This window comes from Sparus aurata, chromosome 21 (genome assembly GCF_900880675.1).
Source record: "Sparus aurata chromosome 21, fSpaAur1.1, whole genome shotgun sequence".
NCBI classification, from domain to species: domain Eukaryota; kingdom Metazoa; phylum Chordata; class Actinopteri; order Spariformes; family Sparidae; genus Sparus; species Sparus aurata.
The window spans coordinates 11,763,493-11,906,019 of record NC_044207.1 but is presented as its reverse complement, the minus strand read 5'-3'; the positions used below and the strand labels follow the sequence as shown (position 1 = coordinate 11,906,019).

Sequence of the window (142,527 nt, the reverse complement as noted above, 5' to 3'; positions counted from 1 at the left end):
TCTTGCGCTCGCTCTGTCTTTCTCTCCGTCTCTCCGTCACTTTCTCTTTCATACATTCTGCAGTCTGTCATCAGCCTATCGCCTTCCTTTGCATAACATTCTCTCTATCTCATGACCGACCCGTTCGCCTGATCTCTCAAAAGTTTCTAGTGTTTTCAGTCCCTCACGCAGTGAAACCCAGCCAAAGAAAAAACAGGCGAATTTATTCAGTAGTACAATTTGACTCATGCTTGGCTATGCTAGAAATGGGTCGGCAGAATGTGGTACATTTTAAGCCAGTTATCTCAGTTACCTGGAAAAGCGCAGGCAGCAGAGTGCAGATGTCTGCCAGGTGTGTTGGTGGGGAACAGCGAGTACACGAGCAGGCCGTGTGTCCAGCGGGAGTGCGTGCGAGTGGTGTAAGAGAGAGGAGGGCAGAGAGGATGGCCTTTTAAATAGGAGACAGTATGCAAGTTCCAAAACATTGGCAATTTCATCGTGAGAATGCCAACAAAAGAATCAACCGACAGTCCTGTGACTGCCACGCGCATTGAGGAGAAAAGATTGTAACTGAAGCTGCTGCCGATCACTCGCCTCATCGAAGCCCCTGGTGGTAAAGAGGAGTGAGGGGTCAGCTGTCAATGGCGGGATAAAGCAGAACACGCAGCTGAATAGAATCTGTGAATCACCGTGAAACAAATATGCAAGACCAAGACTGAGCCATGCTAGCATCTCTGTGGGGCTTCGGCACAGGTGTGCTTTGGGCTAAACGCTAATGCCTGCATGCTAACTAACAAGCAAATACTAAGGAATTGTTCACCATTTTTTTTGGCATCCACCGATATGGTCTTTCAGGGCCGATACTGATACTGATTATTAGTAATCAAAGAGAGCGATAACCGATAGCTGGAACCAGTACACATTTGCTTTGATTCAGGTTGTTGAGTGTTGATAGGCTGTTACTTGTGATGTGTAACCAATCAAATAGTATTGTGGCAATCTGTCACAAAAACACGGATAATAAGAAGAAAGGCTTGCATTGCTTACATTGGCTAACTAGCACTAAACACAAAGTACACCTGAGGCTAATAAGAGTTGACAGTATGTTCAGTGTTTGGTTATGGTCATAGTGGTGAACAAATAAAATAAATGACCCCACCATGCCACTGCCTCTCTTAAAGTGAAGGAGTATGATAAAAGTTATTACAGTTCACCCTCAGGGAAACACGAATGTCTACTCAATTTCATTGCCATCCAGCCATAGTTTTCTGGACAATTCCCTCAAAACCACAAATGTCAACCTCAGGGTGGTGCTTGGGCAAAGTCAGAGTCTCACTAATGTCATTAGGGTTTCATCCTCTGGTGACATGAATTTCTATGCAAAGTGCTGGACCGACCCGTAAAAAAAAGAAAACTGCCATCCCACGTGTCGTACTGCTAATGTGGCTAAAAAGATTGTTGACATTCTTTGCTTTTAATCCCAAATGAAACCCATACATGCATATGCTCAGAGATGTGCCAGAAATACAAGAGATTGCTAGATATTCGTATTTTAATGAATAACCTAAGCCAAGAAGCAAGACTCAGACGCTACACACATGCTAGTGGCTGCACTTTGGCACAATGGAAGGTTTGATTGTTTCCTTGTACAATGTCAGTCTGGCATGTGAGCACACAGCAGAGGCTGATGGGAATGCCATTAGTTTTTTGATGTGTTTGACCATAAACCAAAGTATTAGCCAGACTTACACTTTGTTTCAGTATGTGAATGTGAGTAAATGGATCGTCTACGATTCATCCTCTGAGGACCATGAGTATCTGCACAAAATGGGGGGGTTAGCGTCGGCTGACAATGATGCTGACATGCCTAGATCCTTGCTGCTGGAAAGTATGAAAGTATGAAGTTGACAATTTTATGCTGTATTGTGTGCAAGTATGTAATTATGTACACACACACACACACACACACACACACACACACACACACACACACACACACACACACAGAGACACACACAAATCACTGCCTGTACTGTCCTGGTTTCAACTTAAAGGACAATATGTTAAATAAAGGGAAGAGATACTGAGGCTGAGACTAACCCACAGACAGTAATCTTGTGGGACTAAAGAAATACAAACCAAATGTTGGTACACTTTATGCATTCCTTCTGGGCAGTTTAATAAGACAAATGCATAAAGTATCAGGAACATCCTCCTGATATTGATTTGCTCGTGCGAGAGCAGATGCATTTCAGTTGTTTTGCAAATCCTCCTTTTTCTGCCTCTCCTCCCACGGGATTGACTTCATTTTAAGCGGTGGAATTAGCAACAGGAAAATTGCTTTTATCTTTGTTGATCTAAACAGATTTGCGATTTCATTATTTCATCGGCTCAGCGTAAGTCAATAACAGAGTGAGCAGTTACAGCTGGAAACATTTGGTTATGTGGTGAATGTACTCAAACGGCCGACAATTCATGGAAATGACTACAAGTGTAATGTGTTTCAGATGACACTGAAATGACTGGGGTTGTTTTGCCACCAATGGGCGGTTTACATGTCAATCCCAGTCAGACAGCTTGTAGCATGATGGCTGCATTAATTCAGCATCACGGCCACCATTGTGCGATTAGAATGGTTAGAAAAACTGATACTCAACACAAACCCTGTAACACTGCAATCTCTCCCTCTTTATTAAGATAGACAGGAGTGGACAGTGGCTTTAGGAAAATAGATTATTTTGTTTTTCAGTTCAAGCATGCTGATGAGGATACAATATATGTTTTATACTGTTGGATGAGTTCACTTTTCATTAAGTTCAACCAGGTCAAAAAACAAAGTTTTCACTGATCCAGTGGTCATCCAGTGAAATATCTTAACATCCCCCTAGATGAAATGGCAGTGTTTGTACAGACAGTTGTGGTTCAGAGAAATTGAAGCCTAATGACTTATCCTCCACATGAGGATGACATTTGTGGTTAAAATGTCTCAACAACAATTGGATGGATTGCCAGGGAATTGTGCATAGACTTTTATGTCCCCCTCAGGATGAACTGTAATGACTTTGATGAGCCCGCAGCTTTCCATGTGGTGCCATCGTCAGGTTAAAACTTCTCTTTGTTCGATATTTTATGACTAATTGTCTGCGAAGACCAATGACATTCCCGTCAACCTCAGCTTTACTTTGTGTTCTGTGCTAATTAGCAATTGTTTCAATACAGTAGGCACATCTGAAGCATCGGGGCCTACTCTTAGTGAATATTACATGCCCTCTATGCTGCTCAGGCTCAGGCTACTCATTCTCTGTCTCTGCCTGACAGTCTGTGCTTTTCTACATGCCAGACAAAGCTCTTCAAGATCAGCGTCATTCTGATCTGGTCAGGCTGGAAAGAGAGAGTGATGGACAAGAGAGAGACAGACAGACAGACACACTGTAAGTAGGTTAACGCCGGAATGAGATCGTCATACCAAGAATGGTGTTGCTCGCCTCCCATTACAGCCTCTCCCCTCAAGGACAAGAGTGTGTATGTATGTGTTAAATTCCAGGATATAAAAATACAAATAATGAGTGTATATTCATGTGTACACTGCAAGTGAGGAAGTATTCACCAGCAGTCGTTTACAGATGTGTGTTTGTTTGGATCTGTGCGTGCTGAATGGAAACCAGGAGTAGGAGGAGAAAACAAACAAAATAAGTGCTAACCGTGGCCTAAAGGACTTTTTGGCTGAACTCAATAGAGTCCCCAAACCTCTGTTCCCCTCATGTTAATGTTTGCATTCCTTCCTGTACGTTACGGCTATTTGCATGGATTGTAGGGTTCCTAAACAGAATATTGCTAATATTCTGCAGCTGCTGTGTTTAATGCTTGATGTGAAAAGGGTCACTTGTAGAGGTGAACCCTTTTTGAGCGTCTTTCAGTTCGTTGTTTTTTTTTGCTCATTGCTGGCAAATTGTTTTGATTCAGTCTCGTGGCTCTCATTAGTGTTACTTTCAGCGGTAGCTAAAAATATGCTCTTTTGGTGAACGTAGTGGAGCACTGAGCAGCTACTCCCTCAACAGAGACTCACACCTAAACAGAGCTAAGAAAAAATGACAAAAAGAAAATAGAATTGTGAATAATGGGCTCAATTCCAGCACACCACTCACCCCTGCTGCTTAGTCCTACACATACGTTCTCCTCATTCACATCTGGTGGTAGATCAAATTGTGATTTTTCAGAGGCAAATCTCAAACCCGCGGGTCATGAGAAAACTCTTTATTTTGTCTTTTTAACAAGCATAAACAATCACTTCCTGTTTGCTGATATCTTGGTGGCTAACCAACATTTTGACGCATTTCAATGTTTCCCCCCCCCCCTTCGACAGCATTTGAGACCTGAAATTTTAAGTCCAACAGCAAAGTTGCTGCACTCCGTGTCCATCCTCTGATATCAGTGCGGCCTGGCAGGGTAGTAGCACGGTTGGCTAATGTTAGCCTGTAACGGCTAATGTTAGTGACCTGGTAATGAAGCCATGTTCTTTTTCATTTGGTATCTTGATTGATAGAGCAAAGATGTTCATGAATTGTGAGCGTCCATGTTTTTTTTTTTAATCATCAGATAAATGGCTAATAGCATTATTATAATAATAAGAGGATAAACACAAGAGAAACCACCAAAGCGGTAGACGACAGATTGTACATTTCTGAAATGGGATTGGGCCTTGGACTTTTATCAGATAGCCGGAATAAGCTAAGCTAAATTGATGATATGTTTCTCTGTGTCAGCCAGATGTGAAATGTGTGAAATTTTGCCAAAGCATGCACCATATTCACCCTATTGTCGAGACTACTGTCAGGTGATTGTTTCTGTGACACCCTGCATCCAAAAGAGGTTCATGCCAGATAAGTCAGATAATTCAATTCAGACTGATAGTTATAATAATTATGCACGGAAGGCGCCAGCTAATCAAACAGAGACCAAATCAAGCAATGTAAGATTTGAAATGGAGAATTAGGAGGAGATCTGTCAAACATACCCACACTCACACTCACAAACACACAGGTAGGGGGTTAACTGTTAACCTAATAGCAGAGATAGATTTCATTTGGCCTCAGCAGCCCGTTTAAATATTAACATATCAGAAATAGCGTGCATTGCAGGTTGATCTTTGAGTAAAGACTGTAAAGGGGAAAAGCACCAAATGTCTTGACACACTGGCCCCTCTGTGTGTGCAGGGGTCAATCGGCTAAGCTCGGTAAGGACATAATTGTGTGACTTTAACTGGTGTTGCGACCTTAATGGAAAGGAGTGTCAATAAAATGCAATTGTTGTCAGAGTTCGTGTGTGCCTGGATGAATAAAGGTCTTTCAGAGCTGCACAGTCCTGAGGGAAGAGGCTTACAGTCTTTTGTCTTACCGACCCGAATACATCGCCGTTTTTAAAAAAAAAGAAGGAAAGGATCAGGTACTTCCTTTTAATCAAAACAAATTCAATCTTTTCTTCTATTGTCATCATTTTCCACTCGTAATGTTCTCTCAGTTTCACCTGACTGCTGGTGTTTTTCTCGGAGATGTCTCCATTTCGCACAGAGTCCGGGCGGAATAACTAGGTTATCTGGGATGGGATCAGAAGACGGTTTGCCGGTGATCACCCTTCGGCGTGTTTCTTTGAAATGTGAGTTTCCTGCCACGCTGCCAGTGATTGTGTCAGACTGCACCTGTGGAGCAGAGTGTGTCTTTTAAGACGCAGAGGAGAGAGGAAGAGAGGTGTGATAGGCTTTCTCACCTCTGACAGTCTGCAGCAACAGTGGTGCGATTGTTCCTTCAGCAGATTACTGTGTGATATGAAGCCTCATGCCTTCAGAAGACATGTGACTCTAATTTGGTTGAGATAGGAGAAGAGTTACACTGTGTCTATCTCGCTTTCTCCATTAGTGTGTGTACACAGTGTGTGTGTGTGTGTGTGTGTGTGTGTGTCCTATTATTGATTTGGGAACCCCTACCGTGCCTGGCCTACTTGGCTAATTTATCACGGTGAGCTGAACTCATGGTCGAACCTATGGAGCCACTCAGTGTGAAGATTTCTCCTCGGCTGCAGGAAAATTGAGGAAAGTGGCACAAATGCACTCCCGAGTTTAGCAGTGAGACTGAGACTTCTGCATAAAACGTTACTTGAGAATATGCTCTCGACTTCTACATTATTTAAGAGTGTTTCGAGAGGCACACTAACTCGACTGGCAGCAGGCAGGTGGCTGCTTAGGCGCACGGAGGCGGTGAGTCCTCAGAATTTGTGACACGGAGCTCAGAGACTCACAGAGACGTTCTTAAATGCAGCGAGCACTGTGCCGAACCCCACTCACGGCAGACATTGAGGCTGCTCGAGTCTTTGCAATCAGCAGCAGCGTTAGATCGGTGAACGTTTGGTTAATTTTCCTTCCGGTCGTCAGTTTATCTGAGACAGTTAAGGGGAAACTAAAGATAGAGTCTCACGATTGTCTACCAGAGAGATGAAGACTATTCTCGTAAACGACATTCCCTTATTTGGCGTTCCGATGAAGGTGGTGGTGAGCGCTTGTCCCAAATCACTCGGCGTGGTTCAATTGGGTTAGGATCTGGCGACGGCAAAGGCCGAAGCATGTGGTTCACATTATTTTGTATAATCTCATTCATTTATTTTCTTGTTTTGTGAAATTCAGGTAACAGTGGCAGTCCTGCTATGACAACACAATCCCAACACAAGGCTCACAAGGAATTTTTCGACTGTGCGGTTCCGGTTCTGTCCTAAAAAAAAAGCTCTGGATTGTTTGATGACGTCCACTGAGCGTTCATGTCAGCATTTCCGTCTGCACGATGCCTGAGCCATCGCTGTTCATTGATGAGGACTGTGTTACAGTTGAAAGTTCTGGATGAAGCGTTCAAGTGACCCTTGAGCTGGGAATTATTTTGGCAGACAGCTCCGTCCACGGTCAAGAATGAGCTAAGTGGAGATATCCAGACTTTCAGAGTCAGTGTTGGACCCTATGTTTCCCATCATGCAATCAAAACTTGTCTTTGTTTGATCTGGAAAACCCCCATGTCTTATAACTCTAAAGCCCCAGTTTATAACACGGAGTCTGTGGTCTTTCACAAATTGCTGAAACCTGCACACAATTGATCCTTTTAACCCGGAGATCAGATATGTCCAAATACTAATGCCTTAAAAATGTCAGGTGACGTAGTATAAAGAGCGAGAAAGAGGGTGGAGGTTGGGGTAGAACAAACATGATGGGGTCAAACAAACACAGGACTTTCACCCCGAACACCATTGTTCTTGTTCTGTGTGAAACCAAAAGTCAGCGACTCTAACATATGTCCGTAAGTTAACAGACACAAGATGTTTATGTTACATAGTATCCTATGTAATGTAAAGTCATTTCTTTAAAAAACAAAAGGTAATCTTTTTTTAAACCCGACGAGCAGTTTTATCCACAGACAGTAAAGGGAAGGCAGTCGCAAGTAGGTTTCTGAAAAACCACAGATAAGTTCAAATTGAATTGTTTCTTTATTTGGCAACTTGACGTCTGTTTAGGTTCAATTTTCTGCAGTCAAGTGCCAAAACACCACCGCCTTCCCCTCCACCTCTGGGTGTGAACGACAGCTAATAAGCCCATAATGTGAACATGACATGCCGTGTTTGGTGCAAATGTCAACCTTGGATGTATCTAAAATTATATCTGGGTGGTTGGGCTGGTGAAGGATCTGCGTCTGTTCCACAAGTTTTGGACTTTTGCACTGCACGCAATCTGAAAGTGTGAAGTCACACTATTTGTTCGCAGGTTCATGAGACTGGGTTGGATAATCCTGATGACATCACTAGAAGACCATTTGGGGCTGTCGTGTCATACGTGACAAAACTCGACCCGGGCAGTTTTCAAAGGTTTTCATAGGCTGAGCAGGACCACTGATGACTAGTTAAACCAACCTTCATGAGTAAAATACTGAGTAGTTTATCTGTTTTCAGTGTACTTTGTCTTCTTCGTTTAAACAAATTATTTTAGAGCTTCATAAGTCAGCATACAAGCGAAACTCACAAGATCACTGTAGAAGGGTTTCATACTTTCGTGGTTTTATTTTCAGATTTGGTCTGGCTAGAATTTGCTGGCATCTGGCATCACGTGAAGAAAATATTCCCTCCAGTTTTACCAAGATCTTAGACAGACAAGTCAGATAATGTCAGGACCAGTAACCCTTTGTCTCGCAGCCCATTTGTGTCTTGAGTCCTTGGCACTGCGGTTGACAACCACTGTCTTAGAGGCTTCATATGGATGCTAATTGGAGCGCAGCAGAGAGTCAGGACATGTGTTGCATGCGCTCCTCTCTCCTGCCGATCCCTTCTCTTCTTGTCATCTTCTATTCTCTTTCTTCGGGCACTCATCCTCGACTTCCCCATCTGACGAGCTCCAAAAATGTTCTTCCATATTTCCGAGCCGACTTCACCTAACATCTCGTTCCATCAGTTCATTTTTATCCCCGCTCCATCCCTCAGTCTTTCACACCTCTCTGCCGCCTCCTCCTACTTTATCCCCCATCACTCTCCCTCTTTTTAAAAGAACGGGTGAGAGCTAGAGATAAACAGAAGTGGAGTACAGCAGCTACACACTGTAAGTGTGTATGTGGGAGGGCTCCGGTGTCAGTGAGCAATCCCACTAACGCCACCAGCACACATCAGAGGGCCCAGTGAGTGTGTGTGTGTGTGTATGTGTGTGTGTGTGTGTGTGTGTGTGTGTTTGTATGGATTGTGCATGCTGTGCCTGAGGGCAGGGAATTTTAAATCTGGCGTCCAAGGAAACTGATACCGCTGAATATTTGAATATTTATTCCTTATCAGAAGCTGGGATATTAATGAGGGAGCCGTGACTGAGCGGGTTATCGAGAGTGAGACGGAGTCTGATGGGGGACAGGCAGATGGTGTGTTTATGCCTCTGTTTTTGTGTCTTAGCTGGAGGAAAGCACATGAGCTCTGCCTAGTGTTTATCCTCTGAAATTACATAAGACCGAACACGTCTAACACGGATACGGTGATGTTGTGGTGGCTGTATTCCCTGCTCACCTGCAGTCAAGTCAATTTTTTTTTCTCTTAACCAAGTTTCTGGATGTTGTCTCTAGAAATAAGGAGGCACACATGAAAACAAGAAGAGAAAATCTGCAATGGAGTCCTATGACTTTTAGAAAGAGCCATGAAAATGTTGCTTTGTAACCAAGATAAAAACGCCAAAAGACACGGTTAGGCTTGCCTACTATAAATTCACTGCTAAGCATAAGAGACAAGCTATCACGACATCTTGGGATACATGCATGCTTTGATGAGAAGACTTTGATTTTTGTATGTTAAATATGAAGCTACAGCCAGGAGACAACTAGCTTAAGTTAGCTTAGCTTAACAGTAACACAAGTTGTCGTTTTCACACTTGACTTTTTGTCCATTAAATAATTAAATTGAATTAAATCAAATAGCTCTAAAGTATTAATTAGTTAGTTAAATGTTTGTTATTGTTTCCGTCACCTTCGGACAGAGCCAGGTTAGCTAGTCCTGTAGTATTACTGTTGGTACCACTGTCACAAACACAGCATGCAACATGGCTAACACTAGCAGCCCGACGACTGTCCAAAGCAAACAACAACCTAAGAATCCAAATTTGACCCAGAAGCCGTACTCCCAGTGCTGTGAAAATGCAGAACAGAACACAAGTGTTGTTAGTGATCTGGTGGAAAGAATGCCAGTTTTAAACCGCCACGTAATGGCGATGAGAGTAAACACAAATCAGCAGAGGAGCTAACTTCGACGCAACACTGGTGCGCTCCCCATCAAGTGAATGTCTGTCAGCCATTAATACTGCAATCAGTATTTACTTCAGGCTGTTTCCCCTTGTTTCCAGTCGGTCTGCTATGCTAAGCTAACTAGCTCCTGGCTCTGGCTAACATTACACACATAGACGCCTCACTCTTCTCTGCTCTTTGGTGTTGAATTATTTTGGTTAATTTCCCCATCAGTCCACAGTTGCTACATTGAGCTAGGACTGACTTGCTAAACACTGACTCGTCCTGGTGCTCTGCTGCTCCGTCTCCTCAGACACAGCGCCTGGATTGTGCCCTGAGAATCGGAGAGCGCGCCGCTCCAATTGGCCCAATGGATTATTTCAACAGCGCTCACGAAAATTTAAAAAACGGTCCAGTTTGTGCCAGCTGGGCACTCGGATTGACTGCAAGTGCATCCTCAGTGTGCAGTGGTTTTAATTGTATCATCTAACTCTAGGTAGGAAATAAGCATATTTAATTCAAGCAATTCAAAATATTTCTTTAAAAGAAGCAAAAGGGCAGTAAAAGGTCACTCAAACTCAGGTGTCACAGGAACATTAAAGCGCCTTCATAAGTGACACAACTTAACTTTAACCCGACTCTTGGAGTCACGGAGCCAAAGAAGCCAACATGTGGAACAAATCTCCCCTCGCTTTATCTCCTTTAACATTCACTCTGTTGGCCTGTTCCCGTCTTAATGGAACAATGGAGCAGCATTACCAGCGGCTCATCCTTGTGATCCTGTCTCCCTGGGGTCCCAGTCCCCTTTCCAGTGGTGTGTGAATGTAGGTCGACTGCGCTGTGATTTAGCGGGCCCGTTGTTTGTTTGGATGGGGAGTTTTAGTCGAGATGAATTATCGACTCAGGCACTTGAGCGTGCTCACGGGTGTAACAGACAAGAACTGGAGGCACCTTTTCTCGAGATGTCTCTGACTTAATGACGGCAGACAGCCAGCTGAGGAAAAATTCCGTGTAAAGATGTTAACCAGTGTAGTTATTAAGCGTGCCTTCGTTCACCTGTTTTTTATGCACATTTTTTTTAACTGAGCATACAAAACCTGAGTGGAAAACCAAAAGGCGAAGATAATTGCACAAAAACACGAGATCTGTGTGAATGAGGAAACTGACCTTTGTCAAGTTAATACATTAAACAAATAGAGGTAATTTTTCCATCATGTTTTTATACGTTGTTTTCCACATGGCACCCTTAATTTCATCAATTTGTTATGTCGTCTCCTGCAACAACGGCCTTTTTGCACCCAACTGGAGAATCACCACCACCAACTGTTTATCTTGATGTAGCCAAATCCTCATACCCACATTATTCTTCTGACATTCGCCGGGATGAACATTTGACTGTGGTTTCTCTACAGGGACAGGAGTAGTTGACCCTACACACACAGCTGTAGTCTACACATGAAGCTATGTCCAAAATCCACTTTTTGTTGTTTGTTTGATCATTAAAACTGAGCTTTACAAATGAAAATCTGCTGTTTTGCGTTGAGTTATGGACTGGAATATTCCCTGGCCCCAAATAGTCTGCCACATCACTCCCCATGAAACATTTAAGTGTTGTTTTTCCACTCCGGGTTTTGTGCATATTAAAATGTTTCCAATCAGGGCTGCTCAAACATGTGCCCCTGGCCCAAAGTTGGCCTGTCATAAGGTTCGATTTATTGTTTCCAGCAATAAAGTTATTTAAAAAATGCCCGTTTTAAAAAAACACAATACAATAAGAATCACTGTTTATGCTGTTTTATTTTTTGTACGGCTACTTGAATGCTAGATGCTTCGGCATAACTACGCGTTTCCTTTAAAAACAGGCAGCAGCCAATTGTCTGCTACACCCCACCACCTCACCACTGTGTCACTGACGCCGACTATCCAGCAAAGCTACTGGTATCTACCATGGAACTCCATGAATCACTTTGGTGCCCCAACTGGCTTCTGTCGTCTTTCTCGGAGGCTGCACCAGAGTTTCTCAAGGCAGAGCAGCTGAGGGAAAACCAGACAATATTTGGATGAGCCACCGACATTTTGATTATTTTCCAGGAAATCACTAGTTCCAACATACTATTAAAATACATTGTCGGGCCTGTTACTGGTGTATGGGTGAGATATGGAGCAAGACATTTGTGTAAAAAGCACTTCAACAGCAAGTTTGACTTCATGGGAACTTTAAATATGGAGGATTCCTAATTACATTTATTAATTATTTTTCATAATCTGAGCACAGCAGACACTTGCAGAAGTCAGTCAGTTAAGGGAATTCTGAATCCTATTAATACAGAAGCCCCAAGTGGCAAAAAAAAAAAAAAAAAAAAAGATGAAGAAACTTGAAGATTATCCTGGAAAATAGTTTTTGACAAAGACATAAACACAGGAGAGAAAGAAGATTTAGATCAGACTTGGAAAGAAATGGATCACCAGGTTTTTGTTTTTTTTCATGTTGCCTGTCAGGGCTTCCGTACAGTACACTTCAGCACCTTAACAACACGATACAATACAACAGGGGCTTGCTCTTGGCCTGTGGTCCGCCATTAAGTCTCAGATTTGAAAAACAACTGATCCAGCGGCTTATTTATCATACAGACATGAAGTGAAGTGGCGTCAATCTTCTCATCCACAAGAGCATTTCCCTCCATTTCAAACTATTTCTTTAATCTAAATCTCACAGTACTGGATGTTTCTGCGGGGGTGTTCCATGATATCTGTCTCTTTCTCAGAGTAGTACCACCGATGTTTCTCAGGGTTCCTAAAGCACCATTTGACATTTGTGGAGGATCTGTCGCCTCCCCTTGCTTGAAACCCTCACTTTGTCAGCTTGTTGTTCAGGGACCAGACACTGCTGTACAATTTATCACAATATTTACTACAGGCGCAATTTCAAATTGCAGAAGGCTGCACTTTTTTTCTGTGGGAAGGACGTTTCAGACAGCGTCCTAAGCACGGTGTTTTGATGTTATGCAGAATCCGTGGCCTGTAAACAATATATTTTCAGGAGGGAGAAATCATTCATTTTAGTCAAACTAAGCACCCGGGCATTTTATGAGCATCTTTCAAAAGCTGAGAAAGAAAAACTGTTCTGTTGTATTTCAGCCCATATCTCAACTGCAATATAGAGCGAAAAGAAATGGCAATGGGCCTGTGATTTTTTTTCTTTGTCAGCACTGTGCAGCCCAGAAGCAGCACGCTCGTCCCCCCAAATGGATCAACAGACGACGATACATTTGTCTCCTTGTCTACATTTCCATCCGCTCGTCCATTTATCCATCCATTTATTCACCCGCGTGTTGCAGCGAACAGCGTTTTCATCTGAGGAACGACTGAAAGAACAAAAAAATGATGGAGAGAAAAGGGGCAGGGGTGTTTGAAGCAGAGCAGAGCCTTATCCCTTTGACACAAAAGCTCACTCTGATCCCTGGAACACAATAGAGCCAGCCCCCTGCACCCTTGGGCCAAGGCAGCAAATAATACCCATAATGCAGCATGTCTGTGACTGCCGGAATCCCCTGTGGCCGCACTTGTCCAGCTTGTAGAGGCCTCTGCCAGAGACGTGATGCCAGGCGGCAGCCTATAATGCCAACTTATAGATGCCAAATCCTGGCACATACATTGTTCTTATTCTGATTCAACTGGCCTTATGGACAGTGTGGGATGTTCTGTGCCTAGATTTGACAGAGATGTCAGCTGGTTTTTGTGCAGCAAAGTGCCCTTCAGGTCTGTGATGTGTACACTGCACACAAGACAGACAGACCCTCTTCTCCTCCATCATGCTCTGTGGCAGACTTGAGTTATTCAGTGCAGCCATGCTTCTCACAGCAGCAACAACGCGACGGTGCAACTCCTGGTGGCTGACATGAAGTAGAAGAAACAGTAACAGTTCTCACGCAAAAGTAATAATTCCCACGGTGAAGTTCCCTAAATAAAAGAACAAGGCACGCACGTACACAGAAACTGAGTTCACTGCAAAGTTTCCCTCTGCTCTCCCTCGAGCTCCAATCATCTCAACACAACTCTGATGAGGGAAAACTGGGAATTTACCAGCAGAAGTAAAGGAGCAATCACATATTATGATCCTGTGAATAATTCATGAGTCATTGTTTGAGGGATGCTGCGTGAACACGTGTGTTTGAAAGGAACCGGGCAATCCCTCAGAAACAACACAACTGTGCTACATTTGTGGCCTCGAAGCTGAGGGTTGGGGATTTAAGAAGACTCGTAAACAGCTATTGGTTTCAACTGGGTCGAGCTGCGGCGGGCCGGTGTGCAGCTCCACAGCACCGCCCAGTGGAGACAACAAAGCACAACACTCGCATGGTGGATTTTACTCTTTTATTTCAAATATACAAGCAGCATTTACACCAACATCAAAAGTATGAGAAAATTTCCACTGGCTAACACTTTGGCAGCTCACACACAACAGCCAGCAACATATTCATTCTTTACAATGAAAGGTCACAGAGAAGCATACAGCGTGCAAATACAGTATTTGAAAAATATACCTGGGGTTTAATGTGCAGTGGTTTAAGAGTCGTGTCATCAAAATGACGCACCTTGGATTAACTAATCTGTCCCAGTGGTCTGTTTGTAAAGCAGTGGGGGGTACAATACGCAGGCTTACCGTGTCTGTAATGAATCTTTACAGCAGCGAGAGGAGAGTCAACCCCCAGCTACCCCAGGTTATAATTACTGTCTGCACTCGCTGGCATGAAGGGCCACTAGTCTCGCCACATATGGGCTTGCGATGTGTGTGTGCCCTGTCTGAGAACCACACTGGTCTTCAGTCATATAAACAATATGAGATATTTATTACAGTACACAGTGATGTATTCTTGGCTCATGACTCTGTAAATATTCCAACTCCCAATTTAGAAATATAGAAACAGAAAAAAAAAACACCTGATCAGAGTCCAGGTTTGTTGACGCATGCGCACAAAAGTTTGCAAAAGGGAATGATCACTGCGATTGTCAGCAGCTATCCGACATTCTCAGTCCTCACAATCTCAGGCGCAGGAGGCCTGTATCTCAAACTGAAGGCACTCGATTTGTAGACCACTATGTGAGTGGAGAAGTGAAAACCATGTGTTTTCTTTCTGAAATTAGAGACATTTTTAAAGCAGCAAATTGCTTCAGAAACAAAAGTCTGACACTGGTTTTGCATCTTACATTTTTCCCCCAGTTTACCAGTCAGTGTATCTAAGGGGCCATTATCACATCTAAACGAGCGGTTAAGCTTAACATAGCATTTTGGATGAGCGAAAAACATCAGGCACGATTGTCTTCCACACTTGCCACAGGCTTTAGGCGACATGTAGCCCTAACAGGAATCAGGCAAACTCTCACGACGCCCCCCCATACCTGGACTTTCATCAACACTGTTTCCCCTTTCAGTGGTTCCATCAAGGATCCACCTCCAGCCAGCCATTCCTGATTTTTGGTCCTCTCAGCTCGTTGGAGTGCGCTCATACTTCCTCTTCTCCATCTCATTTCGTCAGTCACACATTGATCTTCTTCAGCTGCTCATATGCGAGGAAGAACTGGAGACAGAGTAAAGGAACACGGGCGAGAGGAGTGGATATTTCTTGTTGTGTGGGAGTTTTGGTTCTTTCTGTACTTCAGCTCAAAGCCTCCCTTGTTACCGTTTCCTTGTTACTGCAGTCGGCTGTGCTGTAACAACTCAATAATCTCATTACATTTTTCAGGGCTGGTTGGAGCCCGATGAGGACCTGCCAGCCCCCTCCTCTCCGTGTCACTCTTTGGCCTTTCATAAAGTTTACTCCCCACCCTTCCCCTCTTAGTCTTTTTACCCACCCATCAAGGGCCCCCAGTGCTCTCCCTAACCAGGGGCAGTGGGCTACTGAGGCAGTAGTTTAACAAAGTTACATAAGGGAGTTAGCATGCATTACACTAAGATTTCTTTCACTGAGGTGTAGCTTGGAATCCTGTACGTCACTGAATACATAACAGAATTTACAACTTTTCCCTGCTGATTTCTCCAGCTCGAAAGCTATTGCATCACAGAGGATATATGTAAACAGAGCGGTGCGCTAATGAGATGATTAAAGGATACAATGATGTTCCATGGTCCCAGGCGGAGCCAGTTTGGAAAGAAACCCTTGTAGAGGGCCATGAAGCCCTCGGAGCGCCACGTCTGCAAGAGAAAACAAACATGGTAAAAACCCATTTTATCTTTTTATCCTCCGATGAGCGCTCTCAAATCTTCTCTGGGCCATTTTTAACCAGGATTTGGAAATTGGTGGCATTAAGATTTGGTCTAGAAACTTAACATTACTCCATTGTATTACATTTTTATCATCACAGGAGAATAGAATAAACACACAAAGACACTTGTACTTCTACTACAACCCCCCACCCCCCCAAAAACGAACAATTCTGAAGCTGTTGGTTGCTTTAAATGTCAAGAACAGGGTATGTTCATAACAAGATCAAAGTCATGGAGATGCATTTACTTGAAGCTACTGCAAGGAACTTTCATATCTTGTTGATTCTGGCGGCCTGTTTGGACCAAAGGTGACAATGGTGATACACGATGAGTATATTTTGTTTTGGTGCTGTACCACCAGACAGGGGCGGCTGTAGCTCAGTGGGTAGAGCTGGGTGGGTAGATCAGAAGGTCGCTGGTTCGAATCCCGGCTACCCTGGGACTGAGCTACATGTTGAAGTATCCTTGAGCAAGATACTGAACCCCAAATTTGCTCCTGATGTGCAGTTGGCACCTTGTGTGGCGGCCTCTGCCATCAGTAAGGGTCCTGCGATGAGCTGGCGACTCATCCAGGGTGTACCCTGGCCTTCGCCCATTGAGTAAAACAGGATTTGGACCCAGTAACCCCCCCTGAAAAAGAGGGGATAACTGACTTATCTAATACAGACACAGGCATTAAGTATATAGAAATGGCCAGACCTCTCACTGGCTCTCACATGTCAGGTCATACAGGTCATCTGTATTAAACTTAGGCCGTTGTCCGTGTAACACATTTAAAATTGTGTTTATAGCTGCACACAATCAAATTGTGATAATTTTGACTGATAGTACAATTAAGAAATGATTCATGATTACCAAGAATGATCAATTTTGCATTCTTATTTTCATATTCAGTAAAAAAAAATCACCTAAACTTAAAATTGTGATGATGTGACATTTGTTGGGGTCTTAACCAAATCTCAAATCTGGAGACGAAAAAATTGGACCTTGGTCTTAGAAGAGACAAAAAAGAACAGTCGCATTCGAGGCAGCAGAAGGTGGTATCTGGATGATGAGTCCATAGTGTGGGTGTGGGTGAGTTAGTTTCTCAAATTTCAAAAGTTCCCTACAGAGCCACAGAACATTTTGCACAGGCTGTACAGTAGCACCCATGACCAGTAAACTGATCTAATAGAGCTCTTAAAATTAAGTCCTAGGTGCGTGATCAGTCAATTACATGTTGCTACCCTCACTAGTCAGCACCAGAAATACTTTGTCGGTTAAATGTGTTAATATTTTACCTATGCACACATTTAAATTACATATTGACACAATTTGCACTAAAATGTATAATGTTTATTCATTCATCCTTCATCATCTGTTACTAATGTTAACACCCATCACATTTAAGATGTGATATATGCACTATTTTTTCAGTCATGTTAAACCTTGTAATTAAGTTGTGTTTCCTTATGTTTAGCTAGTCAACTAGCGGTTCACAAGTCTAAATTTGACTTGTCTGTTGTTTAAACTTGTATTTGAAAGGGAAGACTGTCTGTAAATCTCGACAATAAACCCAATCTGAGCAGGATTGAGATGTTGATATTTTCCATTCTGTTACTGACCTGCAGTATACAGTCCAGTGTTCCCTGGTAAAGAGCTCCTCCTCTCTGGTTCATCATGCGTGTCCGGACTACGTCCACGGGGTTGGAGGCCAAAGCCCCCGCCAGACCACACACAAAACTGGACCTGGGGTGCAATGAGACAAATGTTCAAACAATAATCTGTTTGACAACAGCAACAGTTATTGCTGTGGTGTTTGTGCTGCTGTGTGTAATTTCTTAGTTCCACCTTAAGATATTGAAATCTCTCTAGCCCGGTTACATAATCTCCTCCCAGAGATAACCATCACACGAGAGAGGAGAGGATGTCCATGTGTGATGGCAAACTTACAAAAAGTGTGTGTACACGGTGTCCCCCATGTGACCCGACAGGATCAAATGCTTCTTGGTGATGTCATAGACCGGCAGCTCGACCCCGACCACGATGGCTGCCCGCTGTGCTGTTAGAGAGACGCCCTGATGCAGAAAGAGAGGGGAACGTTAAAGCAGCCATGTCCGTGCTACCTGAAACCCCTGCAAAGTTAGGTCATTTATTAATACAAATGCAGTATTTTTATTTTAATCAGGGTTTCTGTACCTTCCACAGTCCTCTTGTTCCCTCCTGCTGATAGATGTTGATGAAGTTGCCCATCATACTGCCCTGGATCACGTTTCCCTGAGCCTGCATTCGGATCTGGAAGGACAGATGGAGGTAATGTCCATAAACTTGAACTTGAGACAATGAAAGCATACACAACCAATGTGGAATGTTGCGGATTCACCAAGCCAAATCCGAGGGTGTATTAATCGGGCTCCCATCGGAATGCAAAGGCAAAAAGTTGGTAGGGAGTTTTTGGCAAGTGCAATGCCCTAAAGTATTTTCTCCTTCCTCATTTCCAGGAATTCTCCAGCCCCCTGCTTGACTTGTTTTCATTTATAATGGCCGTTGTTTACAGATCGGCCTGTCTGGCTCTGTGATGACTTGGCGGGCACAGCCAGAACATACCGTGATGAAAATGCAATGTTCCAAACCTGCAGCCACATCTATTAAGTCTGTTAACTCTTAAAACACACATTGTGGACAGGAGGTCACTATGGCCAACAGTGCGTGGCGAGAAGAAGCCTGGCAAAACATTATGAGTGCAGATAAGCATGTGCACGCGCGCGCACACACACACACAAACACACACACACACACACACACACACACACTATATCCATGCACCCATATCGTTTGCAGAACACTATGTTAAGCCTTAGAGGTTTCCTTCTATAAATAATCCACAAATGGGGTCTTGATGGCACTGAGGTGCCCTTCACTCCACTCGGCATGCTATCAGGAGACCACACCTACAGCCTAGAGTTGTGACACTTCTTAGAAAGGTCAGATTAAGTACAGTCTCACTCAAGGCTGCCTTATAAGTACAGCTGTATTTATGTATAAAAAAATGAAAGGAGAGGGCTTTGTTTTTCAGGGTGACACAACACCGTGCTGCAGTTCCAAGAAGCTGTCAAACCTGCTCTGCTGCTTTCAAGAAATAACAAATGGCCATTTCACTTGAACAACAACAAGGAGATCCAACACAATCTTCAAAAAGCTACCTTTAGCACATCCGTAGGGTTGGCGATGGAGGAGGAGATGACTCCAGAGAGAACGCCACACATCACATTAGTCAGCAGTGTCTCATCTGCAAGAAGAGAAGAGTGGGAGGCAGACTGTGACTGTGAACAAGCAGCATTTGATACCATGCAGCAGACAGTCAATTGCATTTTTACCATTACAGCGTTTGAAAGAAACAGACGGTAACAATGAGCTCTTAGTGCAACAAATTGATGGGACATGTTTAAATAGGTCAACAGGCACATCTGCACCTCCCCTTAAAGAGGAATGTGCATGTGTCAATGGGGGCGGGTCACAGTCTGCCAGAATGTGTGTGTACAAGTGTGTGTGTCGGGGAGAGAGAGAGACAGAGAGAGATAGAGAAACTGGGACTCACCCTCTGGTCTCTCAACCAGCAGTCGTTTAAAAGTCTGGTATGTGCCAATTTTTATGGTCCCATAGGAGGCCTGGCGCAGCATGGCAGGAGCTATCCTGTAAAAGTCAGGTTTATTTTCATCACACATAACTCAAGCGTTTCATAGGGCTTTACAGACCCACAGCTGTGGTTCTTGCCAAAGCACTTTAAGAAAACAAGGAAAATAACCCCCCCCCCCCCAAAAAAAATCTCATCACTAGACGTTGAGACAGGCAAATCTGAGACAGCCGCCTCTCTGGATAGATGGGGTAACAACAAGGTCGAGGTAAAGGTAACGTTAAGTAGGGCCATGGCTGCTACAAAAACAGGAAGTGTACCAAGAGGAAGTAAGCACTTAGAAGTAACCCTGGATTTTACGAGCAAAGAATACACTTATGTAGTTAATACATATCTGAAAGACAAATATTTAGAGACAGATTAACACAAACATGCATATAGATGCTGCACACATACTGACCCTGAATACAGTGCCCGGAGCCCCTCCTCTCTTACTATCCTCACTATAGCATGGAGCATGCCTCTGTAGCGGATCTCTCGGTATTTGATGTCGCCCACTTGGCCTTGAACTTGAAGACGAGTCTTGGCCAGGTCGATGGGGAAGGTCCCTGCAACACAAATTAGTGCGATTACAACCGTGTAAGACTGAAAAAGAAAAAAAAAATCACCACGGAGGATTAAATAATGAACGGTTCTCCACGCAGCCGGGCCTCCCCGCCTCTCCCCGCATCACTCACCGCACTCCGCCGTCACGGAAGCGAGCCCGCCGAAAACAAAGGGTTTCCAATTGACGTTGGACATTTTCTCCAGCTGTGTACCGAGTCACAGTGAAAAACCTCACGGCGAAGCGGCGGGGTGAACGATATTACAGTGTGCAGCTAATACCTCAAGCAGCAGCTGCGTTTCAATCCCTGCCGGCGTTTAGCAGCGCAGCCCCGCGTGCCCCTCCTCCTGCTGCCGGCATTAGGACGAGGCCCCGCCCGCCGCTCCCTCCAGCGGCCAACTGTCCTCTCTGTCCCCGCCCACCTGCCTGTTGCTAAGCGACCGCGCCAGGCAGCGGACAGGACAGGAGGCACGAGATGATGGAACCCGCGACATGGCTGCATACTTTGATTGCAGCCTCCCTCACAAAAACAGTTTAATTACAATGTTTGACAAATGCCACAGACTCAACCATCAAAAAGTCACATTTTAGAGCTTTGTTTGGGACGGTATTATCGCATTCCAAGGATGACATGAAAGCAGTAACCAGCAACTAAAAGGTTTAAAGTGTTTGAAGTCATGGAAATGAACACAGTGAAATTCTCCCCACATAAACAAACAAATATATATAACCCGAATGATAGATAACCTGAAACTACTGAAACTTAATGCAGATTCTATATCTTTCATTTTGTAATATCTATACCACTTTGTGCATCTCTGCATCATCAACCCACTACGCTAATGTAATTTAATTGATAAGTGATGTTTAATCATAGACCCTGTTGTATTTGCATATTTACTACAAAGACCATTGTTCTATACTATATAATATTAAATTGCTGTTCCATTAGAGCATATTTTATATATTTTTATTACACATTGTCACCTTTCATTTGATCTCAATCGGACATGTAATTCCATTGGTTTTGGTAATACAGATGCAAAACCTATGCTTTATTTTCATAAAGAAAACTACATTTAAATATAAATATAGGCTAACATCCCCTCTAAAGCCCCACACGATGTACCCATGTGTGCCTTCATGTCCCACATAGGAAATTACACTGTTCTTCCAACCTTGAAGTGTTTATGTATTGGTATCAACTCCCTCCAATGGGTTAATGTGAACTCATGTTTACAGTAAATATGATAAGACATCAAGCGTGTCCTGTAGTATAGACTGCACTTGTGTAAAATCCTGGAGGGAAAAAAAAAGCTGATGCTTTCCTTTGCTGCCAACATTTGGATTTGTCATTGTTATCGTATAGTATAGTATAGTATAGTATAGTATAGTATAGTATCACTGCAAGTGATCTTTTAACATGATAATTTGATATGTGATCCCAGTGATCCCACTCTGCAGAGAGGTCAGAGTCACATAACATCTGGAACGCACATGTGATTCAGTCTCTTTAAGCAGTGCAGAGTTCCAAAAGGAAACTTAGTATTATAATTAACTGATGGTTCTTTGATAAGTGATTATATATGACATGTAATGGGAATGGGCCATCAGTGCGTGCATCAGGCGTGTACAATGTTCAGAGCATATTCTGCTTCAGTCATCCTCAGCCGTCTCCACAACAGGCAGCAGGAGTGTGTGGGTGGATGTGGAGGCCGCTGACCCTTAACGCCATTTGTCTTCTGCTGTAAATATTCAACACACTCACGCCAGAAGAAGGTCAGCACTTTATTAATGACCGCCAGGCGTCCACGTGAACAACAAGCTGGATTGTCCTAACAACAGAGAGGCACACAGATGTCTGTGTGTGCGTGCATGATCAGTGTCATGTTGTCATGTTTAATGCTGCTGTGTGCTGAAGAGGCAGATGAATTCATGTCAGTCAGAGAGGCTGTTAGTTTAAGATGAACCTGGGTTCCATGGCGGCAGCATAGATTAAAGGAATGGGTAAAAGAAAATACTGTTTTATCATGAACGACGGCTACCAACCAGCACCTAAAAAATCTGAGGAACACCGAAACTCTTTACCAAGTATAGGTGATCATTTTCATGTTTGACCCATTTTATTAAAGGTCACTGTCTAATTAGCAACTGTTGACAAGCACTTAAAATAATGCCCTCATACCACCACAGTGTTGGCAAGGCAGCCTAGATTGTCTTCAGTCGCCACTATATAATAATTACAAAGAGCCTAAACTCTGTTATAGGACTTATTAAAGGGTAACTCCACCAATTTTTAAAGTGTTTTTGCAGGTCTTGGGGAGATTGCTTTGAAAAAAGTAGTAAAACGTATTTTGTGGCTCCTGGGAAGCTGCATGTAATCCGATTAATGCCAAAACGGATGTCACTCAGTGGCCAAGTTGCATTATGGGTAATGTAGTTGCCAAGTTTTGAATAGCAGTCCACTAGCTTAGCATTGCACTCCTATATCACGGTTAGTCTTTTTATGGACAGTTTAAAAACAAATGATCAAAATCAATACAGTACAACCAAAGATATCACCTTTTTTATCAGAACAATTTTCTTCCTTTCCTAAATCTGGTGGCCTACATTACCCACAATGCAACTTAGCCATTAACTGACACAACTTGAAACAATTTATCAGATTACATGCAGCTTCCTCTGGAGCCACAATAAGTTTTACACTACTTGTTTCACACATGCAGGAGTGTTCCCCAATACCTGCAAACACACTTTAATATGTAAAATTGCAAAAGTTAAATTTTAGAAAGAAAACTATACATCCCCCCTTTTGTGGTAACTCAGTTAGAAACAAGCCAGGTGTTTCTACAGTCAGTCTATACAGATCTTTACTCTATTACTGAATCAATAGGTCATTATGTTGTAATGGCAACAACATGAGCCATGGTCATTATGTTGAAGTCATGACAGCCATCATGTGTTAGAGACTGCAAAACAAACTACACAGATAAATGACACTATAATGCATTCAAACAAAAATATGCATAATATTAAGATTATGTACCTTCACAGATTACTGAAACAGTAATATCACTTGTACTTTGTGATACCTTATAGACAAACAAATATCAATACCTTAAAGAGGTCATTCATTAGCGCCTAGGAAGACAGTTACCAGTATATATAAGATTCCTATTTACATTACCCGCTTAGTCCATGCCACCACCATAAATACAGCAAACAGAGAACAGTAGTCATCACGTGCAGGACGTGTAAGACACCAAAGCAACTGTCATCTGGGAACATTTCGGTAAAAACAGAATGAATGTGAGTGCACTCGATATTTTGCAGCGAACACCTTTCTAAAATGCCTCCTCAAACATCTTATCTTTTTGGTCCTTAAACTCTTTGACCTTTGGCCCTAAACTAATTACCAAACACAAAGCAAATACCAAGGTAACAGATAAATAAACCAAATAGAAGAGACATAATCCAAAGTGTGTAACTGTGATCTAAAATAGATGTGTCAAATATGTGATGAAGTCACCTTTAGCACATTATTGACAAATTACTATCTTGAGCATGTTATAGGAAACCTCTACTATTTGTCTTTCTGTGAGAGGTGAAGCTACACATAACAAAATGATAATTTGGGATTTCACATACACTGTAAAATCTGCATGTGATCTTATTTGTAGAAAATGAGGAAACTGATTGCTTCAAAATTTCCATGTAAAGTAGACTGATAATATTAGTTTGTTAAAACTTTTTAGCTCTTTAACAACTTGAATGTTATAGTCTGCTTTACTTGGTAATTCAGAGGTCATCTGTTTCCTGACTTTTTGAAAAAGAAACATCAACTTTTAAAAATTGTATTTAACTGGTAGACAAAAGTTGATTTTCTTTTTAAAAAAATGTATAACCTGACATACCTTATACCTTATAAAATGCACAATATCAGACCTACACTGAATCAAAGCACATATTCTCGAAATTAAAGTTGTTCTATATCTAATGGTACAATTAATTTGATACGACTCTTTGTAGTTTTAGTGATACAGCCATTTCTATCATAATATATATTTAATCAATAGTCACATGGGGTTACTCATTTTATCTTTTTTCAAAATAAACACATGACAGAAATACAGGGTCTTATGATCCCTTGTGACTAATGAATGACGGATGGAAGAACAAACTTGCACTGGTGCCTTGTGTTCTGATCAATTCTAAAAATAAAACCGAATGGATTTTTGCTTCGCTCAGCTCGTCCTCTAAGTGCTTTAAAGGAAACTATAGAATCCCAGTGTGGACACTACTGGGATAGAATCTAAACTGTTTTATTGAAGACTTGGGTCGTCTGAGATGTTATTTGGTCTTTTGGGAGGCAGTTCTTCAGCTTCAGACACAGAACTAAAAAGCGTGATTGAAGACGGTGAGGTGTTAAAAGTGTAATTTGATCAAACAAATGAAAAACGTGAAATCCTGAAATACATGGACAACCCACAAACGCAACTAGTTCTACTGTAATTCTAACCTGCTGCCACTAGAGGTCAGAGCAACACCACTGTAACATTCATCCAACCAAGGCCTACTTATTACTGACAGCACTAACCAGCAGCTCAGTGTCCTGTGATGGTGACCCGACCACTTATATATTACAAATAGGCCAATCAATCTCTCGTTGATGAGAGGACACTATCTACACAGCTAATTAGGAGACACCGATATGTTTGAATGATAATATCCACACACAAAAGACAGTGAGGACTGTAATTTAATATGCGTGACACGCTTGTCTGAGCGTTCTCTGCTTATCAAAACAGATTTTCACAGGAGGAATATTTAATGCTCGTGTAAATACCACACCTTCATCCTATCTGCTTTCTATCACGTTCGTCCTTCTGGTCACAGCTTCGGGGAAACATTGGGTCTATTTTTCGACTGCAAGACATTCATCTACGGCATATTTATTATGATCAGATGCTAGTTGCATTGTTTGATTAATGGCTCGGCTATGGGTCAGTAACCTCAGTATTGCCATCAGTACATTATTAACGACCCAGGAGAGAGAGAAGGTGTGTGTGCGGCCGGGCACGTTCCTGTGTGCACGTGTGAGCGTGCGTGCATCGACGAACGGAAATAGATGAATGGAAATATTGCAGGTTTTATCTGAAACCAATAAGCAGAGGGAAGTGTGGAGCGTCTAAAAATGGCCCCATTTAATGTGGTGATTTGTCATAAGGAGCCGGAGAGCAGACCTGGGGTTGGAGAGGAGGGCATATATCTGTGTTTGGTGGTGTACAAAATAAGGAAGGAGAATACAGTTGTGTTGAAAGAGTGGGAGTGCATGGCATGATTTGTCATTTGTTAGTCCTGTGTGCACAGTCACTCTTGAGATGTACAGGCCTGGAGGAAACCAAAGAAGTATTTGCTTTATTGTTGGAAAAAGCTGTGATGCCAACTAAAGAGAGGCCTACATGGGAACATTTGCATCACCACTGCAAAAATCAGCATCTCTGTTTGTTCACGGCATTATACACACATGTAAAAACACACCCACACACTCTGGCTTTTGGCACTGATTGCTTTATCCTCTCTGGTACAAAGTGCCTTGTGCTGCTATTGTGTCAGCTAAATAGGGAGCGCTTGTTTTGCGCGCACCATGAGTGACTGCGGGAACATCGCTCTAATGTCACCGAGCACCACTTGGCTGGTGTTTTACACCAGCAAATCTCTCGGCAGAAAAAAAAACGTGTGTGATTGTGTGTGTATGATACTGTCAGACATGACAGGAAGTAAAGGTGACTGAAGGTCACACTGGCAATTGTAGTCACATTGAACATTTCATCGCACCTAAACTCAACGTGCTTTACATTAAAGGTCGCGTGATAAAATACAGGCATTAATATGAGAACATACAGAGAAGAAACTGAATCGATGAAGCATACAACATACATTAAACATGCCACACAGTAAACAAACAGAAACATCTACACAATCAAATAACACTCCCTGCCCTGTCAGGTTATATATGTAACCAACAGTACAAGTAACAAGTGGCACATATACCATTTACACATCAATATGACATATATAAATGACCTTCTTACTCTTTTATACTGTGTAAACTTTACTATATATGGATCAATCTATGAGTTGTAAAGTTAGAATAGTTTGCAACTGAAGTCCACCCTTAAAGAACAACTAGTGAGTAGATGAGTCTCGGTGTTTGGAGTGATGACGTTAAATGTCCCCGACAACTTCTGTTAGCTGCTTATTTAGGGCATGTCAAGCCTTTATAATTCAGATGTTGAGTATTAACTGACATTTTATGTCACAGAAAAAACATGAAAAAGCCTGTTATATATATATATCTATACCCTGTATAACACAGTAATAAGTTGCATGTTCGGTAGATTTTGTTACCTTAGGACCGAGGCAGGCTAGCTGTTTACTCCTGCTTCCAGTCCTTATGCTAAGCTAAGCTAAGCTAAGCTAAGCTAAGCTAAGCTAATTGGCTACTGGCTGTTACTTAATATTTAACATACAAACATGATAGCACTAGTCTAATGACAGTTAAAAAGACGAAATATCTCAAAATGTAAATGTATTCCTTTAAGCTCAGGAGCAGGGAAGTCGAGGGGGGTGTTAAGTCACGAGCTGCCTTTTCATGCAGAAGGGTTTAAACACCCACACATGTCCTAGATGGAGGAAACCACCGTGTCTTCTTTTCGTCTTCATTTTCCTCCCAGAGATACATACACTTAACTCCATTTTGGGGAGAATCCTAATTACATCCACTAACTGTTGATGTATGTAAGGAGATTACATGACTAAGGCGGTGTGCTTTCTCAGGTTTCTCACCAATCACACTGGTCACAGTTTTATTGCAGTTTTTGTAGAGTTTATTTTTAATTTCTTGGATAATTCAGGTTTTTATTGGAACCATCAGCATCACAGTGATTATGTTTCGTAATTGAAATGATTATTTGAAGAGGATAATCAGTGCAAGGTGAGAGAGTACACTGATGAACACTGCCTCACACACACACACACACACACACACACACACACACACACACACACACACACGCTGTTGTTGTTTTGGCCCCTCTCTTTGTGGTGAAGTATTTTTACCCCATCCTCAGGGCAGCACTGAACTTAATGGGAAGCGAAGGCTTGTCCACTATGGTTAGCGTGTGTGTGTGTGTGTGTGTGTATCTGTCTGTCCTAGATGTTTACCATGTCCCCTCTCACGCCTCCTCACACCCTCCAGCTCCGAGTGCGCGGATTCATCGCTACGACACTGAATGCGACATGCTGCGTTGTGATTGGTGCGACGCGAGCTGTGGTCCTCCAATCTGCATCCAGACTGGATGAAGAGGTGAGCCTCAGTTATAGAAAAACCCTCACATCACAGTGATGCAAAATTAACAGTGTTTTTCCAGACCTACATTTTTGCACTCACGTTCATTCCCGTTAATCCGAGCTTTGAATTTTATTTCTGACACCATATAAGGAATTTTTGGAGGATGTCATCACAAATCCTCATGATTCACACACACTCTCCACTTATAATCTCTCTGCTGTGATATAAGAGTGTTACTTAGACATTATACAGCTATGCACCTGCAGAAATATGCAACTTTATTTGTGTGTGTGTGTGTGTGTGTGTGTGCATGTGTGTGTGTGTGTGATTACCTTGGTTTGAGCTTCCTGGTTGTCAACTAAGCAACCTCAGGGTTACTGCCCTGTCAGCAGGATTCCCTTATCAAGGCCTCCAAAGAGCTGAAGGTGGAAGGCTGTTCAGTGATGGAAGATTCTCTTAAAGTGGTCAAATTAGAGAACTTGTTAAAAAGCTTAACTTTTCCAAGGCCTTTGACATTGACCTTCACACCCTCAACTAATAAACTGACTTACTGTGCCTTGGACTGCTCGAGGTTCAATATTTGTCACTCTACTGCGCATGGCCGTAGAGTGAAATGCTGAGTTGTAGCCCTTTAATGCTACACAAGAGAAAATTATGTTTCACAGGGAGGGGTTGAGGATGAGAAGCTGCTCTGTAGTCCGGTGGTGACTTCTGTATCTTCTGTCAGATGGCAGCAGGGTGCACAGGCTGTAGTCAGGCGGCTGTTGGCATCCTATGAGCTCTGTGCAGACACCTCACCTCACCGATATCACCGATGTTTGGTAGATGGGCTGGGCGTTTTTAATACGCAATTAGCTCAAAGTATGCATAAATATCATTGGGAAAAAAAGAACAACAAGGTGGATGACCCCTATAAGCCTAGACAAAGATACAATTACAGCTGTTAAATTAGATGCAGCTCCTCACTAAGATTATTTTTTTACTAATTGTCTTCTCACTTGGTTTTTTGACCCTCACTGTGCCAAATGTCAGAGCAGAGTGAAACTACAGGGCTGTTATTACATTCAGTCATAGTTAAATATATATGATACAGTATCTATGTATACTTTTGTCCTGAGTGTTTCCCACTGATGGTGATTTTATGACACAGCTCCAAAGTGCAACTTACACAAGTGATGATGAAACATGAAGCCTCCAGTGCACTCAGTGTAGCAGACATCTTGTTTCTATAGACGCACCCAGTGTTTTAGTTCGCTATGCAGGTGGTTCACCTCCAAAAATCCTATAAAAGAAATTTCAAAAGCCTCCAGGTGATATCATATACACATATGTTCAGGTCTTGATTATAAGGCCACCGCTAACAACAACAGAGCAGCTGTGCTAAATCAATTCCTACGTGCCAAAATGGCCGCTAGACATAAATAATGCAAATGTGTGACTCAGTGATGTAGTGTGATGTCACAAAGACACAGAATTAAAGGCAGTACAAATGTAAAGGTGTTTCAGGAGCAGTGTTTGCTGTGGGAGGCAGGAGCTGATGTTGGTGTGGACTTTGACCATTTTAACTTTCAAAATCTGAACAAGAACATACTGTACAGAAACCACTGAAGTAAGGAACAAAAAGGAAAAGCAGGTGTCCTTCAAAAAAGCTGACAATTATCATTGAACACAAAGAAAACAGTTTATTCACCATAAGGATTTACACGCTGCATGATGCTCTGATTTACTAGAAGCATCATGCAGGCAAAAGCCCGGAGACACAAGAGATGTTTATAGACTATGGATTGACAAGGCTGTGCAAATAAACCACACAACTCTCAATAAACCTCAAAAGACAGCCACAGGCTGCGGCTCAAACTTTTCTCTACAGCCCATTAAATAGATCTGAAAAATAAATTTTTGATAGACACTGATTTTTCTGTAAGCTATTCACAATAAAATGTGGACATTTCCACAGACGCAATAAAATGCAATGATGGCAAGGCAAAGGTGAGGAAATATGGGGTTTCAACACTCATAAAATATATTGCATTTTAGGTGTTAAAGGGACACTGTGTAGTTTTGGGAAAATGAATTAAAACTCAGAATTTTAATATTAATGAGGTAATTTTACAAACTCAGAAATATGATTATTTTTCATAAGTGAATCCACAAGCTGTTCTCAGAGGAAAATGAGGTCCCCAGATCACAGTTTCAAGCTACAAAGGTGGCAGGGTCTGCCACATATAAACAAAGCAAAACAGTGTGAAACTGTGTTGTCTTTTAAGATAATCAGTTTGATTAAAAAAAACAATCTGTGAAGATCTTTCTCTTCTGATTAAAATTCTGTCCCAAAAACAACATAGTGCACCTTTAACACATAGACAGACTTAAACCTTTCCTAGTGTGTTCTGACTGACATGTCAGATAAACCCATGCAATGAATCACACTGAGCTGTGCTTTTCTTTACAGACTAAACCCAGATGATCCAGATGAAGTGTGTGTGTGTGTGTGTGTGTGTGTGTGTGGTAAAAAACGGATCATGAACGAATGTGCGAAGCTGTTTTCGGGTTGTTGCGTGTGAGACTTAGGTTGCAACAGAGAGGAACATGTTGGATGGCTCAGATTCATCTCGAGTGCAGAGGGCCCATAATTCCATAGCGACGCCCCTGGGCACATTTATAATAATCTCTAACAGTCCTCTTCTGCGTCTAGGTCTGTATTTAGAGCCATTAACCCAAACGTATGTATCCTCCTTCTCCCACACTCCTTCACTCTGCTTCCTAATAGCCTGGATTAGCCTCTGCTTTAATAGACTCATCCATCTCGTCTGTTTATTCACTGGTTTTCCCCTCACACACACTTTCTCTCGTCCTCTTTCTCCCTCCATCCCTCTCTGCTCATGGGCAATTACACAAACAAATGCGGTTTGTTTTTCCGCTCGGTCCGACCGGAAGGCAAATGAATGGATTTAGCAGGCAATTACTTTTTTGGTTTAAGGTCAGTTGTTGTATTATATTATCTCTGAGAAAAGGTGAAGTCACAGTGTCACTCCTTCAATTTGCACAGTACATTAGCCATGCAGATTTATGTAAATTCCTGCCACAGAGGTTCGCCTCTGATTTGGCTGCGAGCTCTACGCCCCTGACAGAGAGGCAGACTCAGGGCTTAAATCCAAATTTGCATCGATGGACAGGAAGCAACGAGGGGAGGCTGAGAGGAATGGCGTTTCCTTTAGATGACGTCGCCAGGCTGGCGGTCGTCAGACATTCGTAAGAAACCCACGAGTGATTCGATTAAAAAACACGAATGGACAGCACGAGCTATGAGTCGCTGTCATGGATTCTGAAGGGCAAATCAAGGACAAGCTTTCTGAATATTGTCTGTTTTGTTCCCACAGACAATACAAACCGTCTGAAATGCTCCGTACAAAAATACATTAGTGATCCCCCCAAAATTAAATTGTTAACTTAAGTGCAAGTTTCTGTAGTTCTTTGTCTATCTGATCCTTACACAGCCCTTTCAAAATAAGACTCACTGCTCCAGAAAGAAGTGTTTTGATTGTGGATAAGTGTAACGATGCAGCTCCTCAACAAACTGACCGGCTGTAGGGTGCAATGTGTGTGTATATACATCCTGTTTATTGATTAGCTGCCATTTCCCTAAACCAGCCTGTAAAGCATCGAGGTACCCTGAAGCAGCGGGGCTTACACACATGCACACACACACTGACACACTCACGGGTGTTTTAAACTCAACGTGTTTGACCTAGTGTAGGCAATGACGGGAACACCACTCACGTGCAAGCTTCAACTTTCAATTGTCACCCACCCACTGCTCCCCTCCTCCTCCTCCTCTCCTCCTCCTCCACGTGCCGACCCCTCACTCCACATCTCCTTCCGTTGTGTTTTCCTCTTGCTTGATTCCCTGAAGGGAGGAAAATTCCTCTTATCAGCCCCAACCAGACGCAGCGTGTGTGCATGTGCGTGTGTGTGAGGATAATCCCGCTGCCTCGCTTTTATTGGCTCAGCAGTAACCCGTTTCTTTTTCTTTTTTTTTTGGTGGAGCTGATGACTTGGGGTTTATTTTAGAAATGGCTGTGATTCATTTTTAGTTTTTTAGACGTTGTGCCTCATGAGCGGCACAGCAGTGATTACAATGTGAAACATCTTAGAGTGGCATTTCAGAGAATTCGTTATAAACTCTTAACTCTCCGTTAATCAGTTCTTATTTGCATCCGCTGGCTGTAGCATCAATGTCTTCGTGTGTGTGTGTGTGTGTGTGTGTGTTGCATTTGTGTACAGTGACTCACTGAGCCTGTCTAAGAGTGTTAGTGTCACTTCAACTCAGTCTCTTTTTTTTGTTACCAGCCTGCTCCTCCAATGAATCTGCTTTCCTCATCCGTATTTGTGAAACCCTCTGTGGTATTTGGTACGTGTGTGTGTGTGTGTGTGTGTGTGCGTGTGTGTGTGTGTGTGTGTGTGTGTGTGTGTGCGTGTCTGTGTCTGTGTCCATGTGCGTCTCCATTCAGCAAAATCACAACAGTCCACCTGCATGAAAATCAACCCCCTTCACTTTATTATGGGATGATTTGACATGACCAATCACCACTGTCATCAACATCTAAAGTCAAGATCTCATTGGCTGCAGACGCAGAATTGGTTCTTGATTCATTCCTCCATTCAGCTCCTCAGCCGTGATCACATGATGCGTGTGTGTGTGAGTGTGTGTGTGTGTGTGTGTGTGTGTGTGCGCGCAACCCAAAATTGAGAAAAACGAAAAACTCTCCCCGCTTTAGTTGCCATAGTAACCAGCGATTCGCCGCATCTGGCAAATTATAGGGTTGTATTGAAGGGCGAGAGGGTGTGTGTGTGTGCGTGTGTACGTGAGAGTGTAAAGTGTGTGTTGCTTTTAGTGTGTGTGTGTGTGTGTGTGTGTGTGTGTGTGTGTGTGTGATTGTAGGCGAGCGCGAACTTCTTCTGCATACTAACACTGATGTTCAGGTGGAAATGAAAAGGAGAACTGGGTGATCAATTATGATTTTTGCAGCCAGTCGATATCAGATTAGACAGCCCTCACACACACACACACGCACACACACACACATACACACACCAGACAAAGAGACACACACAACCTGGATCATTAATGGCAGTTATTGTTAGAGCCTAACACACAGTGTGTTACCGTCCACACTTACGTTTTATGACTTCCCTGTGGATAAATGAATAGAGGTTGGGACAGAAGGGCGAGAGAGACGTTGTCTCCGGTGACCTTCAAGTAATCTCCATCACTGATGAGGGTGTTCAAGTATGAATAGAGGGAGAATCTCATGTGGAGATGTTGGGAGTCACACAACCTCCTCCTCACCTTAAATGAAGACTGTTATAGGGGGTCAAGAGGAAAAGATTGTTCGTTTCTAGTCACTTTAGCAGGATGCAGCTCTGGGCAACGGACTCAAGGGCACATCTACCGATACACACTTAAAGGAGCAATTTGTAAGATATGGCCATGGTTTAAGTTTTAACAATTCAAAAAGCGTACTAACATTACCAAAAGTCAGAGTTAAAGACGGCTCTGTGATGTGATGCAGAGTTGTCTACTGAAGTTAGCATGCTAACCAGCTAGCCTCGACCCCTCCTGTTTCATAACAGACAGAATCACCGTGATGTGACGGTGTGTGACAACAATCTGTGGATTTGTATTGCGGGGATGTGAGAAACTGGCAAACCTGGCAAAAGATAACATGTACAGGTCATGTTGTTCCGACCATTCTGACATTTCTGCTGCCATTGTTTCATGTATTGCGTTGCTTCTCTAGCATACTGTGATATTTGCCCAACAGAGACATATTATGCTGACTGCCAGTTCTGGGAAAACTCAAGCTGTCATTTCCTCTTCTGTGGCCAATGCAAATTAGTTTCCCAACCTAACATTAGTGAAAGTGTTGTTATTAATAAGATAAGAAAGCATCAAACATGAATTCCAGATGAATTAGATATATTCCCTCCTCCCTCACTCTCCTTAAAGTGAGAAACATGGACACCTTTGTTTATTCCCATGTAGAACTTTGTGTAACTTTGTTTCAAAGGTGCTGTTTTAATAAAGATTCTTGATTTATGGTAAACAGGAGGTGATACAATTCTCTGCAGAGCTCCACCCAACATTAACCTGAGGTCTTATCAATCACAGTAACTGAAAACACCTGTGTAAATGCACTTTTCCAGTATTAAAGCGAAACTCTCGCCAAAAAGCAACCGAGGCTTTATTTGGGATTGAATATGAGTCAAACCTTCGTGTGAAAGCATAATTACGACAAAAGAGGCACTTTTAAGATTTACCGTAGTTTCGGTTTTGGGCACGTTAATTTTGAACGGGAGTGCATGGGGCAGGACATGCTAGCATTAAAATCGCTATTTTTAGAACACTAAGAAGGCTCGATCCCCGAGTGCGACCTGACAGGCAGGAGAGTAATGGTGAACCGCTCCTCAAGCGTGCCTGTCAGGTAACGGCAACGCGTAGGAGCTGCAGCAGCTAACGTGAGTAGTTCAAAAACCTTCTTTTTCATAAACTCTGTGTACACAAACAATGTTCTCAATGCTCTTGTTCACGAATAGAGACCCTGGTGACACTACGAGCAAAGTTTCATGTTGTGTCGAGCCTTTTTAGTGTTCTAAAAATAGCGATTTTGATGCTAGCATGTCTTGCCCCATGCACTCCCGTTCAAAATGAACGTGCCCAAAACCGAAACTACGGTAAATCTTAAAAGTGCCTCTTTCATCGTAATTATGCTTTCAAACCAAGTTTTGACTCATATTCAATCCCAAAAAAAGCCTTGGTTGCTTTTTGGCGAGAGTTTCGCTTTAAGTCTTTAAGAATCAGAATCTATATATGTATATATGTATATATATATATATATATATATATATATATATATATATATATATATATATATATATATATATTTCTTTTTTTTTTTTTTTTAGATAATGGTAAAGAATAAACGATGGTGAATAGCTGGAACGGTACTGCACTATAGAATGTGTGAAGAGTTAGGTGTATACATAAAACACCAATAGTACAAACTAGTGCAAAGGACTTTACATTAGATTAGATTAGATACTATAGTTGGTATACATATGATAGTAGCTCATTTTACCTATTTGTGTCTTTGGTTGTTATTGTTCTGTTTGTAAAATGTTAACGTGCTTAAAAAAATAGTATTTATAGCAGAATGTTGGACAAAAAATCAAATCACCATCATCATAATGTTTTAAGGAAACATTTTGATTGTGATGATTTGTCTACATAACAACTTTATCACTATGACCTTTAAACCTAAATTAACTGATTTTTAGTCACTGGGGGCAGCACAATACACTCCCTACAAAGTTGTTGTCACAAACTTGTTAGCCAACACTTTATTTAGAGATCCTCTTCTGTTGTATAAATTGATTAATTGATGCAATCACCTCCAACGTATCTTAAAGTGGATATGTGAATGCGTCTGGCCCGATTGAACTATATCGAAAAAAGAAAAAAAAAACTTGAGATCACTGTTTCCTGAGGTGGAAACATCACATCACTGCTTACTGCTTACAGTTTCACTGCAACACATTTGATAAGAGTATCTGTGGTGTACAGTGTGGTGTTCATGTATTAGCCACACAACAAGCATTTTACAGGGGACCGACAGGAGATCAGCCCTGCCAAGTGACTGTGAACACTGCTCTATAAATCACTTGGGCAAATGGCCTGTGTTTAAGGTTTAACCACTACCCATTAGAGAGTCATGTATGTCTGTCAGCATGATGTTTATTGGGAACGTTGAGCTATTTATGAAACACTTTGGTATTACGGTGTGAGTTTCCCCCTTCGTCACCTGACAGCATCTCGACTCCTCTTCGTCCAGAGGTGATGGAAATCTTCTTTCCCCCCGCTTTGAACTGAACTGCTTTGACATCTTTATTTTTACTGTACTTTCAATTAACGGAGCGAAGGAGGAGACATTGGGAGCGTGTCTTAGGAGAGAGGAGGAGGAGGAGGAGGAGGAGGAGGAAAAAAGCTAATAGATGAGAGAAATGAGAAGTAAAGGGAGATGGATGGATAGAGGAAAGAGGGAGAGGAGGAGGAAAACAGAGGAAGAGGAAGCTGAATGATAGATGTGTGTTTGTGTGAGTGCGTGCGAGTCAGGAGAGAGAGGTGTGTGTGTGTGTGTGTGTGTGTGTGTGTGTGTGTGTGTGTGTGTGTGTGTGAGGGCACCATTAAAGCCTTGTACTATAAATCTCTGACGGTGCGTGTGTGTGTGGAGATAACGGAGGGATGTCTCTCTCCATTCTGGCTCTGTCAGAATGATGTATGCGTCCCTTTCTTCCTCCCTGTGAAATATTAGAGGGGGCCCCTGTGTGTGTGATCTCCGCCAGCGTGTGGCCAACATGTTTGGTAATTCCTCACCTCTTATCAGCGCTCACATGAGGTATTGTAGGTGGGAGACTTGTGGCCGCCTGGGAAAAGAGGCAAAATGACCCAGAAACACTCTCACACACATACAGACGGGCGGGAAACACACAGAAATGGAAGAAAGTCGGCGACCGGGGAGAAAGAGGCAACAGCTGACAGTGACAGCTCTCTTGATCGAGAGCTGCGAGCGTGACAGGTGTGATTGATCACATAATGGCGAGCACATTTCAGCGCTCTGCTCTTCATTTAGCTGACAGCATTTTCTTTATGGCACCTTGTGTTATGGTATCATAATCATGCCAGTGCCTCTGGAGCGCCCGAGGAATAAATCTTTATAATCCCACCCCCACCTACTGCCACCACCATCACCACCACCACCACCACGTGACACGCCATGAGATGCAGCAGAGCTGCTGCCGTAGCTCAGGCCTCTCCGTCTCCTTCACGCCGTTTCAAGTGGCCGCCTCGGCTGTCACTCAAAATTACCTCATCGCTCAACTGCGTCATGGACGGAGGAGAGAGAGAGAGAGGATGGAGAATGTTTTCCTCTGCTCCCTTGCTATTTCCCCTGTCAGTCTACAGGGGCCGGTGAGTGACGGCATTCTGAAAGCACAACACAAACACGTTAAAGCACCCGCGGTTTTCAATCTGACGTATCTTTAAGAACCATCTGCTTCATCAGGACGGCCGGCCTCCGGTGGTTTAACTCCTCACCTTTGCTGCAGTTAAACGTCTCACCTTGCTGCAGTGATTTATTTAGATAATGTACTCCAGGGCGTGTCAGTACAGTGTGACATCACTGTTTGGTGCGTAACAGGCGCACAAACACAGAAATGTGTAATTGTTTTGGCAGATGATAATGTGTTCATGTCGGCTCCCATCAAATTTATTAAGAAGCTGACTGAGAGAAAAATAGGGATATGCATTTGAGGTTGTGTGCTTGAGAGAGAGACATGCAGGTACAATGTAGCAGATGTTTTCACATTTGTCTCTTGAAGCCTTGTGGATCTTTGTTAGATCTAGTTACTGAGGCATCCTGGTGTACAAGCTTTAGAACCAGGTTTACAACTTTTAGATGGTGTGAATGTGTGTGTGCCTTTTACATAGTTAACAGCTTTTGACAATCATTTTTAAAGCAGCTATGATTTGAAACTTTCTCAGTTTCAAAGCTACGTTGCTGGTACATCGGGATTTCTTTTAAGCACAATCATCAACATTTCACATCAACTGTTTAGTTTCATTTTCTCCAAAAATTAAAACTTTTTTCTTCAAAAGAAAACAACACTTGACTTTTTTGACATTTACTCTGGCAATCAGGTGCCCTCACAAAGTCAGATCTTGTAGACTGGTTCATGGAAATATCTTCCTCTCTGGGTGGACGGCCAGCAGGAAACGACAGAGGCAGAAAATGAAGCGGGGAAAAGAGCGGATGGCTAAAAGTGGGAGGCAGACGGTTGGAACGGAAAGAAGGAGGTGGAGCGGGGAAAGAAACCCTGAAATGGGTGATGAGTGAGGGAGAGACAGAGATGGAGTGAGGAAAGAAAATGAAGAAATACAGAGTTGATGAGTGAGGAAATGATGAATGGGCTGAAAGAGAGACAGATGGGCCGGCTCCATCAGGGTGCTGTGCATCGGAGAAATGGAAGGAGTAAGTGAAGGAGTGATTGCAAAGTCAAAGATGATGATGATTATGATGATGACACGCACGCACGCACGCACGCACGCACGCACGCACGCACGCACACATACGCACACACACACACATACACACACACACACACACACACACATACACACACACACACAATAATAACTCTCCCAGAGGCTGGAGTCATCCTCTTAAATAGATTTCATATTAAAAGCAAAGCATGTGTAATGATATGAATATTAGCAGTAAAACCCCTCAGCTCATGTTACGAGGACACAAACAAGTGAGTGATTTAATAGATCTAATACAATAAACTGACTCTTCAGCGAGTGTGGCTCTACTGTACATGTATGTGTGTGTGCACCGACACAGTGTGAAATGATTTGAGGAAAGAAGACAGACTAGTGACGTCCCGACCTTTTAAAGACATCGGTACCTACAAATCTCACTTACAAAAGTTCTTTATTTTACACTTCGGCTCCTTTATGTAACTAAAAAAGGGATTTTTTTTTCCTTTTGGAAGTGGTGTCAATCTCATGTAACTCTAGGAAAGAAAATAAATGAATAAGTGTTCATGGTGAATTTCAGTATTTCTTGAAAGATATAATGTGTAGAAATTCAAACCCTAAGAAATCCACAAGTGCGGTCAAGGTCGCTACTTCTAGGGCAGAGAAAGTCATCAGCAAGACTAAAACTTAAAGGAGAACTTCGGTCGATTTAAACATGCAGCTCCATTGCTCAAGCTACCCTTGACTTGCCAGTACCGAAGACGCGAAAACATTTGGTCCAACCATTACAGAGCTCCATGAACGGAGACTTAGCATTGACAGCTAACAGCATGGGGTCAGAACTAAACTAAACTAGCATATCCATCGAGTGTGCACTTAACAGGCTTAACAGGCTATTGTAAGGCTCATGGCTCATGACAGGCTGTAACATGGAAATGTACATTATGAACAGAAACACGAAAATGTTGGAATACGTTTCCTTCTCCGCCAGTGAGGGAGTAAGTGCACGCTCGACGGATTGACTAGTTTGGCCTAGCTACCGGAAGACACGGATGTCAACAAACAGGTAAGTAGCTGCTTGCACAAACACACTGTTTTAACTACTTTTTTATTCATTTTGAGTCATACACGCTACAGTGCTGTGTGCTAAGGTGTCTGCTGATGTTGCATAACTTTTGGTGTGAGATGAGGAGCATGTTAAGACGCTTAAAACACAGTGTAAAGTTCTGACCCCATGCTGTTAGCGTTCATTGCTAAGTCTCCGTTCACGGAGCTCTGTAATGGTTTGACCAAATGTGTTCGCGTCTTCGGTACTGGCAAGTCAAGGGTAGCTTGAGCAATGAAGCTGCATGTTTAAATCGACCAAAGTTCTCCTTTAAAAACACTACCCCTTCTGTGAACATTTGTGCCTGAGTCACATCTGATACAGTCTCATCAGCAATGTTTGTTTGTCAGCCCCAGACAGCCAGATTATTTTACTGTATGTTAGCCACAAGCTAACGATAGCAAGCAAGTATCTGTATCTTTGAATTCGGGTAAAGTCTCACTGATCTCAGTACGCAAAAGGAGATTCCGGCTCTTTCTCATCTTTCACCCTTCTTCTCTGCCCTCCCAGCTCCAGTCAGCAGTCAGCATTACAGTTCGTAAAAACCAGAGTCGACTCCGCTGCCGTAGTCAGGTCGATAAACAGGAGTGAGGTTAAATCCACTGTCTGATTGTGGAAGTTACTCCGGGTTACAGCAGAATCTGTTGTGACTCAGGGTGTTTATTCCTCCACAGTGTTGGAGTTGCACGTTACAAAAAGCGACGCGTTACAGTAATATATTCAATATAGCAATAGCGGAGTAATACAATGCATTAGTTATTATTTTTCAGCGATATATTACTGCAGTTACGACATGTAACGCGCTGCAGGCCGCATTACCGACCGAAGTGAAGACTTTATTGTTTTTTTAAGAACCCATCCACACCAACATGACCATATTAATAGAGGCTGGGTGCGTGTTTAATATAGCCGAACCTACGAGGTCTTTTGTTCAGTCTGTGTGACTGAAATGAGCCGTGTGATGAAGCCTAATCCTCCAAGCGCACATTACTTTACATTCTTGAATCACATATGCCCATGCATTCCTTGTTCTGTGGACTAAATTAAAAAAGGCATAGAAAAAGAGATTTTTTCTCTTGTCGTGTTAATATAGGTTACATTATAGAAGGTATAGTTCTATTGCGTTTCATATGACTAAGCTTACAATTGACAACATTTATTTCTTATCTCAGAACATATCAGACCATGATCCTTTGCCTGCCTGCTCATCCCTGTGTCCCTTTGATTTTAAAAGATCTAGGCTGTTTAATTGTTCTCTATAGGTTGTTTGGAAAATGTTGTCAAAAATAACTGAAACGTAGTGCAATAAGTAATATATTACTCTACGCAGACAGTAATATTGTAACATCATATATTACTTTAAATTGAAGGTAAGTAGTATTATGTAATATATTGCATTTTGAAAGTGACTTGCGAACACTGCTCCTCCAGAACCTCTGGCTCTGCCCGACTGTCGGCTGCTGTGTGTCGCTGTGAGATGGTGGCCTGTGTTGATTTGGACCCCCAGGAAAAAAAAATGCTTACCTAATCAGGATCCTATGAAATGAAATGAATTGGAAAATTCTGAAATGTCACTGAGGAAGATGCACAGCTCCTCTGTAAGCGACGACGTATTCCCACACACATTTGTATTTGAAACGCACCGACTGTGGCATCGGCTCGTAATATAGCTCTTTCATTCTCTGTTTAGCTTTGTGGCAGACGGTTACATCACACACTTTGATTAGCTTTACTTGGCCCTCTGACTGGAAAAGTAAAATTTGTCTGACAAATAAATCAATATTGTAGCACCTCACTTGTCCTGTTATGTCGGCTTGTGACGTCAGCACCTGGCATTTGGTAACCCACCCCCCGACTGTTATACAAGATACACACACACGCTCGCGCACACACACATGCACACGCACACAGAGCCATAATGGAGCAATTATCCTCTCCAGCTCCGATCTGCTCCTCTGATTGTAATTTGCATTTATTATTAGCCTTCAGCCTGCCAGAGTCTGTGAAGCGTGAGGATGGATGGTCATACGCCACATCACACCGACAGACCTGCACAGATGCTTCATAAACACGTGTGCCCGAGGACACAGTAACATGAACACCGGTGTGTGTTGCTTATACATACAAACTTAAGGTTAATAGGGACCACGCAAAGCATGTACATGCACCACAGATGAAGTCATTACGACAGCAGGGTGTTGCGTGGTTCTGCTAATGCTGATTCCTCTTAATGACGGACGGTGGGAACAGTATGTTCTGTGGTGTCCCGTCACAGAAGTACATGCTTCACAGTGAACATTGTGATGTCCTGAAGGTCTGCGATGTGTCTTCCTGTCCCCCTACCCAGTCTGTGCTCCCTTTCGCTGTCAAGGCAGCCTCAGGGCTCATCATATGGAAATTTGTGAGAAGCGGAGTCTCTCAAGGCACATACAGTACATACAACCCGCCAGCACACTAATAGATGTGAATGCTAGTGCACACACACACACACGCGCGCAGGAGCTTGTACATGCACAAAAAGAGGCCGTGTAGAGGATCACTGGAGTGTGAAATGATTCTGTTATCGTGTCGTCTGTGTGGAATATATTTTCCCATCAACCTTCTGTGGCAGGTGTGGGCTACTGGTGCCGCTTTGTGTCTATGTGTGTTGGTGTGTAAGTGTGCTTTGTGGCGCTCTCCGTCTGTCTGTTGTTGGGCAGGAGGAGGTCGGGAGTGAAACCAAACATAAAAACAAGGTGACAGTGTCAGAGCAGCTTCTGCGGCTCACGTTTTGGCATTTGGTAACGCAAGACTCATATTCTAAATTGCTCTAAAATGGTATCCTACATCACTAGATGGGTCTGGAAACATGGTTCAGATGAAGAATAGGTCAAATTGTCGAAACCCTGAAAATCACATTTCTTGAGCAGCTTCCTACTATGAGCAGTGGCCTCCTACATTAAGTTTTTCTGTCAATGTTAAAACATTTTTGGTTATTTCATAGAGTTCTGAAGAGAGTTCTGTATTTTTAATGTTTTTTGTTTGGGCCCTACTTACTGGCTTGAAGTGGGTGGTGGGTGTCACTTACAGTAATTCCATGCACCAATCAGAGTGAAGGAGCATTTGAAAAGCTGTTGGCTGATCGAGCCCCACCCACACAGTCATGATGAGGGAAATCAGATGAACTCTTCATAGGTAACCTTCCCAACGTCCACTTTTATTGTTGCTTACTTAATCACAAATATTTAATGAAATCAACAGTTGCTGAAAATACAATTGTCCTCCTTTTCACCATTAATAGCCTTCAGTTGTTTACACTGATTTATATTCAAATAAGACATGTAATGCGTCTTTTTTTCTTTTCTTTTTTTTTTTTTTTTTATAATTTCCTCCAAATTCAGCCTTAAACAACTGCATCTTTACAAAGTGGCATAGGATTTGAATCAAAACCTTTGTTAGATTTAGGTCTGGCTGTACAGCATGGGTTTCTACGACTATACCACAAATGGGTCAGTAAGGTGTACTGTGTTATTAACCATCAATCTGTGTGTAAATTGGAAGAAAATATCTGAATCCAAGGTTTGCATTGAGCATTGAAGCCCAAATTGTGTGTGCTTTTTTGTGCTTTCATGTATCCTGTATGTTTGTCTGACCTCTTTGGATTGTGCACCTGTGATGGTGCACAAAATTAATGAGCCTTTATTTCGGCAGGACAAAGCAGAGCAGATTTACACAAGCTACATTTAATGAATGCAACATGTTCGTAACAAATGGGCAGACTTCAGGGTGAGACTACCTTACCTATTATTTTTGTGTTATTATTGATTTTGTCTTAATGAACTTTGGTGAACATTATATAGAAGTTTTTGGTTGAAATGGTACAGTTTGAATCATTAGCGGTGTATAAAATGTAACATTCTGGGTGTAAAAATATGTCAGTCTTCCGTAGTTTGCAACTGACACATTGTCACAAGGTCAAGTGTCATTAAGGTGGACTATCCAAAAGTCAGTAGTAGTCAACAGACAAGAGGCAAAGCTGCTTTAATGTGTGTTTCCTATTTATCAGTTTGGCACCACTACAACAACCACCCATATAGTAATGTTAATGAAGTCTAAAGATTTCCAAGCTGATTTATGAGACACAGACTTGTGGATGTTGTCCACACATGCACATGGTTCAGTGGCATGTCTGTGTGCATAAGACCGATCTCTAGGGAGAGCCTCAGTCCGAGCAACTTCACTGCACTGCCTAATTGATGTGTTTGCTTCTGTGTGTGTGAGAGAGAGCGAGAGAGAGCAGGCGTGCACATTGAACAGTCCAAACTAACTTCACCTTCCTTTAAACGCTGCTTCAAACTCTGGCACTAAATGAACAAGCCTGTCAATCATGTGCTAGTTCAGCCTCTGTGGGAAGTCTGAGGCTTCAGCCTGTCAGTCTGATACTTTATATCTTCCTGAGATATTAAGACAGCCGTGAAACAATACAGCCATGTGCAGAGCAGACCTGAACCTATTAACCACACACACAATACCCCCAGCCTCACATCCCCACACACACGCACGTCGACACACAGATTCAAGACTGAGGGCAGCTCTTTCGATGTATGCGCAGCTAATGTAGCAGTTACAGCTACTTATTGGATGAAATATGGCTGACATGGAGAGTGGACAGAAAGAGCTAGGCTTTGTGTAAGAGGGTAGACAGGATGAAGCCTTCAAGGTCTCTTATTTATGAGCGTATGTGTTATATATATAGTATAACGTGTGCACATGTATACATAAAATAAAATTCTAGCATTTTTTTTTTACCTTTTCACCTCTACATCTTATTACTCTTTTCCATTCATTTCATTTTCTCGTTTCCTGTCATCAGCTATAAGCTAATCTCTGGAGGCCTGGCTCTGTGTATGTGACAAATATAGAACCTTTAAACCTGAATACTGTAAACAAACTGTAATCAAAACTCAACAACACTTCAAACTTAAGAGAAAATAAACAGCAATGTATGGATAGTATTATGTTGCAAAATGATTCACCATATAATAAACAAGTACATGTTTTATAAGACCTGTACAATGGGCTATTGAAACCTTTAACAGTCCATATAACAAACCGAAACACACGATTAGCTACTCCAAATCAAAGGCAGACTTGGTTCCTCACTCCAAAAGTTATGGAACGAAATTAAACTGTCTCTGGTCTGCATATTTTTTTAATTTTGCAGAATTTCCAGCAGCACCTGAAGGCAGCATTGACTCGGCGCTGCTCCGTTGCTATAGTAACGAATGTTTGCTGGCCTGTAGCGTCACGACCACCGTCTGACAGCTAACAGCTAGTAGCTACAATACTAGACAACTTTATTATCTTCATAGGAAAGTTTCAACACTTCCGTCATTTATTACTACCTAAAGTTGGAGTCGCTTCATCTTCCTCCATGAGCAGGTGAGCAACAGTTAGCTGTCTACCAATAGATATTTTAGCACTAACTAGCTCACAAAACACAGTTAGATGACTGCTTACAGATCGTTGTGCAACGTTAGCTTGTTGCTAATTTAAGACACGTAGCTAGCTTAACAACGCAATGACGGGGATTTTTTTCATTACCATGACTGCTTTAGCAGGTCTTATTTAGTAGTACATACATACATAAACTCTTGTTCAAAATATCTTTAGCCTCAAATATTCATAAAGGGATACCTAACAATATAAGGACACTAACGTAAAACACACTAAAGTACAGTGATGGAATGTAGTACATTTAAAGTTGCCTTACACTTCAATCCACTACACTTTGCAGGGTAATATTGTACATTTAACTCTTCATTTTTTTGTTTTTTGTTTGTTTTAGTGTTGTTGTTGTTGTTGTTGTTGTTATTATTATTGTATTGACAATCTGATAAAAAAAAAAAAACATTGACACTGATTCTGAAAATCATAAAAATTAGAAATTGGTCAGCCCATAGCAAACAGTATATACATACAAGGTTTATAATACCTTTAAAAGTATTCATCATTTACTTTTACTTTTTATACTGAAGTACATTTAATATAAGACCTTTATTCAAGTGATATTGAGGTGATTTTCACTTTTAACCATCATTTAAGCCAGCATCATTACTTTTACTCAAGTATGAGTTTTGGATACCTTTTACATCACTGCTGAAGTCCACATGGAAAAATTGTCAAATCAGGATTTCATAATCCATGCTCACTGATTCACAATCAGTAACAAGGCCTTACATTATTTCACTGTTGTGTTTTGATGACCAGGTTACAGTGTTTGGGAAAATCTTCCACTGGTTCAAAGAAACAGGTAATCACTAAAGAATCATGTTACCTCAATCTATTTTTCATGGATTACTTTGGTAATACTTAGTGTTGCCACTTCTGGAGTTGTTTGTTATAATCCTGGGTGACTGAAGTTGTTCACACATTGTCAGTGCCTGTGCGTTGCAACTGTATGTGTCCTAATTATAATTTTCATCTCTCTACTTGAATGAAGTTGACAGTAGAGGTCACATCTACTCCTGCTGAGAAAAGCAAACCAAATGGTAAGAGACTTTACATCTGTGTACAAAACATCATATCCAGACCTAATCATTGTGTTTTAAGACTGATGAATCGTTTTAATTTGGGTCCGACCCTTTGCTTGTGTAAATCATGTCATAGTTTGCCTTTGATGGTTAGCTCAGCCTCACACTCTGATTATGTTCCAGACAGAGTGGGGAAAAAAGTTTTTTTGGTGAGAAAAGTCCCATCTTAGCAAATATATATTTCTATCATAAGACACAATGCCCTTGTTGTATTTTTTAGACTTTTATTTACTTTTTGCATCCAGCAGGAATCCTCCTACCAGTACTGTCTTGTTCTGTACAGGTGGGTATTAGACAGCGAGATAGACAACAATCGAAGAAACACAAACACATTTTGCCTCACTACTTTAAAGTTATGTCATTGTTAATGTTTCTTACCAGGAGAAGAAAAAGTCTGGGTGTCCAAGAGGTGCAGTTCTGAATACAGATGGTATGTGTGATGATAGAGGGAAAACTAATTTCATCAGCACTATTTCACGTTGTGTTCCATACAAATATACAGGGGGAAACATGTTTCTAAACAGACATAACAATTTTTACCATGGAAAACAACCTCAGTAGACCATAATGCAATGAAACCCTCAATAATGTTGAATAATGAGACAAAAATAATTACCTTTTTTCAATTGGAATTGCTGTTGATCAACCCCAAAAACACATGGATTAAATGACGATGTGCATGCTTGTTAAATCTGTGATTCTAGGAGATGTAATGAATCAGACCAGAAGTGTCTTACATGATAGAATTAGACGAGACAGGCCGGGTCCATCAAAAGTAAACAGCAACGTTCACCACAAAATAACTGCTGGAAAATGAATGCCATCCTGTAAATTGATGATATTTGACAGTGTCAGAGGAATGTAAGTTCTTAAATCTTACCCATTAATCATGCCAGCATTTTGTTTTATTTGCTCTTGTTTCTGGACCTGCACTAGTGTTGTTTTTACAGATGCACAATAATATAAAGGCATATAACAGGAAAATAAAGGCATTAAAATGAACCTTTCTGCCAATATGACAGGCTGATAAAATGACAAACACAGTGTGAACCACTGACAAAAAAGTTTTCTTATTTCTCTCAGTGAATTTGTTCATTTTGGAAAGCATTCTATGTCTGCATCTGCCAGTGGGCCATCACAGCAAGAGTTGGTAATGATGTGTTAATTACGCCCACAGGAGAGACTTGTTTTCTGCTAAAGCAGTAACGACTAATCGATCAGTTAATTAGCCAATTTAAAGTAAATTTATTGCCAACTAGTTTGATAATTGATAAAGAGTTAAGTCATTTTTTCAAGGAAAAAACTGAAACATTTAGTGGTTCATGCTGCTTAAATGTGAAGATTTGCTTCTTTCCTTCGTCACTTACGACAGTTAACGAAGGGTCTTTTGGTTTTGGACAAAGAAGCTATTTGAGGGCATTCTGGGCTCTGGAACATGGTGATGAGCATTTTTTCCAATTTTGTGGCATTTTATAGGCTAAATGAATAATTGATTAAGTCATGAACATAATTATCAGATTAATCAATAATGATCATCACAAGATGCAGCAGGTAAGTGGAAAAACTATGTGCATATTTCAGTAAAGGCAGTCGGCAAAAATCCAGTGTTGTGCATCTCTAGTTGTTTTATAATGTTCAGATGCTCTTTACTATCTGTGTCATTATTCCTCATGTCACCTGACTGTTAATTAGGTTTGTTTTTAGTTGACAGTTTGAGCTTAGATACTAATATCAATAATTATAAATATGAGGGTTCTCTGGCTTTGTTAAATTCTGTATATGTCTGTTTCTCCTTCAGAGTGCTCACCGAAGGAATCCATCAGCAGAACACCATGGTCTGTGCATATACTTCAAAGAATAGGTGATCACGAATATCGCCGACACACAGCTTTTAAATCTTAAACCTGATTTCAGGGCTGAGGATCAAGCACAGTCGACTGCGGCGCCTGAAGATGAGCTGAAAATGAAAGCCTTGCCAGAAGCACTGCCTCTGGACTCAGCTGTAACAGGTGATGAACAAACTCAAAATGCAAGAGAAAGGGATGTAAAGAGACATGACTTGAAGAGTGATTGTTATTGGCAATAATGATTACGATGTTAATGGTTTGCCAGGAGGAGCAACACATGCTGCCCCAGCATCTGAGCCTCTTCCCACATATGAGGCGAACGAAGAACGAACCGAGGAGGAGGATGTTGAGGATGAAGAACTTAAGGCACCAGTGGAGCTGATAATTGAGGTAAAGTGACCAATCAACGTGAGAGATTCCACACTCTCAGCTCTGTTGGAGAAAAGGCTTCAACTCTAGATGTTTTGTTCAAAATCCATAAAACCTTTTCATACATTTATTCAGAATTCTACTTTGAGTCAACTTGGATGAACTTAGATTAAATTGGAGAAGTTGGCATTGAAATGAGGATGTTTGGTTTCAGTTCCTCAGAGCTGTGATGGACGGAGACTTCCAGCTGGCCAGCAAACTGTGTCAGATGAGTACGTACCCTGCATCCATCAGCTGTTTGCCTGTCACTCAATAAATCAGCCAATGGTGTCTCTTCTCTGCTCATTGCAGTTCTCATCTATGAACCAGACAACCCTGAGGCCTCCGAGTTTCTCCCACTGATCCAGAAGAAGCTGTCGGAGGGTGAGAGTCGCCCCGTTTTTTATGCAAACACAAACACCTCGGCTGCATAGTACACAACACACTGTGAGTTTGTGTATTGATTTTGTTCCTTTAGAGCAAGAGGCAGAGCAGAGCACTGAGGAAGAAGATGAGGATGATGATGATGATGATGATGATGAGTCTGGAAGTGATGAGGAGTCATCTCAGAGCTCAAGCTGCTCCTCTTCATCTTGCTCCTCTTCCTCATCATCAGATGAAAATGAGGAAGAAGAAAAGCGAGCGAACAGGCACAAGCCGTGCCCCCCATCTCAAATTTGCCCCTAGATATGTTGTAACGATCCAGGAGAGGCAACGTTAGGCTCCGTCAAGAGTGCTCAGCATCTTGTGTTTATTTTCATTTTCAAAGCTTATTTGCACAGTAAGTCTTTGTGCATTTCGTGGCTGCTGTGACAATTGTGTATTTTTTCATATCTCACTTGCAAATAAAATATTTACTGTGGACAAAGCTGATGGCCTTGTTTCCTTGAAACTAATAATCATTGTAGGCGCTGTTAGATCCCGAGCTCTACCCCTGTCCAGGAGGTACTCGACCAGCTCTCCATTATAAAGGGTTAGATCCCTATAACCTATAAAAGGTTGCTGAAAAGTGGGAATTTTAAATAGGGATTTTAAGCTGGTAATGAGGAGACTCGCCTAGCTTCTAACTGCCTGAATCCGAACATCTACCCTGCTTCCTCTGGTCTGGCACCTGACATGAATAGCCCTTGAGTCAGATACAGCCACGCCCGTTAATGACAGCTCTCCTCTAAATGATCTGGGCTCTTGGTATGGTGCTAGGTTTGATTTTAAGGGCTTTTGGTAAACCCTAAGGGCCTGTTTGAATTTGGTAGGCTAGAGTAACCTTTAAGAACCTTCAAGATATTATGCACACTTAACACCTGACTTTTACTTCAAATCAAAGAGACATAAAATCAATGTCCACAACTTTAACTTTAACTATATTATGTAGGTTTTATTGCATAGATTTTAGCAAGGGCAAAGCATACAGCGCATTACTTATTTCAATTACTATCACTCATTATCAAAAATACTTCTTGATAAATCACAATACTTTAAATAAATTAATCTAAAAGAGCTGAGGCTTGGTTAGAAATACTTAAATTTAGGTGAGATGGAGAGGGTCAGGTCTATCCAATGGCTTGCCTTTCCCTTCCTGCTGAAATTCCAAGTCCTTGAGGCAAATCACCAACCCGGCCGGAGGTCTCGTAACTTCCTCAAAGTCCAAACTTCACGCCAGCAGCGTGAACAAAAGTACTCCAATATCCAAATTGTAATCCACAGCATGTTGGCAAAAATGGTTAATCCGTTTCTGCGATGTTTGGGCTGCTCACATTCTCCGTCTCAGGTGTTTCTTCAAGGCTTGAGCAAGTGGAAGAACGAACTTTAGTCCGTGCTCCTCAGGTTATATACACTCTTGCTTAGGACACTGGCTTGGTTTTGTGTCATTAGGACATGTTTTCAGCATCTCTCCATTCACTGGCTGATAACCCCTTGATTAAGATTTCATAACGCTTCTCTCTTGCTTTGGACGGTGGCACGGTTTTATGTCCTTATTAGGACATTTTCCCACCATCTCTCCGTTCAATGACTAATAGTCCCTTGATGACGGCTGACGATTTCATAATGATCCAACATGCCTAGGTCACGGTCTGTGCCCGTGCCCAAAGCGTGATCAGATTTCGACACATCCTTTTGGCCTCACGTTGACCTGACCAGTTCTTTAACACTTTCTCATGACCTCAGCTCAACACTGTTTCTTTACTGATTTTCATTAGATCTCTAAACTTCAATACATCATGGTTACACCTTACACCTCCTTTAACTTTGCAAAGTTAATACTAAGTCAAAAATGATCATCAGAGACAGAATGACAGACAGAACCTTGAGTGTAACACTTCCTCTTTTTCACAGACACCCCGTGTTGCCCTTTCCTCTTCACTTCCTATTTCAACACACCTTTAATGTAATGGTTTAACACTTTCCAATGAATTTATGGCAAACACAGTGCAGCAAGTAAAGTTTTGATATATTGCAGAATCATTTCAGGACAAAGTATAATGTCCCTTTCTTGTATTTGTGTCTGACAGGAGTGTATGACTCTCAACTTTCTCCGTGTGTGTGTACATACTGGTATTTATATTAGACAGGAGTAAATGGATCTCAACTATTTTGACAGCGCCTAAGTAGTCATTAAAGTATGTAGCTAAACCTCATGATATAAATCCAGGCATGTGTTGACCTGCAGAAGGAAGATGAAAAGATTCAGAGATAGGAAGTAATTTAATTCTTTGCTGTGCTGTTTTCTTCTGCAATGGTTTAACGGCAAACAATACACAACTTCACAGTGAAACCCATTAATGGTGCAGTTTGTAAGAGCTAGCCGCCTGTCAAATTCGTACTCTAAACAAATAGGTGGCATCGTTTTATCAGTGTAACTGCTAACTGTAGCTGCTGTTAGCTAGTTAGCTCTGTTAGCCGTGCAGCTTGCAGTCCTATCAGCTGATTGGGCCTGAACTGCCACTACAATCACAGCAGCTTTAATATTTTAGACTAAAAGTAGCACATATTGAACCTTTAATTCGTAATTTTGGCTAATATAATTGAAATTTGTTTGAAATACCTATAAAAGTACCGTATGGAGCAAAGATTGTCACAACTGGCCAAACTGAACCTGACAGAAAGTGTTAGAAAGCACAGTTTCATTACAGGAAGTAATGAAATTACACTTTTTTATTTGACAAATAACAAGTTGATTAAAGTTGGAATTTGTTGTTTTTGGGAGGCAATTTCAGTCAGAAGAGAAAGATCGTCATTGATTGGTAACTCTTATTATAAAATTGATCGATTTTAATGCCTAAACAAACTGTCTTTGTTTTCATGACTGAATAAATAAACTGACCTTAAAGGACAACACTCATACTGTTTCACTTTGTTTATATGTGGTGGACCCTGCCACCATTTTCTAGCTTCGACAATGATCTGGGCACCTTGTTTTCCTCTGAGAACAGCTTCTTTAATCAGTCATGGAAAAGATAAACATTTCTGAGTTTGTATCATTACTTCATTAATATTGTATTTAAATTTAAATTAAAATTGGGAGTTTGAATTACTACTCTACAACTTCACAGTGTCTACAAATCTACATTTCAGTGCAAACAGCACCATTGAAAAGCTTTATTTTTATGAATGAGGATGGGCACATGTTTTTCTGTGATACTCTGCTTCTCTATGTGACCACTGGATCATCACTTTCAAGGTCACACACCCTCTTTTCTCTCTCTCACACACACACAGCTAATCCATCCTGGTGGAGGGCTATCAGCCACCGTATTTTGAATTATTATCACATGGCAGAGCTTCTCTTTATGAGTCGTCTCTATGCGTGACTTGTGAAAGGAGAAAGTATGGGCGCCGTCTGATAAAGGCTGTATATTTTGCAGTGAGTGAATGAACATAATGGCTGCTCTCTCTCCATTCAGTGGACCAGGACACGGGCACGAGGATCTGGGCGAGGAGGACACTGTGTCAACGCCCGCAAGGATGGATTCCCTGTGATGTCCCAGTGTTATTGTCCATGTCAAGGTTATAAAAAGGGTGCGTGTCAGAAATTATGATGCATGCATGAAAGTGAACATTACATTCAGTACAGGGGAAGATGGATGGATGGATTATGGACGTGCACGCTGCTCCCTCCATCACTCGGGGCTTTTATAAGAACTGTCTTTATCCTGGAATAAATACCCTGATGGGTGCCATGAAAAGCTCCTCGCAGAGCTTCCACAGGTCCATTGAAGATGAGATGGATCAAGTCTAAATGTGTATCTGTCACCAAAACCCATAAAACAGCTGTGTTTGTCATCCCAAGGTCAATCCAAGCAATCCATACATTTCACATTCAGGTCTCCATCTTCCACCCAGTGATACCCACCCACACCTGGAGACACACACACAAACACACACACACACACACACACACACACACACACCACGCAGAGTGACACAGAGAGGGGTGGGGATACGTCACTGGTGTTTTTCCTTTTGCTTTTTTAGGCTTCTTAAAGTGGATTGTGGCTGTCAGAAGCACTCAGGGAAGCTTCTTTAGTCGTCAGAGGGAGGCACGACTGTGACTCATGCCTGCGTGAAGAGACCAATGGGCAGCCGGAGCCTGAGATATAAATAACGAATTAAAAAAGAAGAAGAAAAAAAAAAAACATTCTTGAGGTAGAAAGGGTCAGTTGCGCGCCGCTGGATGGGATTTTATTAGTGCGCTCTGTTGGTATTCCGCCATCGCCGCTGCTGGACTGCTCCTTGTCGCGCCTCTGGGTGGCAATTGTAACATCTAGTTTATAGTTTTCTGTGGACTCGACAACCTGTGCGCCCGTGAGCCGGTAAGACGCCTCCGCCTTTCATTCTCATCGGCTCCCTTCGTGTACTGGTAGGCTTCATATTTTACTCACAGACACACGGCTCTTATTCTGAAATCATAACGTCGGAGTTGTTTCGGGGAGGAAAATCATAATAATAATAATATTAATAATGATAAACAAATACGATGTTTTTTGGGGGTCTTTTCCCCGTCGAGCGTGCAGATGTGTGACAGAAGGGCTTCATTAGTTGTTCAGTCTGTCGCTCGTGACAGGATGACATTGAGTGATGGTGGTTTTGGGATGTGCTTGTTCAAAGCGCAACTTAATTGAAATGTCGATTGCTGAGTCAATAGGTGGATGACGTAGGTTATGTATGTGGAAATTAGAGTTATCTGCTATCTATTTAATTTGTCTGATGTGTCATCTTAACCGCGGCCGGCTGAACGGCTCTTTTCTTTCCCTAATGTTCTTGTTTTCATTCCGTAGAAATATCTTCAATATCACAGACATAAAGATTGTAATGGTTCTGGTGCCGGTTCTGTGCCCGAGACTGATATCACCATTCTGCTCCAACGAGCTATTTCTCATGTCCTTGATAACAACTTTTAAATCCCATCCTTGCCACTGGCTCCGTGTTCTGCACGTTAATGTCAACCCGGTGTTCCTGTAATTGAATGCAAAAATTATGAAAGGCTGTCTCCCAAAAAATGAATGTACCCACACGGGCATAACTATTCATCCTGATGTGAGTACTACTCGTGCGTCGTGCGCAATTCTCTCCAAATTGCGCGCTTGATTCACAGCACGCCCTGCTGTCCTTCGGGAATAAATCGTTCCCGGCGAAGCACACTGGATATCTTTTTTTTTTTTTTTTTTTTTTTTTTAAAGATCAAATTCAGCCCTACCTTTTAGGGATATTTGTTTTATGTGTGCACTGGATGAGCCGAGCTGGCCACTCCACTAACCCTGGACCGTTTTGTTTGCAGTTGAATTATTCCCCAGCTGGAGATCAGATAACAGAGGACTGATGGCCACGTCTGAACCGAGAGCCACCGGCGGGGAGCAGGACCCCAACTCCGACAATCTAAGACCACCGTCCACAAGTATGTCCTCCACACTCTCCTCTCTCTGATAATGACGCAGATCGATCCCCGGGGCTCAATTCTAGTTAAGACGGTCTCTCTCTCTCTCCGGAGCGTTACGAAAAAACAGACGGGGACTCGGTGCCTTGCTCAAAGACACTTACGCAGTGCGATCTGGTGTGCCAACGCTAAAGCCTTGGACTCAGCTCACCCCCCGCACACCTCTGTCTGCCTCCCTGCCCCTCTCTCTCCCCTCCTTCCCTGTCTGATAAAAGCGAGTCTCGCCGGGCCATTTGCTGTGTGGGCTCCGTCGTTAATCATTCCGGTTAAAAACAGAGCCATCACAGCTGCCTGTCGCTGCTGGAGGATCGGCGGCGCGCACAGAGCAGTGGACCCGGCGCGGAGATAACGCGCCGTTAAGGCACTGAGAGGCATTTATTGATATCGTTTATTTATTTTTTTTAAATAAATATCCTGTGCATTTTCCTGTCTAATATATATCACTGATTTGTATATTCCCCCTTATTTTCTTTCAACAACGCGTCAGTTATCTGGATTCGATCCTGGTTTTTAAATGATTTCGGCAATTTTCGCAAAAATGTACCCCACCCAAACGCCCCCCCCCCCCCCCTTTTTAAAAAATTCAAAGTGATTTATTTCTGTCATAATTGATCTTATCTCGATCCCGACGGTGCTTCAGGCCCTCACGACTGGAGGCTGAATACATGAGCCGCTCTGGAGAAACATTTTACTGCGAATATTTTACGTTAAGTAAAAAAGTGTCTGAACCTAATTCGCCATACATTAACCTCCTGGTTTATTAATCATTTTATGGCTTTGTTGCATGTACAAAATCGACCCCATTATAGTGCACTTGAGCAGCCATCTGCAGGGCGAGGCGGGGGAAATAATTACAGGTTTGTTTTTGTCTGCGGCCGAATGTGAAAGGAAATAATCTGAGGACCAGAGTACAGTGCGTGTCCACATTCTTCTTTTCTTTATCGAATGAACTAATTTCAAAGCCTTTTATTTATGGCCCATAATTTTATACTAAAAACATCAGAGCTATCAGAGATGTGACCATTGTTTGGGAGAAAATCCCATTTTAAAAAAAAGGAAGATGTTTGTTTTGTCTGACTTGCTCGTGTACTGCTGCTGGATGTTGCCATTATCTCTCTGCCACGCTCCATCTCACGCCCGGCGGCTTGTAGTGTCTGTGCGCGCGCGTCTGTCTGCGCGCGCGCGCGCGCGCGTGTGTGTTTGTGTGTGCCTTGGCCCCTCAGCGCCTCGGGCTGTTTCTCTTTGTCTCTCTCGGAATAAAATTGCTTCAGTAAATTTAAATACTTGGTTTTTGTTTTGAAAACTTTTCCATCAGGTAGGCTACACACTCGCACTGCGCTCTTGCATTTTTCTATCCCCCTCTGGCTTCTGCTCCATCTCCGCTCACGCATGTCCACGCTCGGGGTCTCTGTGTGTAGCTCTGAGTAGGTGTGTGTGCATGGTGTGTGTGTGTGTGTGTGTGTATGAGACGCACTACACTGTAAGTTTTTTGCATCAAGCCGGCCACAGACTTCCTGGCCACAGACATTACCAGCTCGCTCCAGTCACACACTGTGTTTCACTCAATTAATTTCTGCCCTCCTCCGTGAGCTCATTTCACGGGCGTTAATTCCAGTCCGCCCCTTGGCTGGGTGTGTGAGCCGGAGTGCGGGGCCAATGTCGGTGCCTATTGATTGAACTTAAATCGGAAATGTTATAAGACTCATCCCCCCTTACGGTCGGTGGGTGCTGTGGTAAATAAATAAATAAATAAATAAATAGTGGATAAATCCTCGGTCAACAGAGGCAAAAAAACAAAAAAAACACCAGCTCACATTGAGCCAAAAAAAAAAACGTAGCTCATAAATTAAATTCCCCTACATGTGAAAATATACCTATTTAGTGTTCAGATTCACACACCTGGCCAAGATGCCGCCCGTCCGCATCACGCTTCCACTGTGCTCACATGTGCTCTCCACCAGCTTTCTCTGTCCATCCTCCGCTCATCCTCGCTGTCTCCGCGGCCTCAGACTCAAACGTTCATTCTGTTTTAGCCTACGAATACGCGTGGATGCACGGATGCACGCGGAAACTGGGGATGAAGATCTGTGGTAAGTTTTTTTCCTGGGCACACGAAATCTTTGACTCCTTTAAACATGCTTTATATAGCCTACATATAAATATTTATTCGTTTTTACATTTTGATAAAAACGACATTTGGTGAGGGACGTGAATGTACTGTGACATGTCTCCATGATATTCCACTGGGGATGTGCATTTTTACCTTTACTCCTTTATTTATTTTTGTCACTGGATGGTTATTCTTCTTCTTTTTTTTTTTTTTTTTAAATAACTGAATCCATTTGGAGGCCTGAGATAGGCCATGATAAGGGCTGTTAGAGCAGGGCCATCCTCGACTGCCACAGTGTGTTTCCATCTTCTAAAGGTCAGTAGACATTAGCCTTTAGGTCTGTTGATGAGAGCCCCCCGACCGCCCCTGATCCCCCCCGTCTCTTCCATTTCACCACCAAGAGAAAAAATCCTCCAGACAGGCCTGGAGATGTATGTTATAAAACTCTGAGCGAACCTTAAATCAACCTCTAAATAAAGGATAGTTTTCATCTGCCATAAAAAAATATTTCGTGAAAACAAGGAATACAATTTCTCCTTCCTTTGACAGCCTAGAAAAGCTGACATGATGCTTCAGGGAAGGTGTGCTAAAGAGGCACTATGTTCTGGAGACGAAGATCGTATTTATAATATTAATGAGATAACACTACGAACTCAAAAATATTTATTTTTCCATCCTTGAAAAAGCAAGCTGAAAATAAGGCCCCCCAGAACACTGTTTGAAGCGAGAAAGGTGGCATATACACAAAGCAAAACCGTATGTAATTATGTTGTCGTTTAAGGTCAGTGTGTTAATTGTATTTTTTTTTTTCAGTGATTCAAAAGAAATCACAGTATTTGAAATGTGTTTTTCTCACAGCTGAGCAAAGGGAAGTGAACGCCATGTAGACCTGGTCCATACACAGGATCATTTTGTGGCCTGTATGTTAGAGCAAACAAACAAAAATCAATTGAGATCGAATAAGTTTGATTTTGGTTGGTCTAAATGACATTTTAATGGACTTTAATGGAAATTGACTGGACACATTGCTATATGGGGTATGCGGTGATCATATTAATTGATTTCCAAGTATGTAATTTACGATTTAATGAGGCAAGCCATTATCGAGTTTCCACTGAAAAATATCAGAGACAGTATTTTATACCATTACATAAAACAAGGGTGCGTTACTTTCACGTCATTTGCGCACAATCAGGCCCACACAGATACAGAGGGCCTGTATGAAGAACACGGACCAATCATGGAGGGGGAATCACTGATGATCTGCGGGGGCAGACCGCCTCAGGGCGCTGGGGCTCCTTCATTAACCCCTCTTTACAGGATGTGTGTTTATCGGCTGCATGGGTCATCACCGCGGGCTGTCCTGCCCACTGAGCCGATCATGGCCGGGTACCTCTGGGTGCTTCCTAACCCGGAGTGTGATGTCACAGGGCGGGGCGGGCGCGCGCACATACACACAAACACACACACACGGGGATGCTGGTGTTCCCTCCTTGTGGTTAGCGCACATATGTGGCATATATAGTTTTGGCCTCCACCAGAAAAGCATTTCTGATGAGAGCATTCAGAGCATCAACACATTTTCCAAACGCTGCTCCCACGAGTATATTTGTGGAATAAATACCACTGAGTAATTAATTATTCTTTTTTTTTTATTTTTACAACCTATTTTTATTATCTTTTAATTTGGTGTTTCTCCTGGTGTGTCTGGGATGGAGATGTTTGGTGATAACTCCTGCCCCCCGCCGTGTAACACCCTAGGGTTCCTGCAGAAGAACAACAGCCTGGACGACAAGGGGAGGCTCGCGGGGCAGAAGAACCTGCTCTCGTGCGACAACAGCGACAGGGACGCGCGCTTCCGCCTCACCGAGACCGACTTCTCCAACCTGTTCGCCAGAGGTGAGCGCCACCCACTCACCCGACACATAAAAAACACTGCTCCCTGAAAGCACCTCAGTCCTTGACAGAGCTCCTTCACTGGAGCTGCTGGGGTCACATTAGTCTCAGTCTCATTAGTAGGAATAAAATCGACTGAAGGCCTCTGTTGAAATAAAGCTGTAAAGGGCCTCACAGGTAACAAGAGAAGCTGCTGACCATTCGTGACTGTTGCTTGTTATCTTTATGTTAGATAATGTAGGCGACGACAGGCGTTTTTTTCTTTCACTCCATTAAAGTCAACTTTTTAGAGGCAAAGTGTTCGAGGCTGTGGGTTAGCTAGGTATTTCTCACCTAAGACTGGTTTTTGTTATTTAAAATGTTAACCCGTATTTGATGCAATTATTCTGATGTAACTTAGCCTAGTTGTGTAAGGTGTACAGTGAGCAGCCCGTCACCTGTGAGGATGTGGGAGGAGTCAATGTGTTTGTCACCTCACGGCCTGTTAGCCAAAATGTGAGCTACGATGCAGTTATACGTGTGATTATTCTGGCTTTAGTAACGTTAGCATTGTTAGCCTAAGTACAAAAAAATATGACCACAATAATGACTTATTAGACATAGGTCACCAACAGAAAAATGGGACTTAAAATTTGGACATGAATGTCGAAGTGACCGAGGTTTTCTGAAGGCTGCTCAGTTTAATGTGCAATGAGCACACATAGAGGCTAACATTAACTAGCTCTTAGCGTGGAAAATGGGGTGAATTCAAATTTCAAAGACCCTTCTCTAATGGAGGGGCTACAATAAAAAGGTAAAACTACACTCCCTTGACCTTTCACTAAAATTTCCCCAAGGGAACCTCCCAAAGGGATTAATAAAGTCGTGTCTAAGACTCTAAAAGCAGAGCTAAATTAACATGGTAAATCTAAATTCCCACCACTGTTCTCTTCCTAGACTTGCTGCCAGCCAAAAATGGAGAGGAGCCCACCATACAGTTCTTGCTGGAGATGGTCGACATACTCACCAACTACGTCAAGAAGACTTTCGACCGCTCCACCAAGGTGCTGGACTTCCACCACCCTCACCAGCTCCTGGAGGGTATGGAAGGCTTCAACCTGGAGCTGTCCGACCAGCCTGAGTCCCTGGAGCAGATCCTGGTGGACTGCAGGGACACGCTCAAGTATGGCGTCCGGACAGGTAGGCAGGCCAGGACACCTTCAAGGTCACCTAATATGACATGGAAATATGATTTAATGAGCTGGCTTCATCTGAGGCCTTTTGAATAATTCATAGGTTGGCATAGTTACTTTAAATAGCGAAAGGATACTGAACGTGTGTGGATAAAACGCAAGTAACCTTGTACCTTGTCAGCTCGAAATAGGTATTTTTTAAATCTGCAGGCCAAACATACAGCCATATACAGTACATTATTACTCAAAGCATATTGTAATATTAGTGCTTTAATAATATGATTTTATGATACTTTACCATCTCTGAGAGTATCTTAAAATATTGCTAAAAACACATGCCCATTTTTGAATTTCATGTAAATTAATATTGGCAGTTTTACTGTACAGAGGTGAATTAAACATAAACCATTAGAGAAAAATCTTGTTTGCCAGGTAGTGTACAACCTATCAGGATGACTGCCTTATTTATGGCCCCCTTGGTAATTCAGTTGACATCGCTTTTCTTTTCCCACGACTTATTAAAGCGAGTGTTGCCTGAGGGGATCCTAACACGGGCTGTTTCAAGCTGTTAAAAACGACAACGCGTAACCTGTCCCGTGGGTATCATATATCATGCAGGGTCTACTGTGTCTACAGCTCAACACCAGTTTTTATCTGGAGATCTGGTGTGGGTTTTTTTTTTTCTTTCGTGACATTTCTATGGCTGAAAGTCCCACAGGAGGAGCTGTCCACGGTGCTGAAATAGAAAACTGATCTTTTCTCTCTTCTCCTTCCTAAGCAGCACTGTCAGTTTGTTTAAAATACCCACAATAGTAGTTTTTTTGAAGTAGCTTAATATGACTCATGTACTTATTATGTGAGGCGTACAGCACCATCTCCACAATGTGCTTACTGTATATCCATGACTGCATTCAGGCTCCAGGCCTGTTGATGGTGACTGTGTGTGCAAGCACCTTAGAGTCTAAATGGCTGTCATTTTGCCTTGTTACCAGAGTAATTGTGGTACACTGAACAGTGCTATGTCAGGTCCCTTAGGTTTCATGGCTGACCAGCGGACTACAAAATAAAATCTGTATGACTGTGAACATTTAAACAACTAACTCTTTCTTTGTTTTGTTTCATTTTTTTCACAATCTGATGTAGAAAAAAACAGTTTTAGCCTGACATAAATAAAGCTTATTCCCACTCAGGACAAAGCACACACTGCATTCTTTTTATATTACAGATGATTCCCTCATAGATGCAGTGAAGCCCTGTTAATTTGAATGCCATAAACATTATTGTGTATATTTTTCTATGTTTAGGTCACCCACGATTCTTCAACCAGCTGTCCTCTGGTCTTGACATCATCGGTCTGGCTGGAGAGTGGCTCACCTCCACTGCTAACACCAACATGTAAGTCACACAGTATACTTCTCTCTTGCGTGCATGGCACATACAGGGGAAACACCTCTATGTGTTACAGCAGGACAGCTGGAATTTCCAGTTTGTAGGCCACTGGAAAGAGCCGCCAGCCATCATTATGAAGTCTCGGTGGAACTGCTTATGGTTTACCCCTCAGCCTGCTCCACGATCGGTCACAGCAGCCTCTGAGGGCAGTTATATAAAGTGTTTGGTTTGTCCTGTAGAGACTTTGTATTGACAGACGGCAGGCTGCCACTGTGCTGTACTGTATATCGGAGGCAGCTCAGCCCCAGGGGTGGTTAAATTGCATATTGATCTTGGGTCACAGTTACATGGTGGCCCAGTCTGATAGAGGGCATGAACCTCATCCATATCTCACACCCTCAACACAGACACACACATGAAATCAAACACACACGTGTTGTAAATAAACTAAAAGTCACTCACTGGAACAGAATGAGGAACGTTGTACAAATACTGCTGTACAATATCAAAATATTTAATACAGACACTTGCACACACAGACATACATGTCTTTGCTGGAAGTTAACAAGCATAGTACTGACAGCTCTGTCAATTCATTTTCAGTGGAGGATAAATGAATTTGTTTAAGATGATTAACTGTTGGATTAAGAAAGAATTCCTTAAAAAATGATTTTGAGCCTTATGCTCAATGGAAATCTACAAAATATATTTTCACAGCCATGCTTACAGTATTAAGACCAGAAAAGAAAATGTAGGGCTACAACTTTAACATTCAATCTGTCAGATATTTTTCTCAATTTACTGATTATTATTTAATCTTTAAAATATCCAAAAGACCTGAAGTAAGATTGTCAAATGTCTTGGGTTTTTTTTGGGTTTCTTTTTGGGGGGGGGGGGGGGTGACCAACATACCACAACCTATAATACTCAGTTAACTTTCACATTAGACAAAGAAAAGCAACAAATCTTGGTATTTTTGCTTGAAAAAAATGTACAATATATCATCAATTTTTTTCAGATCAACTCTACTCTCACTTAGACATCTAAGTACAACAAATCTGTCAGACATTGATGTGGAGACATGTGATATTTCAGAGTGTCATTGTACAAACTGACATAAAGCTGCAGACACAGCAGGACCTGCCCAGTGCCAAATGACCACACGAGGAAAGTGGGGGGCAGAGGCAGATATGCACCGCCCATATACACTAATTCAGCATTCAGCATTCTCTAACTATTCTGGCCTCTATCATTTCTCCTAGACTGGCTGCTAAAGAAAAGATCAATGCAAGGATAATAAACCACAAGCCAAAGGAAAATTGAGACACTTAATTTACCCAATTTCTCAAAACATTAGCTCAGGAAACCACTCCCTCTTAGGAAAAACTTTCCCATCTCATCTCCCGGTTGGAAGAATGCCCCAAGAGATGGGGCCATTGAATTCACACACTCGCGCACACTTTCATAATGACACACACACACGCATACACACACACACACACACACCAGCTCTGGCTGTCCCAGATACAGCAGCTAGGGTTTCCAGTCCATTGACTGCAGGCTCATTGAGAGCTGGTCTTAGCAGATAGGCCAGCTGGGCCCCACACTGACACACAATGTCCTCCGGCTGCACAGAAAACCCTGTCACACTGTGGAAACTGGCTGCTTCAGCTCCCTGCGGAGTGCTCATTCTGGCTCTATTGTCCCTGTGGATACAGACTGACTCAGTGCTCCTTTGAGGGGCTGAGAGGGGAGTGTGGTAGGGGGTCACAGGGTTAGTCACATAGACACACACACACGTTCAAACACAGACTCACGCACATTGAGTGCCCTTGATGACGATAATAAGGGCATTTAGGGGCCGTCCCCGGAGACAGGCAGGTGACTGAGGGGTAATTTTCACCCTGAAAAGACCAATGATTGGCTCTGATTGTGATAATGATCACCATTATTGTCATTACAGCGTGAAATGACTCACAGAGAGAATGAGAATTTTAAAAAGATGCACTGGCTTTGTTCTCTTTCTGCTGCGGTTGCGGTAGATTTTAAGATGAAATGAAAGTGTCACATCCAGTATATTAGGCATTTTGTGTTCCATATGTGAATCATAACTCCAATATATCAAAGGACACCATATTTCTGAATTTAGGTCAGGGAGAGGATACAAAATGAGACCTTTATTCTTCTTTGTGATTTCATCCATAGCAGTAGCTGTTAATGGCCCAACAGTCACAATCTGGTGTAATGGTTACAAGTTAATGTTCCAATCAAACCCATCCTGTGGGTGAGCCCTCAACAAGAACAATTACACAAGAAAAATGTCTTTTCATCCCCTCTTTGTCCATCTTTCTGTTTTTCGGTGTCTATCTATCCTCGACCAGGCCTTCACTCTCTTCTCCTTTCTGTTATTTTCTGCCTTCATGTTCTGTTTCTTTTCTGCAGGCTTTCCTTGCTCTGCTTCCACATCATCCCCTCCTTTTCCTTTGTTGTTCTCTGTCACAGTTTCCTTCAGTGCTTTGTTTCCACACAGCCCCCTCTCCTTTCAGCCTTTATCTCTCCTCCTCTCCCCCCAAGTTACGAAATGCTTCAGCCCTCGTTTAGATACCTACAGAGAGGAATCGAAGAGGAGGGGAGATAATGTTATTGTTGTTTTAGATGGTCCTGGTGGTGGTTGATGATGGGAGCTGAGGACTGTTGTGTAACTGGCCTCATTAAAAGCAGGGTAAACAGGGATCAGTCCTAAGGGTTTGTGTGGGAGGCACTGAGATGGCCTCTCAGTTAGCAACAAAAGCAAATGCATCAGTCTCACTGTAAGAGTTTCATGACATACTTTACGTACTTTAGCTTCTCTAAGAGTTTAGCTCTTTTATGTGTCCATGGAGCTCCTGGTCGTTTTATCTTCTGCTAGCCGACAGAGAGGTCACAGACACATCCAGTATTTTTCAAAAAAACGCCTTCTTTCTCTCATCGCTCTGACAATTCTTCTTTTGTTGTGGATATTATTTTTTTGTCTTTTAATCTTTCTCTTTCTTTCAATGAAAGAATGAAATTCACAATAATGGTGCTTTCCTCTATTTCTCAATTTTGGGGTCAAGGCTGTTATCTCCTTAAAACACCCTCTCTGCCTGTCTTTCTTCCTCTCACACACACATACACACATTCACGTCCCATCAGCCGTCAAATCAGCCCCATTCAGAGCCGCTGCTGAGATTGGCAGGATTGACAGATAACCATCAGAGCTTTGTGTGCTTTAATTAAACTACTGAGTGATTTTAGAGAGCATTTGAATATGAATGTTTGCTGCCCGGCTCCTATCAGACACTTTTTAATTAGCGCAGTCAGCACAAGCTCCAGTTTGTGCTCTGTGGATGGAATTATAGTGACGCTAATGAAAAACCAATGACTGTGTGTGTATGTGTGTAAATTTGGTCTTTTTGATTTGCGTGTGTGTGCATAAGAATCTTCTTTTTTTCTTTCTGCTCATGAAGCAGATGTTAATGACTCAACCTTTACAGTGATGATACTTTTGTGATATGATTGACAGGTTCACCTATGAGATTGCTCCAGTGTTTGTGTTAATGGAGCAGCTGACTCTGAAGAAAATGAGAGAGATGATTGGTTGGCCCGATGGCGAGGGGGATGGGCTCTTTTCACCAGGTTAGTCGATGAATGACAGCATCGATATACAGAGCTGCAACCATTTGTCAATTAATTGATCGAAAGAAAATTAGTTGTCAACTATTTTGATAATTGATCAATCCTTTCAGGCAAGCAAAAATGTCAAACATGTGATGGTTCCAGCTTCTTAAATGTGAAGATATGTTGCTTTTTCTGTCATTTATGATCTTATAATAAAATTATTTTGGTTTGAACCGTTTGAACAAAAAAATCAACTCAAAGACATAATTTTAGGCTCTTTTCCACATTATTTTGACAATTATTTTCATGATATACCAATAAATTGTGAAAGTAATGTTATTTTGTGTTTGATGATGAAAAATACCCATAAATTGAAAGTCAAATGAATTGTTATGATATCACAGTAAGAGAGTCATGCACTACCGTAGGTGTGTGATGGCTGCTGTTCAAGGTGCTGATGTGTGTGTCTCTCCTCAACAGGCGGCGCTATCTCCAACATGTACAGTGTGATGATCGCACGTTACAAGTATTTCCCAGAGGTCAAGACCAAGGGCATGTCTGCTGCTCCTCGACTGGTCCTCTTCACATCTGAACATGTACGTGACCATGAATACACACACACACACACACGCGCGCGCACGCACGCACAAGCACACACCATTTTAAATGTTCTAATAAAGCAGACGCTACGCTTCAGTGGCTGTAGATTGAGGCCATCGAAGAAGTCCAGTAATAATCAGCAGGAAATGTTTTTTATCACATCTAATTTTGTCCATAAAACATTGCCCAGTTGACAACATGAGAAAAGTCAAGCAAAAGGTTATGCAGCAATTAGCTTATAACATCTCCACTCTCCTGTGAACATATTATATATATGTTACATGTGTGTCCCTATAGAGCCACTACTCCATAAAGAAGGCTGGAGCTGCTCTCGGCTTTGGTTCTGAGAATGTGATCCTGCTGAGCACAGATGAGAGGTGGGGAACTCATATTGATAATGTAAAGCCACTGTTAATATAATAAATGTGTAAAATACTGTCTACAATGTGTGTGACATGTTATGTGATGATAATATGATGCTTTTTCAGAGGGAGAGTCATTCCTGCAGATCTGGAGGCCAAGATCATTGATGCTAAACAGAAGGTCAGTGTCACAGTTCCTTTTTCTTTCTTTTAGTTAGTTTGTTTGATGTTTTGTTTTTTCCCAGGCTTTAGCAAACCTTTTCCCCTCTAACTGTCATGTGTGCTGTCTCTATAGGGTTATGTGCCATTGTTTGTAAATGCCACTGCTGGTTCGACAGTGTACGGTGCATTTGACCCAATCAATGAGATCGCTGATATCTGTGAGAAGTACAACTTGTGGCTCCATGTTGATGTGAGTAGTAGACATTGGAATAATCACTGTTGTATCTTGATGATAGCAGTAGTAATACTCTGTCCTTGCCTGCATACCCTTCAATAAAACGGGTGTCTCCTCAGGGAGCGTGGGGTGGCGGACTTCTGATGTCCAGGAAGCATCGCCATAAGCTCAGTGGAGTGGAGAGGTAAGAACATGGGAGTGCTGTGAATTGTTAATTTAAAAAAGTCTTTAGTGAAACAACCTCAGTACATTAAGACATATATTAAACTTTGCAGGGCAAACTCTGTCACATGGAACCCGCACAAGATGATGGGCGTGCCTCTACAGTGCTCTGCAATCCTGGTCAGAGAGAAGGTAAAGGAAACACACACACACACAATTCAACATATTTACCCTTTTGAACACTTGTTGTTATGGCAGGACATTCTTTTTGAAAATGACTATGATACACATTAATGTTACCTTTCATAAGAAGTCTGTGATTGTGTGCCATCGTGCTGGTATGCTTTGAGCAGGAGGTAGGTTAACAGTGTGTTCTTTATGTGTGTCTGTAGGGAATCATGGCAGGCTGTAACTCCATGTGTGCCGGCTACCTGTTCCAACCAGACAAACAGTACGATGTCACCTATGACACAGGGGACAAAGCAATCCAGTGTGGCCGACACGTTGACATCTTTAAGTTCTGGCTCATGTGGAAGGCCAAGGTGAGACTGAGGGAGACATATACATCTAGTCATGGAATTGTCACGTTGTTATCGTAGCAGATGCTGTAGCTTTATGAGTTTTGCTTTTTATTGTAATTATTGCCTTACCATCTTTTTTGTCCCTGCAGGGCACCATAGGGTTTGAGCAGCACATTGACAAGTGTCTGGACCTGTCTCAGTACCTTTACAACAAGATCAAGAACAGGGAGGGATATGAGATGGTGTTTGATGGAGTGGTGAGCTTCTCTAATTTTGCATTCTAGCATTGTTGTTTCAAACACTTAGGAGTGTTTCAATAAGCAATACTGGCAAGACAGAAAAGCATTTTTGGTTGGTTAAACAACAAAAAAATTATTCTACTTTATTTGTAGTGTATTTAGTCTTTGACTTGTCGATTGATCGATTAGTCAAACTAATGGAAATTAGTTGCAAGCTTTTTTGATATTAGGTTTATCATTTCAGACATGTTTTTCAAATATTGGCTGGTTTTAGGATCTTAAATGTGAATATTTGCTGCTTTTCTTTGCCATGTATGACATTAAATAAAGGCTCTTTGGGTTTTTGACTGTTGGTTGGATAAAAGAAGTAATGTAAAGATGTCATTTCTGACTGATTGTAAAACAATCGGATCTTGCGGCCATAATTGATTAACAGTAAAAAGTATATTTACTAAAATTGGTATCTCTTCTTTGTCGCAGTATTTCTCTTGCTGTCTTTCCTCATCTTTCTACAGTTTCTTTTCGTTCAGTGTAAAACAAGTTAGTTCCTGAAGTGTGTGCGTGTATGTGTGTATTAACTTTTTTTTCTTTCTGCAGCCTCAGCACACCAATGTTTGCTTCTGGTACATCCCACCCAGCCTGAGAGGCATGCCCGACGGTGATGAGCGGCGGGAAAAACTCCACAGGGTGAGACGCTTCTTTTAGTTTCTCAGCTTGCGCAACACTGGTTACCTGTTCCCAGATAGGAATGAGCTTTCAGCTATTCTGGTGCAATAAATTGATTTCTCACTGTCCCTGTTTGAAAAACATTAAACAAAAAATGTAATGAGTTTGAATGATTGATCGGCTTTCATGCTCAGACCCTATTTATCTTCACACGATGAATGATGTTTTCATGAACACTAGCTACTTGAGACTCTGTCCAGGAATGCGGCTCTAATTCATCATTTTTGTGGCTCCACCAGGTGGCTCCAAAGATCAAGGCCATGATGATGGAGTCGGGGACGACCATGGTGGGCTACCAGCCTCAGGGCAATAAAGTCAACTTCTTCCGTATGGTTGTCTCCAACCCTGCAGCCACCCAGTCTGATATCGACTTCCTCATTGATGAGATTGAGAGGATGGGTAACGACCTGTAGACCCTCATCGCTGCTCTAGTGGCCAGATGGCCGACCTCCAGTCTTTATCTGTTGTATTTCCAAGGCGAAAGCCAATAAGGTGAAACATTCACAATGCTGCAGACAGAAAAATGATAGGACATGTTTTAGACTCTTTGAAGCCAGTCGGCGTTTGAAGCATTCTGACTGTTTCTCCAATAAAGAGAGACTTGCAATGCGAGAGACTTTAAGTTTCTTACTTGCTTGTCCCAACTTGTTCCTCCTCTAGGTAAAATATAGAAGTACTAAGTATTTGAAGGCTCCAGGTGTGACAAACATGCTCTAATGTGTGTGTGTGTGTGTGCTGTGGAATCTTGTAACGTGTGTGTGCTTGTGTTATCTAGTTTCTGTTCTGATGTAGTTTGTCTCTTAATGTCTGTGTGTGTGTATGTGTGTGTCTGTGTGTGGGAGTGTATGTGTTCAAACACTGAAAGGGAGAAAAGCACAGATCAAAATATAACAAACTGTCATAAAATGACTCTGCTGTATCATATATTTGCTACACAAAATTGAAGTGGTGCTTTCAGCTGTACATTATATATATAATCTCAGTGCACCGACCTATTTGTCCTAAACCAGTGTCCGAGCCCCTGAAGCAGTGTGTGTGTGTGTGTGTGTGTGTGTGTGTGTGTGTGTGTGTGTGTGCAGGAGTTTATCCTGTCATGTATTTTAGGCTAGCAGTATGATAAAAATAAGCTTATTATGACCTAATGTGCACATCGTAGGAACCAAGTGTGTTGAGCTGAGAGGTTTTAGATAACCTCCAGCTGCTGGTCGACAGTCTGCAATATTTTCCCTCGTAGAAGTCTAAGATAAAGATTTAAAATGTCCACAGTGATCCCGAGTCTGTGACGACTTTTAACTAATAAGACGCTGGCTCGTTGTCTGTTTCATGCAATCATGTGATGCTCATACGTGTTTATAACATTGTTAGAATATTAAGATTTGATTATATAAGAACAAATATTTATTGCATTTCCACTGTTTGCAGATTCAGGTATTTTACTGTAAATGTATCTTTATGAGTATTACATGGTAATACATTTGTACATGTAATCACAGAGATTTGAGTAAAGTTTATTTATAGTGATTTTGTCAGCCAAAGAAAGAGAACCGGGAACAGAGCAATCCATCGTCCTTCATATAAAACTTCTTTAAGATTATAGATGTTTGTAAAATGTGACCTATTGACCCTCGACTGCGATGCAATTTCTATAGTGTGTTTCTTTCTGTGATTGTGAGTCTTTTGACTGAATGTTTTGAGGCGACTGACTGGCCTTCTGATGAGATTAAGAATGAAGTCTGTATGATCCTGTGGCAGGTGTGCCGGTCTGTTATTTTAGAGAGAAGCACAAGGATGTGAGAATGTACTCTCCTCTAGAGACTGGAAGGAAGAAAGGATTGTTGTATCTGTCTGAATCCTAATGCATTTACTGTAATATAATATATTAATTGTAATACATATTAACTGTATTCTCAGTGTTATGGGAGCTCAGTGGAATATCTTATATAAAGAGTTCCCGTGTGTGTCTTTGCACAATGTTCACCTTTCTTTCTTCCATTGTAAATGGATGTGTATTATGGCAGTATTATATAAGACTTCTGTTAACAAAGTATTTAGGGTATCTAGGGACCATATGTGAATGGCACAATCACATAAATCATATTTAAGGTAATATGTGTATTGTACGTGGCCAATGACTCCTGTGTGTGACCAATCTGGTTTTTTGACTAAGCCAACTGTAAGGGGACGTTTCCCAGGAGGTTTTCAGTAGGCACTTTAACGGACTCATACCATCTCTAAAAAGATCTTTAATAAAGTCTATTAAAGCAAAAAGGGAGTCTGACTTCTTGAACAAACATCAAACAAACATTGTTCACATAACTGTTTTCTCTGTGGCTCTTCAACATGCAGGACTCAACAAAGATAGACATTTTATTTTTGTCTATAATCCAACTCTGATATTCTTATGTCAGTAGCCCCCCCCCCCCCCCCAGACAGACACACACTCTCAGAGAGACATTATTGCCTCTCTGCCTAATCATCCTGGAGAAGGCTTTGTTTGGCCCCTAGCTGTGCGTAGAATTGGCTGTTCTCCAGCGTGAAACACTCGTCTCCTATCTGCTCCTTTTCCCCTTTATTCTTTCCATTTCTCCTCTGGCATCTCTTCATCTCACCCCCTCTTCTCTGCTACACTCCTCTGTTCACATTTGCTCCTCCTTCCATAATTTCCCCCCCGTCTCTTGGCCGTCATTCACCTGTGAGTATGATGTGGTTCAGCCTCACTAGGCCACAATTTCATGGAGAAACAGAAGCATTAGTTACAGTGTTTCATAACCTTTACATGGAGGGCAGAGAAATATCAAAGAGAAGACTGGCTGCTGAGTGTAGCTCAGGATCTACAGTGAGCTCAGCAGTGAGGATGTGCTGCCGGTGCCCTCTGGTGGTGACTCTGTCTGCACAACCATCCACAGTCACACATAACTAGTGAAAAAAAAGCACCTTATATAAAATACTATATAGGTCAATGTCAAAGTTAAACATCATGTCTTTGTATTCTTCTGTGTTTAAATGCTGTTGACTGGACTGTATTGTTTTGTAATTACCCAACAAGAATAAGTCGATGTTTATCCGAGAGCTTCTAGTGGACGTGATCGCAACTCTACTGCAGGGCTGTAAGCGCTGATACACACTGGTAAACCAACAGTGTATCATAACTGTATACTGAAAGTGTGTCAGACGAGCTTTCTTAATGGCAAAGAGAAGCTGGACTTTTAAAAAGCTTCGCCCTCTGCCCCACACACGCTGTGAATGAAAAGGCTGCATGGTTGTAAATGTAGCTTCAGGGGTAAAGATGACCTCGCTTTTCAGAGTGGCTACAACCGACTGAATGTTCTAGATAAAAAAATCACAACAAGAAAACCCACATTCAAGATTTAGAATTGCCACTCAGGTTTAGTTTGACATTAAATGTTGAATACACATTGTTTAATAACTATAATAACTATGGTTGTGTTTATCTATGTCATATGACGGTATGTATCAACTGTACACACTAAGCCTATGCAGGTGTGTGTATTCCAGTACAATGTTTTAGAAAACATGGAGGCTTATAAACACTTATGCACGCAGCAAATGGAAACTGAGTTTACCCAAATGTGGATATTTCAGAGAGAGTTTCAGAGCTGTCAGGGTTTTAAAGTGGAACAAAGTGCACAGCTTTAGTAGCTTTCACTAAGGCCAGTTTTCTTTAATGTCCAGAAATGTAAGAGGTTATTTCTACCGTTGAAAAGAGAGTTGTTTTCCAAGACACAGTGGTGCTACTGAGCCAGCAGAGCATGATGATTGTTCCAGTGCACTCCGTCCAAGCATTTGTAAGACAGCTAAATTAGAGCAGTCAGTGTTAAAGAAAGGGCAGAATTCTTTAACTATCTTCGGGCACATAATGAAAATGTGTGACTAAAAAAAAGTGCAAGTACAGTTAGAAACAATAATTGTTTATAATAGATTGAGGTCGTGGGAGTGTCATACAACATGAATAAACCTATAATGGAATAAGAATATATTATATATATATATATCAATAAATAAATAAGCACTTGCGGAATGTGGAAATAAATGTGGAAATATAAAGGTAACACTGTTCTCTTTTCTCTGCCAGGTCAGCCACAAGATGGAGTCCTTGTGTAAACCACATGTGTCAGATGTGCTTTGAGTTAATAGAGAGTTACTTATCAGGATAGAAAGTTTCCATATTTAATAGCTGTTAATAAAAAAAAAGTTAAGCAGAGACATCCCTTCTCAACCTCAAGTACCCACCAGTGCCCCTCGCAGTCTCCTTTGTGTCTCTCAAAATAAAAACAGGTGATCTGTAGAGCCAACAATCCCAAATGGAAAAATCCCTGATTGAACAGGAAGAGCTCCCAGTGACTGTAGCATCAATAAATCAGAAAGAAATACAATAATGTAGCATTTTTGACATTTTTTCAGCTGGAATAAAAAATCCCGCTCTGTTTTGCTGAGATGTTTCTACCTGTTTTCTGCAAGGCCACTCTGAGAAAGGACATTAATTGGAAATAAAAGGGATGAAATAGTTGAAAAGCACCAAGAATTTTAATCATTTACAATAAGGGAAACAAAGTTTTGAGTTGTTAACAAGAAGTAAGGAACTAACTGCTAGTTAGGCAATAGTTAACAAGTAACTTCTAAGTAGTAGGTAAATAGCAGCTGTTGTTGCTGTTAGTAAACAGTAATACAGTAACAGCAAAAACAGTCATTTAATAAAACAAATACATTATGTGGCTATGAAGTGACAATTTATGCAGTCTGAGGATTTGGAGTTGCAATCATGCAATTTTGGAAAAAAGCATATGGAAGCGGGAATAGCAAAAACAATACAAACGAGTAGAAATACATGTCATTGCATACAAATGAATGATAGAAAGAATGCATACAGAAACACGAAGTGTGTGTGTGTATATATATATATATATATATATATACATATATATATATATATATATATATATATATATATATATATATATATATACATATATATATATATATATATATATATATATATATATATATATATATATATATATATATATATATATATATATATATATGTTTCCATCTTTTTATTTACCCATTTGCTCTTTTATCTTTTTCTCCTTGTGTTTTCTCACATCATTAACAGGTTGGTAATGCTGCATGTCTCTCCGGTGGCTCCACAATCACTGAGCTCTCTGAACTACATACAAACCTGGCGGACTTTTAGGAAACTGAAATTTCGAGAAGGCGTTATTTCCTGCCACGTAACGGCGCATGCGCACCACCCAGCTAATCATTTGGCGACGTGTACCCGGTGTTTGGTAGTGATTAGGTATCTCATCTCTGCTGGGTAACAAACTGCCATAAAACCTAAAAAGTCTTAAAAGAGCGACACTATGGGAGGATCGCAGAGCGTGGAGATACCAGGAGGAGGCTCCGAGGGCTACCACGTCCTCCGGGTGAGTTGCAGCTCCTGCAACCTGCTGTTAGCTGTTAGCTTAGCATCGGGTCAGGGGCGGAGGATTCCCTGCTCTGTGTGTTGACGAGAGGCCGGGGATGGCTGCTGGGGCCTCCGTCTGGAAAACACCCTGTCAGGAAAAATGTTGTGTGCTTTTTGTGTTGTTTCGGTGCCACATATCTTTTGTCGTTGTGGTTTATGTTTTTTTACGTTAGGTAATTAAATATACCTGCTAGAGGCTAACTACCACTGTTGGAGCTAGCCAAGGCTACGTAGCTGAATTGAATGACAGCTGCCAGACTGGCTTCGTTAATGCTACCAGATATTCCTTCTTTTCCTTGTTTGACAGGGTGTAGATAAACCGTGAGCGGCTTTATTTATAAGCTAGCACTGTACAGTTAATGTCAGTCGCCTTATCTTAATCTAACTTGAATGCTCAGTGGGGTTCAGCGGCAGTAGCTACATGCTAAACTTGACAACAGTGCAGCTGTAGACTACAGGGGGCTTGGTCCGTCCTGCAAATATAACCGGGTTGGCAGCATGCACTGTAATGGCCGAGTCGCATTCAGTCTGATTGTTTCTCGGGAGCTTTGAAACACACTGAAGGCCCATTTCAGGCTCGACCTGTTCGTGCTGTACATGCAGATTATATCTGTTAGCAGCAGCTCAGATTGTGTCTGATGTTTGTGCAGGTTCAGGAGAACTCCCCTGGACACCGCGCAGGACTGGAACCTTTCTTTGACTTCATCGTCTCCATCAACAACACCAGACTGGTAAGGAAAGCCAGCCTCTGTATTGTTTTTGGACCAAATGCTTGTCACAGGGGACTGTATGTATCATGGTTGCTCTGCTCTCCCTCCCCTTCTCTGCAGAACAAGGACAATGACACCTTGAAGGACCTGCTCAAAGCCAGTGTGGAGAAACCGGTTAAGATGCTGGTTTACTCCTCGAAGACACTGGAGCTGCGGGAGTCAACAGTCACCCCCAGCAACCTGTGGGGGGGCCAGGGACTGCTCGGCGTTTCCATTCGTTTCTGCAGCTTCGAGGGAGCCAATGAGAATGTCTGGCATGTTCTGGTAAGTAACCTAAAGTCTAGTCTGTGTTGTATTGTTTCATGCGGTCCAGGGGCAGCATGTTCACTCGTCCTCCCCCTCTGTCCTTGACAGGAAGTGGAGCCCAATTCCCCAGCTGCCCTCGCCGGCTTGCGGCCGCACACCGACTACATCATCGGAGCCGACACTGTTATGAATGAGGTAGTTTATCAGCATTTAAGGTCCTCGAAGATGTCACTCTTGCACATTCTTCACCATATAATGATAATAAAAGTGTGTTTCTCCGTCTTCTCCTCCTCTGTTTGACTTTATGTGCAGTCAGAGGACCTGTTCTCGCTGATAGAGAGCCACGAGGGGAAAGGCCTGAAGCTGTATGTGTACAACACGGACACCGACAACTGCAGAGAGGTGATCATCACACCGAACAGTGCCTGGGGAGGAGAGGGCAGGTAACACTGACTTTAACACGCTAACACACTCTTGTAACTCTTACTGTTAGACCTACAGGTATAAAAGAATGCTCATAGATTTTCGAGAGTTGACTTGACTTTTTAATGGAATCTACAGAATGATTATCAGTTGATTACCTCCGCAGTGAGCCGGTGAATCAGACCACATATTCTGTATGTGTTTTTGTGTTTCTTTTTCTTTTTACTTATTTGAGCAGTAACCTTAAATTTTTTCCTGATGATCAACTGCATATGCTGATTTAAAGCGGCTATAATTAATATATTTTTTAATAATCAATAAAATCAAGTGACGGTGTGAAAACAATTGTATAATTCAAAAGGAAGTCACTCGAATTGATGAGTAACAAGTAACTCTATGTTTACTATATCTGTTCTTTTAATCCTAATCAGAATCAGAAATACTTTAATAATCCCAGGGGGAAATTATTTTATTTATACTAATGTAGCTGACTCTGATTTTAAATCAAACATAGATCATGTCAGTGGTTAAAACTGTTTTCTAAAGGAAAAGTGTTCAACATATTTCATATATTATTAATGATTAATCGATTGTTGAGGCAGCAGATTAAAGAAATTACTTAGACTTCACATCCCTATTCTAAATACTTCTGCTTTACAAATGTTTTATGAGGATTTAAAAGTTATTGTTTCTGCAAGTTGACTTTCAACAACTTGCACAGTTGGGCCACCATGAATAATTATTTTCATTATCAGGTCATCTGTCGATTATTTTCATGATTAATCAGTTCATTGTTCAGTCTATAAAATGTTGGAAAAAATTACAAAACAAGGTCTCAGAGCTGACAAAAGTGCTGTCTTCAAAAATTGCCTCTCTTTTCCAACCAGCAGTTCATGTACAACGGGAAAATACAAAGAAAGGCAGCAAATCCTTGCTTGCAGGAAACTGGAAGCATAAAATACTTGACATTTTAACTTTCAATCATTTGATAAACTAATTGTTTCAGTGCTACTGTACAGCCATGTCCGTTTAATCTATGCTTGTTGCAATTTATGTCGTAATTTTTCTGCTGCTTTTCTTCAGGGATGTAGATATTTCCCTGCTTCTGGCCCAGTAAAATGACATTTTTTAAGTTTAATCCCACCCAGTTCTGATTTCCCAACCAACTTGGAGGAAATAATCATCACTATATACAAGAGAGAGATATGGGCCGTTATTCAGTGGTCTGGAACCAGGCTTATCTCTCTTCCTGTTAAGCTTTTTTTTTTCCCCGATCCTGAATCTTTTTTCTTCTTCCTTCTCCAGCCTTGGGTGTGGGATTGGTTATGGATACCTCCACAGGATTCCCACCAAACCTTTTGAGGAGGGGAAGAAGTTCAGCTTCCCTGGAAACTCTCCCAGTGAGCCCATCAGTCCGCTGAAGGATGGATTCACTGAGGTAAGGACACACACACTGTTAGGAATCATCATTTCTATCTGTACATGTGTAATTACACTGTGTATTACCATGAAATGTCACCGTCACCGTTCCCCTGTGTATCCCAGAGAGTTATGGTCTCTTAAGCCAGCCAAAACTTTACTTATCAGTAGGCAAAGTGTGTGCGTGTGTGACATTGAAAAGACTAAAGTTTTGTGTCTTGTGGCTTCACACAATTTAAATGCAAGAAGCCTCATTATGTATGCAGCAAAGCAGGCAGAGAGACAGAGAGCAATGTTGCTCATTACAGTTAATTGCACGTTTGAATGAATGTGACCTTTTATCTGTTTGACAGCAGCATCTTTTTCTCTCGCTCCTTCATGTTTTTACCTCTCTTCAAAAAAAAACAACAACCCAAAAACACTTCAGGTCCAACTCTCAGCAGTGACCCCTCCTCCTACTGCCCCTGTTGTCCCCTCTGGCCTTGAAGATTCACTGTCAGGCCTGTCAATCAGCACAGCCCCGCCCACCATGCCCAGCGAGCTGCAGACAGGTATATTGCCCTCTCTTTCTTTCACACACATGTATGACTTCCAATAAATAAATTATGTAAACACACACTCTAAACAGTGTGTATTTGCTTAATATTTTGATCTAATGTGTTATTTGCGTTGCCCTCCTCTTCAGGTCTGCCCACAGTCCCTCTGCTCCCCTCCTCCACCAGCCCGTCCCTCAGCCCCCTCACCCCACTCAACCCTGCCGCTACTAGCTTCAACCCCGCCACCACGCTACCAGGTGGGTGATTTCTCAAACACACATGTCACTGTTCTGCTGTGTCTGTGAGCTTTTAACACCAAACATAAATCTGTACATAAACGGCTGTAATGCGTCCTCCACCCATTTCTAATCGTGTGTGTGTGTGTGTGTGTGTGTGTGTGTGTGTGTGTGTGTGTGTGTGTGTGTGTGTGTGTGTGTGGGGGGTGTGGGGTGTGTGGGGGTGGGTGTGTGTGGGGATGGGTGAACACACTTTCAGAAATGAATATTTGAAAAGAAAAGGTCTGCTTGATAATCCTGTGTCAGGGCTCAGTGTGTTACAGTGTTTGTTACATTTTCAAGCACTAAAACCAAATTCCTGAAACATAAGCAGTCTGTGAGTTCGTCAACCTGCAATCTCGTGACATTGTGTCTCTTTTTATTCTGGTCATTGTTTGTGTTGTCATTAACGGTCAGCTGTTTCTATGACATAAATTCCCACCTCTTCATCGGATCCCATGTCAGAGGTTATCCTCATCATGCGCGTCACTTAATTTTTGTCAAATGTACACAGAAAGACCTTTTCCAAAGAGGTTTCACTGCAGTAAGCCGTAGCAGGAGTTTAATAATGAATGAGTCATGAAAGCACGCTCTCATCTCATTTGTGTGTGTGGTTGTAGGTCTGATGCCTCTCCCAGCCGGCTTACCTCCGCTCCCTAACCTGCCCAACCTCAACCTGCCACTCCCAGACCTAAGTGCCGTGTCATTAGCAGGAGTGCCGCCAATAGGAACCACAGGTAAATAACCAGTCCTACTTTCTGTACCAGCTGCATACTATGTAGTGCTATATACTGTGTATGTTGTCTACACAAGTGGCTCTCAGAGTGCTGTTTAGGACTCGCAAGTGGGTCACGTGTTAAGTCTTATTAGAGGATATTACCAGGAGAGGACACCTAAAAACTCTTTTTTTTAAACTTTCATCTAATTTTGGCTCTTTTATCTTGAACAATACTGAATCATTTTAAGTTTTTAGGCTTTTTTGAAAATATTATACAAAAAAGGGGAAATTAATCACTGCAAGAGATTTTCACTCAATATCTGCAGAGTTTTTATATATATATATATATATATATATATATATATATATATATATATATATATATATACAGTATCACATTTTCCATTAGACTTTTCATTAAATAAATGAGGGTATTTCCCAAAAAGAGGAACTGTATCTTTTGCGTAAGTAGTGTGGTAGTAACAGTCCTTGCACAAATTAACGTCAACACATCTTTTTTTTCCTCCACCAGTCCCAGGTCTGGCATCTCTCCCACCCCTCAACATCCCCGGCCTGGCCCCCTTACCCCCTCTCCCCACTATGTTGCCCTCCCAGTTGCCTCCTCTCCTCCCTCAGGGAGTGGTCCCCCTCCTGCCTATCACCACTACTGCCCCTCCAGCCTCGGTCACCGTCACAGCGGCGCCGGCCGCCGAGCCCACAGTCCCCACGGAAGCCGTCTCCACGAACGCACCGGAATCGCTGGCCCCCACGGAAACAACAGTAGCGTCGTAACCTGTGAAAGAAGCTCCAGCTTGCCATCAAACCAAAACACACACCCGGTTTCTCTCTTTCTCCCGTCTGTCTTTCTCTGTGTTTTTCTATTTATTTGGCCAAGTGGGGACAGGCAGACAGCTGCATTAGTTCAGGCACAGAGGTCGGCGTGCTCCGGTTATGGGTGAGGAAGTGTGTGTGGAGCGATGAAGGATGAATGGATATGAAGAATGGAGGACGGATGTAGACTGGTCTCACCAACATGTCTTTTATTGCCAGATTGTCTCAGAGCTCGTCTAGTGTATGCGGAGGAGGAGCTCTATTCTTTGGTTTGTAGTTTGTTCGCACTTCTGCAGTTACAACAAGACAGAGAGCTATCTTAGGATTTTCCCCTTTCTGATCCGGCAGTCCTCTCTGTTTCACACACTTACTTTTTTTTATTATTTTTTTTTATATATATATATATATATATAATATAAATGGTGTATGTTAATGGGGCTGGACGATACTACATGCATCATGAGTCCCATGAATAAATGGAAATTAACTTCCATCCAACGCACAGTTGAGTCCAGACGTCATTTAACTGGTCATACTGGAGAAAACTAGGATAAAGACGTCTGTATGGGCTTACAGGAGAAAATGAATATCTTGCACTGCTGTATCAGAACACATTATAGTAAATATGAATTCCTCCTGTTACAGATTTTCGGTCTTATCGTCCAGCCCTAACTTGTAACCATTTTATTATTAGCTGATAGACCCCCTGACCAGTAGATTAATTTGATTGACACGCATTCATTTTTTTGTTGAATTTGCTGTATGACTGTCCACCCAATGAATGAATCTGCATTATTTTGCACCACCTTTTGTGTTATGAAATTGTTAGTATGTCCCTTTTTGTTTGTCTCCGTGTATACCAAGAACTCCACAGTACCCGTCTCCACCACACAGGGACGGTGACAGCCTGACGGCCATGCCAAGGGGGTGGGGGTGGGGGGGCGGCAGAGGTTTACAGTTACATGAGCTACTGAGCAGAGTGTGTGTGTGTGTGCGCGCGCGCTTGCTGTTGGGTGAACAGATACACTGCACGTCTCCCCTCCCCCCCCTCCGGCATGGAGGAAGCAAATTGGTAGGCAGCCATGCAGTGAGGCAGTACGGCCTCAAGGTGTCACTGTAACAGAACTTTATGAAAACATTGACAGTATGCACAGTGCGAGCAATAAAGCCAAATTAATTTTACACGATGCCTCTTTGCGTCTTCATAATATTTGCTGCTACTTTTTCTAGAGTCCCGGTTGCCTCTTTTAACAGATGAAAAGCAAGAGGATGAGGGTTTAATGGAAGAGGAATGAGAGCCCGTTGGAGGGTTGGCTTCACCAAGGAACCTAAATAGGGAGGAAAGGGTCATGACATCACTGAATCTTGCTTTGGTGCCAGACAGTCTCAGCACCAAAGCAAGATTCAGTGACGTCACAACCCCTTCCTCCCTTTCTCAGCCTCTTTGGTGTTCATCTGCTCGAGCATCCCTCCTTACCACACATTGGTCAAACAGGCAGGTGTGGGTCACACTGGTCACCTGGCAAATTACAGCTGAAAGCAGCATAATGAGCAACAGATGGACAAAATGGAAATAGGAGTAGAAGTTACTTAGTTAAAATAAAAAGTGAGGAGGAAAAAAAGTAAAATAAAAATGAGGGGAAAAATATAAAATGGCAGTTAATTGTGTGAATACATGAGATATAAAACAGGTGAAAGATGCCTTTAAAAACCTGATAAGGTTTCATGACCAGCAAATAACCGATATTTTAAAATTAAATATGAACACATCTGTAAATCTGTTAATACATAACATCTTCTACGCTTCTGCTTTGTCACTGTAGTTACAGGTTATTCACCTTCATGCTAGTTGCCAACTGCCATAAAATGGAAAAATTAAAAAGTAATGGTCCAGAGTGTAGACAGTAGTGTCATCTAGCAGAACTGACTTGTCAGAAATTGGATATAATATTAATTAGTATCTTTAAATTATTGTATAGTGTCCCCAAAATAAGAGTTGTTGCTTTTTCATTACCTTTGAGTGAGCCCTTTATATCTACACAGGAAGCGGCTCAGCGTCCAAGGAGGTCGCCATGTTGCCATGTGCGATGGCAAACCTGGCACTAGTGCGGGCCTTTGCATTTTCAAATTTAGTGGGTGGTCGCCAGAAATGCACTGTTTGGAAGACGAAGAAGAGGAACGAGTGGCTGCTGTTTCCTGGCAAACAATTTCTATTGTGCCGGATCATACTCATTTTGTACAAGAATCATCACAGCAGCACAAATCGTCGCCGAAGAAACGAAAACTCCAAAATTGGGACAAGCAACAACATTAAAACGAGCACAAACATCGGAGTTGCCTTTTCCAAGATGGAAATCGCTCGCCGCTTTCTGCTGGACAGGTACGAGTAACATTACAGATTACAAACCGACAGCAGACCTAGTAATATAAATCCCTAAGGAGAGGGAGGGGTGAGCGAGGGAGTGTTTCAATCTGCACCATCACCACTAGATGCCGTTTGGTAATCCATATATTACACACTGGACCTTTAAGTGTCAGTGCTGTTGGGTTTTATGGTTGCAGACCCTCCCACCAGTCTCCACTTCCCTACACACAAAAAGAGACAATACACACAATAAATCAAAGTGTAAGAAGATTTTGAATGATGGGTTTGTTTTTGTTTTTTTAATTTTCTGTGGATATGACTATACCCTTATCTTGGATTCTTAACGTGACAACAATTGCGTAATGAAAATCTGATATTGTGACTACTAGTTTCAAATTAAGAGCTATTCATGCCATGTAAAGGCTCGAAGGCCGCACCAGAAGTATGGAAGCAAGTAAGTCGTAATAAGTTGAAATGCCAACCTATTGAATTAATCCGTCAAATGAATGGGGGAACCACAAATTGCCAGGGAACCTTCTAACTGTAGCTGTCGTGAGCTAGTTAGCTTTCCAGCTAGTGGTTCAGACTGGTATAATGAGAAGAGCCTGGTGAAGACTAGCTGGTTAGCATGTTAACTTCAGAAGATATTGTTTAACATAAAATCTTTTCCTTTACATTTCACTTAATTGCTACACGGTGCCCCTTTAAATTATTTAAATCTCATTAGTTTTAGCATTCTGAGGTGTGAACCAATCCAAAATATATATCAGAATATATTCTGATTGAACCATGGCCAAGTGAATTCTAGTTCAAATAGTTTGCGGTATAATTTTTCAGCAAACCCAGCTCTGTAATCCAGCCTAAAATTGGGACTGTACTGTGACGGTGCTTGTGTAGCCATGTATAAAGAATTTCAATATGCAGTGTGTTCTTCTTCATTCACACACTGATAATCATCACCTCCCCCTGTGCTCCATCTTGTATGGAACACTTCCAGTGATGTTGCGTAACCCTTCGCAGGAAATATGGGTCACACTGTAGGAATTAAGACGGGTAAGGCAATCTTTAGTGCATATGAATGACAGGGCCCCAGTGCTGCGCCCCCGCCGCTGATGTCATCTGACACGTAGCTTACAAATGGCTGTACTTAGATCCGTCTACACACGGCTGCATTAACCGCGTGGTGAGCGCACTCGTCGCTGGCTGGCACCCATTTTCTACTGTGCAGGGAGACAACTAGACAGCAGGTGTACGTTAGTTTCATGCCTCGCTGCACCCGAGTGGATCAAATTACAATTTATCAAAGTGGACACAGGCTTTACCTGTTTCCCTGCACTTCATCACCTGCTTTCATTTGAGAGCAGCAAGCCGTGGAGCAGCTACTTTCTGCATTTTAAATCTGCCCGTCATATATTTTTTTTTAAAGCCGGGGCGAAGATGAGACACCAACAACTTGCTGTTAAATGCTCCCACTTGTCTTTAATCTGACTTCTCGCCCAGAAAGATTTTCTCTTTGTTGCCACGGGTCTGCTTTCGGGGCAGAGTCCCGGCTGCCAGCGTTATAGAGGGTTTAAAATGTCACAACAGCGTACAGGTAGGTGTTTTTTTATTTACAGGACGACAACATTTGGATATATCCACTTGATTTTTCTAGCTGCAGCAAATCATGCTGCAACACAGCCAACCTGGAGCGTTCCCACTTCTACTGGCACGAACAGGTGTGAGCGGTCCACTCTGGGACTTTGCTCCGTATATCGTCTGTTGGACTTGAACATAAAAAGTAAAAAAAAAACAACAAAAAAAAAACAAGTGGACATCGACGTTGGTGGCAGAGGAACTTGTGGCATCGCCCCCCCCCCCCCCCCCCAAATTCCTGAACAGCGCAGCGGGTGTCCTGTTTCAGTATAAAAGGGGGTCTCTGGAGAGTGTTTCTCTTATCGCAGTTCAAGTGCGCACATATGCCAGGCGGAAACCATTCACATGTTACGAACTAAAAGCAACATTTATAGCAGCAAACTGAGAACAGCTTTCAGGAGGAAAACACAAAGAAACGGAGCAAAGTGAGACACTGGGAAGCAAGGAGAAGCCTCATTATTATGTATTTGCTATTGAGTAATGTCTCCTGCACATGAAATGTACACTGAACTCTGTGTGTCCCGAGTCTTTGCAGTACAGTAACAGCTCGTCCAGCCCCTCAGTTCAGTCCCTTCAGGAGGCTCGATGAGGACGTCCATGACAACATGGTACTGCAATACTCTGAGACATCTTATCAGAACAACAACGATGGATTAAGACAGATTCACAGATCCACTTCCTGGAAACCCAATAGTAGATCTGAATTGCTTTTGCAACAAAAAAAAAAAAAAAAAAAAAACAGTAATAAGAACAGAGGACTTGGCTACTGATCAGTCCAGAACTAGCTGTAGTACTTCATGCCAAATGTGTGGGACCAGATCGCCATGACGACCTGGACCAGAAGTGCAAATTCACCCCAGAAATTTCATCTGGAACATTTTTTTTTTTTCTTTTTTTTTTAAGGGGATACAAGTTAACCCCTCTTGTGTGCAAAGGGGCTACAAGGGTAAATCAATGACATGTAACCACCATTTTGTGCCTCATTAAAAATGGATCGCAGAACACGAGGCCCACATTTGTCGTGCGGACACTTGGACCTGTTCGCCCTTTTCTTCTGCTCCTTGCTAGTCAACCCCACCCTCATATGTCAACAAGAGAACATCTATAACAGCGACTTTATGTTGAAGAGATTCTTAGCCATCTTGTGAGGTGTGTGATGATGTGGAGCGGAGAGAGGAGGGCTTGGAGAGGCCAATCTACGAGCCACTGCAGCTGTCGAAATGTCTCCTAAGGGGTTAATCAACACAGTCCATAAACAAATCCACCAGCATCATCGCTTTCATTTCTTGTTGCCCCTCTCTCTTTCTATTCCCCTTCTTTTCTCCAGTTTTGCCCTTTCCTGTATCTCATACAGCTGAGTTCAAGGGAACAACTCTGTACAACATATACAGAGGTACACGTCTTCATCCATTTCCATCTCATTTCATTCTGCTCTGTTGCTAACAGATCCATTTGGGAACAGCTCGAGTAAAAAAAAATGATGAAGAGAGAAAAATCCACATCCGTTATCCTCCAATTCCAACAATCCTGCCTTGAGGTTGGCCAGAGGGTCCTGTCAGTCAGTGTGAAAGAGCCAGTCAGTAGGTGGGGAGCGATGAGGCGGAGGGCTGCAGGGAGCCGGAGGAGTTTGAACGTCTCATGTGAGGGAGGAGGTAGGAGTCCGAGCACAGCTGGTGGACATCGAACCGGTCCTCCTTACGGTAGGCCAGACAGCGGCGGATAAATGCCTACAGAGGAGAGGAAACGGATTATAGACAGAGGCTGGAAGAGCGTGTTATGTGTCTATATTTACTTATAGACACACTACAGCGGAGAAACTGTTAACACATCAGTGAACGGACGATTGTTTGAAAACTCTGGTAGACATTAATAACACTTCAAGTACAGTACGTTGATGCTTTTATACTGCAACACACCAACTCAACTCAGTTATGGTTACACCTACATAATTTAATTATCTGGGTGAAAAACAGATATTCCTTACGGTTATTTAATGTATAAATGGTTCTTTTTGGTTGAATTTAGAGAACATTTTATCATATCAGAAGATTTTATTTACACACACACACACACACACGCACACACACACGCTCTATTCCATATTGTCCACCCCTAAAGGCTAACTTAGGCTAAAACACGGATCTAAAAAGGGCTGTCTGTATATTTTTCGGGGGTTTCTGAACGCTTAGGGTTGAGAAAGAAGAGAAAGAGAGGTGCCACGTGAAATTGTGGGGGCCAGTGTGATAAATAATTCATGCAAGACAACCACAAAACAAGATGTAGCAGTTTAAAACAATGGCGGACACCCGAAAGTACAAGAAATTACATTTGTCGACACATCACAATGTATTTCATGGCCTCACAGAACACCGGCATCTACAGCGCTGCCTCCGCTTTTGCCTCTTTCATAACAGGCACATTATCACAAACTTCCTCCATCGTTGCCGTCAGAAACTCTTCACTCTTTAGCTGCCAATTACTGGATATATTGCCTCACATCACGAAAAAAGGACGCATGGAAGTATGTGGGCATTTACGGCTGTATCGTTGGAAATGGATGTCTCCATTTCTGTACATAAAGGGGGCATAAATGAGCCTTTACTTCAATACTTTATTTATTGAGGTAATGCTGGAATATTTCAGCCAGTATCGTAGTCATAATGTAGTCTGAGAAATCTGACATTGTTCACATGGAGAAGTGACTAGAGCTGAGAGCTAAGCAAAATGGATACAGTAAAACTGGCATACTAGCCCTTGTGTGATACTGTATACTGTGTCTTTATTAATCTTATTGTGTGTAGTTGCGTGTTACCTTGGCCTCCGTGCTAGCCTGTGGTTTAGCAGGAAACTGGACCTCTGTGGCTTTAAGAATGGTGTTTTCCTGGAGAATGTCCTGCTGGGACTGGTTGTGACCAAACGGCTAGAAAGAAAAACCCCGCAGACAATCACCAACAAGCCAGTGTCTTTTTATACTTCTTCAACAATCGTGAGGACGACCTGAAAAACAATTTAACTAGAAGAAAATCCAAAGTGTAGCCGGTGCCGTTTAGTGTTGTACCTTGCGTCCGTAGAGGCACTGGAAGAAGATCACCCCCACAGACCAGACGTCCACCTTGTTGGAGATTTTCGGGGGCTCCTTCCCCACCACAAAACACTCTGGAGGAAGGTACCTGAAACACACATACAGGATACAGTGTAATCTCATACCATTTAATAGATTTGTCAAACAATGAATGATTTCTCTACTTGACTACTTGAATTTTCAATTTAAGGTCTTAAAAAAAAAGTACTGTGACAATTCACTGCCCATATGGTTTACAATATTAATGTGTGATGGTTTTACCAGTAGGTGCCTGCTCCCTGCGATGTGAGGTCCATCCCGTCCACGCCGTAGTTGTCGTCATCCATAATCTTTGACAGGCCAAAGTCTGTGATTTTGATTTCCCCACATGCGGTACCATCCACCAATAAGATGTTACCTGCGCACCCACACACACAATCAGACTCAATACAGTGTGCGAGACAGATTGATCAACACAAGATCAGGTTAAAAACTGGAAAGGACTACAGCTGTATCACCAACTGTAGTGCACCAGATATGCAAATCCCAACCAGAACCATTTCACACAGCATGTGAATAAAACATAAACTGTAACTGCACAGACTTGAGATGACTTCAGCCCCTTCTTATCAGTTATTACAAACTAAGCAGTGTAGCCGTTTTCAACAGGTTTCAGTTTCTATTTTTTGAACATGTGACCCACCAGGTTTGAGGTCGTAGTGGATGATGGGGGGTTTGATTTCGTTGAGGTAGCGCAGGGCGCTGACGATCTGCATGACGATGGAGCGAGCTTCTTTCTCTGACATCAGCTTGTTCTGCTTCAGGTAGAAGTCCAGGTCGTTGCCTTCGCAGAACTCCAAGACAGTACAGAACCTGAGGACAGAGATGAACACACACACACGGTTATACACAGGAGAAAAAGAGATAATTCAACTTAATGTCAACAAATCAAGTTGAACAGAGCTTGCAATTTTTTATGACAAGAATAAAACTAATGACACTGAGTTATTGATCTCCAAGTAGAGGGATCAACTAATACTACTCCTAGATTTCTTTATCTGTTCTTTTTCGGTTATGACTCACTGTCAAAACAGATTATATCAGAATGCTGTACGGCAATCGTGTTTTTTTGTGTTCAACCTAAGTCAGGCCATTCAACAACAATAGCACTCATAACACATCCATACAGGGTTAATAGTATTCACAGCAGTTACAAAAAACAACTTTTTTTTTCTTAAAAACACACACTGATATCAGATTGGTACTCGGTGTAGGGAAGGACAAAATGGTATCGGAACATGCCAACTACTACTCAAACTGTATCAGCAATGCAACAACCAGTTAGGGCTGCAGCTATCAAATATTTTTAGAATCGAGTATTCTACTGATTATTCCATCGATTAATCGAGTAATCTAATAAAAAATAACTTTGCATTATCAAACAACAAAACCAAATAATGCATAATGGTGTGTGTGTGTGTGTGTAAAGGAGTTATTTGGTGTAGGCTATTACTCTCTCTTGCAATTTAACACAATTTAACACAAATTAGTTTCCATATCTTAACATGATATCTGGTCATACCGACATCAGGCTACAGCCTCTACAAATACCATACGTTCTAACTAGCGATGGAAGTCGTTAAGTCGTTACGTTAAATCTGCTAACATCAATGTTTACGTTAGCTTGTGTGGGCGACGCTTGGTGAGCTGATGTTCACAACTGGATGCTTTCGGTTCAGAAGTTTAATCGTTGTTAACGTGCTGTTGTGGTACGCCAGTTCTGCTTTGCGGTAGACACGTTGCACTTTGTTATCTTCTCTTTTAAGTGTGAAATGATCGCAAACTTTGGACATTCTCTGTCTTTTACGGACAGTTTTTTGGCTCTCCGCCATCGCGCTAACTCAATTCTGAACGTTGTGGTGTGTGTCTGCAAGAACAGTCCGTGTGGAAAAATTATCCCTGAGCTAAGCAGGCCACATGACGCGGGTGATAGGAATTAAATGAAGCCTCGAGGCAGAGATTTTGCTTCAACTATTTTTTGTAATCAAATTATTCGATTTACTCGAGTAATTGTTTCAGCTCTACAACCAGTTGATTAAATCAATTAAAATAAAATTATTTGCCATCTATTTTGATAATCAATTAATCGTCTGTCATTTCTTTTCAACACTTGCTGGTTCCAGCTTCTAAAATGGAAAGATTTGCTGCTTTTCTTTGTCATTTGTGCTAATAGATGAAGTGTTTGGTCAAAAGGAGCAATCTGAAGACATTTTGACATTTTAGAGACGAAACAATTAATTGTGAAAATGATTAGCAGATTAACCAACAAAAGAAATGGGATTGTATACTGGGCTGGGCTGCAGCTGAAGATTGACAGTCTGAGGGCTAAGAGGATGAATTCCCCTTCTCCCTCCCCCACATGCAGGTCATGGGTCAGCGTCAGGACCTTCTGCTGCTGAATGAGCCGACTGAAGATTCCAGTCATGTATGGGAGCCACTATCTTACATAAGTAAAGCTTTGCCAACATTATACAATATGAACACAGCCCATGCTCAACCTTTGTCCTCAGAGAGATAACGACGCCGTATTGTCAGACTGGAAAGTTAACACTAGCTGCAGTGACTTCACCCCACATGCTCAGATGTTAACCCTTTACAGATAACTTCCATTGTCAGGGCATGTTGACGCTGATACATGCATTTTTTTGTGTCTTTGCTTTTACGATTTAAACTTTACCAATCTGATATCACCCTTATGAGGTTTGCTCTTACTTGCAGTTCTGACTGACGCAAAGCCTGAGGCAGAATACAAACAAGTCACGCATTATTTCAATATTTACTGGTTGGAACCTTTACAAAAGCTTTGAATGTTACTGATGTGTTGTTTTAACCCGGCGCTGGGTGATAAACGACCTCAGGATGTCAACCCAGCTGGCAGAGGTCAGAGGTGACTCACGTGTCAGTATCCAGGGAGAAATAGTCGTACAGTTTGACTATTCTGGGATGGTCCAGCTGCTTGTGTATCCGGTACTCCCTGCATGCATGCCTGGAAGGAAATGAATGTCAACGTAGCGTGTATTAGTGGAGAAGCATTTTGTCTTTTGTATATCTGAAGTTGAGAGAGTGTGTGTGTGTGTGTGTGTGTGTGTGTGTGTGTGTGTGTGTGTGTGTGTGTGTGTGTGTGTGTGTGTGTGTGTGTGTGTATATGAGACCTACTTGTGGTAGTTCTCCTTTTTCTCCTCTCTCCAGTTCTTGTTGAGCTGGTGGATTTTAACAGCTGCGTAGCGCTGCTCAAACAGGTCAAAAGCCTGTGTGACAAGAAAAACGCAAACAAATTTGTTTTATACTCACACATGCTTTACAGAGAGAGGGGATGAGGAAGGAAGACAATGCAAAAGTTACCTTATAGACCTCACTGAAGCCGCCCCTGCCCAGCAAGTGCAGCAGCAGGTACCTCTCATTCAGGGTGGGATGGTCTTTAAACCTGTGTGACGAGCACACAAGATTATTTAAGCTCATTGCTCACACCAAACTCTACGTCTTGACCATAAAAGACACTCTCCATTTCCTTAATGTTTTGTATCGACAGTGTAAACTCCAAACCATTGGGTCACGTTCCTGAAGAACAGACTTACGCTGAGCTGTCCTCGTTGTTTATCCTCTTCAGCTCTCTGATATGGAGGTTCCTCACCCGCTCCAACCGCTCCAGCTCTGCTTGGATCTCTGCTTCCTCCTGCATAAACACACCATTTTAGATCATTTTCTGGTTGATGGTTCATGAACTTAAAACCCATGAATGCAATTAAACTATTTGAAAGTCTGGCGGCCATTTTAAAACGGAGTGCGCGACCATCTATGTGTAGCTTTAATTTGATTTTCAGTGTTTCAATGAACCTTTTGGCCCCTTCACTAGATACCAATGTTTTACGGTCAGAGTATGTCGTCATCTTTGATAAATTGCTTGATTGAATTTTTTTTTCTTTTTTCCTACCAACCTTTTTCAGATGTCCAAGGCGAAGCTTGAAGATCTCTTCCTGCTCGTGATACTCGGCGAGGGTGAGCCTGCCAAAATACAGACATGTCAGAATCTCCAGAGGGGACAAAAGTCTCAGAAAACTTGGCTGTTCGTGTACGAGGCTCATACAGTTTTAACGAGTAAAAATCAAGCACTTCTGAAGCATTTTTAAAAAGGTACATAAACCAATAATTTCCAGACTCTTGTTGTCTTTATCATCACATAAATACCTACTATAAATATGAAAAGTTAATTTTACAGATTGCCTTTATATCCTCAGTGATCAATGTATTTCATCAAATTGTTTATTTCACCAGCTGTTCATATTACCTTTGAATGTACATCTTGATCATGGTTATTTAATGCTTGTAAATTCCAACACCAGGAGACAATAAACAAATATGATGAAGGGATTGTTTCATTAAAAATATTTTACGATTTCTGTGTTTATATGACTGATGTTCAAGGAATGTATTAGAATTCTACTGTATTCCTAGCCTGAAAACAGAAAAACTTTCAAGGCAAAGTCGTGAAAGTTTGGAAAATGCAGTAACACTGCATTTGGGTCTACAGAAGTCAGTCTAAGTTAAGATAAATGTATCCAAGAGAGGCCTATAATGCATGGCTTCTGCGGTCAAATCAATATAAACGGGGGGCAATAATCTTTCTTTATGGTCCAGCCTCCTCCAGTTTTACACAAAATGACAGCATACTCACAGCTGGGGCAAAGAGGGCTTGAGGAAGGGGTCTGAGTCGTTGCCGTTGACCACCTTGGTTTTGCGCTGCTTGGGTTCAGAGGTGGAGGCCACTGAGAGGGAGGGTGACGCAGGGTTTGGAGGCTTCCTCTTGGCCAGAAGCTTCCTCTGTCGCTCTATGTCCTCCCTCTGCTGGTTGATGCCCTCCTGCTGCCTGCACAGATAAGACAACACAGACTTTCAGATGTTTTCTCCTGGTGGTGAAGTGACGCAGGCATACAACTTTTACTCTTGCCACTGTATTTCTGACCCTGCAGTTTAGAAGTTGAAATCTATGAGAAATATACTGATATCAATTCAACTTGATTGACAGCTGTGCATGTATTGTATTCTCTCACTTGATCAGGTTCTGGAATGCGTATCCGTCGGTCCACTGCTCTGTGTAGGACGCCCCGTGTCTGACGGTGGTGAAGTGACCCAGACGGAGACGGTCCTGCATGCTCTTCTCACGACACGACTGCTTCTCCTGAGTGCTCTGTTCACAAATACATGACGCCATTGCACATATATAAATAATACACATTTCTGTAGGCTTTGCACAGAGACAAACAAAGTATTCTGGTGACAATCGCTCACCCATAGCCTCCAGATTACCATCTCCAACCAGAATAGTGTAGTAGGTAAGGCAATTTTAAAATGACAAAACCCAAAGCTCCAGACATTATATAAATCAAATGAATGTATCGTGAATTGCTAAATCCCACCACCACTGTGCAGCTCTATGCAAAATGGTGAGTTGGAGACTTCATGAAAAAAGGTGGCTGATGAAGAGATTCAAAGATCTACCAACCCACAGGCAGAATTTGTCCCTCAGGAATTGTAGAGCAAAGCAGAGCTAAAACACCAGAGAATATCGGACTTATTATTGGAAAAGATGTTGCTCCATTTCTGTTGCCTGTGTAACGTGGGACCATTATATCTCTACAAGCAATATGTCTCAAGTCTTCTACATGTTGCTGACCCATGGGTGTGCCATGATGGCATGATAAGAGGATACAGGGTCTCTCTGAGGTTGTTCTTCTCTTTCTGCTTACAAAAAACACATAATGCATTGGTTTTCCTTCATTTGAAATGTAGCGTGAGAACACAAACGGGGTGCGTACATCTATGCAGAGACAACAGATACCTTCTCTATAAGCAGTTTCTTGCTCATGGTGATGCACTTATTGAGCCTCTCCTTGTATTTCTCCAGGAGTTTCTGCTGTTCATCTATCTGTCTCCGCAGGTCACAGTTAGCCTGTTTAAGAAAGACGGCAGGGACATTGTTAAATGCAGTTGTGTAGTTATAATCATATTAAAAACCGAATGACATAATAACCCAACATTTGTCCTCCTATACACTATCCATCAAAACTATCAATGCCCAACTCACCCTGAGCAGGTCATCTATTCGCCCCTCTTTCTTCTCCAGGTCCAGACTCTTGTTACTCTCCAGAGCAGCGAGTTTCAGGCCTGTTAACTCCGTCTAAGAGAACCAGACAGAGAGGTACCAGTCAGTACAATGTATGCTGCAGGAAGGCTTGACGACAAGAGTGACATGCCAGTATTTCATGCATTCATGCACGTGCCACATTACCTGGACACACTTGCTTGAGGAGGCTTTGGGATTGTGTTCCCCAAAAGACAAGCTCGTAGGAGAGGAACTGTTCTGCCGGATCTACACACAAAGAGGTTTTTGTTAAATCTGCATCCCCCTCATGTGCAGACAACGCGTCAGAAATCCTTGTGTTAAGGCATCCTACTGTTAGTGAAATACTCACAATGGAGCCAGGCGCAGAGTGGGAGTTCTGTGGTGAGCGGCGAGCTGATGGGAGGCCTCTGACTGGACTGGAACCATTTCCACCCTGAAACTTTGCAGAGGAAACACATTGTCAGAATTGGGGTCAATATGACGAGCACTGTTATAATTTGGAACGATGGAAGTTGCTTTTGCACTCACATCAAAGTAGTCGCTGATCTTGGGCCCACGTGTGGAGGTCTTCCCTGCACAGAAAATGTATTTAAAGATTCAGTCCAACTTCTTGCTGCTTATACAATCCTGATTTCTTATAGGTGTCAGTCATACCTTGACTACTCTCTGAATAGGTGTCAGCTTTCCTTTTCCTCCCTCTGGACGATTCAGAGTGCTTCTTCTCCGGGGTCTGTGAATTAATATGAAGTAAGAGAGAAAGAGAAAAAAAATCAGGTGCAACTCTAGTGAGTTTACCTAACAAAGCTGGTTCAAGTAGTGGTGGTGTTGAGCAGGACAGAGCAGCAGGAAGAAAGAGTACATACTGAGTAGGCAGGAGAGCTCCCTCTTTTCAAATCAGAGTTCTAGGAAGAGAAGAGAAGAGAAGAGAAGAGAAGAGAAGAGAAGAGAAGGAGAGTTGGAGGCAGTGGGAGAGACAGAAAGACGAGTGGGCAGAGCAAGGAAAAACATGCAACTGTGTCTAACCAGGATTCACTGTCGGCAGCTGTGTAACAAAATGTGCAATATTTAATTCCTTCTTTTGTTACGTCTTCCTAAAATAAATAACAGTCACCCACGCCTGTTGCAAAAGTGGTAAATGTTTGTGAGTTTTACCTCCGACTCCTTGTCGCTAGAAGAGCCCAGACTGCCATAGCTGTGGTTAGAGGACTCGTTGGCCAGACCCTGTACACAGTGAGAATTCAAACACAATATGAAAAACGTCTCTACATGTCAGTGATTTTATCGAACTTCAGTAATCTTGCGTAATGTATACATAAGTGAAACAAAGCCTGGAGGCAGGCCTCCGGTCTACTATGTCACATTGGAATCCAGATCTTCAGTTATTAGGTGTGTCGCATGGCCCTTTCCCAAAACATGACATTTACAAGAAGCCTGCATCCATTCTTTAAAAAAAACAGGAACTTTTACATGCTTCTCCACCATGGGAACCTAGGTTAGGTTCTTTTAATTTCCGCTATCAAAAAGTCCCTGCTGTTAAGTTTTCACTTTCTTATAGCATAGTTATTATCATGGTGGAATTAGTCACTGGTGAACACAAGCCTCAAGACTGATATAACATGTGTTTGGCATTCTTTCCAGTATAAGTGGGCATTGGTTGCTGCTAGTAGCGATATTAGAAGTTAGGACTGGAATTTCTTGTTGACATCTACATGATGTAGCCAATTTCTACAGTTTCAACAAAAACTGTAAAGAAAACAAAGCTGTTTAAAGCATTTTAAAACCTTGTTGGTCAGGAAACCTGACGCACAAATGAACTTTTAGCTCAGGAGTAGAGCTGCAACAATGGACAGATTTTGTGTAAATTATGAAATTATTCACCAACTGTTTAGATAATCAATTCATCGGTTTGATACATTCTTAAACAGTGAAAGAAGTATGAATTTGCTGATTCAAGCCTCTGAAGTGTGACTACTTTTATCCCATATGACATTAAACTCAATATCTTTGGGTTGTGAACAAAATAAGACATTTGAGGACATCATCTTTGCGTTGATACTTTATAAACCAAACAGCTGACTGATTCATCTGGACAATAACGGTTAGATTAATCGACAATGTAAACACTCCTCAGTTGCAGCACTACTCATGAGGCCCATTACCTTCTGGGACAACTGCGATAGCGTGTGACGCATCTAAAAAAAAAAGAAAAAAAAGGCGTCGGTGTTGTGTGTGCTGCGGTTACCTTAGCACCTCCACTGGTGCTCCCAGTGCTGCCTACTGTGTTGCCACTGACAGCTCCTGTGAACCTGGCCTCCAGCAGCTCCTGTCTCCTGGGGTCCAGGCTGTGCAGCTCCTCCATGGGGCCTGGCATGAGGGCATTGATACAGTAACATTAGACGCATACATCACTGCTAGAAAACCATGGTGACAAGAGCGACTGAGCCCTGAAATTTTTTTCCTGCGACTGAATTACCCGGAGAGGAATAAAAATGAGCGCTAAGAGAAGGAACAGAGGATGGTATCTGGGGGAGGATTAGAGAAAATTAGAGTGATTAGAGGATAAAAATAGAAAAATGGATTCAATTCAACTGGACAGCAGGTAGCTCTTTACAGGATGCACTTTCATGCTATGAGGATATACTGTAAATGAGTGACACTGCATTTCTAACTTGAACAGGAAGGTCGAAGAGAAAACACAATAATCTTCTGTCTCCTCAGTGTGACTGTAACAATGGCCTGATTGCATACTGCTAAACTGGTCTGTGATATTCAGGGATCTCCACACCGTGCAGATCGAGCATAATTCAAACCGAGATGAAGAGAGGTTTAATCCCAAAGTCTCATCTCTCTACATGCTGCACAGTCTGAGGAGCAGGGTTTGGGCCTCTCAGTAGTTATGTGGCTAATTCGAATGCTACACATGTGCATCAGTGATCCTTATGTGGGGGAAACGGGACACGGCTTTTCAGGTCATTCGGGGTTTGCCAAGGCCTCGCTTTACATTTAAATTTCCTCTGAATCAGGTCAGATTTGCAGATGCTGGAGTCGTAAACCTCTGAGCCACACTGTTCATAGCATCAATCTGCCACAAGCAGCGGGGTAAACATATATGCTGGCTGGCCGGGGCCTTGATCTATGACAACCAGTTTCCACACAGGTCCTGTGCTCCCTGCTGACTGCTGCTGCAACGGTTTGTTTCCTTATTGGACATTTCCTGGCTGTCATCTTTACATAGCTTCTGGCACCGGGGCAAGCCCTAAAAGGCATAATGGACATTATGAAAGCGGTGGGCAGTGAAACAGGGAGCACACAACAAGGCCTGTGTGAGGTTACCTAAGGACAGGGGAGAGAGCGATGCTGCTTAATTAATCCATATACCCCCAGCTTCCTATTACTGCATATTCTGTATCTGAGCACGTTGCTGTGAGGAGTTTATGTTTTCAAAATGATTCGTCAACAATGTCAGCACTCACATTATAACGCATATTTTAGTTCTTACAGCCGCTGCCTGTTTTTTTTTTTTTTTAACACAACCCTTGCTGTAAAACTAACATAGTTAGCTGGAAGATCATAACAAATTGCTCCCACTTTTGAACACTGTTTTTTACCACATCGCATCCAGCAACTCTGCACAATCGGAGTAAACAGTCCAAACAGCAAGTCGTAAACAACAATAAGGAAAAACACATGCAACCAAACTGTCCAGAAAGGTGAAATCCACGGCCTGTTCTCAAGTTTATAGCAGTCGGGGCATGCACTGCAATGCATTAATGGATGCATGCATAGCTACGTTGTTTAATATCCAACTAGGTGCTGCTGATAAGGGGCCAATGTTACAAACTGCTACTAAACTGCAATCGCATCAACAGCTCCGAGAAGCTACACATCGTGTTAGCTGACAGTCGTACAAGCAAAACAACAAGCTAGCGCTGCCTTTGTGCAAACATGATAGCTTGCTGCTACTTAGACTGGCCATCAACTGAACTGACAGCTGACGTTTGGCTTCCAATTCACGGCATCAGTGAACTTGACATCCATTTTTACTTGAACAAACGTTAGCTCAACACGGCCAAAATAATCCACTTCTCCTGCAAAGGACACACTTTAGGGAGAATAAGAGTCGGTCGTGCACTTGGCGAGCTAATATACCTTCCTTGCTCTTTGCGGTCGCCGTTATATGTTGTTGAGAAATCGTTGGGGACGAGGAGAGCTGCGACCAAGATGGCGTCGCCTCCAAACTTCCACCACCACTTCCACTGTTACTTTGGACACTCATGAAGCCACTTTACCGCCGAGAGGAGCCAGCGTACACACTGCCGTTCGCGGAAATCCCAAACTTGCGTCCATCTTTTGACACCTGCTGTAGCCAAACAGGCGAGTAAACGAGAGTTAGAGCGTTTCGTGGTCGCTAGACGTCTCGCATTTTGTAAGCCGTGCGGGTCCTGCGGAGGAGCGGCTTCTTTAGACACTCGCTGAAACGTTTCCAGTGTAACCTTTGCATGATGACCGCACCGCGCGCCTGTCAGCATCCAGTTCGCGAACGGAGCTCTGATTCTTGTAGGCGAGGCTATCGCGAGGCTGGCGCGCACCTTACTTGGCAGCGCGATGGGGGATGGCATGACATCGAAACAGACACTGATCTGGGATCATTTTACCCTCCTCCAAACTAGCCCGAGGTTGACTGGGAGGCACGTCTCAGCGTCGACCTGAGAACAGCCTCTTGTTTTGGTGAAAACAACAAACACCCCGAAAAGATGGCCGAAAGTTGTCTGCTGGAGAAGAACGACGGGAAACAGAACACACACACACACACACACACACACACACACACACACCTCATATGCATACTATTCATACATATGTATGTGAGTGAGTGTGTGTGTGCGTGTATATGTGTGTGTGTGTGTATATATATGTGTGTGTGTGTGCGTGTATATGTGTGTATATATATTATGATTATATATATATATATATATATATATATATATATATATATATATATATATATATATATGGACTACATATGCATACTGTATACATACATACAGATGCATACATACATATTTGTTCGTCTATATAAATATATATATACATATAATGTATCTATGTATGTACGTATTTTATGTGTGTATATATTTTTTCACAACAAAAAAAAATATATAAATAAAATAACAAATATATCTCCAGCATGCATGTACAGTAGTCTACAGAATGTGTTGTGTGTGACACAGAGTGTGTATGTGTGAGCCTGTGTGTGTGTGTGTGTGTGTGTGCGTGTGTGTGTGTGTGTGTGTGTGTGTGTGTGTGTGTGTGCTGCCCTACAAGAAGGCAAAGGCATTTTGATGCACTGCACCAAATTTGGAACAAAAGACCTTATAGCCCAGACCACATCACTATCCTCCCACCTGCACCTCCTCCCCCCAAACTTGTATTTCAAGACTGAAAAACAGCATATCAAGACCACAACCATACCTGTACACATATACTCACTCGTTCACACACTCTAACACACTGACAGGCTCTTTAACCATTCAACTGTTTGGCCTACATCTTACCCTTACATTCCTTTCTTGTTAATTCCGATGTAAAACATTGATTTTGCATGAGAATAAATTCACCGCAGCCCAGACTGTGAGATGAGAGTCAGCAAATGTGTGTTTTTCATGATACTGAAGAGATGTTTAACCTCTACTATTTGGAAAGTAAATTCAAATGTCATATCACTAGTTCAGATAGGCATTCAAAGTAATAGTGAGTACACTGTAAAAGGCTCATTTGTCTGTCAAACCCCTGCCCTCCTTGCAGTCAGATTGCATCAGGAAACAGACCGAGGCACAAACGATCATACTGCACCTCATATGCACCTGCCGGTAGTAACCTGAATTTTTTGGTCACATGGTTTCCATGGTAACAGAGCAATAGTCTTGACAGGCAATGAGGAGGGTTGTATAAGCAGTCTACTACATTACACTACTACACACACACACAAACACACACAGTTTGTGATGTCATTTCAGGTATGAAATTGAAGTTGTGTTATGAGGAAAAGGTGAGGGGTGACTGATACTCGAGCAGCAGTCAGGACATTCCAGGAGCGTCAAATGTCCGCTGGAAAATGCAGAGACTTGGCTGACATTTTGAAAACTGTCTGCAGTCTGTGTATAAGACAGAAACTATGGCCCGCCACAATCACTTCCCTTCAAATAATTATAAAAGTTTGAAAATACAAAGGGGGTAAAGAGCTAAAGAAGTAGCTTAGTAATAGATATTAAATCAGCTTTCAGCATACGCAGCTGAAATATAAAACTAAAACAATGTTGACATGGTGCACTGAAGTTTGGGATTTTAAAGGAAAATGAATGCATTTCTCCACATTTATATGTGCAGTTTTCCTCTGATATGATGGGTATGATTGGATGTGGTGATTACATTTTGCCAAATTTTGATGATGATCAAACAACAATTAACAAAAACATTATTTCAAGTAGGCTATACATGTGCAGAGCTCCAATGTAGTATCATAAAACAGTGAATTAACAGTTTGGCAAAATACAACCCTGCATAAAATAAGGCATTTGGTGTTGACTTCAGAAAATATTGGCTCATGTATTTCAGCAGGAGTAGATTTACCATCTACGAACCCATTCAAAACACGTTGAATACACACTAAGGATGCTCCACTGAGTCAGCCACATCTTTTCCACTGCACCTCTCTGAAGTGTAAATAATCGGATTCACACATATTAACTTCAATACTTTGATACTATAAAGGCTGAAAGAATAGTATGAGACAATTTTTTAATGATTTTGAGTATTGTCATACCCCCTGTCATCTCAGCCCTAGGTATCTCCACCAACTTTACACATTAAAGTGTGTTTACAGGTCATTTTAATATGAGTCCTAAAGTGTTATATGGGTGCAATGCTAGACCATAGGACTGCTTTTTCAAAACCTTCCGCATACATTATCAACAATGCACCGTAACTGCTGAGTGACATCATTGCTGGGAATTTATCAGATTACCTGCAGCTTCCTCCGGTTTTATACGTCTTTGTTGACGTGTAAAAATGATCAAAGTTAAAGCTATCCAAACAGACCTTTACAGCAAACTAAAAAGTCATAGCAGGCAGAGCACAACTGTCACTAACCCATCTCTATTCCATTTAGTTGTCAGTCATGCAAGCCAGTAAAGGAGAAGAACCTAAAGAGTCACACTTAACTGGACCGCAGCCATAACTAATGTCATGTAAGTGTACCAGTGTGTGTTTGCTGCTATCACATGTCAAATGTATGTTATGAAAATAACTAATACTCCACCTGACTCGTTTCTTTGTCCTGCCGGACAGGAAAGTGCTAGACAGGTTAAAATAGACTTTCAGTTTGGCGCGATTGTACACCACATCCGGTTCTACTTACCTAACAGCATAGATCAGCGCCACAAAACTGTGGTGAGGCAGTACGCCGGCTGTTGATGTCACTATTTGTCAGCAAAACTTGCTTATGCTACTTGTACGAGAGTATCAAATACACTGTATAAACTCACTTTCTCAGTGAAGAATGCTATGTCCACACCCAGAGGAACCAAAAATTGGAAAAGAGATCTCAGTAGTGTCTCATTCATTTCTCCTAGACAACTATGAGATCTATGTGAGACCAAAGTGAGGCTGTGGCTGATTTCTACTGTTTCTTAACTGTTTCTCCTGAGAAACAGGTGCAGAAAATCTCAACTTGGGCTCCCTGTAAGTTTCAAAGGAGATCTCATCAAGCTCTCAATGAAGTTTCAGAATGTCTCCCCAGTGCTGGAAAGGAGCAAGGTTTAGGCGGTAAAGTCTCAAGTCTCACCTATTGCTCCTAAGGAATTTTAGGAGAAACAAATGAGAAATGTTTGAGACCAAAAAAGACTACAACGAGACTGAAATGAGAACTCTCATTGAGCTCCTTTACGGCTCCATAGCCATAAAGGAGCAAGCTTTGAACAGTAAAATTTTCCTCTGGGCAGTTCCCTTTTAATAATAATAATGTGATTGATTAAGCTAAAATCTGTCAGTTTGTTATTTTTTCCAATACAAATTTGCCATCTTTATTGCTATCTGGCTTGTGAAATTTTCCAAAATATTTCAGCCTGCATGTGTATAGTGGGCAAAGAATACTGTAAGTCCATTATTTGACAGAAATTAGGTAAATTATCAAATTAAAAAAAATCTCTAAATAAAATCATAATTAGAGAATAAAAGGAGAATGGTTAGTATTCCGATATAAAGGCCACTGCTCGTAGCATTTTTATGCTTAATTTTTTCATGCATAGACGTCTTGAAAACTGTGGCTTGAAGGTTTTATACTTTTCATTTTATGATTGATGAGGCCTTAAGTGTTAATGGTGAAACTTCAGGTAATTCGCTCAATCAAAAAATATCAAAACGTCACAGGAATGCAACAGATAGGGTTTAATCCACCTTAGATAAATGACAAAATTATGAAGGAGCAGGAAAATGTTTTTTTTCTGGTAAATCTCTTTTAAATTTCTTAAAATAAATTATTCAGCATTGGACATATTAAAGTTTTATAGCACCACATTTACATGACTCAAGTTTTACACACTCAACAGTTCTCAGAGTGGCACAAATGAGGGCTTGCAATCAAGACAATGAAAAAAGAAAGAGAAAAAAACACTCAGAAGTGAATCTTTATTAGGGACAATTTGTCCTACAAATAAATTAATGTAAAGATATTGATCGCATAAATCACAGCATTTCAGTACATTCTTTTCCACCTGAAGCCTCAGAAAAAGATGCTGTTCCTCGGTACAAAGCTCGTCAACTTCTCATACATGATGATGTACGAGCTAAGAAGGTCTTCCATCGTTTTGGCCTGAAACAAAAGGAAATTGATTTCAAAATCTTTACAGAATAATGTGTATTGGCTTCTTCTCCCAGAAATATTTGGCCAGAACTGAAATGAGAAGACGGGCTCTCACCTGTGAGGTTTCACAGATGAAGTCATTCTTCATCACGGTGCCTACGGTCATCTGGAAGCGGCTGCCTTTGCTGTAGTATTCTGAGATGTTTTTGAACTTGTGCATCACCAGCAGCTCCTGAAAGGTTACAGAGTCAATGAGCTGCATTAACGGTTTTAGTGAAATGAAATAATCAACTACCACACAACATGGCAGGTTAAAGGAGACCTATCATGATCTTTCATTTTTTCTGTCCTTCAGTGTGTTATGTTCTTGTACATGTAAAAGGCATTGATAGTTAAAAAAGCCCAAAATCTGCACCAAAGGGAGCTCCTCTTTCCAACAGAAAACAATGCTCCTGAAGTGCCTGAAATGCCTCGTTAGTAGTCCCGCCTTAATTTGGAGAATTAAGCATAATATGTCTCCTTTAATATTAATCTAAGGCTTCTTATTGGGCCTACCTTTGTCTGTGGGTCTATGAAGCTGACACCTTGCTTGCTGATGGCAATCAAAAACGTGCTTGGGTAGCTAGGTTCACACGATTGCTGCAAAGTCAAGGGCAAATTAATATCATAATATCACAAAACATTTCCCTCAGATTAAATTGTTGTCTGCCAAGTTGGCTGTCACTTCACCCCGATGACTCACTTTAACTTCAAAGAAGGCACAGCCGAAGGTTGGCCAAGTCGAAATGGCTTTCAGGAAGGCGATTTTAGCCTCCTGCACCGTGATGCCACTCTGCTTGTTGTAGGAGGAGATGATGTGCTGCAAGTAGAACACAGAGCAAAGAGAGGAACACTCAGTGGACATCCCTCACTCTGAAAACAGTGATGTACTTCTCTCCTGGTGCCTCCCCCCAAAGACCCTAAGATAAATAGACATGTCAATAATTTCCGCCCTGCCTCTGTACACTTACCTTCTTCCATTCTTCAGGGGACATGCTTTTTATCTGGTCCGCAGGAACCAGCTGCCTCAACATTCTGGGGATCATGACAAACTGCGACCTGTCTGAATCGACCTCTACTCTGAAGAGCAGCCCGCCCAGGGTTATCATGTCCTCTCTGCTGCAGTTGTGGTACCCCCGCAGGTACTTTGGCATCTCCTGTTTGGCGGCACAACAGAGGTCATGTGTCATAACAATTCTGCGTGTGAAGAAAGAGTAAAATCAAGCAGAAGGTGTGTCTGGTTGAATACCTGTGGGAAGTGGAAGGTGAGGTCTGCGACCAGGTCTCTCCCCGGGGTCACGTTGAACCAGAGCTTCCTCCTTATTATCACCAGGTAGGGTATGTTGGTCTGGTCGACTGGGAAGCAAGATTTCAATTAAAAATATGGAGAAGCACTGGCATGTAAAACTCAAGGTATCAATGTGATGCATTACCTTCTTTCACTTTTTTTGCTTTCTTAGGTGGGTCTGAAGTCTGCCTGAGACTGTCAAAGAAATATAGCTCCTCATCCAAGCTAGTAACCTAAGAATAAAGAATAACATATATATCAAACAGGAAGCCAGATTAAAATGTATGACCTCCTTGTCTCTATTTGTGTTGACTGCAGCAGATTTAAGTTGTAGTATCGATGCAAAGCAAACCACAAAACATCCCCTTAAGCTCACATTAAAATCAGTATATCTAACTGCATCTACCTTATCACTTTCACACTTAATTAATGGCAAAAACATATGAATCAACATACAGGAATATTCCCCAACCCCACCTTGTTCGGAGTTTTCAGGTACAGGCCGTATCCATCGGCTGAGTTCAGCTTGAGCTGCGAGGCAACACCATGGCACAGGTCTTTGTTTGTGGTTGTCGACGTCACCTCGAAAATCTGAACAACAGCACGGACAGTGAGCACAGGAACTCAGGGAGAGAACTAAATGCATGCTGTGGTGATATTCAGCTTAAAGGGAAAGCTTCACATTTTCGAGAATATGCTTCTTCACTTTCTTGGAACATTGATACTACTCTCACGTCTGTGCTGTAAATATAAAGAATTTCATCGCATTTAATGGACCATTAGCTTATCTTAGCATAAGATGGGCAACAGCTAGCGTGGCTCCATCCAAAAGTTAAACAAAGAATCCAACTAACTGCACTCCTAAGGTATGATAAGGAGGTAACTTCTGCTGGCCAAGAAATAGTTTGGCACACATCCCCCAACCACAGAAACTTGTAATTCTTACACTTAGATTTTGATCAAGTCAAAGCTGCTGTAAGTGATTTTGTAAAATTAAATTATTGTTAAATAGCTTCTTATTTCAACAGTGAACACTGTTAGAAAAGTGTTTGTTCAGACACGCATGTCTCTCCTCCACCTGCACATGCAGTAAGAGAGAAAATACATTTTGTGGTATCCCTGCCCACTTTATCCAATCAGAGAACTCCATAAAGAGGCAATCGTACAGTATATTGGAGCTACAACCGTTAGTTGATTACTTGATTGAAAGAAAATGAATCCCAAACTATTTTGATAATCTATTAATTGTTTCAGTTATTTTTCCAGCAAAAATGTCAAACATTTGCTTCTTAAATGTAAAGATTTGATGTTTCCGTTTGTCATTTATGATTATGATTATGGATTTTGGACTGTTGGTTGGACAAAAGAAGCGATTTAAAGGCCTCCCTGGGGTTTTTTTGTGATGAGCATTTCTCACAATTTTGGACATTTTAGAGACCGGATGATTAATTGTGAAAATAATCGGCTGATTAATTCATAACGAAGATAATTGTTAGCAATTATTATTATGACAGAGCTGCAGTTAAAACACAGAGAGAAATAAATCCAAAGGAAGTAATGCCAGTTATTATCAGCTGTCGAAGACTTAAAACACTGAGAGAGAGAATCTGCACTATAATGGAAACCTCATCTAAGGCTTTCAAGGAGAGTGTGTGTGACGTACATCATCACTGTCGTTTGGGAAGTGGATTTTATGGAAGATCTGGGCGCTGTTCTGTTGGATGGCATCCACTTCGACCATATGGGGAGGACACTTCCTTGGGTCCTTACTGAGGGTACAAAGCATTCAGATCAATTTATTGTACATATAAATACAGACGATAGACAGTATATTCAAAATGAAGCACGCTACAATACCAAAGCTCAGTCCTGTCGAGCAGAGATTTCTTCATATCCAGTATGATGTAAAATGTATAGAGGTTTCACAAATTTAGAGGCAAACATTCAAAATCTATATTCAAGTTGGTCAAATTCAATAAGTTCAATTTGGACCAGTTTTTCAAGTTCCAAACAGACTTTTTTGTTGTTGCTGCACTCTTGGACTCTTAGAACATCAGTAACCAACCAAGTAACCTGTAAACGTCTCGTCACATGAAATCTATTACTTTGGTTTCTGACCTGCGCATCGCCAGCAGCCTCTGCAGGCAGCCATTACTCAGCTGATTTCTTGGCCGCGTCTCCAGGAAGCGCTGAGCGTGTCCCATCAAACCGGGACTGGGTGGGAACAAGCCTGTAATCAGCCACATGAGCTGCCACCCACGATCCAAGCTTATCCTGAAAGGGAGGAGGAAAAAACGTACAGAGGATTGGACATGCTGGCTCTTGACTCAGTGCAAATCTTTTCAAATACAGAGGTTCACGCTGAAGGAGCACCTGCTTTGGTTGCCGGTCATCTGCCTCATAATCTGGCAGTAGATCTCGTCCTGCAGGACTTCGTGCTGGGTGGCTGGGCCAAAGATCTGGTCAGTCAGTTCCATCGGACTGCGAGCGTGTTTGATGGGGTAGTCGCCCATGTACTTCAAGATAGGTGGCAGCCAAGGTTAAGGACTCACACAGACGATGACAAACTAGACTCACATCTGTTTCACACACAGTCACTTTAGGTGCAGATTTCCCTACATGGCAGTAGTGAAACTGCGAAAAAACTCCCTACATAAATAAAACAGCAAAAATAAAGACTGGAAGATCAGTGGAACCAGGATTAGAATTTAAAGGAAAGGATCCCAACATTATTTTGCTTTTACAGCTGATACTAAAATACATAAGTGAGTGGAGCAGCATCTAAAATCTGCTAAATTAGTTTTCAAGGATATCAGTGTAGGCGTTGCAGGCCCGGCTGCTGAGTTCAGAGTTGTTTGCCAGGCTCTTCATCAGCGGCTGCTTGAGGGGTTCTCTGGAATGAATCCACAGCTTCTCTCTGCCGAACCCTCTGGCTGGACCAGGCCGACTGCCATCTTTACCAGCAAGCCTGTGACAGGGAGAAAAAGGCACATTATGAACATTTTTCTGATTCATTCTTGAGTGTTCTTTGTTTTTTTCTCTTCTAAACCATAATGAAAACCATGTAAAACTTTGTTTTAAATATTGCATGATGTTGTTTAAGTGTGCTCAACATTGCTCCTGTTTCCAACAAAATCTACAGTCACAATCACTGTTAGATTTTTTCAAAAGTGCCAAATCAAAAAGTGACTCATATGATTTAATTACCTGAAGTTCTCCAGTGCAAACTCTTTCAAAGAGAGGGGCGCCAAGGTTTCCTCTCTCTGTGTGGTGTTTTGTGCTGTCGTTGTTGTTTTCTTCGGGCGTGGACTGAGCAGGTCCTGATGGGTCACAAGCAATTCATTAGTTACGCCACAAGGGGAGCTCATGTAAACCATCAGATTAATGATCCACTTACCCAACCTTTATATACAGAACAGAAACCTTCTTTACATCACGTTTGTCCGACTATCCTATTTGTAAAGCATTTTCTGTTCTATAGTTTAATACAACACACAATGTGTCATATGTGACCCAAAGAGTATGGCACATAAAGGTAACTACCAGTATGTCTTCGGTGGGCCTGCTGAGAGTTGGCAGAAACTTCACTGTGTCCTTATCGACCGTGCCGCTGTTACTGGTCCTCTGATTGGTCGCTCTGACCCAGCTGTCATTAGTAGAGTGTTCATCTCTCTCTACCAGCAGCAGGTCCCCTCGTTTAAAAACCAGGAACGTGGAGTCCTCTGTAAAAGGAGCGAGGAAGCAAGAGTGCATAAATGTCACAAGTTTGAATGTCTTGGAGACTACTATCCCTCACCATGTGGAAATTTACCTGGTTTGCTGACATCCTGCTTGGCCATTGCGTACACCGAGTACTGTCTGAGCCCTTCCAGGTGTTCGTCTATAAGTGCTGCCATGTCTGCAGCTTCCTCAGACGCCAGGACAAACTCTCCTCTGACTGTGTCCATAGTCACTGACTGAGCACTTAAATAGCTTTCACTATAAAGATAAAAAAACTCAATTAAAATGTTGAGCAAAGGAGTAAATGATACAAAAGTGTTAACAATCTGAAAGTTCCCCGTGCCTCATCTTTTGCACCTCCTTTATCTCAATGTAAGGAAGATCAAGGAGTTTCTTGTCCCTTCCATCCATAAAGAGGACGCCGCTCCAGTTGACAGCCACAAAGAACCTGCTTTTGGGCAGAGGCGGTCCTGTAAAGAGATGTGGCCATGTTTAATACGGGGTTGTAGGTAGTCTGTCATTTGTTAAATTGCGACTGGTAATCAATTATTAAGCAGGGAGGCCCATCAAAATGGGGGAAAAGCAATTGCAGGAGCTTAGGCCCTCTGGAGGAGGGAGTCGGGTGCAGAGCCACACTTCCTGGAGGAAGAAACACCCTGAGTCACGTTAGATTTAGACCAAATCTGGAGCCGTTTACAGATGGGAGGAGAGCTCAGAGATTGCTTTTCACCTTTTGGGATTAAAAAGTGGATTCATACTGCCTGCTCACTATCTTACGGCTAATGTATAGTAAAGTCATCGGGCTTATTTGTGCAAAGCTTGAAAGGTGAGTGCCCACAAAAGATCCCACGGTCAAATTCACCGCTTCACTAGTAGTGAATGCACCATCAAACAACCACCACTCGGAAACAAATGCTCACGCACAAAGTCAAATTTTTGTTTTGGCCAACTTCCTGTCTTACTCTTTGACTCTATCACTTACAGTGACAGACGACCAAGTAAAACACAGCGTCGCCTTGAGTAAACTTGTGGAATTCTGTGGATTTGTTTGGAAACATTCTGAATAATGTAAGTATCAACTCATCGGAAAATACATATGACAAAGGTCTAGCCGTTTTTAGAAAAATCTGACATATCATATTTTCAAATACTGCATGCAAAAGAAGAAACGTGTTGACGGACCTGATGTCATTGTGACGTCATAAAACTTGGAGAAGAAAAGGGGCCATTTCTGTTGGGCGTTGTCCACCAGTTCTGCTTTTACACTCTCTTTTCTCTGGTTCCCGTTGGCATAAGGACCCTGTATGATCAGGATATAAGAAATATCCTGAGGTGCTCATGTCACATAGAAATAAAACTGAAAGACCATATACAACATTGCGCATGACATGCACAAAACACACAGAGCAGCTCCTTTTGTTGGACTGAATGCTCTTTACCTGTAAGACTGCTGTACTGATGAGTTGGATCCACTTCGACATAGACTTGCTCTCAATAAGTTGTGTGGCGATGCACTCGTCAACCACCTTCTGGACGTTGTCTTTGTTGAACGCAGAACCAAACTGGATGTAGTAGTGCTGTGCTGCCATGTGGACGTATTCATCCTCCTGAGAGATGCAAAACAGTTTTTATTGGACACAATTTTCACTCATAGGTTTATTGTTTTTTTATTGTTTAGCTTGGATTAGACATCATTGTTGCTGTTTAATGAGCTTTAGGTTGGATAAGAAGCTGCAGTAAAGCACTACAAATACATTGCAATTTTTTTTTCACTCTTGTCCTCTTTTGTCACAAGGGGCCACCTGAATCAATACAAAAGTGAAAGTTCTTGTTTTTTTAAGTACTGCTATTTCAGCTTCTGAAGAAAGTTGGTTAACACCAGGAATCACCTTCTCACTGGTGTAATCTCCCGACTTGATTCCCTTGATGACCTGTCTGTAGATCAGATCCGTGCTGATCGAGTCTTTTGAGCAGTCATGCCAGGGTCTGAACAGTTCCTTGCGGATGGAGAGCTTCCAGGGGGTGTCCTTCTCCTGCTTGCCCTGCCTCGTCATCTCCTGCTCACACTGAGACACTGCATCCAACACATGGTTTCCACAACTGCCCAGAGACCACATCTGGAAATAAAGAACAACAAGGTTCCCTACAATCTTTTGTACTGGGATTTAGCACACGTTAAACATCATGGAGAAGCTGGATTCACAGTGTGGGACGGCCAAAGTGATAAAACAAGGAAGTAAAGCTCACCTTATCGTAGAGGCTGATGTACAGGGAGAATCCGTATGTGTCTCGAAGATCAATCTTGGTAGCCAGAGCTTGACAGACTTCAGCAGAAGTGGAGGCTGAGTCTATATTCAGACTGATAGTGCGGTCGTCCATCAGCGTCACAGACACCTCTATGGGCTCCTTGGACTTTGCAGCCTGTCAGCAGGGAAAAGGAAGGTGTGACAGGATTCAAATCAAGAAAGCGACCAAACTGTTTGGAATTTTAGAGCCAACTGATGTGAGCTGTGCTGCTCAACAAACGAATGAAATGTGATTCAGCGTTTCTACCTTCAGCTCCTCCCAACAGGGCAGCTCTTTCCTTTCACCATTGGCATTTATACGTCGCAGGCGCTCAGTGCAATATGTTCCATAACCATTCGGCCCTTTGCGGACGAAATTCTCCAAATACTGTGGAACAGGGTGGAAGTAGATCAAATATATCGCAGAATAAGGAACTCAAGCACTATTTTCTCCTGTAAGACTGATAGCAATTTAAATATAATGATATAATGAATAACATTAGTGCAGATAGCAACACCTTGGGACATGATCTTATCAAATGGCTGTATGTGGTGTAATTTTCATCATTTTAGGGGTTCTTGACAAGAAAAAAAAAAAAGATTAGATAGATTACAAAGCATTCATGGTAAATACAAGATTCCCTCTGTATTGACAGAAATCCACCCTATTGTCAATGAATATACACGTCAAAAAGATGTAAAAATACCAACAATTATAACAAGGTGATCAATTGTACCAGAGCCTGAACATTTGATTGCATCATTAAACCCACAGCAGATAAAAAGCTGGTGAGTAAATTTGGCTTCATTCTGTTTTTTCTCACGTAATCGTATTTTGGTTGTAATTTGACACTTTATCTGCATTTTAGGATGTTTATCCAGCGTTTTCGACCTTATCTTATTTTAATACTTTGATCATATCAGCACAGCAGGTTGGGCGTGAACTATCAGGAGCGATAATCATCATCCTTTCACAATTATTCAGGATAAAAGCGATCCTTGAGAGGAGGGTTACACTTTCAAAAAAGAGGCCAATTTCTTTTAAATTACACAAAACTGACTGATGTTAATTACAAGGTGCGTGAGTGAATGCTGCAGACTGACCTTCATGAAGAGGTCTGTTGGGGGGAACATGCCGAGACAGATGGAAAGAAGGGTCCAGCCTAGCATACGGCTGTTCCTGTTGTTGTTTCTTACCAGCTGCTTACAGATCTGGCAGTAAATCTCATCCCTGCACAGGTAGAGAAACAAGAAAAAAAAGGCAAAAAACATTGACAACCAATTTCAACACGACAAAATAACAAACTGAACAATGGATGTGACAAGATTCAAAATAATTTAATGAATGGAAAGATGAAACGGATAAACTCTACTCTAGTAGACACCACATTTCTACCTTATGTTTGGTCTTGATAGTGCATATCCGATGATAATGTTAAGTTTTTCCACGGGTGTAAGTGGCCGCTGCAGCCTGGGACCCTCTCCGATCAAAACGCCCTCATCCTCTGTCAAGTCCTCCGGCTGGTGGAGATGACAAGAACAGTAAGGATCTGACACCCGTCATGAATCAGCATAGAAATAAGGACTAAGGAATGATGAGTGCTGACCTCCTCGAGGATAACAGAAGATTTTCTGCCTCCACCTCCGAACTTTTTCTTGTTCTTCCTCAGTATTTTCTATATCAGAAAAGAAGCGATAATTAGAGGTCAGATGAATATACTGATGTCTGACAATGAAGCTGATCCTCTATGTTAAACCGTAGCAGAAAATGCAGCTCGATGCAGGTCGATACATTTGTTTTGCGACTAAAGCACAGGTTGGATTTGGTACGTAGCTATGATCCAGTGATTTTAATGTGACTTTAAATGGTTTCTACCAAAGCATGCAGGAACATGTTTCATTATTATCATGTGAAGAAACAGGATTGTCCCATGCTTCAGGTGTTTTTCAGGAGGCTTTTCCTCTTTGTTTCAGTTGAAATGATGTACTTTTTATAGTAAAACTCAGAGCAACACTGAGAAAAAGTAGTTTGTTGTTGACTCTCATTCCCAGACACTCAAATACCAACTATCTGGGTTAACAGTTTCGGGTACTTCGGTTATTTGATGATCTGGGCATGAGACTGGTGTACCCTGCAACTCAGCCAATGTTGGCTGGATTGACTCCAGCCCTCCACAATGCTGCAAAGCGGATTTTAAGTGGGTTTATAAATGATAGATGGATGGATGAATGAAGAAAAACTCTCAACAAATCAACTTGTTTCCTGCAGAAAGTTACAGATTGTTGCTTCAGAGACAATGCACTGCTACAAAAGAATAACCTTCTGCACTTTCGATACAATTATTTTTGCTCTGGTATCAGTCTTTAAAACCCATACTACATGTTCGATGCCGGTCATGTTATTGTTACTCTTGAAATGCATCAATGACACTTAGTTACCTGGTCCAGTCCCACCAGGTTGCTCAGCCTCCTGCCCCGTCTATTAGGGACATTGCGAGAGATGGTGCTGGACGCTAGAGATGTCGCATCTGCCGATTTTGGTTCTGGCAGGTCCGCCATGTAGCGCAGTATAATCCAGTTCACAGACACACATGCCTGGAGGAAAAATGAGAGGAGAAATCTGGGATTGAGATAAAGAAAACTGATGATAATATCTTCGAGTTCTTTCTCCTATGTCCTCTCACCACTGCGTCGCCCTCGTCATCGTGGTGCAGCAGAGACTGCTGGAGTCTCTTGGAGATGTGCGTGTGTGTAGCGCTGCCCTGGAAGTGGAGGATGCTGAACTTGTAGAATGAGAACTCTTCAGTTTCATCATCAAACTCGTCATCATCCTCCTCTGATTGGCTCGGGGTTGTTGAGATCGAGACTGGAGGTATGATTTCCTCCACCGGCTCGGACTTGAGAGGGATGATTTCCTCCTCAGGCTCTGGCGTGATACTCCTCTTCAAAATATACTTTATACCAGAAGTTCAGTGTTTGTTAACTATGACCTGCATTTGTTAATGCCACATTCACATTTTACACAACAGAAATAGGAGCTCACCTCAGATTCATCTGAATCTGATGATTCGTGTTCTTCTTGCATCGAAGGTGTGGGCGAAGGATCATCCCTGCTTTCCCCTGAATCATGTTCAATGATTGGCTCAGGCTCCTCCTCAGCCTCATCAGGCTGGGCGATAACACTCAGTTGCTTCTCAAGATCCAAGGCAAGCTGCCGCTGACGTTCCAAGGCAAGTTGCTGCTCAAGATCCAAGGCAACTTGCCGCTGTTGGGTGGAGAGATACAGAGAGAGGAGGTGAAGAGGCTTCCATATTCAGAATGGAACGTGAATACTATGTGTTGACATTTATGAATGTATTGCCAGTTTCAGCTCTTACGTCTTTCCTCATCTTTCCAACTACTCTTCTATCCAGCATTCCTCTGGTGTGAGCCTGCAGCAGTATGACCGCCCCTCTCTTCTGCTTCCAGTCCTTCCTCACACGGTAGCCTCGTACCTGCAGTAAAAAGTACCCAAAAGTCATACTTGAGTTAAAATAGAGATATCGTGTTAAAATATTCTTTGGTGAAAGTACAAGTCACCCGTATGAACAGTACTTCAGTGAAAGTCTAAAAGTATCTGATATTAAATGTACATAAGTATCAAAAGTAATTTTCAAGTAAATACATATATTAACATGTATCTTTATAACGTATACTATGGATCCGATCAGATTTTTCTTAATATCCAATATAAAGTGTCTGTTTCTTTTTTTAATTATTTGATTGCCAATAAGATCAGCAAAGTAACTGGTAATTTCAGTATTTGCCTCCAAAATATAGTACTGTGACAGTATCATAAAATGGAAACACTCAAGTACCTCGAAAGTGTACTTCAGTGTAGTTCTTGAATTAATGTACTTCACATCATATTGTTAAGAATACTTTTCAGAAAGTTTTAGTTTCTTGTGTGTAATAATAAGAACAGATGTTTACTCCAACATACATTTTACTAAAATAGTCGTTACATTTGTTTTCTTTTCTAAGAAAATTTTACTGAATTAAAGTGCATTTGAAACAATTATCAACAAATATGGATACTTTTTTTTTTTTTTAAATCCCTAATCATTACTGTATATAAATGTACATGGTGCATCATGTAGCTTGTCTGGAAACAATTTTGGTTATATAGTCCTAAATTCTTGAAATGTAGGACTTTCAAAAAGTGGAAATGTACTGCTGTTGTTCTCATAATTAAAATAACAAGCCTAGGTTCGTTCAAATGTTTACAAATACACATGTAGACACATGGCTTTAAAGCCATCTCTGGCAGACTGCTATTCCTTATATCGATAGCTCTGTTTATTTTTTTTATAGGCCTGTAAAAAAGTGCACCTTTAAATTTTACTTTAATATTCAAATGCACTGTAATATATTTACATCATATTCAAATTCTACACTTTAAAATATACTAACGTTTCAAAGTAAACGAAGCAGAAAATTCAGCTGCATATACAGTATACACACAGCTACACTATCTACGTCATCTTTCAATGTGGGACATGTGTGGGACAAAGCTTCACCATGAGCTAATTAACAGTATATCTACAGCACATGCCTGGCTCTGTATGGTGAGCGCCGCTGCCTGCTGTCTTCGGTACTGTAACTGGAGCTTCCGACTGCGGATCTTGGAGACCAGCCGGCGATAGCCATGCTGGAGCTGGTTGAAGCAAGAGTGGAAACAGAGGGCAAGGTCAGTGCACTTGAGATAAGTTTCCTTTGTGTAGCTTGTGTCCAGGAAAAAGCATTATGTTAGCTCCATGCTCTGATTTCTATAGATTAAGGTTATTAAGCATCAGACCTTTCTCAGCTCTCTCTGCGCCACGTAAGTCCTCCAGTTCTTCTGCAGCACCACAGCTGCTTTTCGCTTCTTCAGAAAAGACTTTCTACAAAAAGAGGAAAAGGAAAGCAAAGAAACAACCATTATCAAACACTGTCTCTTTTGAGGTACTGTAAACATATTATCTTGGTGATTGTACTCCTCTTAGAGACTGCACCTGTCTTTCTGGGCCAACATGACCCCCTGGATCACTCGTGCTACCCTGTTGAGCTTTTCTTCCCTTAGTTGTTCCAGGACAGCGTCATGGGCGTCCTGAAATAAAGATCAAGTCACCCAAAATCACATAAACAGCAGCTACATCGTAGTCAGCTGCAACATCAAGTAATAACTAAACAACAATAGCTTCTATAGGGTCGCATGATTCATGACACTGATACTATTTCCCTCGTCCCAGTTGATGTTCTGTCAAAACAAGAGACAAATCTGCGGGGAAACACATTTGAATTGTAAGTTTTCTTCACCCTCAGGAAAATCTTGTTTCTGCCTATTTTCCACTCGTCCTCTTCTTGAATCACCGTCTTACAGATGGCTTCACAACAGGCAGCAGCTGCCATCTGCAGAGACAATAAAGGATTGATTTAACAGTGAAGAGATGCTAATGACAGCCCAAAGTCCTCCAGGGGGAAGACAATAAAGAAGTAAACCGTCTTTGAAGCATCATGCTGACATGCACATCATTAGCTTGAGTGATATGTAGCAAAAACAATTTAGATTTCACAAGTATGACACTAATCTCCAGAAACCAACAGTCGAAATCATGATGTATGACCATCAGCAGAAAGACTAACAATTTTGGGGTTGCAGTCGGTCGTCTTCAGGAGCACCCTGTAACGCTTCAGGAATTCAGCAAATGTGTGGCGAATAGGGTATCCCAGCCTCCGGATGCGGATGGTGTCCATCATGCCGGAGTATCTCAGCTGACGCATACAGAGCTCTCTGTCAAATACCTAAAGCAGAGCAAGTGAGAATGGTTGTCAATATTCTTTCTGTGAGAACAATTTTGTATTCTTCCTTAACAGCAACAGCACAGTTAGTTCTTTAAGTGTAGTCTTTGTCAGGATTATCACTACTGTTACGTTATTTTCGGGTGAGAGAACATGTGGTAAGAAATGGCTGAAATGGAAAATAATAAATATATCAAATGACAACGACAACGCTAATGTGCTGATATTAAGCAGGTAGGCTAAAATGTTTACCATGTCTACCATCTCAGTTTGGCATGTTAGGATGATAATATACAAACACAAAGTAGAGTTGTGACCGATGGAAATGTTTTGTAGGTACTGAGTCATAAACCAGGAATTTAGACCAGATTCAGAAGAAAAGTTCAGGGTTCATCAAAATTATTATGGTTCATCATCCGGGGAACATGAATGTCTTCACCGAATTTCATAGAGTTCTATTCAAAATGTGTCAAAATGTTTCACTCAGAATGACAAATCTCAATCAACTGGTGGGGCTGAAGATGAACTCCAAAGTGATTCTGATTCATAGTCAGGGGACCATGAATGTCAATAAAAAACGTTGTGCCAATCCAAGCAATTTTTGAAATATGTCACAGAATAAGTACAAACTTTCATCGGCACCTGGCATAATGAGAAAAGTCAGGGAATCATTAGAGTAGTACTTGGAGTAAGATTCATCCTTTGGGGATCATGAATCTCTTCAATGCAATCCACTTAATAGTTGTTGAGATATTTCTGTTTGGGTCAAAGTGGGGGACAGAAATGACCATGTCTCTCTCATGTAATAAATCACACATCTAGTTATTTAATTCATACACACTCAACATGGTAGAAACACACTGCATTAAATCTGGCCCTTAAGACTGAACTTTTGTAATAGAATCTGATGGAAAATTTACATGCAACTAAAAATAGCAAATAATTATTTAGAAGGAAGATAAATTGCACCAAATAAGAAGGGTTGTGAAAAGTTTCCCGGCATGTGTTTGCCCGCTATATTTTCCAGGAAATTAGTTTAATGTGCTTTATGGCACAAAACAGGAAGAAATTGTTGTTTAACCACTGGTGATAAAGGAGCTGAGAGGAAAATTAATCTAATCTTCTTCAGAGGGGAAAGAAACACTCATTATTTCAGGTAACAACAAGATTTAGGTGAAAGGTCACAGCTGAAGAAAATACTTGCACAAGCACAACTTTCTCCATTACACAAGGTGGTTTATCTTAACTCCGCCCTTTAGCAGATATAATGCTCCATGATACAGCAGCGTTTAAAAATGCCACACTTATCTATCGCAGTGTGTATCACAGTATCCGTCTTATAATGCAGCGGATGCCCTTGTGTCGTTCACCTCAGACCGCTTGTCATTGTTGGGCTTAAAGCATCGGATGAAGAAAGGATGGCAGGCCGACAGAGTCTTCATGAGGGAGTCCAGAGACTGACGGAACTGACCGCTCAGTGTCGGCACTTGTTTGCGGTTGTCACCCTGAGCCTGCACAGACGATAAGAGTGTCACACCAGCGTCACTATCAACAATGTACCCCAGTGTAGAAAATGCACACAAAAGTACAACAAAATAAGTGTTCTTCTCTAGAACTGCATCTTCTACTTGTGTTTTAAGGAATATTTGAAACAAGCAGTATGTTCTCGCTATCTACATCACATTCTACGGAAGAGAGGTATAAAGCAATATGACACCGAACGTTCGTACCCGCAGAGAGCTCTTAGGTGTAATGATGACCTTCTTGTTGTTGGTCACCTTCAACCCATTGGTTGAAAGCTCATTCTCAAATATCTGACGGAGCAGCTTATTTTTAGACATCTCCACCATCTTGATTATGTCAGAGCTGATGCCATCTCTGTTCTTCTCCAGGAACCCTAATCGGAAAAGAAAACAACATTACTGAGCAGCTCACAGCAGGCGTTTCCTCTTGAGTTGGACTTTGCTTTAGTACCTTTGGAGTCATAGTAAACCACGCCTGCGAAGTGGTGAATCCCAAAGTATGTGTCATGTTCACTTCTGGAGGCAATGTAGGTCTTGTTCTTCTTGTGTTGCTTATTCATCTTGTTCAGCATAGTGACGTCTGAGCCCTGTGACACGCCGAACAAGCACAAACGTGTTACGGAAAGGGCAGATCTTACAGTGAAATCCACATTTGTTTGTGAATTGATGAGGAAGTAATACGGTGCAATTACAGCACCTTTGGGAAATGGCTCTCTTCATCAATCAGAGCCAGCAGGTTACAGGGTTTCCCGGCCAGGAGGTCCAGGATGTTCTGATTGTCGCTGAACTTGATGTTTTTCCACACAATGTCCTCCTTCAGGTACTCCTTCTGCTCCAGCTTGAAGATGTGGCCCACGAAGAACTGCTGCAGCTTCTCGTTCGCGAAATTAATGCACAGCTGCTCGAAGCTGTAAAACAACATGTTGACAGCTGTTCAGCTTTAAGTAACACAACGGTTCTGATAGGCTGAAGGATGTGTGAAGACAAGTCCTGACCTGTTGCTGATGAAGTTCTCAAAGCCAAAGATATCGAGCAGGCCGATGGACAAGAAGGAGGTTTTGGGGTTTTTAATCAACCGCTGATAGATGATACTGTTGATTTTCCCAACGATCCATATGAACAGCTTGTTGTAGATTGCCTGAGAAATCAGACATAAGTTTAATTTGATCGTCTGAGCGCGAGTCAGCTCAAGTAAAATGAGGATTATCTAGCACTGAGGTGTATTTTTGACTGGATGGTTGTTTGTTCAAATCCGTCCTCTCTCCGTCCACAACTGCCATATAAGGAAACCTGGATTTCACCCTCCTTATGTAAATTGGCTGCAGTATCAGTACTCGTATGTTCTCTCTCTCATCAAAGGTTAAAATCACTTGATGTTGCTGAACACTTATAAAATGCAATACGTAATTTATAGGCTTAAGGTCCTTTTATCCTGGGTCCAATAAGGAAATAAATTGTGGTTTACCATCACTAGGTCAGCTTCATTACCTTGACAAAGGCGTCTCTGCAGTCGGAGGCCTGTTCGGAGCTGAGGGGTTTGGTCACACTCTCTCTGTTGGTCCTGAAGGAACGATGGGTCAAACTGGTCCCCAGTGAAGACTTGTTGACCTGCAGGGAACAGACTCCATCTTTTAATGCTGAAGATTGGTGATGTGTAAATCATGTTCAAGGTCCACATTCACGACTTGCTCACCTCCAGTAGTGACGCTGCCATGTTGAAGTGCACCGTCTTGCTGACATCACTAGTTTCCAAGTTATTTTGTGTGTTGGCTGGTGGAAAGAACAACAACAAAACAGTAGTTTATTGTGCTTTCCCTTTGAATGACTGTACTCGAGTACTTCCATTTTAGGCTACATTATACATCGTTTGTAAAAAAGGGAATAATTGAATTTTTTTAATTCACTACATTTATTTAACAGTCGTACTCGTTTTTCATGTTATGTTGTTATATGCAAAATATATGATGAAGTGTATAAAAGTAAAAATTAGCTTTAGCTTTAACCAGTTGCGACAGTAACTGCTGTTTACACATTTACGCACACGACTAATGAGATGTAGATACCATAGAGACCTTAAAATAATATTGCAACATTTGTATGCTATATCCCATTATCTCATTATTTTGAAATCCGTGCAAAAGATCCAATACCTCAATACTGATATGGCAACAATACGTGCTCAGATTTGAGAAGTATTAGAACAAGTACACCAGTTAGTTGGTAAATGAAATAACTTTACTGTAACTCAGCTTTTAAAACGAGAAAGAGCACAATATAATGATATGACAATATATAGTCCCATATCACAATAAAGACATAATCCCGATATGTAGCCGTAATAAAACAGTAGCCTACTGTCCATTGCTGCAGCACCTCTATTCACCGAATTCATGTTCAATTTCTGCTACTGTCTCTTTAAGACTCCTCCCCCTAAAAGCCCAGTCTGTTCTGATTGGTCAGGATTTTTCTCATTGAGGTGTTGCTACTTTGTATCTTAATTACATTTTGCTTGGGGACTTGTGTTCCCTTGGGTTCAGTTTTGAATCATGATGCAGCATAGTGTACATTAAGATAGGATAACAGTATAGTCGTGTCATCATGTTGAATGTACGCTATCTGTTTTTACCGTGATTTTGTTGAGACACACCTTCAGTATTCATTCATATTTTTTTTCATATAAAAGTAATGTAGCATGTTTAGACACTCACCCTCGAAGCAGATGTTTCCCAGGTGTAATATGGTCGCCAGCAGCTTGAGGATTTCCTGACACTGGCTTTCTGAAAAGGTCAGGGTCTTCATAGCAGAGAGAACTCGCTGGTAGTCTTTAGCATCATCCCTGCCGTCACACACGATACAATTGCCCTGCAACACGTGAGAGGAAAGTTCTATATTATTTACTGAAGGAGGATGATTTGTGATTTGTTTTGGTTGGGTGACTTGTTAAGCTGATAGCGATTGTGCTACCTTGGAAAGGAATGTGTATTCCTTAGCATCACCAAGGCTCAAAGTCCTCTTCTCCTCTGCTGTGATTCCGGCCAGCATGCAGTATAACATGTGGTAGTTTCTCTCCTCCGAGGCCTGAGGTTGTGGAGCAAAAAAAAACTACATTTTTAAAAAAGGTTGAATTTAAGGTTTTTGAAATGTGTCAGTTTTATGTCAAGTAAGTGTAAATGGACACATAAAAATGAGCTCATAACATTTTACATTCTGCTTCCTCTACAGCTGATTGAGTGCCAGATGACAATGATAACATCATGTTTATTCAACCAGCCCGGGCACTGATAATGCCTTTTACGGTTTACAGTATTCATCCTCCCTCCCTCCTAAGTTCAACTGAGTTTTGATTGGACTGAGTGATCTCACCTGATGGCAGACACGAGACTTCTCCAGAAGATACTGCTCCACCCGAGCACCTTCGATCACTCCGTCCTTATTGAAGAAGATCTCCAAATATTTCCCGAAGCGACTGGAGTTGTCGTTGCGGATGGTTTTAGCATTTCCAAATGCTGGGTGGGACAGAACAGGGACGTTTGAGAGTCAGAAAACAATCAGTGTCAAGTGTTCAACAACTTATTTTGTGTATGTTTGTGTCTCCAAAGGTCTGCTGAGTATGACTGCATGTCTTGCCAGCTGTACCTTCCAGTATTGGGTTGGACTCCAGGATCTGGTGTTCAATTTCCTGTTTAGAGAGCCCTCCACTGACCGCTGCAAAGTACTGAAGGATCAGCTTGGTGCTTTCTGTCTTTCCTGCTCCTGATTCCCCACTGAGAAAAAAAGAAGACGGAAGAGATGTGATCAAAAACGCGAACCTGACAGCGATTGTTCTACTCAGACTACGTGACTTTGTGAAGCAGCTTTTCATTCTGACCTGATGATGCAGCACTGGTTTTTGTGATGGCGCATCATGTTAGTGTAGCAGGACTCGGCGATGGCAAAGATGTGCGGAGGGAGTTCGCCCAGCTTTCGACCCTGGTACAACTTCACCTGAAGGGCACACACATGTAAAGAGATGATATATGATCTGCGACCATTGCACTTCTGTAATGAATTTTACTAACGGACTCACCTGGTCACCTGAATACATCGGATAATCCTGGTACGGGTTCACTGCCACCAGCACAGAGCCTATGTAGGTCTACAATCAGAAAAAGAAAATGGCTGTATGAGACATTCAGGACTGTCAGGTTGAAATAACATCCGACTGTGTGGAGTTCTGCAGGTATACCGGTTAAAAAAAACACATTCCCTCGCTTACCCCTGTTGGCACCGAGCCGTGCAGTTAATTATGTTTTATACAGTACAACCGGTTGAGATACTCACGTCTGACATTTTTTTCTGCCACCCAATACAGTGGATTGGCATTTTGTTTCAGACGAAAAAAATGTCAAATTTGATAGATTTAAAGGTGCAATATGTAAGAATTTTAGTTTAAAAAGTTAAAATATGAACTGTAAACAGAATGTGAAGAAACAATACTGCTTAATATATTATAGTAGTTAGCAGTTACCCTGGTTAAATGCTGCCCCTGTTTGTTGAGAGTTCAATAGTTGGCCAATTCTTACATATTGCATCTTTAAATGCAACATGAAACACCACAAAATGCCCAGGGTGATCAGGATGTTCCACAGAAATGCTTTAAGTAGGTACTGAACTTAATTTGTATGGATTGCCTTTTTTTTTTTTTACCAATGTTTTAAAAGGAAGAGTTCCACCAAAAATCGAAAAACAAACAAAAAAACCCCAGACTATTTCCTCCTACCTGAGGTGTTAATTATTTATCTAGAATGTTAAGGTGTGAGTTTTCAGTATCAGCCACGCAGATGTCTGTTTTCTCCTCAAGATAATCCACAGACCTTGCCATTTTCTTTCTACTAAGCTACACCTGCCAAATGTATCAGTGTGCGGATGGAAGCCAACATCTATTAACGGATGACAGGCTTGTCCTTGTAACAGATGTAAACATGAATCTCTTGCTTTCAGGTTTAACAGAAGAGGAAGCGATTACTGCTCACATCTGTTACAAGGAGGAGCCTGTTGCCCATTAATGGACGGATAGATGGAGGTATGTAAATGTGACCTGATCAAGTTCTGATCACAGTAAACAAAGCCAGAAATCCTCCATTGTTTCTAAAAAGATATGGTACTATGTAGTTTTTTCAAATGCCACTTTTTGGTATTTTGACCACGAATAAAACTCCATTCACCTCCTTCGGACAGGGCTGGCTTCAGAAATCAATGAGGGTGTGCAAAGAGAACATCTCTGTAAGGGCAAGTTGAGAAATCATGCAATTTACCTTGAATGTAACAAAAAGCACAAGATCATTTCGCTTGTTTTCACTGCAAAAATTAGTGTCTTAGTTACTGTACCTCAATCTACTGACGTTCCTTCTGCAAGTTTCTGTGATCAAGCCTTAAATGACTTCTCTAGAAACCTCTCAGGTGAAATCTCTTACTGACAGATATGGCAGGTATTGGTTTCGCTTTAAAGACAAAGCGCTTAATTGCAGCTCGCCGTCATTTACAGTCTCACTTCCTTGTTAAACTGGTCCGATGATCATTATTTAACTGGGTGCGAACTTACTGAACACAACTGTACCCAAAGACGCATTCAAACCAACAACAACAATCTACCCCGCTCTCAAATGTCAGTGTTTTAACGGTTTGCTTTCTCGCAAATCATTTTTTCTGTGTGTTCTTATTGATTCTCAATTTTCAATGATTCCAATAAGGCCGCCACGTTGAATCCAACACCAGGTTGTTCACTTTAAAAGATAGGCCACCATGTCACATACATAGATCAAGCCTTGTTTGTGTCGGAGCAGCAGGTTCCTGAGGATGCCGGCCTCGGTCATGTCTCCCAGTTTGATCATGTCGTCCACACCCTCCACCGATGTCGGGTGCATGATCTTGACGGAGGCCTCCAGCTCCGGGGACAGACTCTCTTCCTGGAAGAAGCGAGAGGTGAAACTAAAGTTTGAAGGCTGAAAACGTTTGGTTTTTTATGGCGCTCAATGTCAGCATCTTTACTTTGCTCTGTAAGCCAGCACTGGATGTTTACCTTTCCCTCATCGTTCACCAGAAACCGCCGGCCAGATGGTGTTTCTTTGACCCTCGCTCCGATGGGTACCCCGATGTCAGAGTCCACCCAGACCCACTCCCCCTGAGAGCAGAAAACAAGTTAATGAAGCGACTAACACTGTTTTGCGTTAAAATGTCCTTCAGAATGCAGATTTTATTATGGGGCTATCAGTTTATAGTAGTTCCCTGAATGAATGACTGCTGGGAATTGTGACGCTCTGTCCAAGGACAACTGAGTGAATTAACGCTTTTCGGGGAAGAGATTTTCTGATCAACAAAATCCAAACAGTCACCGTATTGAAAGGCTCACCTTTCTCAGCATCACCAATTCGCAGCTCTTCCACTCCCTGAACAAAGAAACGACTATGATGAGTTTCAGTTTTCAAGAACAGATTATCTCTTTGTTGTGTTAACCATTATTCAGTAAAAAGCACACAGGACAACAAAGCGTTTACGTAACACACAAAACAATTCCAAGGTTTACCTAACAATCCGTGATCTGTATTAATCCAGTGATCTTCATTAATCCTCACTCCTTGAGCCGGCTGTGGAGCTGCTGTCTGCCTTGACACCCTCTTGAATGGGTCTCAATATGAGGAAGGAGGAAAGAAAAACTCTTTGACAGATTGGTTTTATGGCAGTTTGACTTTGAACCGACTGTCTAGAATAAAACCGATCACTTGCGCAGTGGTGGTGGTGGTGGGGGGAGGGCAAAGATCTCCCTGATCAGGAAATCATCTGAGGGTGTACGACATGAACAATAAGTGTCAGTCATGTTCACTGACCATTTTAGAGCAGTAACAGCACATTCGTATAACAAAAACACAACAATTCAATGTATAAAAAGCCCTGCTGTAGAGTGACCACGGTCACACACTGAGTGTCGTAATGAATTTATGTGCCGCCTTTGGACCCTGGTTATATAAATCAGACACTGCTGTGCATCTCACGGGCTATCAGGCCAATAAAGATTTAAGTATGAGATTAAAACAACTAGATTATCAATTGAAGGGAGGACCGGAGAGATTTAATTATCTGTGCGGTTAGCATTTTAGTCATATTACGTGTAACATCCCGCAAGGATTCTGTGGTTGGGGAGAAGTCAGGTCTTTCACTGTTTGCGATCAACCGTAATGAAATTCTCTAGACCACAAATTTCATTGGCAGTTTCCAGTGCGTCAGGTTAAGTTGTACTTCAAACCTTCAGGGAAACCTCCCTCTAATATGCAACTGAGTCATTAGATTATGTGGGTTTAAAGTCAAATCAGAATAGACATGGGAGTCGCCGCTGGTTATTCACTGGCGTCAGTGTGTGGAGCTCTGATAAGGAATCCTCTGCAAAGACAAATATATAAAAAAAAAAACTGTGAGGAACAACACTTGAGCACTGCAGTACCAAGAGCTCCTGTATGTTGCTCAGCCGCTCTCTCAGTTCAGCACCGCTTGTAGCGACTAAAGGTGGTGACATTTTCTCAACGCATGACCGTTTATGACGTCGGGTACAAAGATAAGCTTTCTGTTTTACCTCAGCCTGATCTTTGACAACATTCTTTATCACATCACTGAAACAGAGGAGTTATGACATGTTTGGATGATAACAGTTTTTATTTTAAAGTGATACTATGTAACATTTGAGAGAAAGAAACATTTTCTTCCTTGACAAATGACAAGTTGAATTTGTGACAATATAAAGCAGCTTCAGCTTGATTCAATTCATAAAAATATTTCACTGCTTACAGCCCTGAGTGTTCTGATATGACCAGCAGCTCACGGTAGCTAACATTAGCAACAAATGGCATTTGCTGTTTTGCCGCTACTTTAAAAGAGCTGAGGTACGGTATTTGCAAATATCTGAGAACTACACCACCACTTCAAGGAATAAAAAAATCAATTCATTAACAACAAGCCGTGAATACAACACTGACATATTACCTTGTATATTGTTTTGCTGAACTTGCTAGCAAACAGGACGCTAATTCACACACCCAGTGGACAAGAAGCAACATTAGCCAAATTGTTGGTGGGTTTATTCCAAATTTACTCTCCTTTTAGCAAAGTCAAGTGGAAAATGTTTGGCTTTTTGGCAGCAATCTTAATGCTACATTTGTTCACTAGCTAGTTGCTAACTTTGCCTACTGGACAGTTGTTGTACTACAATGGGATTATCTGAACTTTTTGATAGTAAAGATTTGGAAATATGCAGTACCTGCAGTTGATGTACCAAACTTACTAGCAAACATGGCATTAATTTACATATTTTGCAGACAAGTAGTAACAGAGAAGCTACTGGCTTAACTATAGAGGTGTCTTAGTGTTCACCTGACTCCACTATTCACTCTACTTAGCAGTCATGCTGGAAAGACTTGCAGCTAGCTATAAGCTCCAATTACTAGCTAGCTGCTACCTTAGGGTAGCCACTACAGTGTGTTTATCTGAGCGTTTTTGTGGTAAACCTCTACAAAAAGTGTTGACAGCGAGCCAGAACAGTTCAGTTTTGGGGCATACAACCACAACAATGACTTAACATTTGCTATTTACCTGAGGAGCTGAGGGATAAAAAGTCAGGTTATAATTATATGTGCTTATCACTCAAAATGACTCTTTCATTTACAAGAAGCCAAATCCTGTGATCCACGGTTGATATAAAGATATTGATTATTGTAGCTTAAAACAGACCTGCAATTTTACGACAATTAAAAAATTGATATATAATATATAGAATATACAGTGGCTGTTATACAATACTTGCTAGCAAACAGCGTGTTAGGATACACGTTCTGCAGAGAAGTAGCAACTTAAGAGAAGCAAGAAGTGATTAGCTTTACGTGACAGTTGTTTTTATATTGATTTGACTGAACTCCAATTCACTCTCCTTTTAGCTGTCAAGCTGGAAAAACATTTAATCTGTCCATTTGTTTCACAAGCTAGTTGCAATCTTTGATGTTGATTCCGGACAGATTGTGTGAAGTGTGTGTACAAAAAGCAAAACTACTGACACAATCCAAATTTTTGATCTTAAAAACTAAAACTGAAAAAAAGGGTGCTATAAAGCTCTCAAGAGCTGAGGGATGAATCCAAATTGTATCACAATTGTCTGTGCTTTCATCACTACAAATGACCCTTTAATTTACATGCAGTCATGCATGATTCTTAAAATCCTTAATCCAGATTAAAACAAAATTAAAATTACCTTGACATTTTGCCTAGTATCATTTCACTGGGTGTGGAATATATACAGTGCCTCCAGTTTATGAAAGCGATGTCACCAACTGTCTGCATCACTGTCTTCTATATGCAGTATGTTTATGGAGGGTTAATAAACACTCCCTGGTAATAAAGATGACACATTATCTGTATTTATTCGCAATATAAACTAAACAAGGGAGGGCAGTGGCAGTGATAAGGAGTCAGCAGTGCGTCATACTGGCGGCAGGGTTTACTCAGCAACAAATTAATTAAAGGATTTGTTTCCCCAAGAGCATCACCACCTAATATGTGATAGTGTCAGCTACTGTTCAGAAAGGTAAAAAACGACACGGGTTGAGTCACTTTTTCCTCCAGTGGATTTCTTGTATGTATTTATTTACCTGTTGACAAAACACATCTATCTATTGCTCTGTATTGTGATTTAGCACTTTCAATACTGGCCATACTCAAAGTTACATGTCACAATATAACTTTGTTAAAGACACACAGAAACTGTACTATTGTTTGTCAGGAATTTTTAAGTAGTTTTTTTTCTTCTTTTTTCCCCCAACCATACTGCCTTCCAAGGTTTTTGAATGCGAGAGATACATCCTTAAACCCTCATCAAAGAAACATCCCCCTCTAAATCAGTACAGCTGTTTTACATTAGTACTTACCTTGCTGGTTTAAAATACATTTAAAGCTCAAGACATAAATTGTAAGTTCATGTCAAAATAACTTAAAACCATTAGCCAGTGGTTTTCAAAAATCTGGACATCATGAATACAACAACAACAAAAAAGTGCAGACGTGGCAGCTAATTTGTAGGACATTGCTTGGCACTGTTCAACTGAAATCTGAAGGAGGCACATTGATCCAGTCAAAGAAAAAAAAAAAGGAGGCCCACAGCCACTCTGTACTATGCAGCTGAACTCAAATGTAGTTTTGTCTTGTAGTTTCGACTAAATTAAGGCTGAAATTCACAGTTAATTCTCACGAGGTCCAGTAAGTATTTTGGCTGCACAAATTAAATCTGAGCAAAACCTTTTAAAAAAATACACAAACTATAGTTGGAAGCACTCTGAGCTGACATAAAATACATTAAGATCTTAAGGCCACCAACCATTTCCAGCAGCATTTCACATTCAAGTCATTCCCATGTTTTGTATTAAAAACAATAAAAATGAGTTGATAAATTATTAAACTGACTGACGCACTAAAAACAGACAATGTACCTCAGTTTAGACTAGAACAATGTGTCCGATTAATGAGAACCTTCCTTTAAAGAACGAATGAAAAGTCCCGTGAGGAGACTGTTCAGCTCCTTCACACAGTCCCCAGGACAATCTCAAAACTCTTCCTGCATAAAACACTTTAAATACATAGGGTTACATAAAAAGTGGCATGTGGTAGCTGTCATTTTGTTTCTATGCAAATGTGAATATTACTGCTACATTTTTACTGTCTGATCTGGCCACAACACGGTATACAAGAGCCAGCTTCAGTAGGGTGGTATTCAAACACAAATACGTGTCCCTCATCAATCGCGGATCAGGAAACCAGTCATTGTTATAAACTGAAAATAGTTCAAATTCAGCTCTCACACGTTAGACTGTGAACAGCAGTTATATCACATCAAAGCGGTCCTTATTAGGACAATAAATCAACAGCAAAATAAAATTTTGCTGCACGGGTTCAGAGTCAGACCTGAGTCACAATTCAATTTGAAATCCATGATGAAAGTCTGCCCATTTTTCGAAGCTGTACAAGGTCGATTTTTAACTTTTGTTCTACTTTCAAGACAGCCATTTTTTCTACCAGTTTGTGTTTTATACCTCATACTCATACCTGGTCTTAACGGAAACCAAAGAAACGCTGGAAGCAAAGTCCCTTTCACAGCAATTATTCCATTAAAATATGACGCACGTTATAATATCTTGGAAAATGAGCAGCAGTCATGCACATGTGTGCGTAATTTGGACTAAGTTGGCTACAATTGGTAGGAATTTTAATTGAAGTATGACTCTGACCTGATCAGTGACCTCCATGCTTACCACAGTAACATTGTGTCTAAACTACACATGATTTCTATCAATCAACTAAAGAAAATGTGCAATTCCATTTTTTAAAACAGGTTTGTTTGAGTGCTTTACAGCACACATGAGTGTGAATCATTCGTTCTCCTCGGGCCTCTTGAGCACTGCGCTGTATTTCATGGGTGCACCGTCCGCTTTGAGCTGCACCTCCACTAATGTGAAGATTGAGATTACCTGCAAGTAGAAAGAAGAAATGTGATTATTGCCATTCACACTGTCAGCTTGCTTGGTCAAGGTCACTTTCTAAACATCTGAACCCCAGCTAGCTGCTCCACCTGTTCATGGAATAAGTCGTTTCATTTCCTCCCATTTTTTTATTGTTATATTAAGTCTTTAAAAACATTGTCAAATCTCAATAATATGTTTGAGGCCACAATACCAGACACCAGAATTATTAGCATTTCTGTTTTACTATTCATCTAAAACTATAAATAACTCATTGAAGAACTTTAAATCCATGAAACCGGACGTTCATTTCTCAATTACTTTTAAAGAATACTCTCATTGTCCTATTGCCAGACAAAACCATGTAGATTCAGCGTGTGTGGTTCTTACCTGCTCTATCGGAGGCTTCTCAAGCTCCTCTGCTGTCCAGACCAGAGTCAGCTCAGACTTCTTTCCCACCTTACGATGATGGAATGAGTCCAGACCCAGAATAGACTGAAGGTGAAAACAAACTATATTGAACAAAACCAGTACTGTGACATTGATTTGTTTGTTTTGTATCGTCTCAGCATCACTCTCTAGACTGCCTAATTTCTCCTTCTAGAATGAGCATTTAAGTACTTAGTGTGCTTGCTTGTGAAAGATGATTGACAAAGCTGAATTAAAACCATCTGATGGTGTAAAGAGTATCTCTAGATGGTCGAATGCACAAGGAAACTACCAAAAAATTAAGATGAATGAACATTAAAAGCTAAATAAAAACATTAAATAAAGTGAAAACAGAACTGCCCCCCTTAGATTGAGTGTTATTGAGCTGACCTTGCAGTAGATGCGTTTCTGAACTCCGTATCTGAGGACGAGCACATCAAAGGACTGATCCAGCACCCCCATCACCATGGCCTCAGAGTCCAGTGGGCCACAGTCCTGTGGAGAACAGACGAAAAACTAAATGACTTCTGTATAGTGACCATACGATTCTGACCTGACATTAAGGGACTGGTTTAAACCTTGGCTTATTCTACGTTTTTGACATCTAGCTAAATTGTTGACCCCTTTGTCTGTTGAGGAGGATATCATTAAACTCCATCTTAATGATCACCCAGGGTCAGAGCCTTGGTACCCTGACAAAAATCACTACCACAGAATAATATAAAATGTGAAACAGGATTATTGAAATTAAAAGCTTAAATTGCAGGAAAGTTTGTTTTAAAGAATTCATAAATATCAGAGAAACATTTACATTTTCTCTATGAGAGAGATGTAATAAAAAGGTTTGTGAAACTATATTTCATATACAACTCATGTTTTGGTCGGTCTAGTATTTGACATAATACACTCTAAACTCTGTTAAAACGAATAGTGAGTAAGTTCGACCAACTTAATTATCTGTATCAGTATCCGTAGCATGAATGGGCTGGGTGGGACAAACTAAGTCTAAAAATTTTTATAGTAATTATTCATTAGAAAACTATCTAAAAAAACAGCTTCATATTTGAGCTTCAAATCAATGTCTTTGTTTACAAGAGTAATAGAAACTACTTAAAAGTACTAAAGAATTTTTATTTTTTTTAAAACTTCAGTTCAATCAACTACCTAATGAGGATTTTTATTTCCTCATGAGTTCAGACACTGACACATTTTGCTCAGATGATATTTATTAGAATATATTATCTGTATGGGATACTAATTTTAAACAAGCTTGCTCAACCCTAGGTTAAGCCATTGCCAGTGCAACAAAGACGATAAAATACAATTTCAGATTGACCAGCAAAAATATTTTTTTTTCTTCCACGAGTCCCACTTGTTGACAGTATGTTGTGTTTTGGTTACTGACCTTTACAAAGACTCCAAAGAAGAGCTCAGAGCTGAGCTCCTGCACTCTCTTGGACACCGTCTTCTTGTCGTTACAATGCGATGCCTGTTTTTGGACTTCTTGTGTTGACAGCCCCAAACTAGGCCCACATTCTGCAAGCAAACATTCACAAATGAGTATGACAAGAGAAAAAAAACACTTATTTGACAGAGAGAAACACACAGTAGGAGCAGACAGAGACAGGAAGGACAGAAACTATTGCAAAGACAACAGCATCAACAATGCATCTACTCAGCGTGAGATCTGAGGCTGCTTTGTTCTTTTTCTGCATTTCTCTTTAACATAATCAACCACACAGGTCATGCAATACAACCACAGCACTGTTGGAAACAAACAGGATCTCCTGTTACTTGTTTTTTTGTGTCAAAGACAGACTTCGGTGGAGAAGGTACTCACTCAGTGAAGCAGCCAGCAGTCGGTGGACAATGATGTCAGCGTAGCGCCTGATGGGCGATGTGAAGTGAGTGTAGAGGGGAACGTTGAGGGCATAGTGCTTAAATAACTGTTTGTCCTTGCGTACTCCTGAACAGAAGTACAACGCCATCTGGAAACACCAATAACACAGATTGAATAATATAGCATATTTAATGTCACAAAAGGAGTTTTTTTTGTAATAGGACCTTATCTCGTGACTTGTTTTAACTACTATGACCTTGTTTCTAATGTTCCTTGTTTTGAAGATCTTTTCATTCATTGGCTTACAAAAGCAAGAGTATTCCACACAGGCTTCATAAATGTCAGAGAAAAATATTACAAAATAAAGACAACAAGCCACCTTTTTGCAGCAGTTAGTGAGTTCTAACCTGCATCGGTCTGGAGCACATGTGGGTGAGGACTTCTTTTCTGGCAGTGGTATACTCATCATCACCAAGAGTAGTGTTGAGACTCTTCTGCATGTTGGAAAACAAAGAAGAGAGACTTCATCACTACTAAATAACCAATATGCTGAGCACCCGAGGGAGAGAAAAAACAGATAACAGAATACAATTATTTTACAGTCAAAAGTTCAATGCGCCTTGCTATCATGGTAGCCTCATGCTAGCCATGATTCCTTGTTTAATAATCTGAAAGAGTTTGTAAACATTAGGATATAAAAAATGGGTAATATAAACACCTGCAATGAAAATACAACCATGTAAATCTCGCACTGAGTTGATAAAGACAAACAGATTTTTTTATTGTTCCTGAGATGTTAGAAATTGGGCTACTGACATGCAACGCTCCTGCAGAGGACAGATCGATGTTAATCCCCAGCTGGTCACACAGCTCCTGGAGCTCATCCACCATCTTGGTCTTGGGTGGAGGGTGGCACCTGAGGAGGGCCAGCTCAGGGAATTTGCCGTAGATGTGGTGGGCTGTGGCAATGTTAGCCAGTAACATGAACTCCTCCACCAACCTAGACAACAGAGGTATGGATGAGAGTTAGATGGCCATATGGGGGACATCAGCAACAATGATTCAGAAGTTATACACGTGTCACGTTAAATAAACATTTCTTTTGAAAGAGAAACAGAAGCGATACAAACACAAATATGTATCTGAGGAGGGTTTGTTACTCACTTGTTGCTGTCTCTGTACTGGTAAATATAGCAGCCCTGAGGCATCATGGTATCTCTGTCCAGGGTGAAAGAGAGTTTCAACTGAAAGACAAAAATGGAGTAGGTTAAATCATGTAAACAAGTTCAAATAATCTTGTTAACTCCCTTTAATGAACTCTTGAAAACTGAAAATTTGACTAAATGACATTTGGAGCTTTGATATCGCAGCAAGCCACTATTGGCTTTGTCAAGATATAAGGAGGTAACGGCATGTTATTGCATGCAAGTCCATTTTAACATAGTGGCCTAGTTAGAAACTCTCATATCAAACTAAACAGTACACCAATATAGTGGGTCGCAATGTTCATTTATCTATCATTTAACAACACAAAACAAAATTGAATTGAGTTCTTTAAGCTACATAATAGAAGTAAATAACCAAAAACAAATGATCTAATATGGTGAAGTGTGGAGGAGGAATTCTGTAAATGCGACATCTATTGCATGTCTGCCCATCCCGGAAGAGGGATCCCTCCTCTGTGGCTCTTCCATCTTTTTTCCCCTGTTAAAACGTTTTATTCTCTCAGTATGGCAGGTTTGTCCTCGCTCGAATCGAGGGTCTGAGGACAGAGGCTGTTGTTTCACTGTACAGTTTGTAAAGCCCACTGAGGCGATGTGATTGTGATTTTGGGCTATATAAATAGAATTTATTTGAATTGATGAAGCACTCTCACAGGCTGGGGAAGCCAGCTGCTTTGTAGTCAGCTGGTATAGTAGCAGATACATGTGTATCTTTTGCAAGTTGGCAACAGGGTGAACAGACTGTGGCTGTGATGGATTTCTCTTTTAGTATCCTTTTAGTAACAAATAGGCTATGCAGTAACAGCTTTATTCAACTTTACTGAGTGAACAACGCATGCATTTGTTTTGGTCTGAGCTGGTGCTGGAGTCCAATATCTTGTGGCTCTGAATTGAGTAGATTTCACCTTTGTCAGACTTCATTGTACATGGTACAGAACGAATGAGGGAGGGATTTCACAAAATAGTCAAACACAAGGCAACAAGGCCTGACCTGGTCAAGTCGGAGGGCTCCTCCTGAGAAGCGCTGAGCCCGGAGGTTCTTGGCGATGGAGTGCAGGTTGAGCACAGCCTGATGGATCTCATCGATGGGGTGCTCTGGGTCAACAGGTGGCAGCTCCTCAGCAGAGAACATCTTTTCGGGGGCTTCAATCATGCTCTGAGCGTGGTCGTAACTCAACTTCACACAGGAGCGGATGACTGTGCGGCCGAACCACTCGCTCAGGATCTGGAGGGTGGGCAGGTGAACCAATGAGATAAACCAGGGGGCAGAAAAAACCTCCAACCAGCTCAGTGAATTTTAAAATGGTCATACCTTTCCCTCGGGTGTGATTTTCCAAATGACAGAGAAGGTGAGTCTGTCTGTGAGAGGATTCAGACTGCACAGCTCCTCACACAGCAGCCGAGGCAACATGGGGATCACCTGCACGGACACAAACACATGAAGAGATCAATGCTAGGACAAACACATGAACACACTGAGGGCTGAAGAGAAAATAAAAGGTATATTTATGAAGCTACAACTGAGGGACAAACAGTGACAAACAATGGCAGAATATGGGGTTGTGTGAAAAGACATCCAAAATACCACATAGTTAGTTTAATTTTGTTTTTAAAAAAAGTATAGGATAAACACATTTAGTTACTGTTTTAAGATAATTATCATTTTTTGGCTAGACTAGATTGAATGAAAGGTTTAATTTAATCTGAGGCCTAAAAAAAAGACTAAAATGTCAATGGTCTTAATTGACTAAAACTATACCAAGATAGTGACAGTGTTCCACGACTTGGTCAAGACCAAAATGGCCTGACCACAACTCAAACTTGACAAAAAGTAAAAAACTGGAGCTGGGTCTAATCATGAGAAAAAACATTTGAAACAGGACTAGGTCTAAAAAAAACTAGTTTAAAAAATATAACACTTCACATAAGTGATACCTCTCATGCGTTTTGAAGTAGCGGATTATTTAAAAAAAAGTTTCAACAAGCACTCACCTTTTGAACCATATACACACTAGTTGCTCTTTGACTGGCGACAGCATCCAAAGCGTTGTCCTCCCCAACAAAAAAACTCACATCAGCTATGTGGACTCCCAGCTCAAAGTTACCTGTGTGAAAAGGACAGTCTATGACCTCTAGATCTCAGATAAAAACATGCATCTTTATCTTTAGTCGGAATTCATCCTAAATCATGATCAGTGAGCTCCACATTTAAGGTAATTTACCATCGGGAAGTAGTTTACAGGACAGAGCATCGTCCAGGTCTCTGGCAGTAGCAGGGTCAATTGTGAAGATACACTCCTTCCTGATCAGGATAAGACAGTGCTTTGTGAATCATACAGTATGACCTTTATGAAGACATAATACAGACCACTTGCTTGCTAACATCAGACTACAAAACTTAAAGTTATCAGTAGCCCAGTTATGAGCAATATAAATAGATCTCCCATCTCTCATTTTTTTCTAAAGCTGAATCTGACTCATGCAGCCTAAAAGAAAACATTTAGAAAAGATGTACAGGCTTTAGAGACCCACCTCAGGTCTCTCCTCTTGCTCATCTCCTCAGGTGGGATGGTCCAGGGCAAGTTCTTGGGTAGGCAGTCTAACACCTCATCTGAGAACTCGGAAAAATCCACATCATACTCTATCAGGATGCCCTCTGTCTCTGGCTCGATCTCTCCAGCTTGACCCAGAGTCTTATGGAGTTGACTGCAGGAAACGTAAGGAGAGAATCAGGTCAGCTGATACAATGTTGAAATGCTTTCCAGCATCAAGGTTTGAATCTAACACTCACCCTTCTGCAAAGTTGCTGTCGGCTGCCCAGTTGGTGATCCGACATATGAACAAGGTGTTGGTGTAGTCGCCCGGGCGGGTAGTAAAGTCTTCGGGACAGTCGGCCAGGAGAACGTTAATCCGTGGCACCCTGTGGTCCACCGGGGAGAACATGGCGAAAGGCTTGTCTGGTAGGAACTTCAGGAAGCCTGTCACGGCTCTTGAATGTTTCTTCTCAACAATGTAGACCACCTGACAGACAAATGATGAGGGAAATATAGTGATCTAAAATGTAAGACCTGTGTGTTTTTTTTTTTTAATGTACAGAGCAAAAGAGGACAAGCTGCTTAAGAAAAGGTTAAGACAACTTTTGTGCCCAGACATACTAAACTGACTTCAAAGAACTAGCCTGGACAAAAGTTGTTGTGTTGGCTTAGGTCGCCTGTGTCTTGGCCGAAAAACCTGCACTTGAACACGTCATAAAAACTATAGTGCCAATGCCCTTAGTTAATCATTATGCAAACAGTCATGTAGTTCCTTTGTGTAGTAAAAGACTTTCAAGGAAATGGGTAGCTTTTATCATGAAGTAGCAGAATATATTACTAAATTGCTTCTGCCAATTTAGGCCGGAGACTGTTTTATGTCGAGCAGGAAGAAAAAACACTTTTACATCTGTTGATTCTTGTCAGGTAAATTATTGGCAAACAGATAAGGTGTGAGTAAGAAATTCAATAGAAAGGCTGGAGAAGCTCACTTTAGCAGTCTTTTGGAGTATTTCCCCATTGGATCGTGGGGTTGCGGGGTCCTCCAGAGGTACCCCTATTTCAATGAGAAGAAAGGGCAAATGAAAAGGTATGAACTGACCTACTGTGCTGCTTCTCTGCATTGAGACTCTCCGTAGATCAGTAAATAAACATTTAAACAGAGTTTATTGACCAATATCATACATTAGCTGAATCATTATTACTTGATATCACAGTTCCCATATTAATTGTGATCTGAAATAGCTGCTGTAGACACACATCATCACGGTACCTGTCTCAGTGAGGGTGGTATTCTGAACTCTCCTGACGAGTTCATCCTGGTCGCTGCACTGGTCTTCCACTATCACATCGGGCCTGTGGGTGCGCGCTGTCTTCTTCTGCGCTGTTTGCGCCACGTTTTCTCTCTGGTTCTCTGACTCACTGGAGCCCTCACAGTCAGTGTCGGACTTCACAACCTGAAACATACACATACTGGTGTGTTTTGATTCTCCTTTGGTAAACTGTTCAAATAGAACATGTTAAATCAATAACTTTGAAATGCTTATGTCCACATTAAGACAAGGGGCTTACAAAATAAAATTATACTGTACAGAGATATGAGAGTATGGCCTACCTTCCACTGGTCCCGAGGCAGGATTTGCACCACCACTACGTCTCCATTCAGAGCTCTGTTGCGAGCTACAATCCCATCAAGAAATATGTCCCTCGTGTCATCCTGCAAACATAAAAAAACAGATTGCTTTTCTCCTGCCTGTCTTTAACATCTCTCTTGAAAGATTTACAACAATATTTGCATTTACATACAGTTGTACTGTATAGGGATGGGAACTGATAAGATTTTATTTATAATCAATCCCGTTCTTCATTCAGCTCATCGGTCTGATACTTCCGAAATGACCTTAGTGTTCATTGATTGATTTTCTCTGTAGAGAAAAGTATCCTACGCTGGTTTTCAGCGTGAATTACACTGTTTTAGTGGTTGGATAATTACTTTTTGCCTTACAGTTAGCTGTAGCAACAGTACGAACTGTATGTTCGTCTAAAATGGGTGAAATGCTATGAGGTGCTTTTATAGAAACAATTTAACAAGTTTGTGTCAAACAAATGTGTCAGATCCAGCCTGGGTTGAACTTACAGGTGATGGGATGAAAGCTTCATGGTATTTCTTTGGGTTGATCCTTAACTGTCCCTGTAGAGAAAGTGTGCAGTTTAGAAATTAATTAATCAGTATGTTATGTGATTTTCTGCTAAAAATCACACTGTAGGAAGTTAACCTTGAACTCAGTGGAACATCAGGTATGGGCTATTGAAATTTTTCTTCAGTATACAATAGAAACAAAGGAAATAAAGGAGTATAGGAACAAAACAAAGATTTTTGGGTGATTACCATAAGACCACAAATGATCAAATATACAACTTGTATTCCCAATAAGTTGGAACACCTTCATTAATAGCATCTATACTTGCTCTACATTTTAATGCAGTGGTGGTGTCTCAGTACCTGAATGAGTTCTCCTCTTTTAAGCCCATGAGAAACCTCCTCCAATGTCATGTAGCACTCAAACACGTGTTTCTTGGATCCTCTGCCTCCTTTGTTTTTATTCCTGTCAGCAGGAGAATTGGCACCTGAAGGTGAAAAAGATTTAAGCCAATGATTTAATATAATCAGCATAAGTCATCAAAAGTATACAACTACATTCTCGCATCACCTGCTGAGAACAAACATCTCAAAAACTAACCTACAATTTACCTCTGGGCTGCTGCAGTTTTTTGTCTTTACCATGAGGAGACATGGGCCTTGACATCTGAGTGTCGGCTCCTGATCTGGCTGTCCCTTCTCTACTGTTCTCGTCTTCGGGGTGCTTTGGCAGGTTTTTTTTCTTGGACTTTGTCGTCTTCTCTTGCTCTTGTCCACTTTCACTGGCATTCTTTGGGGACTGGGGACGTCCAACAAATGAGTCGGCCTCTTTAGAGTCCTTGCTTTTCTTTTGCGGCTTCTGGTGTTTCTTGGGGTTGTTTGGTTTTAAAGAGCTGAGTTCCTCACCAGACTCGATGTCTCCATCATGGCTGGTGGCAGTGTCCCTTCTCTGTCCCCGACGCTGCTTGTCAGACACACCTTGCTTCCGTTCACAGTCCTGCTGAGCACCGCGGGTGTTCAGTTTCTCCATGTACAGTGACAGCGAACTGTCCTCTCCTATAAGTTTCATGGAAGATGGTGAGAAGTCACTTGAATCAGAGAAATCATTGGGCACTTGGTCCCTTTTTCGCTGTGGTATGTTCAGCTTGTCACTGTGGGCTTTGAAAAGTGTGCTCGGTCCAGGTCCATCCCTCTGAAAGGACATATCCTTTGCATATTGCTCTAGATACAGACTGAACTTACTGCTGCTGTGCTGGCTGAGAAGCCTGGCATAGGCATCTTTCTGAGGAGCAATGCCTGGCTGATTGTGGGTGCGCTTTGGCTCTCGATTCGGATGAACCTTCTTAGATTGCCGAGGAGAATCCATGGGGCAATCCTTACAGATGCTGTCTCTGAAATGTCAGAAAACACACTGTGATTGCTACAATTCAACCACGATTCAATATACATAACATAAAGGCAAAGTAGCTTTAATTAGCAACAATGCTTACAAATCAGTGAACTCATAACACGCAACAGAAGTTTGTTTCTTCTAAAGAAAATGAAAGCTACTCTTCAGGAGTCTAACTTAGTTGACTTATTGCTGATCAGTCCACTCATCTTACATCATTCATGTTTGCTCAGTAACAAAACACAAATGTAGACATGGCTGCTAATTAGCTAAACTTCCACTCTTTGGGCGTTTAAATAAATAAACACTGTACCATCTCTTTGTCCTCAGTTTTCAGGTCTAGTCAAGCCAATAATGCCTTTTAAAACACGTCCCTGCTAGCAGCTAACAGTTAACTATTGTTAGCTAACGTTGTTAGCAGTGGCTGGCTAGCATCAGTTACTTGGAACGGCAAGTGTCCGGTTAACGTTAACCAACTGCTTGTATTTCAGCCAGACAGCAACACTGAACCTCGACAAACGACTCGGATATGGACAGACAGACTGCCAAACTCGTCATTTTAAACATTACCTTACTCACTGCGTGGAAGTCCTGTAACTCAGTCGGTTTTCGTTCAGAGCAAAAATGCTAACGTTAGCTGATACGTTCACGTCCTCCGTCGTCATGCGCGGATACAGTAATGATGCCTTTGTGGGCTGTCGGAATTGTCGGAATTCATCCAAAGCACAGAAACGCCCCATGGAAAAGCAAAAAACAAAAAACAAATCCAATAATAAATATCCATCTATTTATTTGTTTATATTGATATCATAGAATGTAAATACACTCCTTATTAGTCAGGAGTGCACACGAATTAAATGTAAAGGGGGATCCTGTTTACTACACATTAAACCTATTAAATCACTGCGGCACTTTGTGGAAATGGCCCACATTGATGCTGAAAAGGTAAGTGACTTTGTATCATATTGCGTCATATATGTATGTAAAACATTACACTTCACTGAATCAGTGTCCTTGGGAGCAACCGCGCAACGCCATTTAGTAACTCCAAGACGTTTCTGTTGAATCACCGGATAGGCTGAGTGTCACAAGCAACCTCTAGAGGGCAGCAAAGACCAACTATTACATTTAATTGACTGCAGTGAGTGACATATTGTTGTGTGTGACACTTGTGCAAACAACTCGCCATGTCTGATGGGAATGATTGCAGGAAAGTAAACCAACCATTCAGTCGGACAGATGTGTTTGAGCGTGTGACGCCTGGCCGTGATGGTGTGTCATTTCGTCACCCGTATATTTGTTGGGGATGCTCTTCTCCCCGCGGACAGGCTGATTTCACACCTGTCTGTTCACGCCCGCTTCACTTGCATAGTGCAAGACATCTTGTGAAGGCTCCTTCATGCACACACACACACACACACACACATAGATAATTCCCTGGAGATGGTAGGGCGGTGATGTGTGCAGTCAGATGATGCTTTCAGACACCTGGCGGTATAATGTAGATCAGGCTGTCGTGTCTCACATCGATAGAGGCCCAGAATGTCTTTTAAATCTCATTCACAGACAACTCATGCATGCACACACTCGCTGAGGCCTTCAGCAGTTGTGATTAAATTATCTACAGTAAGATGTTTTCGTGATTGAGGAGAAAACAGTAGCTTATTGTACCTGCTGCTCATACCTGTCATGTATTGAAGTTCATAAAAGCAGAGTTTATAAAAAAAAAAGACACCTGATAGCATGTTTCACTCAGCTTCCTCCTACATGCAGTGTCCTCCAACCTCACGGCCAGATCATGGCCACAGCGATTCTGAATGTATACGATGGCTTCCATGCTTATGTTATGCAGCATCGATACAGCAGTATACCATCTGGGCTTTCTTACACTCTCTTCTCTCGATCAGCAAGTTGAAACAAGCACACCCAATAAATGTAAAGGCCAGATCCCATGAGAAAGAAACAAATGTTTGTAAAAAAAATTATATAGAATATCATTTTTTTTTTTTAATTGCATCTAAGTCAGAAATTCCAGCATTGGAATTTGCCCGGCACCAAAAGAAGGCACACACAAAACCTGGTCATTCAGTATATTCCGGTGGTCAGCTGACCTCATTCTTTGGGCCCATAACGTTATTGAACCTAGACCTGACCAACTGAACAAACCCCAGATCATAACTTTGCCCCACAGGCGTGTACAGAAGGCACTAGGCATGATAGGTGCATCACTTAATCTGCCTCTCTTTTTACCCTGATCACTCTGGAACAGGGTAAATCAGGACTCACTGGGGCCACATGACCTTTTTCCATTGCTCCAGAGTCCAGTCATTATGCTCTCTAGCAAATTGAAGCTTTTTCCCCCACGATTAGCCTCACTGGTAAGTGGTTTTCTTAAGGCTACACAGCTGTTTAGTCCCAGTCCCTTAAGTTCTTCTCACATTGTGCATGTGGAAATGCTCTTCTTTTCACAATCAAACATAGCTGTGAGTTCTACTGTACATTTTTCATGGTTTGCTTTCACCAAACGTTTAAGTGATCTCTGAACACAATCATTCAAGACACACCTTTCCACGAACATGGTTGTTGAAGAAAGGGGGAAGCTACTCACTGCATCAGTTAGGGTTAAATAACTTGTTGCCAGCTGAAACATATTTATCACTGCAGTAAGACAGTTAGAGGGCTCTTACTGTCTTACTAATTTGCTTTGGTAACTCCAGGTGTTGCCTTTTTTTTTTTTGGCCAGGCGGTGTATTTCCTGACACTTCGACAAAGCCACCCAGACTGCCTGCGCAAACATCTGGTCTCTATTATAACCCACCTGCGCAGTATTGTTTTTCAAGCAGAGATGGCACGATAAGGCTGTAATTGGATCAATTATGTGATTTAATCAAGTCTCACCTGCTGTTGCATTAGACATAGACTGTTAGAGTGCTTGAAACGGTGCTTACAGCTGGGTGTTATCAGTGCAACAGATGCATGAACAGTTGTTGGCCAGATGAGGCACTGAGAGAGCCCGTGCGACTTATAGGCACGAAGAAGGACGGACGTAATCACCAACAGAAACACTGGACATTTTCTCTGAAACGTTGGATGAAATCAATTGAGGTGCGCTCCATCATTCTGCATGTCATTGGTTAGAAGGAAACTGGGGGAATCAGCACAGATATGTGGGAAAAAATGGGCAGACGTTCATGTCAAGTTGGACCGATCACAGTCAAGACAGCTCCCAAGCAAAAGAGCCCTGTGAAACGCCCGAAACCACAGGACGCATCAACGTTTTCCATTTTTCTGTTTGTGTTGACAGAACCAGGTAAGCCAGAACACAACTATCCCAGTGGGTTTTGTGCCTATACCTAACCAGAGTGTAAGCACAGTGTTAATTAAAAAAACTTAACCCAAAGGAATTTAAAGTTTCAAGGTGCCCATGGTTGCTAACATCTTGGTGGCTGGGTTGCTCCGCATGTGGCATCCTTAACGGTCTCTCCCAGCAGCTAAAGGAAAAGGTAACCTACCGCTATCCATTGTCTAGTAACGCCTCTGACGATGGAAAGTTGGGGGCCGTTTAACCGTCCCACAAAACATTTCTGGAGCTTCACAGCAAAAATAGCATTGCAGCATTCTCCTAAACAACTGAAGTGGCTGGAGACTTTAAACATGAACAAAGTAAAACATAAAATGACTCATACAGTTTGCCAAGTCTCCAGAAGCCCCTTACTCCAAACTATTTTGAAATGTTCAGCCTAGAAAAAGGTTGTTAATAACATCCATTCTAATCAATTTAAGATCTCAGGGCTACTGGAGACATGAAAAGATATTATGTATGCCCCGTCTAAAGTGCACAAGCTAGACCATCCGTCAAATAACATCTTTTCCAAAAAGTTTGGGCTCCTGGAGACTCAATTACGCTGGAAAAGCTGTGTGGAGCCTTTTTTTTTAAGTTCCGTCCCCGTCTACTCCAGTTGTTTAGAACGCTGCAACTCTGTTTTGCTGCGAAGCTCCAGAAATGTTTTGCGGATTAAGAACTAATGAGCTGAATGTTCATGGTGGGGGGGAACTTTTCCTCTAAAAATAACTGAAGGTGTGGTGACACAGATGCTCTACTCTGCCCACTGGAGCAAATTTTTGCGTTTGTCTATTTGTTTTTGGCTTGTCTACAACTGGCTAAATAAATAGTGTTGACTGTAGTGTGCAGGGACAGGGCGACACGTGTCTATAGCTAAAGAAGATTTGGTGCACTGTTTACACACAGCACATATCACACTGGTCATTTGGAACACTGTGCTGACATCCGCAGATGAGATTCAATTCTCACCAGCATCAGTTGATAGACCGTCCCTCCTTTGGCCGACTGTATCTTGGGAAATTAACATAGTTCCAGCTTAAAGCAGCCTCTCTCATCTTCATCAGGCAGCTGCAGTCTATGTGGCAGTCAGATCACTGGCAATTTACACAATCATTATTTTGAAAGCCTACTCTGGATCTTGACAGCCTGTTTCTATTTCACTCCACCACAGAACTGGTTGGTTTGACTTGAACTGCTAAATGTTTCATGAATTTCCCCATCATTCTTCAGCGCCCTCTGTTACCTCTCTGGTCTAAGGTGATATGTCTGAGGGAGAGACACCATCTGCCGTACCCCGTCGCCGCATCCGACTCGGCTGAACTGAGTCAGTGACTGCATTTTTCAACATTCTCACTGAACCTCCAGCGGCTGCGCGGCATCCAAACATTTCTCGCTTACACACCTCTGATGAGAGCTACCCTAACCCTAACCAGGCCGAAACTGAAGCTTTTAATATCAGAAGATGCTGTGGCAAGAGCAGGATTCAATAAAAAAACGCATCCACACACTCGTGAGGAACAGATTTTCCAGAGCCCCTCCGCTTACGGTTTGATTCTAGACTTTCAATAAAACATTTTTTTAAAAATAAACACACACACACACCCTTGAAAGTTTCCTATTGAACCCTGGTCACTTTCCCACTGAGGACAACCTCAGTCGATCAAATGCAGGCCTGAATGATGCCATAGCCAAGCAGACTCCTGCGTGTAGGAAAACCAAATAAAGGAACGGCATCAGAGGAAATACCCTTTCGCTCATAATCCTCTCTTCCTTCCTTTGCTCTCTTCTGCGAAATCCTAAAGGAACCTCTGGGAGATCAGGGAGTGAGTGGGTGAGAGAGGGGCTGGCACAGCAGCCTCTCTGCTGTTGCGGTTGTACGGACCCAAGTTGTAAAGCATGCAGATGAAGCAGCAAATGCCTATCAAATATTCATCAGGCCAGGGGAGGCAGTGCAGCTTGTAAAAGAGGATGAAATAGAGGGGGCAGGAACAGTCACTTCTTCCCCTCTGACGCTGCCTCACCACTTTGTACCGTCTCTTTTCCTCCTTCCGCCTAATTCGCCGTCTGTGCTACATACACGCCGTTTCATCACGGGGCCTGGAGGCTGTTTAGTCTTTTGGGCCAAATGTGCAAAATGATTGAGAGAGATGGTGGTGACTGACGTGATTTACAGTCACTCTCTTGTCAGAATTTATGAATATCTGTCCTCATCTGATCCAGCGCAGAGACGGATGAGTGTGTGGTGTGAGAGGTGTGTGCTGTACTTGTAAGATGCTGTAAAAAGGCCAGACAGGCTACCTTCCCCATCACCATCACCAGCTGCAGCAAGCAGCGGGCAGCAAGGGGAGATCTCTGCCGTCGTCACCTTCCACTGCCATGGCAACGGCCCGCGAGTCACCCCGGGTGAGCTGCACACCGCAACGCCCATTCACAATCCTGGGCCGACTCCTGATGAGCCCCGGAGAATGTCAGAACAAGGCCGAGGTGGACGCGGGCACAGACGTGACGATGAGAACAATGTTCGGCCTTGCAACTGCAACAACAACAACATGACTGGTGAAGTGTCTGAACACAGGGAAGCCTTGTTCACATTTCCTCAGATTATTTGCTATATGTGTGTAGCATTGTACAACAGTGCTTTTGTACACACATATACACATTTACATGTCACATGCTGTACAGCCCAAAGTAAGTGGACAGCTCTATCCTCACAGGTTTGTCACTTTAATCTCAGCTGAATGTGGGGCTGTTTAATGGTTTGGGATTTGCCACATTGTTCCGGTAGAGAAAAGGCTTAAAGGAAAAGTTCACCCAAAAGTGAGAATTTAGTCATTTTCACCTCACCCCCATGCCGAAGGAAGGTGTGGACATTTTTATAGTCCACCAAACTGAGGCTTCACGGCAAAACAGTGTTGCAGCATTCTCCGTAACAACTGATGTAGATGGCGACCGCTTTTACAACATAGACAAAAATAATAATAAAAATGAAATATATAATGGCTCCATCCAGATCCCATGTTGGTTTAAAATATGCATTTTACATTGTTGATTTTGATTGTGATTGTGTGTTGGGTATGCTCATAGCGAAGACATCTACTGTATGTAATGCATTGCGTAGATATCTGTTGAAGTTAGCATGCTACTTAGCCAGCCCCGAGCTACTTTGTACCTTGAGATATGATAGTCTGATAGGGGGCAACACCAACAACCCCCCGATGCTTCTAGCTACTGGTCCAGATAGAGTCAGCTCACACGACCGATAGCTACACGGTTAACAGAGCTGTCTAGCTAAGGACTGTGACAGTTAGCAGCACTTAGCGGCTATGTTCAAGAATATCTGACAGGTAGCCAAATGCAGTATCTGCATGAGATAGTTCTGAAAGTACCAAAGCTATATAAAAACAAAAACAAGGCGGCACAGATATAGAGTGGTGTAGCAATGAGTCTAAAACATGGAAGGGACTTGCATTTCTACAGCGCTTTTCCAGTCTACTGACCACTCAAAGCGCATGGTGTCAGATTCACCCATTCACACACTAATGGCGGAGGCTGCCATGCTCATCAGAAGCAATTTGGGGTTCATTATCTTGCTCGAGGACTTCAACGCGCAGCTGGGGGGAGGAAGGATTCAAACCAGTGACCTTCCGATTACTAGGCGACCTCTTGAGTTACGCCCCTGGAAATCAGTATCTGGTTCCCTCACCTCAAAGTCAATGTTTTTTTGTTTTTTTTATGGGTTTCAGGTTAAATGCCTGAAATGAGGTCTGTAGTTACCGCAGGCTTAAGATATTCACACGTCATTATCCATGACATAAATTACACTATTAAATGATCCACTTCAACATAAAGCTTTCACACCTTC

General features: G+C 41.8%; 7 protein-coding genes across 19 annotated transcripts; 3 read left to right on the top strand and 4 right to left on the bottom strand.

Annotated features, from left to right (window-relative positions):
- Window positions 1-14,111: 14,111 nt before the first annotated feature.
- LOC115572242 (kidney mitochondrial carrier protein 1) lies at window positions 14,112-20,608 on the bottom strand. The gene is made up of 9 exons (XM_030402120.1): window positions 20,368-20,608; window positions 20,091-20,238; window positions 19,595-19,689; window positions 19,200-19,285; window positions 18,196-18,291; window positions 17,950-18,074; window positions 17,622-17,745; window positions 15,865-15,945; window positions 14,112-15,331 (listed from the first exon to the last, which is right to left on the bottom strand). Exons 1-9 carry the CDS (start codon window positions 20,429-20,431, stop codon window positions 15,290-15,292), a joined length of 861 nt encoding a protein of 286 aa, XP_030257980.1. The 5' UTR covers window positions 20,432-20,608; the 3' UTR covers window positions 14,112-15,289.
- A 23,446-nt stretch (window positions 20,609-44,054) lies between these two features.
- Window positions 44,055-48,489, top strand: erich2 (glutamate-rich 2). Of its 5 annotated transcripts, none has more exons than XM_030402125.1 (12): window positions 44,055-44,210; window positions 45,039-45,081; window positions 45,271-45,319; window positions 45,489-45,510; window positions 45,610-45,644; window positions 45,743-45,791; window positions 47,160-47,196; window positions 47,276-47,370; window positions 47,474-47,598; window positions 47,792-47,849; window positions 47,929-48,000; window positions 48,095-48,489. In XM_030402125.1, exons 3-12 carry the CDS (start codon window positions 45,317-45,319, stop codon window positions 48,301-48,303), a joined length of 705 nt encoding a protein of 234 aa, XP_030257985.1. In that variant the 5' UTR covers window positions 44,055-44,210; window positions 45,039-45,081; window positions 45,271-45,316; the 3' UTR covers window positions 48,304-48,489. The 5 variants fall into 5 exon arrangements, with proteins under 5 accessions (XP_030257985.1, XP_030257984.1, XP_030257982.1 ...); XM_030402124.1 differs by having other exon boundaries at window positions 45,607-45,644; XM_030402122.1 differs by having other exon boundaries at window positions 45,485-45,510; window positions 45,582-45,644; window positions 47,947-48,000.
- A 3,569-nt stretch (window positions 48,490-52,058) lies between these two features.
- LOC115572595 (glutamate decarboxylase 1-like) lies at window positions 52,059-69,029 on the top strand. Of its 3 annotated transcripts, none has more exons than XM_030402851.1 (17): window positions 52,059-52,474; window positions 53,393-53,509; window positions 55,582-55,638; window positions 57,420-57,557; window positions 58,491-58,733; window positions 60,031-60,121; window positions 63,660-63,772; window positions 64,235-64,350; window positions 64,652-64,731; window positions 64,843-64,897; window positions 65,012-65,128; window positions 65,233-65,297; window positions 65,389-65,467; window positions 65,668-65,817; window positions 65,946-66,053; window positions 66,633-66,722; window positions 67,001-69,029. In XM_030402851.1, the coding sequence occupies exons 2-17, from the start codon at window positions 53,434-53,436 to the stop codon at window positions 67,172-67,174; spliced, it is 1,752 nt and encodes a 583-aa protein (XP_030258711.1). In that variant the 5' UTR covers window positions 52,059-52,474; window positions 53,393-53,433; the 3' UTR covers window positions 67,175-69,029. The 3 variants fall into 3 exon arrangements, with proteins under 3 accessions (XP_030258711.1, XP_030258712.1, XP_030258710.1); XM_030402850.1 differs by having other exon boundaries at window positions 52,060-52,427; XM_030402852.1 differs by lacking the exon at window positions 55,582-55,638 and having other exon boundaries at window positions 52,059-52,427.
- A 2,986-nt stretch (window positions 69,030-72,015) lies between these two features.
- On the top strand, window positions 72,016-78,649 carry gorasp2 (golgi reassembly stacking protein 2). The gene is made up of 10 exons (XM_030402250.1): window positions 72,016-72,208; window positions 72,900-72,980; window positions 73,080-73,283; window positions 73,374-73,460; window positions 73,578-73,708; window positions 74,994-75,126; window positions 75,535-75,658; window positions 75,793-75,900; window positions 76,539-76,655; window positions 77,169-78,649. Exons 1-10 carry the CDS (start codon window positions 72,146-72,148, stop codon window positions 77,426-77,428), a joined length of 1,308 nt encoding a protein of 435 aa, XP_030258110.1. The 5' UTR covers window positions 72,016-72,145; the 3' UTR covers window positions 77,429-78,649.
- Window positions 78,650-81,421: 2,772 nt separating this feature from the next.
- Window positions 81,422-95,508, bottom strand: LOC115572314 (serine/threonine-protein kinase tousled-like 1-B). 6 transcript variants are annotated; one of them, XM_030402243.1, is made up of 23 exons: window positions 94,859-95,508; window positions 92,952-93,073; window positions 91,862-91,930; window positions 91,573-91,611; window positions 91,364-91,439; window positions 91,238-91,281; window positions 91,059-91,148; window positions 90,875-90,955; window positions 90,671-90,763; window positions 90,425-90,535; window positions 90,089-90,133; window positions 89,637-89,773; window positions 89,261-89,452; window positions 88,524-88,590; window positions 88,164-88,261; window positions 87,931-88,012; window positions 87,745-87,836; window positions 87,485-87,574; window positions 85,232-85,401; window positions 84,811-84,946; window positions 84,526-84,637; window positions 84,280-84,387; window positions 81,422-83,194 (listed from the first exon to the last, which is right to left on the bottom strand). In XM_030402243.1, exons 1-23 carry the CDS (start codon window positions 94,983-94,985, stop codon window positions 83,045-83,047), a joined length of 2,331 nt encoding a protein of 776 aa, XP_030258103.1. In that variant the 5' UTR covers window positions 94,986-95,508; the 3' UTR covers window positions 81,422-83,044. The 6 variants fall into 6 exon arrangements, with proteins under 6 accessions (XP_030258103.1, XP_030258104.1, XP_030258105.1 ...); XM_030402244.1 differs by having other exon boundaries at window positions 91,059-91,142; XM_030402245.1 differs by lacking the exon at window positions 91,573-91,611.
- A 3,859-nt stretch (window positions 95,509-99,367) lies between these two features.
- On the bottom strand, window positions 99,368-120,892 carry LOC115573395 (unconventional myosin-VIIa-like). The gene is made up of 50 exons (XM_030404175.1): window positions 120,807-120,892; window positions 120,633-120,669; window positions 120,303-120,404; window positions 120,037-120,189; window positions 118,311-118,379; window positions 118,113-118,228; window positions 117,881-118,008; window positions 117,608-117,750; window positions 117,209-117,322; window positions 116,953-117,106; window positions 115,938-116,014; window positions 115,733-115,852; window positions 115,240-115,382; window positions 114,942-115,152; window positions 114,696-114,831; window positions 114,452-114,618; window positions 114,092-114,232; window positions 112,566-112,724; window positions 112,239-112,331; window positions 111,935-112,029; window positions 111,739-111,823; window positions 111,496-111,597; window positions 110,279-110,395; window positions 109,945-110,166; window positions 109,586-109,855; window positions 109,341-109,496; window positions 108,509-108,577; window positions 108,298-108,422; window positions 108,006-108,132; window positions 107,170-107,289; window positions 106,864-107,037; window positions 106,506-106,733; window positions 106,056-106,223; window positions 105,799-105,916; window positions 104,960-105,086; window positions 104,708-104,874; window positions 104,440-104,618; window positions 104,104-104,216; window positions 103,710-103,864; window positions 103,270-103,423; window positions 103,015-103,170; window positions 102,560-102,665; window positions 101,374-101,487; window positions 101,042-101,129; window positions 100,858-100,964; window positions 100,580-100,765; window positions 100,312-100,428; window positions 100,125-100,208; window positions 99,685-99,801; window positions 99,368-99,578 (listed from the first exon to the last, which is right to left on the bottom strand). The coding sequence occupies exons 2-50, from the start codon at window positions 120,642-120,644 to the stop codon at window positions 99,489-99,491; spliced, it is 6,474 nt and encodes a 2,157-aa protein (XP_030260035.1). The 5' UTR covers window positions 120,645-120,669; window positions 120,807-120,892; the 3' UTR covers window positions 99,368-99,488.
- Window positions 120,893-123,868: 2,976 nt separating this feature from the next.
- On the bottom strand, window positions 123,869-140,987 carry dis3l2 (DIS3 like 3'-5' exoribonuclease 2). 2 transcript variants are annotated; one of them, XM_030403258.1, is made up of 22 exons: window positions 140,964-140,987; window positions 135,902-136,017; window positions 134,545-135,323; window positions 134,296-134,420; window positions 133,930-133,983; window positions 133,408-133,509; window positions 133,066-133,249; window positions 132,785-132,849; window positions 132,053-132,282; window positions 131,794-131,967; window positions 131,484-131,563; window positions 131,254-131,366; window positions 130,574-130,681; window positions 130,253-130,486; window positions 129,203-129,282; window positions 128,855-129,038; window positions 128,446-128,532; window positions 128,039-128,186; window positions 127,604-127,734; window positions 126,589-126,693; window positions 126,160-126,264; window positions 123,869-125,778 (listed from the first exon to the last, which is right to left on the bottom strand). In XM_030403258.1, the coding sequence occupies exons 1-22, from the start codon at window positions 140,976-140,978 to the stop codon at window positions 125,680-125,682; spliced, it is 3,318 nt and encodes a 1,105-aa protein (XP_030259118.1). In that variant the 5' UTR covers window positions 140,979-140,987; the 3' UTR covers window positions 123,869-125,679. The 2 variants fall into 2 exon arrangements, with proteins under 2 accessions (XP_030259118.1, XP_030259119.1); XM_030403259.1 differs by lacking the exon at window positions 140,964-140,987 and having other exon boundaries at window positions 135,893-136,034.
- Between the last annotated feature and the right edge of the window lie 1,540 nt (window positions 140,988-142,527).

Excerpts from the sequence above, each read along its gene's own strand:
- LOC115572242 (XM_030402120.1), bottom strand. The coding sequence starts at position 20,431 with ATGTCCAACGTCAATTGGAAACCCTTTGTTTTCGGCGGGCTCGCTTCC. Across the intron at positions 20,239-20,367 it reads TTCCGTGACGGCGGAGTGCG|GGACCTTCCCCATCGACCTG; the intron begins GTGAGTGATGCG and ends TTTGTGTTGCAG. Across the intron at positions 15,332-15,864 it reads TGGGACCATGGAACATCATT|TTCTTCCTCGCATATGAGCA; the intron begins GTATCCTTTAAT and ends CTCTGTCTCCAG.
- erich2 (XM_030402121.1), top strand. Across the intron at positions 45,082-45,270 it reads CCACTGGTTCAAAGAAACAG|TTGACAGTAGAGGTCACATC; the intron begins GTAATCACTAAA and ends ACTTGAATGAAG. Across the intron at positions 45,511-45,581 it reads TGGGGAAAAAAGTTTTTTTG|ACTTTTATTTACTTTTTGCA; the intron begins GTGAGAAAAGTC and ends TGTATTTTTTAG.
- LOC115572595 (XM_030402851.1), top strand. The coding sequence starts at position 53,434 with ATGGCCACGTCTGAACCGAGAGCCACCGGCGGGGAGCAGGACCCCAAC. Across the intron at positions 57,558-58,490 it reads CTCCAACCTGTTCGCCAGAG|ACTTGCTGCCAGCCAAAAAT; the intron begins GTGAGCGCCACC and ends TTCTCTTCCTAG. Across the intron at positions 66,054-66,632 it reads AGATGGTGTTTGATGGAGTG|CCTCAGCACACCAATGTTTG; the intron begins GTGAGCTTCTCT and ends TTCTTTCTGCAG.
- gorasp2 (XM_030402250.1), top strand. The coding sequence starts at position 72,146 with ATGGGAGGATCGCAGAGCGTGGAGATACCAGGAGGAGGCTCCGAGGGC. Across the intron at positions 72,981-73,079 it reads CCATCAACAACACCAGACTG|AACAAGGACAATGACACCTT; the intron begins GTAAGGAAAGCC and ends CCTTCTCTGCAG. Across the intron at positions 73,461-73,577 it reads CCGACACTGTTATGAATGAG|TCAGAGGACCTGTTCTCGCT; the intron begins GTAGTTTATCAG and ends CTTTATGTGCAG.
- LOC115572314 (XM_030402243.1), bottom strand. The coding sequence starts at position 94,985 with ATGAGTGTCCAAAGTAACAGTGGAAGTGGTGGTGGAAGTTTGGAGGCG. Across the intron at positions 90,764-90,874 it reads CCTCAAGCAAGTGTGTCCAG|ACGGAGTTAACAGGCCTGAA; the intron begins GTAATGTGGCAC and ends TGGTTCTCTTAG. Across the intron at positions 87,837-87,930 it reads GCTTCAGTGAGGTCTATAAG|GCTTTTGACCTGTTTGAGCA; the intron begins GTAACTTTTGCA and ends CTTGTCACACAG.
- LOC115573395 (XM_030404175.1), bottom strand. Across the intron at positions 116,015-116,952 it reads GGGAAACATCTGCTTCGAGG|CCAACACACAAAATAACTTG; the intron begins GTGAGTGTCTAA and ends TCTTTCCACCAG. Across the intron at positions 99,579-99,684 it reads TCATCTGTGAAACCTCACAG|GCCAAAACGATGGAAGACCT; the intron begins GTGAGAGCCCGT and ends CTTTTGTTTCAG.
- dis3l2 (XM_030403258.1), bottom strand. Across the intron at positions 131,564-131,793 it reads AGCAAGAGGAGAGACCTGAG|GAAGGAGTGTATCTTCACAA; the intron begins GTGGGTCTCTAA and ends TATCCTGATCAG. Across the intron at positions 128,533-128,854 it reads CCTCTGCAGGAGCGTTGCAT|AAGAGTCTCAACACTACTCT; the intron begins GTCAGTAGCCCA and ends TCCAACATGCAG.